Here is a 144179-nt window from a genome sequence, read left to right as displayed (position 1 = left end):
GATACCATCATCTTGGGATATGCATTTGAGCAGTACCTCAGAGCTTGCATTTTTTCGCATGAGTTTGCCGTTGACCAGGATGTAGTTCTTTGACCGTCGAATGAGACGCTCGTTCTCTGTTTTGTCCTGAAAGCCTATCCCGTCTGTTATATACTTGATGAACGGGGTACGCCAGTCATGACCACCGGTTGTCGGAGTGGCATCGTCTATGAGCATTGCCTCAGTGGGTTGCTTGTCGACCAGGGAAGAGCCTATGCTGGGCTCGTGGATGTCCTGGATGAAAATACCCCGCGGGATCTGGGCCCGAGATGATCCTAATTTTGACAACGCATCTGCTGCCTGGTTCTTATCCCGGACCACGTGGATGTACTCTATGCCGTAGAAGTTGGTTTCCCATTTGCGGATTTCTTTGCAGTAGAGATCCATCTTTTCATGGGTTGCGTCCCACTCCTTGTTGAGCTGATTGATAACCAAAGCATAGTCGCCGTAGACATAGAGGCGTTTGACTCCCAGCTCAACGGCTAGCCTTATGCCGTGCAGACACGTTTCGTATTCGGCGACATTGTTTGACGCCGGAAAGAGGATCCTAAAGACGTAACGCAGTTTGTCCTTGTTAGGCGACACGAACAATATCCCAGCGCCGGCACCGTTGATGTTCAAGGACCCGTCAAAGAACATTGACCAGTGGTCGGAGACATCGGGAACGGGAGGCTCGTTGAGATCCGTCCACTCAGCAATGAAATCGACCAAGGCCTAAGACTTAACTGTGGTGCGGCTCTGGAACTCCAGGGAAAATGGGCATAACTCCATTGCCCATTTTATAATTCTGCCGTTGGCATCTTTATTGCGCAGAATGTCTCCGAGAGGGAAACTGGTGGTCACCAAGACTCGATGGCCGTCGAAGTAATGTTTCAGCTTTCTTGACGTTATTAGGATAGCGTATATGAGCTTCTGTATCTGTGGGTACCTGGCCTTGGACTCGTTTAAGACCTCACTTATGAAGTAAACGGGTCTCTGGACTTTATAGGCATGACCTGGTTCATCTCGCTCGACCACTATTGCTGTGGAAACAACCCGGTCGGTTGCAGCAATGTAAAGTAGTAGGTCTTCATCGGGCTGGGGCGCTGTAAGGACAGGTGGCGAAGTGACAAAAGTCTTGAGCTGAGTGAATGCGGCGTCGGCTTCCTCTATCCAAGAAAATTTTTCCGACGCTTTCAAGAGTTTGAAGAAAGGGAGGCCTTTTTCTCCTAGTCTTGAGATGAAGCGACTGAGGGCGGCCATACATCCAGTAAGCTTCTGAATATCCTTGACATTCTTGGGTGGCCGCATGTCGAGTACTGCTTTTACTTTTGAAGGGTTTGGTCGTATGCCGTCACGACTGACAACGTTGCCGAGCAGTAGACCAGAAGGAACGCCAAAAATGCATTTTTTGGGGTTAAGCTTCCACTTGTACCTATTAAGCGCCTTAAAAGTTCGGTCTAAGTTGTCGATTAGGGTGCTCGCGTCCCTTGTTTTTACGACCACGTCGTCTACATAGGCCTCGACGAGGTCATCACGAATCTCGTCGTGGAGGCATTGCTGGATAGCCCGTTGATAAGTGGCTCTGGCATTTTTGAGTCCGAAGGACATGGTCGTGTAGCAGTATGCGCCAAAGGGAGTGATGAAGGATGTTTTTATCTGATCGTCTTCCTTTAGCGAGATCTGGTGATAACCAGAATAGCAATCTAGAAAAGAGAGGAGTTCGCATCCGGCCGTTGAGTCGACCACCTCGTCGATGCGAGGGGGACCAAAAGGGTCTTTAGGACAGTGTTTATTGAGATCAGTGTAATCAACGCACATTCTCCATTCATTATTCTTTTTGCGTACAAGAACTGGATTGGCGAGCCAATCGGGATGATACACTTCTTTTATGAATCCGGCTGCTAGAAGCCGTGTTATTTCTGTCCTAATAGCCTCCTTTTTGTCACGAGCGAACCGTCGCAGCTTTTGCTTGATTGGTCTTGCGGTTTTCGAGACATTTAAGGAGTGCTCGATCAGGTTTCGTGGGACACCGGGCATGTCTGCGGGTTTCCATGCGAAAACGCTCACGTTATCCCTTAGAAACCTGACGAACGCGTCTTCCTATTTTGGATCCAGATTGGCCCCGATGAGGGCCGTCTTCTCGGGGCTGCCGTCGACCAGCTGTACTTCCCTGTACTCCTTGGATTTTGAATTCTTCCTGGCTGTTTCCTGCTCGGGTAGTCGAAGCTGGTCGGGGGGCAGCTGCGTGGCTTGGGTTGCTGTTTCTGCCATGCGGATTGAGAGGTCTATTGCTTCGGTGATCTTGAAGCTCTCTTCTTCGCAGGTATACGCGGTGTAGACGTTGCCTCTGACGGTTAGGACACCCTTCTCCGTAGGCATCTTAAGGACCAGGTATGAGTAGTGCGGGACTGCCATGAATTTTGTCAGTGATGGTCGGCCCAGTATAGCGTGGTAGGTCCCGTCGAAGTCCGCGACCACGAAGTTGATGAACTCTGTCCAAAAGTGGTCGGGTGTGCCAAATTGGACAGGCAATGTTATCTGTCCGAGGGGCACTGAGCTCTGACCTGGCAAAACCCCCCAAAATTGGGCATCGTAGGGTTTTAGTTGTGCAGGTGATATCTTGAGAGCAGGCAGGCTGTTGCGGAAGAGAATGTCGATGGAGCTTCCCCCGTCCACGAGCACGCGCTCGAATCTGATGCTGTTGATGCAAGGGTCGAGGATCAGAGGGAAACGTCCTGGCTCTGGGATAGCGGCCCACTGGTCCTTCCTCCTGAATGAGATCTCCCTGTGCGACCACGGGGGAAATTTTGGGTCTGTGATCAGCCCGTCCGTGCTGTCTATGTTGAGGCAGGCTCTCTTTAGTAGCTTTCTTTCTCGCTTAGATTCGATGGAGACCTTGCCCCCGAAGATGGAGTGGACCACCTCAGTGGGGCTGACGTATTGGTGTCGGGGGTCCCTATCTTGGTCCTCATCCTCGTCTTCGTGGTCGTGCCCGTCTCGCTTGCCATTTTTCTTAGCGGGGTCGTCTTGGGCGGCCCGCCGTGTATAGATGCTTTTGAGGACGCGGCACTCTTCCATGGTATGATTAGACTTTGGATGTAGTTGGCATGGTCCCTTCAACGTTTTGTTGTAGTCTTCTTGGTAGTCCCGCCGGCCGTTAGGACGCTTGACCGTATTTACTTCGTGGTCGTAGTCACGGGGGCGCTTTCCTCTGAAATCGTCGCGGTTCTCGCGCCGCCGATCCCAACCTTCGGTTCTCGCGCCGCCGATCCCAACCTTCTCTGTGATCGCGATTGTCGGGGCGGCGGTTGTTCCTGTTGTCGTATCGACCGCGACCGTCATCTCGCCGGGGAGGCTGGTCGGGACCTCTCGCATCGTCTCGGATTAGTTTTTCTGCGTCGTCGGCGTCGGCATAATTTTTAGCTGTGGCGAGGAGCTCCGCCACCGTTGTTGGCCGTTTACGCAATAGCTTGTTCCTTAGCGCTTCATGGAAACGCAGGCCCTTGATGAAGGCAGAGATGGCCTCGTCGTGGGAAATCTTCGGGATCTTAAGGCGCATATCCGAGAATCGTCGGATGTAATCGTGCAGAGGTTCGTTCTTCCTGTCCCTTATCCTTTCGAGGTCATACTTATTTCCAGGCTGCTCGCATGTGGCGATGAAGTTGTCGATGAAGGCCTGGCGTAGCTCTTTCCAAGAGTCGAAGGAGTCCTCAGGCAAGCCAAGAAGCCACTGATGACCAGCCTGGTCGAGGACTACGGGGAAGTAGTTGGCCATGACGTGTTCATCTCCCGCTGCTGATCGGACGGCGATTTCATAGAGAGTGATCCAGTTCTCTGGATTTTCCTTGCCATCGTATTTTTTAAGTTTTTCGAGCTTGAAATTGCGGGGCCACACGACCTGGCAGAGGTGTGAGGAGAACTGTCTTAGGCCCGGGGGGCCATGGGTTGCATCGTACTCGATACGGCGCAAGTTTTCATTGACTGCTCTCTCTGTGGCGCGCCTGTTGATGCGGTCCCGGGCATCTTTGGGAGGGATGTTGTGCCAGAGATCCCTGTGCTGGTTTACTTCTCGACCGCGTCTGCGGTTCTGCTCGTGGTGACCGTCAGTGTCCCGACCACCGTCGTCACGCCGTGAATCTTTTCGACGGTTGTCGGGAGAGCGACTGTGGTGACGCCTGCTGGGAGGCGATGAGGTCCGGCTATGATTAGTCTGGTGGGAGGTGAGTTCCGTGTAAGAGACGTCCTGGACTCTCTTGAGCAGAGTGGCTGTCTGTCCCATTACGGCGATCAGGTGTGCTCGGATGATGGTCCGAACTCCCTGGCACTCAGGGGTATCAGGGAGCCGATCTAAATTAGCCATGGCGACAACCACGTTGGCGCTTGGTGTCTTGTAGACTGGCTGATCCCCGACCATATCAAAAGCGTCATTAAGATTATGCGGCGGAATTTGTTGTTGCTCGTCTGCGCGTCGTCAGGCGCGATCGGCGTTGCGCTGTTCGCGGAGTTGCCTCTGCTCATCAGTTTCTCCATCAACGACCGGCTCGTCGGCGCTGACGTTGAAAACAATATCCCCTCGCCGGGGGGGAAATACCGGGAAGCGAGGGAAACCCGGAGGGTGTGAAGGCAAATCCAGGTCGTAGTCCTCTTCTTCGGTGTTTATAACTTCGGTGGGGACGGAACCGGTGCTTGAGTTGGAACTGGAAGCCTGACCGTTCCGTAGTTCTTGGACTGTCACCATGTTGACGTAGTGACGACCGTTGCTTTTTGGCGACCAACCCGCTTTGCTGAAAATGGATTGGATGTGCCGCGAGTAGAGAGAGGCCGAGTTGTTCAAGCCGCAAGGATAGTCTCCCTTCTTGAGCTTGACGGATCGTCCGGAGGGAGTTGAGGTTATCGTCAGAGACGTTCCTGGCCGTTCGTGTGTAACGACACGAGTTGGCCGACGGGATTTGAAAAAATCCGTTGGGGCAGCTTGATCAGGCTGCTGCAGGACTCCGTCCACTAGCTGGGAGGCTTCAAGTAGCTTGGAGTCGGCGCGATCGAGCGCTTGGAGAAGGTCCGAGCAGTCGATCTTCTTTCCCTTGTAGAGCGGGAGCGGTGGTCGGGCGCTCGGTTCTGCCACACGGGTGGTCGGAGTCGACGTGTTCTCAGATTGGATCTGAGTTTCTTTCGGAACCGTGGTCGTGAGGCCGCCGCTGCGCGTCGTCCACGTGATCTGGCCGACAGTGAACGTGAGGCCTTCAGGCACGGCCGCGGAAGCTGGGATCGTGACCATCTTGTTCGCCGGAGAAGTTGCACGCACACCCCCTACCTGGCGCGCCACTGTCGACGAAAGCTGGTCGGCAGTCTACCTTGGGGTATACCCACGGTAGTAGTTTATCGGTAGACGGTGCGCAAACTACGAACTCGATGGTGACGCAAGACACGGACAAGCTTTTTATCTAGGTTCGGCCGCCGAGTTGGCGTAATACCTACGTCCTGCGTCTGGTTGTATTGGATTGTGTTGAGAGATAATGTGTCCTAGGGGGGTCCCTTGCCCCTCCTTATATAGTCTGGAGGGCAGGGTTACAGATCTGGAAACTGATCCTAGTCGGTTACAATTGCCATAGATAATTTGATATCAATTCCTATTCTAACCGACTAGAATCCTGCTTGATCTCCACATCTTGTTTCCTTGCGCAAAACTCCAAGCTGTCGGATCAAGCCTTGAACTCGTCTCGTAATGGGCCAAGCCTCCTGGCCCAAGTCTAGCCGTAAGGGTATAGGGGTTTATACCCCCACAGTGAAGAAGACATCTTGAGGACAACCATGGTAGCAATCTTCTCATCTTCATCACTTGAGGTCTCTTGAGTTGAATGCCACTCATGACCAATGTGTGCCTCTCCACTTCTCTTGTAGTTCTTCTTGCCTTCATATTTTCCTTCCTTCTTGATGTGTTTGTGAGTGCTCTCTTTATTTTCAAGTGGGCAAGCTGCAATGAGATGTTCGGTGCTGCCACATCCAAAGCACATTCTCTTTTTCTTGTTGGAGAACCTCCTTGGTACAACTTTATACCCTTGCTTTTTCAATCCCTTGTGGTAGTTCCTCATGAAGAAAGCAACATCACTGATCTTCTCATATTCATCACCATCACTTTCATCTTCACTTGAGGAGGAAGAGGTTGGATCATTTTCTTGCACTTGCTTTGCTTTCTTGGGCTTGATTGTTGGTGATTGCTTGCTGTTTTTGGATTTGCTGCAGGTGCCTTGTTGATTTGATTTCTTTGCCTTGAGAGCTAGATCCTTGACTTTCATGCCTTCCAACTTGGCTTGTAGCTCCCCTAGCCTTCTTCTTTCATTTGCTTCTTCTCTTTGCATGTCAAAGGTTAACAATCTACCAAGCACATCATTTGGTGTGAAGTGCTCAAACTTCTTCTTATCTCTAATTAATGTCACTACGGTCTCATTTCTTGGAGAATATGCCTCTAGCATGACCTTCACTACCTTGTGATCATCTAGCTCATCACCACCATAGCCTCTAATCTTTCCAACTAGTGCCATTAGCCTATCAAACATTTCTTGTGGTCCTTCATCATCAACTATCACAAACCTATTGAGCTTTGCCATCAACAAATCAATCTTTGCTCTTCTTACTTTGTCAACACCTTCATGTGCAAGATGCAAAGTATCCCAAATCTGTTTTGCCACATCAACATTCATCACTTGGTTGTACTCATTTCTATCCAAGGCACTAAGAAGAATGCTTGTGGCTTGACCATTGAGATGGACAACAGCTAACTCATCATTGGTTGGATGCTCCGAGTCTTCGGGTGGCTGTAATCCACTGCACACAATCTCCCAAAGTCCAGGGTGAAGAGCAATAAGATAGGCCCTCATCAAGTGCTTCCACTTGGCAAAGTTAGTCCCATGGAAATGAGGTAACTTTCCCACGGGCACATTGATTTAGGACTTCTTATCACGTTTAGTTAAATAAGAATAGTTAAAGGATACAACTGAAAACTTCTTTTTGCCATTGTCCAAGTTCTTCTTGCTGCCCTTCTTGTCCTTCTTGGAGATGTTATAAGAGTCATCATCATCGCCGTCATCCAAACTAGATGATAGTTCACTTGATGACACATCATATGCCTTTTTCTCCTCTTTCTTTGTTCTTGCTACTCTACTCTTGGCTCTTTCTTCATGTATGCACCTTCTTTCTTCCTTTCTCTTCATCTTTTCATCAAGCTTTTGATGTTCTTCTTTTGCTTTTCTTTTTGTTTCTCTTCTTGCTCTTCTCTCCTTCTTTCTTTCTTCATTAGTGGTCTTGTTATTCTTGAGGGTGGTGTTACTTGCTGTCGAAAGAGACATATCACTATTGCTGCTAGCATCTTCGACAAGCACACCACCACCTTTTGGCTCATGAGTAGCTCTAGAATCTCCTCCGACTTCTTCACGCGGTGAAGCGTAACTGAAGTAACCTGCTCCGATACCACTTGTAGGATCTCTAGTAGTCTAGGATGGCCTAGAGGGGGGGTGAATAGGCCTGTCAACTCAAAAACTTCACTTACTATCAGTTTCACAGGACAGGGCGGCACTACCGGCCTCTTAACAGAAAGCTAAAGATAGTAAACAAGAAAGACTTTGGGAAACTTAGATCAGGTAAATTTCTCAGCATTGTGCAAGTTAGTAATCACTAGATCCAACACACAAACCTATAGAAGATATGTCGCACAGTAGATCGAGCTCAAACCCTAGAACAACTCAACAACACAAGTAAGTAGAGAAATAAACAGCACACGAAGATTTACCCCGTGTTTCAGCGGTCGCCACACAAGGCTACACTTACTCCACGTTGTTGAGGTGCCCATACTAGGACCGACTCGCCACAAAGGCTTGTCCTTCCCTCGTTCTTCAACAAGAGTGTTACCTCTTAAGGAAGGGGTGATTTCTTAGCTTCAATTCGAGGTTACAGACTTCCCTTGGCTGCCACACAAGTTTGGCAAGCTCTAGGGCGACGCCAAGCCGGCTAGGAGCAAGCTCCAAGAGTAACAAACTCTAGGGATGCCGACCAAACGTGAACCAAATGCTCTTAGACTTTAGGAAACAGTGGATCTACTCTCTAATCGAAGTTTGCAACCTTTTCTCTGAAGAAATGATGGTGGGAATGATGGATTTGCTTCAGAGCTTGAGGAGCAACAATGGAAGAGAGAGAGAAGTGTGCACTTGTGTTCTGTAATGGTTAGAATGATGGAAGACAAAGTGAATGGCTTAGATAACCATTGTGGTCAAGTAGGAGAGGTATATATATCCCTATCTTCCAATGGCCAGAAGGAGGGCAGCACTGCCGCCCTAGTCAAATTAGCTCTAGAAAGAACAGAGAGAGCGCAACTGATTTGACAGAGGGTTGAGAATGTAACAGAAGATTTGAGCATTTGGTTCAACACTTGATCAACAAACCTAGAGTCCCTCTTGATAGGCTTTTCCTATACTCAAGGAATAAAGAAAAACAAAGATAAAACTTCCATGAAACCTCTTTGAAAAGCCTTTTCAATTTGGATTGGGGACCCATCAAACTGTTTAACATCCTCCTTTCTTAGTTTCCTGCTTGTCATCTCACTAAAGATCATTAGTTCCCTAATTCGGTGGTCATCAACACCAAAAACCACAATGGGCTTGATTGCACTTACAACTCTCCATATTCTTCCTAATTGAATAGAGATTTTAGTGAAGAACTAGTCCTTCAACAACCTCTCTAAACAGTTATCCAAATATAACCATCTACTATTTTGGATTTTTTGCTAGCAAAAATAGAAAACGAGAATGATTCTTTTGAGTGCGCATAAGAGCATATGGTATGGTGCTACGTCTAGTAATACAACCATCCTAAAAAACTAGCTTACGCTAGATAAAAATGAAGGGAGTAGTATATAAGAGGACGAATGGAATGATAAACAATAAAATCATGATAGGTTGAAGTGTAGGTTTTGTATTAGACGGTGTAATGAATTAGTATAAATGTGGACTATTTGCAGCAGTGCGGTTTGCATTAGTATAATAAACGCAGATCAAAAAGTCCATATATAATATAAATGGTCTACCTTTACTGATAATATACATGATACAAAAGCAAAATGAACATGTCCAACGAAGATAATTTAGTTCACGGGGTTGGCTTCGTAGGAGCACTCGAGGCGAGAAACCCTTCGTTTGATTGATGCTGATAAGGACAAATGTATGAAGCCAAAGACAAATTTCTCACTTCTAGATATGATGAAGATGAAGCCAAATCAAGGCAAAGTCAACAAGTATGTGATCTGTGAAGACCCCTTCAGAGAGAAGGCTCATCTCGTCCAACAAAGTTGAAGGAGCAACGTTAGGTAATACTAATGATGAAGATCGAAGTCCATCCAAGTCTAGAAGTAAGCCCAAGACAAGTGAACAAAGGTTGGTGTAAGCACAAGGGCGAGCTAAAGAAAGCTTTTGAAGAATTTAGTTCTGAGGTCAAAGATAGGCTATCTAGGACTAAAGCTTTGAAGTGGATTGGTATTGCTTTTCCTTTGGGCTCAGGCTGCTTGATGGCCATGTTGTCCATGATTGAAATAGAAGCTTGTGATGAGTGTAACAAGCAAAGTTGAGGGTAAAAAGGGAACTGTATAGAGAAAGTCAAAGACCCCTCTACCCCTACCCCACCACTATAAATACCCCCTTACATGTACTTTTTTGGACATAAAATTTTTATGCAGTTGGTTAAATCCACTCATCAATACTTGCATGATTATTCACCAATAGGTTTTTGCCTACTATGGTGGCACCATGGCTATTGCAGCCTGTAGGCCATAGTTGGCTACCTGACTACCTAGTGCTTTAGCCCAAGCCCCTAGGATTCAGCCTCCGAACTCACTCATGTTGCACCACTACACAAACACGAGGTCAAGACGTTGGGCTCAGTCATTTGGGCAAGTCTCTAGAGAGTCAAGGGAATGGTGACGTAATAAAGGCCAATTAGTAGCAAGGGCTTTCTTTTTTGGCCAAATTAATTTGATGAAGTGAGATTAGAATAGGAAGTTGAGCCTACCTCTAGAAGAAAGTTGAGCCACACATTTTGATGCCATCAATGGAGAAAAGTTAGGGGGAGAGGGGGCTCCAAGGGCTCGGTGGTAGTAGGGGTGGTAGTAGGGAGGACTCAAGCCCCTTCTCCCCCTACCCTACCTGGGTCACTAAATCTACCCTGGTAGTAGGTAGTTTACTTTTTGATAAGCTTGCATGGGTGATTGACAATGTCCAACATTTATGGTAAATACAATATATATCTTTAGTAATGTTAGACTTCTTTAGTCAAGCTAGACTCGAGAATCCAAACATGAGACTAAATACATGGACTATAGAATTTTCAACTCTATCCATTCATGCAAATAATATTTTGTAGTTCCCTTAAAATGAATTGTGACTTTAGAGAAAAATAGATATGATAACTAAAGAAAAATGGAGAGAGTACATGCAAACTACAAAATGTCAGCAAGGGGTTATGGTCTAGGTGCCCCTAGCCGCTTGGTGGCTTCTCCGCCTCATGAATCCATTTAAGGAGGAAGACTTGAAAATTGTGTAAATTTCTAACTTGGTTTTCAGAGTTTGTGTCCCTTGTCCAAGCATTGAGAATTGCAGAAGAATTAGCAAAATCTAACTTGACAGTGTTAGCTCTGCCTACATATGTGGTACAAAGATTAGAGTTGCATGAAAATTAACACTATTAAGTGATGCTAAGGTGTATGAGATAGAATTAAACCTTTGTAGCATGATCACCACTTGTAAGTCTTCATCCTTAGCACCATGGTTAGCTAGACAATCAAAGGTAGAAACCCCATGAGATCAATATTATAAGCAAGTTTCTAGTTACTTCTTGAAAAAACACTAATCTAAGCTCTAGATATCAAATAAAAACTAGGCTCGATTCATCAATTAAGTCTAACGTCTAGCAACCAACACCAAGCAATATACCACTTGTAAATTAGACTACACTGCAAATGCAAGCAAACATATACATTGCACAAAACTAGGGACAAATCTAGGAAAATATTTAGGGGAGCTTCTTCAACCTCGGGACGTCTTCAGCCTCTCCTTAAAGTTCATACATGACAAAAATTTCTAGGGGAATGGGGGAGGGGGGGCAAAGGGGGGCTCCATGGGTCCAGCGGTTGTGGGGGGAGGGGCTAGAGCCCCAATTGCCCCACCCCTGGCTCCATGCTTGCAGATCACAAATGCATCAAATAAGTGTTCATAGGCTTGCTTTCCCTTGTGTGCTTCTTCAAATTTCAGTCCCCTTCTATTCTACAAATTAAACCATCAGGAAAGGTCGACTTTCCCTCAGTCTAACTTTGAGTCTATCTTTGATGGGTCCCTAATGATAATAGTTGTCAGATATCATAACTCGGGTACCTAAAGCAAAAAGCTTAGGACCCCATTCTCTCTCTCTTAAACAAAATAATGATAAGTTAGAAAGCCTAAATGGTCACCCTTCGCTTCACCTCAGACCTAATTGCCGAGCCTCAGCAAGGCCAAGGCTTGGCCTACCAGTTCTGTCTCGCTCGGGACCCAACCAGGCCTCGGACGAGACAGGCCATTCAACTCGCCCGACTCGACCCCGGAGCCTGAGGAAGACAGCTGTCAAGCTTCCGTCTCGCCCGAGCTTTGGGCTCGGGCACCTTGTTCTCATTGGAGCGCTCGAGACTTTCACGTGACATCACCTAATTCAGGGTCACGGTACGACAGATGGGACGCATGTCACATCCCCATGCCTACGCCCACACCGTGCAGAGCAGGGCATGGCGGATACTATGCTATCTAGTCCAATCACTGTGACACCTGCTCCTATCACTGTGCGTACCCCCAGGCCCCTGGAGACAGTGAGCAATGTCAATCCCAGCTCCTGTAGCCACAAATCCATCAGAACTCCAGAGTACGGACCACGGAGAATAGGCCTCAGGGGTCAACATAGGACGATGAACAGGGGTCAGCATGGCTGCTACAGGTATGAACATCCTGTCCATAGCATTGGTATGGCTCGGCATGAACGCTGTAGGAGCAAGCGCGCCCATATGACGACCACGATCGGCTACAACATAAGGAATGGAGAGCCACACCGTCATCGTACGATGCCATGCTTTATCCTCGCCTTGGACCAAGACCATAACACTACAACACGTGCATACCTATCCACTACCTCCCCTTGTGAACTATAGAAGGAGAGGTAGGGTTCCATTTAAGGATTAGGAAACGTAGACATAAATTCACTAGTTCATTGTCAAAAAAATTCACTAGTTAGTGTCAGGATCTCGAGTCCAAACACCGACAACGGTCATGGACGGTCATCCCTCATGGTATCAAGTACTTTCCCTAATGGTTTAGACCATTATGGAAAAAAATCTACCTGGGCCGGGTGGTGTTTTAGGACTGCTTTTTGTCAAATTACTTTAGCTTTTAGTCATTAGCATTTAAAAATAGATATATTAATGCATAAAAATAATTTCATAGTGTTTAATTATAAAATCAATAAGATATGTCGAAACATATATTAATAAACATAAATTCACACTAGTCACAAATGAATGTTTTTCAAGGCAACGATAAGGTTGTCAAACACACAGCAAAGTATATTACTGTGAAAACATTTTCAATACTGGTCCTCATATTATTTCAAATATCCAAATTCAAAATATTAAATAATTGAAATTAACATTAAAGTTGGGAGCTGTAGACTTCATAGGGTGTAACAATTAGTTAGACTGGATTAGCCCGTATGCAACACAACTCACAACAGGTTAAACCTTTCTAAGGTTGTATTTGGGTACTTACATTGTGTTTAAATGTTGTCGCCATATTCTTTAAACATAATGTTTGTAGTAGAGATATGGGAGATAAAAATATTTTACTTTTATGTTCCTCATCTGTTTGTGCCAATTTGTATTGCAATAATACGACCAAAGTCTGGTATAAATTCGGTTTTCCTTGCTTTTGTATGTCAAGTAGGGCTGGACAAAAAGTTCGTTGAGCTGACCCACGCTGAGCCCCTGTGTGAACAACAAAACATAAAGACTAATGCATACGGCGAAACCTAATTTTTTTTAAAGAAAAACGACAAACGACATTTCTTATTTATTTGTGACCGGAGGAGATATACTCCCTCAATCCCACAAATAAATACATTTACCCCTACATTTCATGTTTGACCATTCGTCTTATTTAAATTTTTTATGTAAATAATAAAATAAATAAATCATATCTAACAATAAAATAAGTCATGAAAAAAATAAATAATATTTATTAAATTTTTTTGAATAAGACGAATGGTCAAACTTGAATTATAGAAGTCAAAAAAAATACAATTATTTGGGGGATAGAGAGAATATATTACTAGGGCCTTGTTTAGTTCACCCCGAAATCTAAAAAGTTTTCAAGATTCCCTGTCACATCGAATCTTGCGACATATGCATGAAGCATTAAATATAGACGAAAATAAAAACTAATCACACAGTTTGACGGTAAATCACGAGACGAATCTTTTAACCCTATTTAGTCTATGATTGGACAATATTTACCTCAAACAAACGAAAGTGCTACAGTTCTGAAAACTTTTCAGGAACTAAACAAGGCCTAGTATATTATTAGGTGTGGGTAGGACTTGTATATATATAGTGCGAGTACACAGAGTAAGGCGCGCGGCGACCCAGACTAGTCGATCTCGAAGGCCATGGAGACCAACGGCGGCAACGGGCGTGGCAACCACGAGGAGCCCCATCCGCAGCACCACTTCGTGCTGGTGCACGGCATGTGCCACGGCGCGTGGTGCTGGTACAAGGCGGCCACGGCGCTGCGTCGCGCGGGCCACCGCGTGACGGCGCCGGACATGGCCGGCTGCGGCGCGCACCCGGCGCGCGTCGACGAGGTGCGCAGCTTCGAGGAGTACTCCCGCCCGCTGCTGGACGCGGTGGCGGCGCTGCCGCCCGGCGAGCGCGCCGTGCTCGTCGGGCACAGCCACGGCGGATGCAGCGTCGCGCTCGCCGCCGAGAGGTTCCCGGACAAGGTCGCCGCGGTCGTGTTCGTGGCCGCGTCCATGCCGGCCGTCGGCCGCTCCATGGCCGCCGCGACCACCGACGAGGTACGTCTATACTCTATACTCGTATACATCAGCGCTACACTGGTTCACGAGCACGGCGCAGATCTGGTCGATAAGTAGCAAAACAAAATATGGTTGGTTTGTTTCTTTTTTTATTATTAATCAGGCAGAGGCAGCACACACACTTCACATCACATCTAATATGTTTCTTTTTTTGTTTGTTATCTACAGTATAAAATTAATATGGTTCTGTATGTGTGTGTTACGGTGTTGTTGCGCAGCAGCTGATGAAGTCATTAGCCATGCAGCAAAATAGTAACGGCGCCTCTACTTTGTTTAGGCCTTGTTTAGTTCTCCAAAAATTTTGTAAAATTTTTTAGATTCCTCGTCACATCGAATCTTTAGACGTATGCATGGAGTATTAAATATATATGAAAATAAAAACTAATTGCACAGTTTGGTCGGAATTGACGAGACGAAACTTTTGAGCCTAGTTAGTCCATAATTAGACAATATTTGTCAAATACAAACGAAAGTGCTACTATTCCTATTTTGGAAAAAAAAATTGGAAGTAAACAAGGCCTTAGTTGGCAAAATTTTGGGTTTTTGTCTACTGTAGCACTTTCGTTTTTATTTGACAAACATTATCCAATCATAGAGTAACTAGGCTCAAAAGATTCATCTCACAAATTACAGGTAAACTGTGCAATTAGTTTTTATTTTCGTCTATATTTAAAGTTTCATACATGCGACCAAAGATTTGATGTGACGGGAAATCTTGAAAATTTTTGTGAACTAAACAAGACCTTTGTTAAGCGTCTCGTTGACTTTAGCCCAGATCAGCCGGCCAGGCGGCCGACGACAATGATGAGTGGTAGCATCACCTACGCAAGCAGCAGCAGCAGCGTGTCGTTGGTCAATCGTATAGTAGTAGAACTCCTAGAAAGTATTGTGAGAATAAGAAAAAGGTCTTCTCTAATATTTCTAAAATTTTACTTATAAAAAGTTAAAAAATAGTTTTTGACTTTTTTTTAAAGTGAAATATTAAGAACTAGTAAAGAAGACCTTTTTTCTCTCAATATATTTTTAGGAGTTGGAAACATGGACTTTTTAGAAAAAATTTATAGAGAACTTTTAGAAATGATCTAAGTGACGTTTTCTACTCTTAGTTGTTTGATCGTTTGTTTTATCTAATTTTTTGTATAAATTATAAAATAAATGAGTTATAGATAATGTTTTGCTACAAAATGATAAGTACCTCTATTAACAAAATGAGTTATAATAAAATAGATAATGTTTGTACAAAATTTTTGAATTAGAGTGTTGGCTGCGGCTTTTCTAGGTGTGGCTGCAGCTTCTTCGGTTCGTGAAAAATTTTGGTTTTTACTACTGTAGCACTTTCGTTTGTATATAACAAATAGTATCCAATTATAGAGTAACTAGGTTCAAAAGATTTATCTCGTCAATTACAAACAAACTGTACAATTAGTTTTTATTTTCGTCTAGATTTAATGCTTCATATATGTGTACAAAAATTAGATGTGACGGTGAATCTTGAGATTTTTTGGAAACTAAGGCCTTGTTTAGATCCAAAATTTTTTTGGATTTTCACACTGTAGCACTTTCGTTTTTATTTGACAAATATTATCCAATTTTAGAGCAACTAGGCTTAAAAGATTCGTCTCATGATTTACAGGTAAACTGTGCAATTAGTTATCTTTTTTATCTATATTTAATGTTCCATGCATATGCCGCAAGATTTGATTTGATGTGATGGAGAATCTTGTAAAATTTTAGGTTTTTGGGTGTATCTAAACAAGGCCTATACCAGCCTAAACATAAAAAGCACGTGCATGCTGTGAGCGGAAAGCTGCTGCACGCCGCTGACCGCCGGCGGCTCCTTCGTTCCCATCGCGTCGGTGCTGACCTCCACAGCCACGACATGGATGGGGCTGGATGGGACGGCCACCAGCTAAGGGCATTGTTTAGATTGCTGATGAAAATTTTTTGAGTGTGTGTCGGAAGGTTGTCGGAAGGAGTTTTTAGGAACTAATAAAAAAACAAATTACATAGCTCGTCAGGAAACTGCAATACAAATCTATTAAGCATAATTAATCTGGCATTAGCACATGTGGGTTACTGTAGCACTTAAGGCTAATCATAAAGTAACTAGGCTTAAAAGATTCGTCTCGCGATTTTCAACCAAACTGTGTAATTAGTTTATTTTTTATGTACATTTAATGTTCCATGCATGTGTCCAAAGATTCGATGGGATGGATGAAAAAATTTTAGGTGGGAAACTGGCCCTGTTTAGTTCCCCAACCAAAAAATTTCCATCCATCACATCGAATCTTTGGACACATACATGGAACATTAAATGTAGATAAAAAAATAAACTAATTACACAGTTTAGTTGAAAATCGCGAGACGAATCTTTTAAGCCTAGTTAGTTCATGATTAGCCTTAAGTGCTACAGTAACTCACATGTGCTAATGATAGATTAATTATGCTTAATAGATTTGTCTTGCAGTTTCCTGACGAGCTATGTAATTTGTTTTTTTATTAGTTTCTAAAAACCTCTCCCGACATGCTTCCGACATATTCGATGTGACACCTAAAAATTTTTTATCTCCAATCTAAACAGACCCTTAACATGGCCTAATTCATTGATCACTAGAACATGGCCAGCACAAATTCATGAAATACTAATTACTCCCTCGGTTTCGTGATAATGTTGTTTTTTATTTTCAAATTTCTTATTCGATCGTTTTGTTTTATTAAAAAAATTATACAAATAGTAAAATAAATTAATTATTATTAAAATATTTTTATTAAAAAAAGTCATAATAAAATAAATAATATTTATATAAAATTTTTGAATAAGATAAACGGTTGAAAAAAAAGACATTTTCTATAGAACGAAGGGAGTACATGTAGTAGCATAGTCCATACAGAACAAGAGAACTCTTATTGCACGTGCATTAAGGCCTTGTTTACTTCCACTCAAAATCCAAAATTTTTTCAAGATTTCCCGTCACATCAAATCTTTAGACGCATGCATATAAATGAAAATAAAAACTAATTGCACAGTTGGGTCGAAATTTACGAGACGAATCTTTTGAGTCTAGTTAGTCCATAATTGGACAATAATTACCACAAACAAACGAAAGTGCTGCAGTGTCCCGAAAAATTTCGGGAAGAAACTAAACAAGGCCTAATTTGACAAATAAGAAAGAACTCTTATTGCGCGTATTAATTTGTGGGATGGCAGCAGTCTAAAACAATAGTACTCGATGCCCACTTAGGTCACTCACAATGCAGATTTTATTATAGAGTATAAAGTTATTTATTACCTTGAATAATGTGGACTTAGAGTTTACATAAGACTTGGAGTCTTATTCTACCTCTTTCTTCAATAAATATATTGCCACATCAGCAAAATACCAAACTCTATCACAAAGTCCAAGACAATTAATTACATATTATTTATGATATTTTGCTGATATGGCAGCATATTTATTAAAGAAAGAGATAGAAAAAATAAAACTCAAAGTCTTATTTAGACTTTAAGTAAATTGTTCGATGTAATAAATAACTTTAGACTCTATGATAGAGTCTGCATTGTGAGTGTCCTTAGGGCACTCACAATGTAAGACTCTATCACAGAGTCTAAGACAATTAATTATATATTATTTATGGTATTTTGCTGATATGGCAGCATATTTATTAAAAAAAGAGGTAGAAAAAAATAAGACTTCAAGTCTTATTCAGACTCTAAGTCCACATTATTCGAGGTAATAAATAATTTTAGACTCTATGATAGAGTTTGGATTGTGAGTGCTCGGCCATTCCTTTGACATTTTTTCTACATTTTCTACATTTCAATCGACTGAAAACTCTCAAGATTTCAAGCGACGACGCCCACGCCTGTGGCCACGCTATATCAGCACCCGCACTCCGCTACGCCTGCCCAGCACTTCACAACACTTCACCAACTCTAGCAAGCTTCTTCTTCTCTCACCCTCTCTTCTCCCCCAACTCTGGCGACCTTACAAGGAGGGTTTGGGCAGCCAGGTGGTAGGGACGGCAAGCAAGATAGTTTAGGCGCCCTGACGACGACAGTGGAGACTGGAGGCAGCGGGACGGGAGAGAGAAAGGAGACTATCGCGGGCATGGTAGGGTCTCGTCGTAGCTCCGTGGAGGGGAGAGAGTCTGCCATGGGCGCGGGAAGGTGTCGTTGGAGCTCCACAACCATGGAGCTGCAGCGAGACCCTACCGCACTATGGCAGTGTGATGGGTGGCATCGGCGCATTGCGCTTGAGGAAAAAGAAGCTGGGGCTGGATGCGGCGGTCGGGAAGCTATCAAGGACAGGACAGGCTGATGGGAGGCGGGGGCATCTGAAGGGTCGAGATGGCGGACTAGAGGGGGTGAATAGTCCTTTCTAAAAGTTATTACGCCGGCTAACCGAAAACAAATGCGGAATTAAAACTATCGGTCTAGCCAAGACTACACCCCTCTATCTAAGTTCTCTAGCACCTTGAAAAGATCCTAAACAAGCAAGCAAGGTGCTACCTTAGCAAGAGCTCACCTAACCAATTCTAGGAGCAAGGTCACACAAATCTATGCAACTAGTACTTTGCAAACTGGGGGAGCTCCTACTCAAACTAGTGAGGCAAAGCGCACAAAGCCTAAGCTCACTAGCAAGGTCAATAACAAGGCAACGAATGCCAAATTAGAGAGCGCAACTTACTTAGCTACTCAAACTAAGCAAAGTGACTAACAAGGTTACACAAACCAAATTAGTCACGCAAGGGAACTACTTCTAGCTACACAAGCAAGAAGGTAACTAGCAAGCTACACAAGCTAACTAATTACAAGAGCAACTACACAAGCACAAGTATATGAGCTTATGTTAGGGACTTGCAAACCAACGGGAAGAACAATGTTGACACGATGATTTTCTCCCGAGGTTCACTTGGTTGCCACCAAGCTACGTCCCCGTTGAGACAAGCTCCAAGGTTGCCGCCGGTCCTCTTGCTAGTGGTGACCCGTAAGTCACACTCTCCCACGTGGAGTGCTTACCACAAGCTCTAGCACTTGACCCGGCCGGACCACTTGTCGCTCTTCACGTCTCGCTCAACTAGAGTTGCTCTTCGCGATCCCCGCGGGGTGAGCACCGTACCCCACACAATCTCTTCTCCGGAGCACCGCACAATCTCCTTACGTGCTTCGACGGAGTCACAAGCCACCAAGCCGTCTAGGAGGTGGCAACCTCCAAGAGTAACAAGCACCACCGGCTTGCAACACGAACACCTAGTGCCACTCGATGTAATCTCTCAATGCAACGCACTAGAATCGCTCACTCACACAATCGGATGATCACTATCAAGCATATATGAGTTAGAGGCTTCACTAGCACTCCCCAAGCATGGACACTAAGTCCCAAGGGTGCTCAGCTCCAGCCAAGGCCGGCCACCACTTCTATTTATAGCCCCAAGGGCTAAACTAGCCGTTGCCCCTTCACTGGGCAAAACACGTGGGCACCGGACGCTCACAGGGAGCCACCGGACGCTCAACCCCCAGCGTCCGGTGCTCAGGCGTCAGCCACGTGTCACTAGCCGTTTGAACTCGACCGTTGCCGCCAATGGCTACTGCGCACGCGCGCCTGACACGGCACCACCGGACGCTCAACTAGTCCACACCGGACGCGTCCGGTGCACACCGGACCCGTGCGCAGAGAGCTCCGCAAACTCGCAGGGTCACCGGACGCAAGCCACCGGACGCACCCTGAGCGTCCGGTGCTCAACGGACTCATGCGCAGAGAGGGTCACCAAACCGCCCGCACACCGGACGCTGAGCACCGGACTCTCTCCGGTGCGTCCGGTGCACTCTGCTGCACCCGACAGCACACGGGACGCTAAAGGCCAGCGTCCGGTGCCTCCGCGCAGAGCGTCCGGTGAGTGTTTCCTACTAAGAAACACTCCCGCGACTTCTCCAAATTTCCCACCGGCGCAATAGAAACCCACACCTCTCTCAACCCTAGGAACTCCACCTCCTTTGCAAATGTGCCAACACCACCAAGTGTACACCACCATGTGCATGTGTGTTAGCATTTTCACAAACATTTTCCCAAAGGAGTTAGCCTCTCAAACTTGCCACGCCACTCGATCCTAACACGTATGCAAAGTTAGATCGCTCAAGTGGCACTAGATGACCGATATGCAAACAAGTTTGCCCCTCTTGATAGTACGGCCATCTATCCTAAATCCGGTCATAAACTTCTCTACACACCTATGACCGGTGAAATGGAAAAGCCCTAGGTTATACCTTTGCCTTGCGCTTTCCATTCCATCTCCTCCAATGTTGATGCAACACATGCACCAACCAATCACCAAATGATATGATCCACTTCATATCATCACGTGACCGTATTGGTTCATCGATCTTGACCTCACTTGCTCTTCACTGTTGCCTCGGTCCATCGGCGCCAAGTCTTGCTCAAGCTTCACCGTCACACGCGGTCCCTCGCTTCAAAGCCTCCGACTTGCCCTTCACTCTTGCAACCGGTCCATCAAGCCAAGCCTCATCTTGATCTTCTCCACCTTGGTCACATGACTCCATGTCATGTCTCATATGCAATGAGCTCCTCTATCATCACATCATCACCTGTGGACTAATCTCCTGTGTATCTCACATAAACACTATTAGTCTACCTAAGTTGTCACTCAATTACCAAAACCAAACAAAGACCTTTCAGCATCAGCCATGGCCTGTAGCTCAGAGAGACAGATGATCGAGAGAAGGAGGTTGAAGATGATGTCTCAGCCCTAGGATCTAGATCGGACGGCTACAAACGATCACATGAAAGAAAACGGTTTTCTGACCAAAGAAAAAAAAATAGCAGGTGGACAGGCTTGCCGCTAAGCTATTTATATTTTTTCCGCTATCACAATTTTCACCGCTATTACGAGCTATAGCGCCGCTAAGTTGTATTTGTTACAACAAATTTCACTGCTATTACGCGCTATAGCGTCGCTATGATAAATCTTCTCAGTTTGACTCTCAAAACTCCATCTTAGACTAGATTATCATTTATTCTTTACTAGTAATTTAGTATTTTGGACAATGAAGCTTTCAGGAAGCATGTTGTCATGTTGGTATTTTGTAATGTTACCTAGACTTATGAAAACATATTTTTATACATCAAATTCATATTTACCATGTCTTTTTCATCAATTACTCGTGTTTTTCATGTATTTTTTATAAAAAGTTATCTGTCATAGCGCTGCTATAGCACCGCTATAGATGCATAGCTCCTGGAAAAAGTTACCTCTATTTTCAATAGCCCGCTATTTTAAAATTTGTTTCTGACACCTAAAATTTTGCAATTCTCTTTTTTCTCTCTCTTTAATTAAGCTGCCTATTGGTACCATAGTACGTACGGATTAACAATAACCGTGTTATAATTATTCTTTCGCCTATATTATACTGTGTTGCCAGTTTATCAAGTTTATTGGAGCAAAGCCAGACTTCTTCCTAGACACCAAGGTGCTGCACCAAGAGAACCCTAACATTCCTGGACGCCCTGTTATCTTCGGGCCCAAGTTCACAGCCCAGAGGCTGTATCAATTAAGTCCACCAGAGGTGATAGCATCCTAATCTTGCTCTTCCAGCTATATGCATTTTTATCATATATCACCCTCTGTTCGAAATTATATATTGTTTTTGCTTTTCTAGTTATATGGTTTTTCTATACACCTAGACATCAGACATGCCAAGATATATCATGAAAATTGTGAAATTTTACGGTGCTTGGAAAAAATTAGAGCCATCAATTTGAATAGATCAGATGACTATAAAATAAGAAGAACTAATGCAGCAATTATATATCTAGAAAAGTTAAATTACCTGCAAATTAGAACGGAGCATGTCAAAGAAATTAAAACGGCATGCTTCATCTTGAAGAGAAAACAAAGAAAAATGAAAGCTTTTTCATAGAGAAGAAGGTTTTTGCAACTTCAAATAATGGAAACGTGTAGCTTTGTTAATATAAAGCCACAACACAATATGGCGATGAATTAAGCAGCTGCTATTTGTTGACTTGAGTTCAGGACTTGACGCTGGCCTTGTCGCTGATCCGGCCGGCGAACCGGTTCGACGAGGACGCGCTGATGAAGGACGAGAAGCTGCTGACGGAGGCGGGATACGGGTCGGCGAGGCGCGTGTTCGTCGTGGTGGAGGACGACCTCGGCATCCCGGCGGAGTTCCAGCGCCGCATGATCGCGCAGAGCCCCGGCGTCGAGGTGGAGACGACGACAGCTGGCGGCGGGGCCGACCACATGGCCATGCTGTCCAGGCCAGAGGAGCTGGTCGACCTCCTCCTCAGGATCGCCGCCATCCACGGAGAGCGTGATGACATGTGACCTTGCCGGCGATGTGTCGCTATATATGTAGCTTGGTTAGAACGAAAATAATCATTGTGACATGCTGGTGTGTCTATGCCGCACTCAAAAGACAGATGCAGTTTTCTAACAATGGCTATAATGATGCTACTTCTATTCCAACATCCTCCATGTTGATTGCAGGAATATGCTTGTTGATTGCAGTAGCCGTTTCTTAAAAAAAAAATGCAGGTTGCTATTCTGACCATTTTAGCTGGGACAGCATAATTACTATATATGCTTCACTACTAAAATAGTGGAGTTCTCCTAGTGTTTTTAGTTAGTAATAAAACACTACCACTAGTCAAACACTAGGGAATCCTCACCAGGAGACATTTACTAGGAAAAGTTTATACTAAATTTTAAATGCTAAAATACTAGGAGAACCCCACATTACTAGGAGAAATTGAAAAATCTAGTTGTGCTTGCTGATATCGGTTGTCTAAGTCAGATGTACTATTACAGCTTCCCAAACCAGAAAAATGAACTTAAAGCAGACATATATCACTACTGGACATCTAGGCTTTGCCGAATGTCTCTGGCACTCGACAAAGGCCCAAATTGCCAAGTTTTTTTTTGCCGAGTGTTTTTTTATTGTATTCGGAAAATAGCTTATTTGCTGAGTGGAAAAAAAAAACACTCGGTAAACCATTAGATACTCGACAAAGAGCCGAATTCTGATAGGGTATGAACATGACTTAGCTAGATGCTGCAAGACTAGAAAGTAAATGAAGTGTGAGCCAAAAACATGCATCAGAGATCATTGCACATCAACAGGAAGCTTGCTGAATACTCAATTGTTGGAAGCAAATGGCTGAGAAACTAAGACATGAAATAAATTGGAAAAAATGGACAGCATGCAGAACCAGGACACTATTTTCATGGTTACCAAGAGTACAGTAGAAATTAGTACATATGTAGCTCTGAAACGGCTCAACCATTCCTGGCTCTGTCAGTGTTCACTGTTCAGTAATCGACAAATCGGTAGCAACTAGCAACCGATGCTTTATTTCAAATATGATGAATACGCGCTGCAAGTGTTGAGGGAGTTCACAAGAACTGAACATACTGCTGCATGTTAAAGGTGGCAAACTTATGAGCATTACTATGGCGATCTAGGGTTGGATCAGTAAGCATTTAGTGTGTTCCTAAATTACCTTGTGGTGATGTGCCATGAGATGCTGGCAGGACCAACACAGGCAGGCAGGGCCTTGTTTAGTTCCCAAAAATTTTGCAAAATTTTTTGGATTCCCCATCACATCGAATCTTACGGTAAATATATGGAGCATTGAATATAGATAAAAATAATAATTACTTACACAGTTTATCTGTAATTTATGAGACGAATCTTTTGAGCATAATTAGTTTAAAATTAAACAATATTTGTTAAATACTACAAATAAAAATACTACAGTATCTATTTTGCCAAAAATTTTGAAAGTAAACAACGCCCTAGCCGTCAATGCAGGAGCAAGGCACCGCACCCCCTGTGGAAATCCGGCACAAATGGCAGCGTGGGCACTGGGATGGCTCGTCGGCAGAGTTAGGCGTTCTTTAATTGCAAATTTTTTTTGCAAAGTGGATACTTAGCATTTTCGTTTGTATTTGACAAATATTATCCAATTATAGACTAAGTAGGCTTAAAAGATTCGTCTCACAAATTACAGATAAACTGTACAATTAGTTATTTTTCTATATTTAATGCTTTATGCATGTGCTGCAAGATCCGATGTGACGAAAAATCTAAAAAATTTTACATATTTTTTTTGAAAACTAAGCAAAGCCTTATTAGGGCACTCCCAATGCTAGACCTATTAATTTTTATAGATATTATATATAGAAACTATGGTCTCAATAGATAGTTTCTATAGAATATTTTTTTATCGAATCACATCATTCTCTCTCTATTCTCAACCAATCATATCACTTCATGTCTTGGATTTTGTGTAGACATGGTTTCTAACTTAGACGTCAGTTTCTATGATTTTTGCTCTCTATCTTCAATAACTCTCACTAGTACAAAGAAGCACTACGCTGGCGGTGGAATATAATTTTTACAGGCGGTTTGAATTAAATAGCGCATGTGGAGAGAAATCGGCTTGCCTGACTAAAAAAACCGCCTATGAAAATCAATTTTCATAGGTGGTTTTCCTAAAGAAACCGCCTGTAGAAATCATATATTTCTATAAGCGGTTCTCCTAAGAAACCGCCAGTGAAAATCATATTTCTACAGGCGGTTTGTTAACAAAACCGCCTCTAGCAATAATTTGAAATTGAATTTTTTGAGCTTTTCAAATGACCTCTTTTGGAAAAACCGTCAAAATGAAAGTTGTAGTTCTCAAAAAGTTATGAAACTTTGTAGTTGATAAGTTTTCCATTTGAAATCATCTTGTTGTCAAAAACTACGTTTAAATTTCTCAAATTTGAAATTCAAATTTTGTAAATGACCTCGGATGGAGAAACTACCAATACAAAAGTTATAGATCTTGAAAAGTTGTGAAACTTTATAGTTGACAACTTTTCCATTGAAATCCGTTTAGGGCCTCAAATAATCAACATATGCTCGGTTTAGGATAATATGTGGGGAACTAAACTCTAATATAGACACAACTAAGTGATAGATGGAGTGGTAGAGGGGGCTACTGTTGGTATAAATTAACTGCACTCCTTTTCAATAAGATTTAAGTAAGATTATCCGCAAACACACAGATATCGTACCAATGTCACATTTTACCCGGCGGTTTTTAATATCGTATCCACGTGGAAGGTCTATATGTAGGACTTAAAACTATAACTTATACTGTTGGTGTGAACGGTAAAACATAACTAGAATCCTACTCATAACAGAGATAAGTCACTTGATAAAAGATATAAGATAAATAATGATCAGTCATCATAAATAGATAAATAAATATCAGAGCTCTTCTAGTCATAGTAATAGCTAGCTAATGGATAAACTCAGGAATAAATACTAAGGTAATTCTATAACTATATCAATGAATAACTCTAATTAGTGCAATTACATCTAGAAATTATTGTTAAGTTAACCCTATATCATAATCACATGTAAAGAGGCATCAACTAATGAGGGTATTAAGACACAAGGGTCACCTCCTTCGCGACCGCACCCATGCTAGTCCTACGTATGGAGGGTGGACTACAGAGAATCCAATGCAGCTGTCACCTATGCAGTGTACCACACGTGCCGACACATCAGGGTGCACTCGCAGATAAATAAGATATCTAGACACCACATCTACATATTGTCTACCATCTACCCAGAGATCTATTAGGTAAACGCTATACGAGCAATTACATGAATTCAATAAGATCAAACTAACTATCCTAGACATATAATCAAAGTAGACAATGACTATTGCAATTAAGAATATATAAGAGATTAAGAACAATGTTGCCTGAATCATAATATTGAATACAATACGAGAAAGGTACTAGAACTATACCGAACTCTGTGCTCCAGACAGACGCCAGGGGCTCCGGATCCTGCTGAAGAAGTAGAACTCTTCTACTTCTAATCTAACCAGGCTAAAGCTATGAACTAGAGAGGCTCTGATGAACTAGAGAAGGCTCTTGATGGATTGATCTCCAAATGACTTGATGCCTCTAGGGAGGTGGGTCTGCCCCTTTATTTATAGCCCGGTGGGATCGACGTGCGCCGTGGGATCAAACCGACTTAACCAAGGGCCAAGATGACTCCTCGTAGGTGGTGGAGGAAGCTTCCAGAAGGGGGCCCGAAACACTAGCAAGGGGCGCCGACCGGCGCTAGGGTGGGGCCGGCCGGCCCTACGTGGCAGCCTCTGCCCCCCGACTCTTCGGGTACCTTCCAGAGTCTTCCCATGTCCCATTTGCGATGTTGCCGTGGTGGATAAGTTTTGTGTTTATTTTGCACTAGAATTCCTCTTTTCGGCTTTCCTAAAATTCACTTTGGAAAATACAGAATATGCAAAACTCGTGGAAGTTGTCAGATAAAACCCTAGACTAGTGTGTTTTCATGTTTTCCTTCAGGTCTAAAGTTATAATAAAAGTTGACGTTATTAACCATCAACAAGTTCCCCCAAGCTTACCCTTTGCTAGTCCCTTAGCAAAGCCTAACTAGTAAACTTGGATTAGGAGTTGCTACAATGTTTTCATGCCTCACAAGTACACAAGTATTCAAACAAGGACTCGCCTCCGGATTAGAGTGAACTATTCTGACTCAAGACAGAACAGTCGAAAGATAGAACAGTCAAGTCGAGCACTATGCTACCCGCTTCTAGCTATCACTTAGGTCTTGGGCAGTCAAAAGACAGAACAGTCAAGTCGAGCACTATGCTACCCGCTTCTTGATCAACTATTATTCTAGAGTTTTGCAAGATTTTTAAATAAAAATCAGAGTTTCCTTGTATGACACTTTCCAGTCTCTCATATGTGGTATTTTTGGATCCTCTCTAAGGCAAGTGAGTATGCATTCTCTTTGCTCTCAGAATATATGGTATTTGTATCACTAAGACATAGTTGCCTTATCTCTCTCACCCTACTTCTAATTGGCTTATGTGGAGCTGATAGGTGGGAAAGATAATTCAAACCTACTAGCATGTATTGCATAGTTAAACCATGGATCCAGAGAAACTAATTATACAATTAAGTAATATGTGCATGTGAGTGAAGTGAAATGAAGTGATAAGAATGAAAGGGGTTATGAGGGGTGATAACTGATGGTGAATATCTAATTCTACATTTGCTCCTTGGGGATAACATACCTCCCTAATTTGAGAACAAGGATTTGGCTGTCTTTCTTTTCTTTTGCATTGGGACTTTTGTCCTCTTTCTTTCTTTTCTTCTTTTTTTCTCTCTTTTTTTTGAGATCAGCCATCCCTTTTAATTCAATGACAATAGTAGGGAGTATCAACTGGGATAACTGGGGCTTTATTAAGTAGAATAAGACATTGAATATTTTTGGGTGTCTTCTCCCAGTGTAGGAGTAGAACATTTTCTAATTAAGTGGACATGGAATGTGTGTGGGTGAATGAAGGAATGCGTACTCCTAGGGTAGGAGCAGCATAGATGTGTGTCTCCAGGATAGAAACTACACAGAGTGTAGTGCGTATATGTGGGTGGTACTTCTAGAAACAGAAGTAGCACATAGTGAATATGGTGGATGAAAGTGGTTGCATACTTCTGAGGATAGAAATAGCTAAGATTAATAGATGGAGAGCACATAATATTGACTTTAACTGCATGACTAGTTCCATAGGGTCTACACAGCTTAACTACTCTCAATGCTTATAGGTTGAAATATAAGTGGAGGTTTTCCTAATCTAGTAAGCATGAGTAATTGGCTGTGGTAGGAATTTTAAAACTCTCGTCATAAAGGAACTCATCATGTAGCAATTTAAGATTTTCAAAATAAAATTCTCTAGAATTCTAGCATCTCTAGGATCAAGATTGATAGTAGCTCAAAACCTTCCCATATTATATCCGTCAACTACCTAGACTTAGATTAAGCATTTGCTACCCCCAAGTTTTAGGCTCAGAGCAAATCTTAAGTCTAAACAGTTGTGCCAAAAACTCAAAAGAGTACAAGGTTGAAAACTAGTACTTGCAAGGAATTACGGCAGAGCAACTATTCATCATCTCCATATAAGAGTTAATTCTAGAGGTTCATCTTAACAGATTCATTAGAAGCTCTTCCTAGCAAGATTAATTATGAAAGATAAAATATTTATTGGATTTCTAAGATTATTCATCTTTTTATCATGTCATAACGCACTAGGAATAAATAGATAAGTTAGTAAGGGATACTTAGCTTGGTGTACGGGGGTTGCTCTCTCCCAAGCTGGATGTTGACGAGATTGTTGACGGGCAGTGAAAACGTACTGATCCTCCTGGAGTATCGTAGGTACTTGCTGTCAGCAACAACACTTGCCTCGTGTGAACAGTACTCCGATGGGGCACAAGACGTCCTTCTACCTGTTAGTTCTTTTTGATCCTTTGAAGCCTATGAAGCTCAAAATATACAACAAAGCTTGTGGAACTGATTAAGCGTTAGTAATAAATCTCTAAGCTTTGAGAGTCTAGAACTTTCTTATACCCATTTATCTTTTAGTAGGATCAATATTTTTTTATACTTTTCATATGTATAGTATGCCGGAAAATAAATATGCTAAAACTTATTTTTGTGCCACCATAGTAGATAAGTATGTAAGCTGATGCATCACATATTAAATACATGGGGCGTAGTAGTTTTCTAAATGCAATTCAATACATTTTTATTTTCTTTTCTAATGCATAAACAATAAAGATGCAACTACTAATGCTATTAAGAAAAATAAATATGCTTAAAGGAAAATGCAGATAAATAGCAAGTTACCTCTTGACGTGGCGTTTTGTGATTTTAAGTCCTCTCAATAGGACCTCTTACCATTTTAATTCTTAGGTGCTTTATCTGGTCCCAAAGGTGGAGACTTTGATAGTTGCACCTCTTGAGATGATGTCACCTATGTTTATTGCTTCTCCAACGGTTTGGAGTCAAGCACTAGTTCTAGGAGCTAGCAACATCTTCGCTCAGTGTGCATGTTCATAGGTCTAGGATCTTCACTTGTAGGATTCTTAGGGAGTTGACTAAAGTGTGTCCTCCTCATAGAGATATGGCAAAGATCAAGTGCATGGGCTCTATTGGTGGGAAAACACCAACAGAACCAAAATGTTTATTCATTAAAGTCTAGCCTTTGGCACATTGAACGAGATAAAGTTGATGTTTATGTGTTTTGCTCAATCTAAACATGGGTGATAGGAACAAATGATTAGCAAGCTTGTACCATTAAAACACTTGGCCGATCAGATTATTCAACATTATGGAAGGATGGTCTATCTATGCATTTAACTTCATAATTATGACTATCATCTTCCAAAGATAGGATGTGCAAGAAAATATAACTACTCATAAGGTTTAAAGCCCATGAGTAAGACTATCTCACCTTGATCACACTTACCATGATGCACAACTGGGATGAGTGGCGTAGCGTAAATATCCGTCACATGTGATGGGGGTTGTACTCTTGTGATGATGACCTTTTCTCCAATCTACACATAGTTAGAATAAATAATATATATGTGTATACACAAACCTGTGAGATGGCAGGGTTACAGAATGATGGATCTTGAATGTTCAAGCACCGTGGGTTCTTGAATCTTGTGGAATCTTGTCGCAAGGTCGAAGCGGCATCTGATGTCCTGTTTATTCCACACTCAACAGAACAAAGGGATAATCCTACTTAAGCTAGTGGTACACTAAATTAGCAGATATCAAGATCATTATCAGAATCTTCACGCCAATTGTTTCCCCGGTAACGGTGCCAAAAATGCTTGTTGGTATTTCTTACGCACAATTAAAATATGAAGGATTCCACAAGCGTACAGAAAACCATTGTAGCATTTTACCAGAAGTATTCTAGGTACCGTTATTTATATTTTACCACTAGGAAACAATGGATAGGAATTATGCATATATGACACACACCAGAGATATTGATAGTTCACCATCATGTATGTACTAACTAATACACCAACTAGACTAAAGTAGGGGTAAATAATAGATGATATGAATTATGCATATATGACACACACCGGAGAATTCTATGATAAAAGAGTAGATAGCTAAAGTGAGATGACAACGAGAGAGTTAAGGTTCCTAAATACTTCTCTATTACTAGGGTTCTATAATAACTAAATCATGGTAGGTGGAGCAATCACACAATAACACTTTGGGACATCAGAGCACTTAGCCACAGACAGATGAGAAGGGGGCTAGGACGGTCAGAGTATGGTCCTACAACACCAATCCAAACGTGATGGAATACGTCGGCCGTCAGGGCTGTCACCACCTAGGGCTACCACAACTATCCATAGAACTGGGTGCAATCTCAGGTAACCTATAGTCTAGACACCATGTCTCTACTACAAATTACTACTCTAGTCACAATTAATAACTAGAGCACCCGATGTGGGCGGATAACCTATGCTAAAGTATAACAACTATACTAACCAATCAAATGTAATGCATAAAAGTAAATAGAGAAGATGAAATATATTAAAGCATAAGTCTTACAAGAAAAGATACAAAGATATACCAGAACTCTGACAACTCCTCTGAAGACTCCTCCGGAACCTAGGCGTAGCGCCGCTCTCCCTAACTCTGAACTAGAACTAATCTACTACATTGGAAAATGTAGCCCTAATTCTCTAGAGGTGAGGGGTTATCCATTCGAGGGACGTCTCTACATCTCCATAATGTGGTGCCGTCAGGGAGGGGGTGAAAGGTCCAAATGGCTAGAGGGGGGGGTGAATAGCCTATTTAAATTTTCTACAAACTTCAACTAGACAAGTTGATTAGTAAAACAAAAGGCGAAGCTATTCTAGCACTAGCACAACTAAGCTATGCAATCCACCTACACAAGTCTAGCAAGAAAGCTAAACATTAGTTACAACAAGAGAGCACAACTAGAAGCTTGCTACACTCCTAAACAAGATAGCTAAGCTAAACAAGTTACACAACTAGCAATGTATGCACATAAGTAAAGGAGAGGGGAGTGATTGTTTTACCAACATTGTAGAGTAGAAATATAGCCAATCAATCAATCACAATTACAAGAGAATCCTTGGCAAGAAATGACATAAGATTTTTTTACCGAGGTTCACTTGCTTCCCGGCAAGCTAGTCCTCGTTGTGGCGATACACCCACTTGATGGATCACGAGCTAATTGGCAATCCAAAGCCAAACCCTCAGCAGGTGCCGCACATCCACTCACAAGATGGGGATCCTCCAAGCCACGAGCAATCCACTAGAGTAGCCAATTGCGATCTCCCGCAGAGAAGGCTCAAGAACCCCTCACTAATCACTTGGTGAGGATCGAAACGATCTCCAATCACGAGCTCAACACCACCGCTGCTCCAAGCCATCTAGGGCGTCGGGAAAGACCCAAGGGTAATAAGAAATCCGCAGCAAACTCAAGAATCAAGTGCCTCTAAATGCAACTCTCAAAGCAATGCACTTGAATCTCACTCAATCTCACTAGGATTAGCAATCAAGCAAGGAGATGAGTGGAGGGAGTGTTCTCTAGCTCAATGTATGCCTCAAGTATTCAAATGTGCAAGAGAGAACCTCCCAAATCCGGCCACCTCCTATTTATTAGCCCCCTCAGCAAAAGAGCCGTTGGGCACTTTCACTGGGCTAAAATCGGGGGCACCGGACGCTATTGATCGATGTTGCACCGGACGCTCTGCACCTAGTGTCCGGTGACACTCAATGGCTAACTATACTGCTTCTGACAGAGCACCGGATGCTAACTCGGAGTGTCCGGTGACACTGTCCGGTGTGAGGGTGAATCTTACACCCTCCATGAGTTTAGAACCGGACGCTACCCGGTGAGTCCGGTGCTAGCGTCCGGAGCCTAGGTCATCTTTAGGCCTTCCTGGGTTTAGGACTAGACGCTACACGGTGAGTCCGGTGCCTAACCCTAGGCACCCAGTCACTCTAACCGCAGTCAACCTCACCGGACGCACTCACATAGCGTCCGGTGAGTGTTTCTCAGTGAGAAACACTCCCGCGACTTCTCCAAATTTCCCACCGGTGCAATAGAAAGTATACACTTATTTTTCTCAAAAGCGCCAAAAATATACACTTATTTTTCTCAAAAGGAACCCAAACCCCTTTCAACCCTAGGAACTCCACCTCCTTTGAAAATGTGCTAACTGTTGGCGTTTCTTAGCGAAACCACTAAAGATAGAGTTTAAGTCCATCCCTAATGATAACACTAGAAACGTTCTTGGCATATCCTAACCACCATCACTTCAGAATGATAACCCAAGGCTCTTTACGGCGCGGGCCTAGGCAGTGCAGTCTGGTACTGATGATTAGTAATGCCAGATTGGCCTTCCTAACCATCCTTACTTACGATATGCAAAGTTGTGGCCCGGCGCCGGGTGAGTGCACAAGGATTACAATCTTTAAGTAAAGTTACTTAGGTACGCCAATCGATAGCTCAGTATGAAATAAAAATAACTCTGCAAGCGCACAGAACTATCATTGTAGCATTTCAACCCATAAATGGGTGTCGTATTTATAATTCCCGTAGTAAGGCATTTATATCTGTCATGGTTATAACATGATTACTTATTAAAATGCATGGTAGGCATAGAGTAAACAAGGGTAAGATATGATATTTGGAGATAGTGGACACACATCTAGGTCATCCTTAAGGATAAAAGATAAAATATAGAATAAAAGAATATAACTACTGAGCAGGCATGGTTCGTATATGACTGTGCTAAGAACTGTTAGTAAGTCATCTAACTAGCTTATCTAGAGATAGGATCAGGTTTGAGATGATAGGGAGATCCCCATAGCTGGTCTGCCAGCAAATAGAGACTTTACATGACTCCTATCGAATATCCGAACATGGGGGAATACGAAGGATGACAGGGCTGTCACCACCCTGCCACCTACCCCTCTGCCCATGGGATACCCGCATATCCACTGATCTCCGCATACCTGAACACCATGTTCACGTATTTGGAAACAACTCTTAACCCCCGCGGGCCCCAACCCTTCGGATTGACAGGCTAGGTTAAGAGCAACCGGAATGGCCCAGTGAACCATCATCTCATCCCTAATTCTACTTCTATTCATATAAGTTAGATGAACGATGAAGAACAGGGATGAACATATCAAGAACATAGCACAAGAACTAAGAACTAGTTCATATACTATGAACATGATATAGACACAACTATACTCTAGTTCATAAGCACAATTATATAAAGATAACAAGAACTTGCTCATGGAAGAAGACTGATTATGATTCATACCAAGAGGATCCTTTCTTCCTAGGAGACAAGCTCTCCTTGGTAGCTCTTGCTTTGCTCTACTACTAGTCTAATACTAAAGATACAAGTGAGAGGTGTGAGGAAATGTAGACACCAAATGATGTGTATTTTACAAATGAGGGGGAGCCATCTATTTATAGCCCAACTAGGACGGTTCGGGGGATCTAAATATGGTAGTAGGTGAAACCGTCCTATGCATGGCGGCATGCAACCGCCAGAGAAAGGTGGGGCCGGTTTGCCGCCACCAAGGTTGCGCCCGCAACCTGGTGGGCCCCACTTGGCCACTGCCTTCGCGTGGCTTGCTCCCTGCTAGACCTCCTTTGCTGCTTCGGTTACGATTGGGTCCAGTTCGATGTTGAAGATGAGCTTCTTGTTTATTTTTTATTGCGCACTTGTGAATTCGTCTTTTGTAAATTGCGCTTTCTTTATTTTATTGTTTTCTTCCACTTGTCACATTATAAATCCTGCAAAACAAAATACCATGGTACAAGTGGAACTATGTCAATAGCAAAAGCATATGTGATTTAAATATGTTTATTCCTCTTCTTTTTAGCCTAAGTTGGCAGTATAAAATCTTCCATAGTGACTACCAACAAGACCCCCAAGCTTAACCTTTGCTCGTCCCGAGCAAATAATTAAGTATGGTTGTTGATCAGGAGTTGCTACTATGCTGATATAATTCAGGAGTGTCATGCCTATAACAAAGCATTCATTCGCAATTTAAATAAGTTGGCATACTATCCACTCTTTACCTTAATTTCCCATGAGGCTTTTAGCTTCTCCAAATTCTTGGGTGGTTGCAAGATAGAACAGTTGTAACAGACTCACCAATCATTCATCTTTTGATAAACTATCAATCCGGAGGTTTTTTTTATAAGTTTTGCAAAATAAATGAGTTCCTCGAATGATTCACTCAATCGCTCAATGTGTATGAAATCCTTACCAAAGGCATTATGTGATTGCCTTTAAACCTTACCACTAAGGCTGAGAGCGGAGTTTTGGGCAGGTATAAAGGTGGGCGTACTTACGACACTTGTATTGCTAAGTCAAAGCCCGGACCATGAGGAGATAAAAATCATACACCTTGATTGAGATGTGCAAGTGTGTGGAGTATGAGGAATTGGTGGAAATCCTAATTCTAAATATTTTTTGTCACTCCTTTGCATCATGACTCTCTTTTATTTAGAGGATAAGAGAGGGAGGAAGAGGAAAACATATGGGCTCTATCTCTTAATTTTTTTCGTGACGGGGACTTTTGATTTTTTTTTCTTTCCCGTCTATGCCTTTTTGGCTTTTCCCTTTGGATATTTTTTTTCAACTATACTATAGCCCATATGTCTTGATGAATGGAATCAGAGAAATTTAAAGAGATGTCATGAGGACAAAAAGTAAGGAGTGAATTTGGGGATGCGCAAATCTTAGGATGAGAGTTTGGCATTTTTATTTGGTGGAAAGCTAAGGCACAACTCTCAGGATAAGAGTTGGCAAAAAAATTTTGATGGATGGAAGGGTGCATGTTGTGCGCGACTTCTCAGTGTAAGAGTCGGCTTTATTTGGTGGGTGTAAGTGAATCTCAATCATGGGTGCATGACCATAATCTCACTCTAGGATCTCAGAGATTTGACCCGACTCAAAGTTCCGCAAGCCGCATATGACTAAAGGTTTTAAGAACTGAGTAACAAGTCATCTGGCCTTGGTAGGTATTTCATAATCATTGAGGAACCCTTTGTTTTGAATTTTTGAAAAGAAAACTCCGGATGTCAAGTTTCTCTTAAGACAAAGTCATAGCAAAATCTATTTGTACCATATCATGTCTCGCAACAACTTAGAAAAGGATCATGCATTTGCAACCCACAAGATTTCAAGTTTTCAGAATAGGACATTTTTAGCCAACAAACTTAAATCTTGATGAAGACTAAGTTATAACTTAGACACTAAAGAATTATAGACAGAGCAACTATTCATCATTTCAGCAGAAGAGCAACTAGCATATTAAAACACATATGAGAGAGGAATTTTTTATATATATAAAGAAAAGAGTGCTGAAAATTAAATACTAAAATTGAAGTGCAAGAAAATAAGATACATGTTACCTCTGTGGGGGTTCTCCCCCAAGCTAGCTTATTGCTGCGGTCCCTGGAAAAATCCAATAGACCGTAGCAATGCCAACTGCTCCTCGTGCCGTCGACGGTTTGCATCCTCCAGGTCCACGAAGCTCTGTTGGGTCTGCTGATGCCACTGGGTGGAAGTCTGGATGTGGGCATTCAACGTACCCCGGATTTGTCTTTGCTGGAGCTCCAGTCCACCCATGCGAGTGTTGAGGGAGTCTAGGGTAACCTGAGGGCGAATAGGAGGTGGCATGTCTTCTTCATCTAGGGTGTGCTCCTGATGTGGTTGCCTAGATCCTCCTGCCTCATGTGAATGCTGTCCCTTGGAGCCTCCTGCTCCATACATCTCCTGCCAGCCCAAGCCTCCTGCCTTATATGGTGAAGGAACATACCCCATACCATAACCATACCCAGGGGTGAACCCAGGTGTGGTCATAGTTGGGGACCATCCCCTCTCTGGTGCAGCTGGTGCTGGCATAGGCTGGGTTGACTAAGCTTGCTGTGCTGCCTCCTCTTGCCTCATCCTGCGTGATTCCCTGCGAGAAGCAGAACTCCTACGAGCTTCTTCTTTCTCAACAAGCTTGAAGGTGAGAGATGGGCAAGTATATAAAGCGAGATTCGGGTTAGGTAACGGAATCTCGTTTATATATCCCGGAAAATAAAACACAAAGCCATTTCCGGATGCATTGCGCTTGATCACATGGGCTTGTGCCAGATAATGCTCATTAATCATGATGCGAGGAGAGGTAAGGTAAACTATAGCATTAGCAGCCTGTGGATTAACACTAGCAGCAAGACGAGTGATGAGTGAAGTGCACAAGATAGGTGTGGCAGTTTTAAAAGAATGCAGCTAATGCTTAACAATTTCATAAACAGGTGCAACTTTGATTTTCTTAAGCATGGCATAAAGCATCTTCAACTCAAGATCCAAAACCAGATGGGTATCATCCCTAGAGAAAAAAGAACAAGCAAGCCACTTATGCAAAAGCCTAAGTGTGGGATGATGGATGTTGTTGGCATTGGGTTGGAATTTTCCCACAACGTTCTGTCCCGAGATCAGGTGCCAGAAACTATGACGATTATAACCAGAGAGGGAAAAATCCAAATCGATAGAGCAACACGCATTAAAGCCTAAGTGTGCCGCCACATCTTTTCAGAAGAGAGAGTACTCAATGCCAAAGCAACAGAAAGAAATACCATTGTCAACGATTTGCAGAGTGCCCAAAAATTGGATCATCAGAAGACGTGATCCATGCTCATGAACGGGGGCAACTCGGCTCCAACCAACATGACCAAAAATGATATTAAATTCTACATCCATACCTATCTGTTTGAGGAAGACAGGGTCGAAAGTCGGCGAGTGTAGGAATACGCATTCCTTTAGGAGCTCGTACGCCTGCTTCTCCCGATCACTCTCCAAGTCAATGAAGGGGGCGTCGGCTTCGTTGATGGCGTGGCCGGTGAGCGTCTCCCCTTCATCTTGAGATGGTTGGCCCTCTTGTGCAGGAGCACTCGAGCTGGATCCCCTGCGCGAGCGACGACCTCTCCGGTGTAGCTCGGAAACTCGATCACCGATTCCACTCATGGTGGGTGGCTAGCACTTTGAGCTTGAGCAAGAGGTTGTGCAGATTTTTCTTGCACAAAAGCTTATGTGGACAAGAGTGAAGAATGGTGGAGCAAGTGGAAGATGGAGGGAGTGAAGAAAATATGAATGTGAGAGGGGTGAGGTGCTCCACCCGGGATCCTCTCTATTTATAGAGCTGATCGCAGGAGCGGGAGCCCCCTCCACAACGGTCACTAGCCGTTGCCAGAAGGCGGTGGCCAGTAGCCGTTGGGCAGGGTGCGGCCGCAACCAGGTGCGCCCGCAACTTGGTGGGCCCCACTCTGCCTCCCCTTTTGGCAATGCCCTCCAACGACTACTCCAAGGGAGTAGTCGGTTGCTGATGGGTCTAGTTCGAAAACTTGCTCCAGATTTTGATTTTCCACAAAATTATTCCAAACTTTTTATTTTTCAAAAATAAAATAAAAATAAGATTTGAAAATCTAAAAGCCTCTAAAAACAAGAAATGATTTTTATAAGATTTTTGGAGAAATTTTATTTTAGACTAAAACAAGGAATTTTATAAAATGAGAGAGAGGTAGAAAGTAAAATATATTTATATACTTTTATAAAGATAAAAACTCTTCTTCTCTTTTTTTCAAGGAGGATTAGAATATAATACCTGAGTGGGGGCACCTCCCCCAAGCTTGGATGATAGTGCGGGCCTATCAGATACAAATTCTTTCCTTATATATATATAAATATATAAATTTTTTATTTTTTTGATAAATACCGAAGACCTTTTGGTAAGGGCACAACGTTTATAGTCCGTTGGCGAGACTCTTCTTCCTTCATTGCCCTGTAGCTGCGTGAACAAACTCAGAGGAAGGTTTGGGTTGCCCCGGAATCTTCCTTGTGTCGTTGACAGGGATAGAAGCAGCTATGCGAGTCATGTGTGTTTCTATCATTTTATTAAAGCTAGCTTGATTTTTAACAGACAAAGAAAGAGCTTAAAGCTTAGCATTTATATTTTTAAAAACTTTGTCGTTAAAGGACAGCTTCTTGGTAAGATTCTCATTGATCTTAGCTTGTCCCAAAATGAGATATTTCAAGGAAGGTTGATTTGAAAAAGAGTTTGAGAAGTTATTACCTTATGGGCCGTGCTGATTGTACCACCCACTGTTACCTTGCTGAGGTGGCTTATACCCGTTGTTGACGAATGAAGCTTCTTCTTGGGTCTCAGGGCAATTGTTCCCTGAGTGGCCATTGTCACCACAGACTTCACACGATGTGTGTGAGTCTATGGCTTGGACGGTGTTGGTATTCATTATAGTGTCGTCCACCTTCTGTAACAGCAAGTCGATTTTTGCGGCCAACAGCTTCGTCTCCTTGGTGGACTATGAGCCTTTTTGTGGTTTCCTTCCTTCTCCCCAACTTTGGTTCGCCACCATCTTCTCGATGAGGGCGGTAGCTTGGGCAATGGTGAGAGAAAGGAAGGCACCTCCAGCTGCGGCATCAACGTGCCCCTTTGACATGGCCGTAAGGCCTTCGTAGAAGTTCTGGAGCACTAGCCAGTCTTCCATTCCATGATGAGGACAGGCCCGGATGTACTCCTGGAGCCTTTCCCATGCTTCGGGGATGGACTCTAGTGAAGACTGCTGGAAGTTGGAGATCTTCCCCTTAGAGCACTGGTTTTGCTCATGGGGAAGAACTTAGCGAGGAATGCCGCGGAACACTTGTTCCAGGTGTCTACAACTTCCTTGTTCTAGTAGAACCACTGTTTCGCCTTTCCCATGAGGGAGAAAGGAAACAGACGGAGCGTGATGCTGTCTTGTGCGACGTCTTTGATGACGATAGTGTCGCACAACTCAAGGAAGTGCTGAAGGTGAGCGTTGCATCTTCGCTTGGCAAGCCACAGAACTGACTTGCCTGCACCATCGAGATGAGGCCAGTACGGATCTCGAAGTTGCCATTCCCAACATTGACAGCGGGCCCAACGGGCACGTTGGCAAAAGTGGGAGTGGAGTAGTCACGGAGAGTCTTGGCCATCGCGAAAAGTACGGTTGGTGCAGGGGTGATTGGTTTGTCTGCCGGTGACGTAGCAGAGGATGAAGTGATGAATGCCTTTTTCTTCCCTACTAGTTTCTCTAGATTGCTGAGGAAGTTGTCCGGCAGGTCAAAACCAGTCATACACTATCCTGTTTTCATTCCAATAAAAAGATGGAAGAAAACAACAAAGTTAGCCTGTTTAAACTATGACTACCCATGCTTATTATGCAATCAATGTTATTTCCAGTAAGATGTTAAATGCCTTCCCCGGCAACGGCGCCAGAAATGCTTGTTGGCGTTTCTTAGCGAAACCACTAAAGATAGAGTTTAAGTCCATCCCTAATGATAACACTAGAAACGTTCTTGGCATATCCTAACCACCATCACTTCAGAATGATAACCCAAGGCTCTTTACGGCGCGGTCCTAGGCAGTGCAGTCTGGTACTGATGATTAGTAATGCCAGATTGGCCTTCCTAACCATCCTTACTTACGATATGCAAAGCTGTGGCCCGGCGCCGGGTGAGTGCACAAGGATTACAATCTTTAAGTAAAGGTACTTAGGTACGCCAATCGATAGCTCAGTATGAAATAAAAATAACTCTGCAAGCGCACAGAACTATCATTGTAGCATTTCAACCCATAAATGGGTGTCGTATTTATAATTCCCGTAGTAAGGCATTTATATCTGTCATGGTTATAACATGATTACTTATTAAAATGCATGGTAGGCATAGAGTAAACAGGGGTAAGATATGATATTTGGAGATAGTGGACACACATCTAGGTCATCCTTAAGGATAAAAGATAAAATAAAGAATAAAAGAATATAACTACTGAGCAGGCATGGTTCGTATATGACTGTGCTAAGAACTGTTAGTAAGTCATCTAACTAGCTTATCTAGAGATAGGATCAGGTTTGAGATGATAGGGAGATCCCCATAGCTGGTCTGCCAGCAAATAGAGACTTTACATGACTCCTATTGAATATCCGAACATGGGGGAATACGAAGGATGACAGGGCTGTCACCACCCTGCCACCTACCCCTCTGCCCGTGGGATACCCGCATATCCACTGATCTCCGCATACCTGAACACCATGTTCACGTATTTGGAAACAACTCTTAACCCCCGCGGGCCCCAACCCTTCAGATTGACAGGCTAGGTTAAGAGCAACCGGAATGGCCCAGTGAACCATCATCTCATCCCTAATTCTACTTCTATTCATATAAGTTAGATGAACGATGAAGAACAGGGATGAACATATCAAGAACATAGCACAAGAACTAAGAACTAGTTCATATACTATGAACATGATATAGACACAACTATACTCTAGTTCATAAGCACAATTATATAAAGATAACAAGAACTTGCTCATGGAAGAAGACTGATTATGATTCATACCAAGAGGATCCTTTCTTCCTAGGAGACAAGCTCTCCTTGGTAGCTCTTGCTTTGCTCTACTACTAGTCTAATACTAAAGATACAAGTGAGAGGTGTGAGGAAATGTAGACACCAAATGATGTGTGTTTTACAAATGAGGGGGAGCCATCTATTTATAGCCCAACTAGGACGGTTCGGGGGATCTAAATATGGTAGTAGGTGAAACCGTCCTATGCATGGTGGCATGCAACCGCCAGAGAAAGGTGGGGCCGGTTTGACGCCACCAAGGTTCCGCCCGCAACCTGGTGGGCCCCACTTGGCCACTGCCTTCGCGTGGCTTGCTCTCTGCTTACATCCTCACCTCCTTAAGAGATCGACGTCCTCATCGATCAACCCCAAGCCAGGAACATCCTCTCTTGGCCACGTCCGTGCATCCAGTGCCAGCGCATGTGCCATGCTGTGTGACCACTCTGGGTCCACACCAGCCATGCACACCATGCCTGCGCAACTGCAACACACGCGCCCGTGAAACCACGAGAGTCGGCTCTGATACCATTCTGTAACGTCCCGCCTCCACGAGGCCGGGCCCGCTTACATTTGACTGCTTTTCTAGGACATAGTCAGCCCCCACAAACCAACACTAGTCTTTTCTGCACACTTTGTCCTCACTTGTGCGCACTCGGGAAGCACTTCCCGGTCGGTCACCCATCCCTAAATTTCTCCATGCCAAGCACGCTTAACTTTAGAGTTCTTTGGAGATGGGCTTCCAGAAAAGAAGTTGCAACTTGTTGGTATGAGTCTCCTATTAATCCTATTAAGCCCTGGGCCGGGTGTTACATCAATCTGTCGCACCCGATTTTCCAAAGAATACCAAGCGCTAACTATATGTGTGCCCAGGATGTCCACACGACACATATAGTGACAAATATGGAGAATATCAAGAACAATGTTTTATTACATATCAAAACATAGTTACAACAAGGCTTACATCTATTACAAAGCATAGCGAAAACTATTCTTAATCTTTACTTTGGGTGTCCATACTCCACAGGGACGGTTGACTGGGGGTACACTCGCCTAGTTCTCTTAGAATATCTCAGGGAACTCCACCTTTGACTGACCATCTGGTACCCATCCGGGATTTTTTATTGTTGAATGTAAAGCAAGTGTGAGCGCACCATACTCAACAAGTATAACATGAGGGGATGCAAGGCTCAAAAGGCCTGACTTGGTTTGACTGCGATAAGCATTTTTAGTTGGTCATATTTTATTATTAGACCTATGTTTCTAGGTTATGCTTAAGCTCCCAAGGTGAGAAGTATAATTAACATCAACATTACTCATCACCCAAACCATCCATAGAACCATCTATCTCAAAAAGGATCCAGGCCACTCGTGTCCGTGAGCACGGCTGATATATCAGTTTTTATAACTCTGCAGAGTATGTACATCTTTACCCATGAGTCGTGATTGCCCTTTGCCCGAGGGAGCCAACCTCTTGACTGACTTCCAAGGTAAGTCGGCAGGGATCACTACGTAACCTTTCACTAGACACCCTAACTAGTTAGTGGTCGCGAGGTTTCAGCGGCAAGTGTGCATAGAGACCCCCTCCAAGAGGCACATGTGGTCGCGACACTGTACACACCAAGGTAGGAGCAAAACTATACACCACGAGGCACCCCCCTCCCCCTCTTGCGCCTTTCGGTAACCACTAACAAGCTAGAGACGTACTAGATACTTGATTAAGATCAGAGCCTTGTGATTCTCATTGTTGTACTGTCAGTCCTGGGTTGCCGCTTTAAGATTCAGTCCTTACGGAGGGCAGACTAGAGCACCCAAAAGGCCAAATGCTCTAGCCCCCTGATATCCATGTTGCCAGAAAGCATCATTGTAATATTGATTCCATAATCATTAATCAGTATTAATATTATACAGTTTGGTGATTGCAAACTAAGCAAACTAACCATATGCATAACCCCAGGGTAAACAAGGATACAAGATACAATAGTTCTAGGCAAAGTCCTTAGGGGTTTATCATATTAGACTCATGCACATGAAGAGGTGATTAAATAGTTTATTAGGTAACAAGGGAACTCATGTTACACTTGTCTTCCAAAACACTTGCCGATGGTTCCACTTCTCAAAGATATACTCCTCATGTAGCTCCACTTCTAATGTCAGCAAACAATCGATACAAGCATCACAAGAGAACCTAAAAACAATACACCAAGCATTACGAAATAAGACTTAAAGGTTTTAAACATGTAAGGATTGTAACGACGAACATATGAGCGCATAAACAACAAAACAGAGCTATAGTTTAATGAGGCATAGAAGCTCAAAGGTAGAAGATGGAAGGTACGATAAATGATAGGAATAGAATAGACATGATGTATGTGGTCTAACATGAAAGATTTAGAGAGTATAAGGATTTATAGATGAATGGCAAATGATGAGAGGACTGTATACAATGTGGATAGGACATTATGAAGTAAGCATACAAAGAATTAAGAGATAGATCAGATGACTATGTGTTGGGTATTTTAAACGCAAACAGAAAAATCTGCAAGTGCACGGATACCGATGTAGCTTTCACCCGGGAGTATTCGAGAGTATCGATTTTCCACAGGGAACGTGAGTGTACTAATTAAGATTCAAGATCACCCAAGGATAACTATATAATTATTTTTGGTGGGAAGAGAGAAAGTTTCCTGAGAGTTCTCTAGCTGATCTAAGAATCAAGAATTACTGCAAAGATTATTTATTTCGAGACATCAGAGCACTAACCACAGAAAGAGATGAGAAGGGGGCTAGGAAGGTCTGACTACGGTCCTACAAACACCGATCCAAACGAGGTGGAATACGTCGACCGTTAGGGCTGTCACTACCCTAGGGCTACCACAACAATCCGCAGGATTGAGTGCAATTCCAGGTAATTGCAAGACTAAACACCACATCTAATCTATTAATTACTACTCTAGCGTTATAAAGACTAGAGCACTTGATGCAAGCGGGAATCCAATAAATAACTTGAATGTAAATAAAAGTAACTAAAGAACTCAGGAATTTTGAATTGAAGAACCTGGAGAACGATGAAGAACGAACCAGTTGCTGCAAAAGTACAATGTTGAGGAAGATTCGACAGATCCGGCTCCTCCTCCTCTCTCCTCTTCTCTCTCCCTATTTTCTAGATTACAACTAGAACTAACTAGAACTAGAACTAGAAGAACTAGAACTAGAACTAGATGAACTAGAGGTAGAACTAGAAGAACTAGAGGGATCCTCTCTACTTGGATGAAGAATTGAAACCCTAACTTTGATTCTGTAGAAGAGGTATGCCTCCAGGGGGCCTTGCTTATATAGTCTTTTCAGATGAATCTGGGCCGTCGGATCAAACCGACATTAATCGCACGGTTTTCCTTGATCCCTTAGGTCGGTGGAACATGATCTCCGAAAAGGACTCTGTTTGGGCACTGTAGGTGGGCGGGCGCCCTGCCTCCGAGCCCGATCACCTTCCCATTCGTTCCCGTGGCTTCTGGAGTCTTCTAGATGGTAGAAAATTGCGCGGCACGTTAATATCTCTATGTAAACCCGACGTGTGGGCCTTTCCTCCGTATTTCCTGATAACCCCCTGCAGAAATAGACAAACACCAAAACTCATGGAATTCTGTCAGATAAAACCCTAAGTCTGGGTGTTGGTTGCATATAGGTCCTTTTCCATGATTAATTGACGGTTAAATGTGAGCATTAAGGACCGTCAACAAGCTCCCCCAAGCTTAACCTTTGCTCGTCCCTGAGCAAAAGATGAACCCAAGAGTTTCTGCAGTGGTTTCATGCCTTAAAGGTACACATGCGTTCAAACAAGATCTCATCTCTGGGTTAGGGTAAACTGTTAAGATTTAAACTTACTCATTTTACCTTCCACCATGGGGCTTGCAACCGTCACTTGTGTCTTGAGTAGTTAAAAGATAGAATGGTCTAGTCAAGCGCCATGTCTCTTGTTCTTTGATTAACTATAGCTCTGGAGTTATTGCAGATTTTCAAATAAAACTCAGAGATTCCTTGTATGACTCTCTCTAGTCTCTCTTTTGTGGTATTTCTAGATCCTTACCAAGGCAGTAATGGTGTATGCCTTCTCTCAAAGTATGTGGTATTTTTGGTATGAGGCACAGTGGCATTGCCTTCTCTATCACCCTACTCTAAATAGGTTTTGATATCTGGACCTCATAGGTGGGAGACAACTTGTTGATACAAAAGCTGATCTGCAAACACAAAGGGCTAATACCCGATTTAAACGTTAAGGCGTGCCAGCCGATTTGACCTTACTATCGGCAAAGGTGATAACTCGAATACTTTGGTCCTGACAACAGCGATGCGCCCGGATGTCACGGCCAAGAGGTATTCACGCGGAACTCGAGAACGCGCCGAGCTTAAGTCGACGAATTCCTAAGAACTCGTAATGAAAAGGAAAAAGTATGACGAAGTCGTCGAAAAGTAGATTGCTGGAATATGAGTAAAAACTAGTGTTTGATTGAATGATTGATTTTTACAAGGTTCTAGGGTCTATATTTATACCCTGCTCAAAGAGCTACAACCAGACACGACTAGAATTCGAATTCCAAATTAAACAGAATCCGTACACAAAACGATTTAAATAACTAAGGAAAACATAAAACCATCCTCCCGTAACGAACTGAAACACCGCCGCGGACCAACCAGCCATCTTCGAATCTTCCTTCACACCATCGGCAGATTCCCCATCGGCAACCACCTCCATCGGCAACTTTCCTGTAGATCAATGACTATTACCCTGTCTTGCCGATTCACATCCTACCGATCCCGGATACGCGTCGAAAAATGGCGTCAACACATGCCCCCCAATTTCAGAGTATGAAATCATTAATGCTCCGAAATTCTTTGCAGTAAGGATGCCTTTCCGCAATTAATACTCTCAATTCGGTAACCGACAGCCTCAATCTGAACAACTCTGATCCTATTCCTCTGCAGATACCTTGAAACCCTCAACTTCCTAAACGGATACCTCCACTTCAAACGCCCATCGGCAAGGTTACCGTTACAGAGACCTGCCGATGGACTGACCAGGACGTTCTGCTTAGTAAAGTATCTTATCCTCCCCAACGAATATTCCCACTTTATCCGTCCATCGGCGATATGACCGTTACAAGGCACTACCGATGGACCGACCAGGAAATCTCGCACAGTAAAAATATCTCCAGATCACGACCGCTTCCTATTAAATCACGTGCACAATCCCTCGATTATCGTGCGAACAGTTACTATATCTTCCTGAGTATCCTCGGATTTCACAGATACGGCGAAGTGATAAGTCAGATTTACCCTTGCCCATTTTGTCCTATAAATAGTTCCTTCTCGGGTACTCCTTCCCCATCACATCATTCTACAGCTCCAACTCCACTTTCCCGGCGGCGGCGTCGTTCGAGAACTCCAAAATCTCCAGCGAAGTCCCTTCTTCACCAACCCCGAAGCCTTCGATCATCCTCATCGTGAAGAGATGGCCATCAACTTCACCATCCCTGAGGTTAGTTCTTCATTCCACCTCTTGTGCTTTTCCCGCATTCCTGTTCGTCCGTAATTTATTTCACTGAACATCTTTTTCTTTTTCTTTCTTTTTGTTCTTATCCTTCTTTTCATCCCTAAAACCAACAGGATCTGTCCAACAAACTAATCATCCCTACCGATCAGCCGCACCTCCAATGCCTTGGTCCATTAGGGAATCCAGATCCCACAGATTTGATTAACGCAGAAACAAACAGGATCCCTTTTAGAGCCGAAAACTTTTCCTTAGATCTGTGGAAGGATACTTTTCGCTCCTGGCCTAGCCCCACCGTAGGATGGAAGGATTGGTTCTTGAGAGTCAGCCACTCAAACGAAGTCCAGTGGGGTGAGAGAAAACTGGACCAATGTATCAGGTTGTCCATTGCCGATATGCATAGGAACGAGTCGTTGTTGATAGCTGCATCATACTTCTGGTCAGACACACTCAATGCCTTCGTCTTTGGCCACGGTCCTGCTTCCCCTACTCTTGCCGATGTAGTTATGCTCACCGGCCTGGACGTATCTTCTGCCGATAGCACCCACTTTTTTGACACCGCGCCTAGCGCCAAAGTGGAAACCCGCGCCATCGGCGGCTGGTCCGGGTATATTCAGAAGTATCGTAAGACGGGGCCCGTCAACATAAAGGAGCAAACTACCTTTCTGAACATGTGGCTGGACAAATTCATATTCTGCGGCCGATCGGCAGGACCGACCTCTATTTACCTATCGACGGCAGAGAGGCTGGCTAATGGTGGCCGATTTCCCCTTGGCCGATACCTCCTTGGTGCTGCCTACCATCTCCTCCACCAGGTAGCTAAGAAACTCCTGCTCGGTCAGCCCATCGGCAACTTGGGGGGTCCCTGGTGGTTTATTGACATGTGGCTCAACCTTCACATGCACAAGCGCCTTGAGTTCGACCTCTTTGCACAGCGTTTCCCCAGGGATATAGCCGAGAACCATGAACTGGATGAAGAAGAATCGGCAACTTACCCTCCTCTGAACTTTGGTGAGGCTGCCATAGTCCTGCCTGGCACAGGAGGTAACGCAGATTAGGTCAGCCGATTCTTCCAAACCTTGTACGAAGGTCTAACCAGAGAACAGCGAGCATGGATGCCCTATGAAGATCCAGACACCATGTTCCCTTTGGTCTTCCATCAATGGCGAATCTAGGAAAAATCATCGTCGGGGTCGGTCTAGAATTTGAGCCATAAACCCATAACTAATGTTGATAATAATCTAACACCATACATAAATATATATATATATAAATATATATATATATAAATATATTGCAAATAGTAACTAGTAAGCATTCATACATGGAAAAATGTGACGATAACATAATTTGAGCAGAAAAAACTATTTACAATAGTGGTTACCTATTATAGTTTCACCCTACGAGTACGATCAGCCATATTCTGGAAACGAACTATGATATCCTCATTTGGAATTGCATGAAGAAACTCTTGCTCAACGAAAGAAATGACACAATCATTCATAAATCCATCGCCGATTCGGTTTCGCAAGTCCGTCTTCACTATCTTCACTGCTGAGAAAATCCTTTCCACCGACACCGTCGCAATAGGAAGAACTAGCACAAGTTTGAGGAGCCGATATACCAAAGGAAAAGAAAGATGTTTGTTTGTACCCACCATCATTTTACCAAGCTCAGAAATGTGGCCACTTGGTTAAATCTAGCATCAGCTCGCACATTGTCAATGTAAAGATTAAGGTCAATAATAAGATCATCTAGGTCGCATGGACCAAAATCATCAGGATAGGCCTTAGACAATTCCATCAAACTCTCAACTTTGAATGCATGAAAAGAATTTTTTGGGCTAAAAGCAGCAATATTAGTAAGCAGTTGAGAATTTATCTCACTAAAACGGTCATTAAATTTTGCAAGCTGTAAATCAATAACTGGGTTCAAGCAATCAAATCTGTAGTGCTCATAGTTGGTGCAGTTGGTCTTCTTCCTTGGTTTGTGTCTATCAATGTACTCTTGTTCTAGGTCTAACTTTGGAATTCCATATTTCTCACAAAAAGATAGCACAGAACTCAGTAAGGAATCCCAACCATCATCCCTAATTTCCTGAAACTTTTGTTTTGTTAAGTGCACCTCTGACATAGCCTCTAAGATGTCATTATCCTTCCTTTGTAATGCCAATGCCAAAGAATTTGCATGTCCCAATACAAGCAACATTTACTGCAAGTGGAACACAAGGTCAAAATCCTTGAGATAGTCCATGAGGCCACGAGCTTGACGTTTCTTGGCATCCGTGGGACCTTCTTTTTCAACATATTGGAGCACTTCACTAACATCTGTGAATAAACTGCTTATCCTTTTCAGAGTTTTATAATGAGATGACCAACGAGTATCACCAGCTCTAGCAAGTGATTGTTCTTGATTTAATTCTGTTCCAGTACTAAGTTGTCCACCGCCTATTTCTTTTGCAACTCTCTCTTGTTGACTTTCTCGAATCATATCCTTCCTTTTGCAAGAGGCTCTAGCAACATTAATCAATAGAGATACCATGTCAAAGAAATCACCAATATCATCATTCTTTTTAGCTACTGCAACAATGACTAACTGCAACTGATGAGCAAAGCAATGAATATAATATGCAGAACTATTTTCTCTCAAGATTAAAGCTCTCAATCCATTAAACTCTCCTCTCATGTTACTTGCTCCATCATAACCTTGGCCTCTGATTTGTTTTATGCTCAATCCATACTTACCAAATAGACTATCAATATTAGATTTGAGACATGAAGCTGAGGTTTCGCTCACATGAACTAGACCAATAAGTCTTTCTTTTATTGACCCACTCTTGTCCACATACCTCAAAACCACTGCCATTTGCTCCTTGCCAGAAACATCGGCTGATTCATCTACCAATAAACAAAATACATCGCCACCAATTTCTTCAACAATAGATTTCACTATGGTCTGAAAAATATAGACACCATTAATTCATCCACATAAACAACATATGAGAGATAAAACAGAACGTCTAAAATAAGGAATTTTTTCCTTACCTCGGCAAAACAATTTGCAATATCTCTTTGGATGTGTGGAGCCACCATTTGTGCATTCCTTAAAAGCCTTTTGTTTCTGTCATTTTGCTTTTCCAAAAGGTCCACTAGCTCTAGGAAATTTCCCTTATTTTTGGACTCTTCTAATTCATCATGACCTCGAAAAGCTAATCCTTGATGCAACAAGAATCGAGTAGCATCAATAGAAGTATTCAATCTCTTACGATATTCCTCTATAGTGATGTCTTTCTGCTTGTTCAAAGCATTGACAATGGATTGATCAGGCTTCATCAAATTGTTACATCTTTTGACTGTCGTGTTTTGGAAACTATTAGGTCGGATGCCTACATGATCCTGCAATCTATCCGATTTGTTAAATCCATCCCAACCATCTTTTGCAAATGCATCATTCCCACCTTGGCCCTCATTGCTATCTCTGAATAAATAGCAATACAAATAGAAATATTTATCCACCTTCTCACTATACTCAAGTCAATCATATTTTGTGAACCATTCAGCCTGAAATCGACGTGGTACACCTGCTATGATTTTCTGAGGATATTTAAAACCAAGCGGTGGTCTAAAAGGACCTCTAATCAAATACTTCCGCCTTATCTCATTTTGTAGCTTTTCACCAATGTAATCTGAAATTTTTCTTCTATCTGCTGGATCATATGGAAGCTCGTCAAAATTTACCTCACGACGTCAGATTCGCGAAGAACGTTGAGCTGTATTGTTGGCGTTTGTTGTATCTGCATCTCTTCTTGAAGTTCCTCCATCAATATGCTCCCTTACATCTCCTGAGGTGCCTCCGTCATTATCATTTGTTGGGGTTAATTTCCTTTTCAAAAATCGATCCATCGTGCTTTGATTGCCTATCAAATTATTTAGATCAATCAGGGAAGGGGAACGCAACATGCAAGTAAATTCAATCATTCAATCACTAATTTAGTAATGTACTTACTTTCCATGTTTGTTGGAGGGCGGAGACGATCTGCCGCTGTCTGCGAGGAAGCCAGCAAGTTGGATCGGAAGGATTTCAAGAGGCAGATGAATCGTTGCAGCAGCCGGCGGCTGAATGTCGTATACTCGTATAGGTATAATCGATGTGGGCATGTGTCCTCTGGGCTGCTCGCTGCTGGGCTGTTGGGAGAATCTAATTGGACTGCTATTGACCTGTTGTGCTGGGCTGCTGGCATGTGGACTGTTGTGGGCTGAAGACTAACGAGTATTACCGGGGTCAGCACTTTTTTTTAACGGGGTCAAGCATGGTGAAAATTTATACATGTATACATGCTCGTACAAAGTCGTCGGGGTCAGCTGACCCCGATACGACCACGTAGGTTCGCCCCTGTCTTCCATCCATTCAACAATGATCTTAATAAGGATGACGAGGTAATGATGGCACTGATCACCCCCAGAGTTATACCAGTGAACTTCTTCGGCAGTGGGAAAACCTCTAGCCAAACCTATGAGTTTTACAACCCATCAGCATTAGCTCGTCAATTAGCCTTCGGCCAGCTGCCGATTGCACTCTGTTATGCCGATGTGATAAAACCCAGAGAGGTCATCAATAATCTCCTCGAGTGGATCCGAGTGGCCCAGCTAGCACCGAATGCCGATACAGATGTCGATTTGTCAGAGTGGGTTCCAGTTCTCTTTGTCACTCAGGCATACAAGCAATGGTGGGAGGAGTGGCATGATCCCCAGTACAAAGTCCTCGACAATACTGTAAGTACCTTTGAACCGATATTTTTATCCCCTTACTCCCATTTTCATCGGTAACTTACTCTTTGTGTGACGTTGCAGGTTGATAACATTCCCCCATCTATCAGCAGGAGCGGTAAGCCGATTGATCTGTTTCCATCAGGTCCGATCTCTTCAATCGGCAACAACGCTCCTACTCTGGCTGCCATCATGCACCGAGGTGTACGCCTCAAGAAAGTAACCACCAAGAGAGCCAAGGTATCCCCATTGGTAGCTGCCTCCGCCTTAGCACAGGCCTTCAAGGTAATTGTTTAAGTCTCCTCATCCATACCGATTCCACTCTTTCATATGTTACATTTGTGCTTATGAATCCTTACTCCTAACGCAGCATACCGGCGCATCGGCAAAGACCAGAAGTAGAAGTGCCGATGCCCCCCAATCCAGCCAGCCGAAGAGAAAAGCTGACAAGAGTACCAGAGGACGGGCGAAACGCCAAAGAGTAGCAACGCCTTCTCCTCCCCCGGTATCACCAATTCTAGTGGAATCGTCTCCTTCCTCCCTAGAAGCACAGATGCAGCAGGTACCATCTCCCCCTCATCTGCCAGTAGCACCTCAAGTGGAAGAACCCCAACCAGAGGAACCTCGTCCAGAAGAGCCTCAGCCTGAAGATACATCGGCTGATGTAGGCGAGCAGACTACCGATCCAGCAGGCTCAATCATAGCATCGGTAGTTTCCTCCATCCAAACAAGTATTGTCCCTCCTCAAGGTAACATACTTCTATGAAATTACTGCCGATGAACTTACCCTTTCTGTCTTATAACTGTTTCTGTCACTTTTCAGCTGACATAGTTCAATCGGCAGCCTCAGCCGATCAACCTGTGATTCCGTCGGCATCTTTTAGTCAGAGGCGAGAGATTGCCCTGAAGCAAGTAAGTTCTCCAATCTCCGTCTGCATTATTCATCAATACCTGACCATAGAATAACTTGTTTTAACTCTTCTCCAGGAGCAGGACTCTCCCGACAGCCTATTCTCCTTCGCCATCGACATCTCTGACGATGAAGGTGAAGAAGCAAGCTCTTCTCGGGCAGTTGGGATTACATCGGTAGAGGTCAGGGCAAAGCTGGAAGAACTATCAGCTCTCCTCCACCAAGACACAGCCCAACTAGTCGATGACTCTGATCTGGCCAAGGCTTTATTCAAGACCCTGAGGGGTCAAATCCCCGCCGATTTCGAAGAAATCCTCTTCCAAGCAGCACATCTGGAGAGCCGTCAACTACAGTACCAGAGGGCTGTCCAGCGCCTTGCCGATAGAGCCGCTCAGACTCAGCTTTCTAAGGAGATGATGAAAGAAAAGCTTCTTACCGATGAAAAGCACAAGAACATCGGCACCTTGAAGTCCTCAGGAGATGCACTGAAGCAAAAGATTTCTGACTTATCGGCAAGAAGAGAAACTCTGCTGGCAGAACTCAAGCAAGTAGAGGATGCCCTGTCCCAAGCCCGGCAAGAAGAAAGCCGACTGTCGGAGACAATCAAGCTTCTTGAGCAAGAGCAAAACGTCCATGGTCGCAAAGAACTGCAGCTGAAGAAGAAATTGAAGCCGGTGGAAGGCTCTACCGATGAAGACACCAAAGAGATAGAAGCAGCTAACCAAATTCGCCTACGCGCCATATCGGCCATCCAAGCGCTGCTAGACTTGTGAGCTCTTCATCGGCAACACGTTCGCCTTCCTGATACTTGGTCTAGCCGATAGGACTATTATCGGCACCCTTTTAAAACACTAAGTCCGACCCCAGACACACTTTGACCCAGCCGATAGGGATGTTATTGGCACTTAACTTTTATGCATCGACCCATATGCTGGGGTAGTACTTCTTCAGATATTTGCCATTTAATGCTCTGGGAAATTCGACTCCTTCGAGAGTTTCTAGAATGTAGGCATTACCAGGAGCCGATCGACTTATCCGATAGGGACCCTCCCAATTGGGAGACCACTTCCCAAATTTTGAACTTTTAGTCCCGATCGGTAAGATCAACTTCCATACCAAATCTCCATTGGCAAACTCCTTAGCCTTTACTTTCTTGTCATACCATCTGGCAACTCTCTTCTTATTCTCTTCTATACTCACTAAGGCTCTTAGCCGATGTCCTGCCAGATCATCTAACTCGTCTGTCATCAAGGTAGCATATTCATCGGCAGCCAATTGATCCTGAAAAGATAATCGCCTAGATCCAGTCTTGGTTTCCCAAGGCAATACTGCATCGTGCCCATACACCAACTGGTAAGGTGAAACCTTGGTTGATCCGTGACAAGCCATCCGGTATGACCACAAAGCTTCATTTAATAATGTATGCCACCTCCTAGGATTTTCTTCAATCTTTCGCTTAATAAGCTTGATAATTCCTTTGTTAGATGCCTCGGCCTGCCCATTAGCTTGAGCATAATAAGGAGAAGAATTCAATACTTTAATTCCCATACCGATTGCGAATTCATCAAACTCTCTTGATGTAAACATGGTACCCTGATCGGTAGTAATTGTTTGAGGAATCCCAAATCGGTAGATAATATGCTCTTTCACGAAGTCAATCATATTGGCCGATGTAACTTTCTTCAAAGGAATAGCTTCAACCCATTTGGTGAAATAATCGGTGGCAACCAAAATAAATTTATGTCCCTTACTGGATGGTGGATAAATCTGGCCGATCAAATCAATAGCCCATCCTCGGAACGGCCAAGGTTTGATGATAGGATTCATAGCCGACGCAGGTGCCCTTTAAACATTGCCAAACTTCTGACATCCTTGACACCCTTTGAAGTACTTAAAGCAATCCTCAAGTATAGTCGGCTAATAATACCCATTTCTTCTAATCATCCACTTAAACTTAAAGGCCGACTGATGTGCCCCACATACTCCTTCATGGATTTCTCCCATCAAATTCTTAGCCTCATCATCACCTAAGCATCTGAGAAGAATACCATTGATAGTTCGGTAATATAATTCATCTTCAAGGAGCACATACTTGGTAGCTTGGAACCGAACACGCCTCTCAACTTTCTTAGAGGGATCCTTCAAATAATCAATAATTTCTTTTCTCCAATCATCGGCACCGATTGCCGATACTGCATTAATCATGAGCTGATATCCCGAGGCATGCTGAGCCAACCGATTGGCCTCTTCATTATGCAATCGAGGAATATGCTCTAACCAGAAATCCTTGAACTCCTTCAATAGTTGCATGCTCCTTTCATGATAAGTTATCAGAACTTCACTTCGGCATTCATAGCTCCCAGCCAATTGATTTATAACCAGCATAGAATCCCCGAAGACTTCAACAGCATCAGCATGAACTTCCCTCAGCAATTCCAAACCTTTTATCAAAGCTTGATACTCAGCCTGATTATTTGTGGATGTGGCAACAATCGGCAAGGAAAACTCATACTTCCTTCCCTGAGGGGAAGTTAACACTATGCCGATTCCTGCCCCCCGGTCACATGTGGATCCATCAAAGAAGAGCGTTCAAGGCACAATTTCCAAAGCTTCCACTGTACCACAATGTTGTGTTACGAAATCGGCCATAATCTGTCCCTTAATCGCCTTAGCCGACTCGTAACATAGATCAAACTCCGATAGCGCCAAAATCCACTTACCGATCCTGCCACTCATGATCGGCATAGATAGCATGTATCGAACCACATCATCTTTGCAAATAACAGTGCATTCGGCCGATAGCAAATAGTGCCTTAACTGGATACAAGAGAAATACAGGCACAAGCATAGTTTCTCAACAGCCGAATACCTGGTCTCAGCATCAATCAACCTCCTGCTTAAGTAATAAATTACACGTTCCTTCCCTTCAAATTCTTGAATTAAAGCCGAACCGATGACCAACCCATCGGTAGATAAATACAATCTGAAGGGCTTCCCTTGCTGAGGTGGAATCAGAACTGGAGGATTCACCAGATAACTCTTGATTTCATCTAAAGCCAACTGTTGTTCCTTTCCCCAAACAAACTCTTGATCGGCCTTCAACTTGAGCAAAGGACTAAAAGTACGAATTTTACCAGACAAGTTAGATATAAATCTCCTGATAAAATTCACCTTGCCGATCAAGGACTGGAGCTCAGTCTTGTTGGTAGGGGCGACTATTTTGTTGATAGCATCAATAGATCTTCGACTAATTTCAATCCCCCTTTGATGCACCATGAAACCAAAAAACTGTCCTGCCGATACGCCAAATGCACACTTATTGGGATTCATTTTCAAACCATGCTTCCTTGTGCATTCCAACACCTTTCGTAGATCGGCAAGATGCTTTGTGAAGTCTCCAGACTTAACCACCACATCATCAATATAAATCTCGACCAACTTGCCGATGAATTCATGAAATATAAAATTCATGGCCCTCTGATAAGTAGCACCAGCATTCTTCAAGCCAAAGGTCATGACTATCCATTCAAACAACCCAACATGACCAGGACATCTAAATGCAGTCTTTGGAATATCTTCTTCAGCCATGAATATTTGATTGTATCTGCATTGCCATCCATAAAGCTAATAATCCGATGCCCAGCCACAGCGTCAACTAGCAGATCGGCAACTGGCATTGGGTAGCCATCCATCGGTGTAGCTTTGTTAAGATTCCTGAAATCAATGCAGACCCGAAGCTTCCCGTTCTTCTTGTAAACCAGAACAACATTGGAAATCCACTCGGCATACCGACACTGCCGAATAAATTTGGCTTCAATAAGTTTAGTTATTTCGGCCTTGATGTCTGGAAGAATATTAGGATTACATCGGCGAGCTGGCTGCTGATGTGGTCGAAATCCAGACTTGATAGGCAACCGATGTTCAACAATCGATCGGTCTAAACCAGGCATCTCAGTATAATCCCAAGCGAAGCAATCTTTATATTCCTTTAACAAATCAGTTAACTGTTGCTTACACTCAGAATTCAACTTAGCACTAATAAAAGTAGGCCTAGGCTTATCACCACTACCTATATCTACTTCTACCAAATCATCGGCCGATGTGAACCCCTAGCCTAACTTTCCATCATCGGCGAACCTATCCATTAAAAACCTTCATCAGAACCGACTGCTTAGATCGGTGGAATTTCATAATCGGCAACTTTGAGAAAATCCTTTTCCTAAGCTTCTCCTGAAATACACCTAGTCCTTTCATAGGTGTCTGCTTCTGCCGATGCAATAACATATGAAGAGTCTCCTGGGACAATTTTAATCTTGTCACCTACCCACTGGACCAAGCACTGGTGCATTGTAGACGGGATGCAACAATTGGCATGAATCCAATCTCTTCCTAACAGTAAGTTATATGCACCTTTTCCACTGATTACGAAGAAGGTTATCGGCAAGGTTTTGCTGCCGATGGTCAATTCAACACATATTGCCCCCTTGACCGGAGACACGTTCTCCTCAAAGTCCTTTAACATCATATCAGTCTTGGTCAAATCCCGATCTCCTTTCCCAAGCTTTCGATATACTGTATAAGGCATGATGTTAATAGCAGCTCCACTATCAATCAGAATCTTAGTCATCGGCTGACCATCCACTCTTCCCTTGACAAACAAAGCCTTAAGATGTTGCCTTTCATCATCGGCAGGCTTCTCGAAGATAGCTGTCATTGGATCCGGAGCCAACTGAGCTATTTGGTCGGAGAACTCTAACTCATCATTACTGGACGGCGCAAGGAACTCCATCGGCAACATAAATACCATGTTGACATCCGCCGATGGACCTCTCCCCTTGGAATCTGATTGTTGCTGATCCCCAGACTGCCCAGAATTCTCGCCCTTGCTTAGCTCTTCTCGCCTTTCGTGCTGCAGCCTTCTCTTTTGTGTCCTGGTCAACCCTTCTGGACACCATGGAGGGAGTTGATGCTGCCTTACCGATGGGCGATGATATTCTCTTGACTCCATCCGATAAGTATTGGCATCCCGACAGAAAATGAATTCATCGGGAACCCGCGCAATAGCCATCTCTTCGAGTTCCTCCTGGTTCCTGGGAAAATACTGAACACGATCGCCAAGCCTGTCGTGCACACTGAGCCTACCCCGCAGCCGATCATGAACGGACGCTCTCCCCCTAATCGGCCCATCAAATCGCCGATCACCATCGTGATAGCGCCGATCGGATTTGTCATACCGATCATAACCGTTGCACTCAGGACAATCTCTGAAAGTTGGAAGTTTAATATTCTCTTCCCAGCAATGGATGAAGAATGGACAATTCCAGTGATCCCTATGTTGATTTCATTCCTGCCGGCGTCTTTCCTCCTCCTAACGATAATCCTCTTGCTGGCGCCGGTACCGATCCTCACGTTGCTGTCAAGTCTCCCGAGGCCTTCTGTGAGTTATCACAATACCAGACCGGGGAGGCTTCCCTGAGTTAGATCCCTCCTGGATCAGCCCTTTTCCTTTCGCATCGGCAGTAGTGATCTGATGTTGAGGATCCACCGATGCACTTCTTTCAGCTGCTTTCGATGTTAAGACCTTGGCCTTTCCCTTAGCATCCAGCATGTTTGTTGGGAAAGGATGTTGATCAATCTTCATCAGCTTCTGGGCTTTGGAGCTGTCAAATTTAATCCTCCCAGATTCTATAGCCGATTGCAGTTGTTGCCTAAAAACTTTGCACTCATTGGTGTCGTGAGAAGTTGCATTGTGCCACTTACAATATTTCATCCTTTTCAATTCCTCAACCGACGGGATCACATGATTGGGTGACAATTTGATTTGACTCTCTTGAAGTAGAAAGTCAAATATCCTATCAGCCTTAGTGATATCAAACGTGAACTTCTCTGGCTCTTTATGTCCAAAAGGACAAGACATCGGCTTTTTATTTTTTACCCATTCTGCCAAGTCGATGACTGGTTCTTCATTAGAGTCCGAGCTTGCAGCTTCATCCACAAATGATACCTTTTTATTCTATGCTCTCTTGGGCTCGAAAGGCTTGATATCTTGATCAGAAATTCTCTACACCAAATGACTTAAGCTTTCAAACTCCTGAGACGCATACTTGTCCCTTATGTGCGGCAATAAACCTTGGAAAGCCAAATCGGCTAATTGCCGATCATCCAGAACCAGGCTATAGCATTTGTTCTTGACCTCCCGTATCCTTTGCACAAAACTTTCAACCGATTCATCACTGCATTACCTCAATTTGACCAAATCGGTGATCTTCCTCTCATGGACACCAGAAAAGAAATATTTGTGGAATTGCTTCTCTAGATCGGCCCAAGTAACCACTGAGTTGGGAGGTAATGATATAAACCAGGTAAAAGCCGATCCAGATAATGATGACGAGAATAAGTGAACCCTTAACTCGTCCCTAAAAGCAGCTTCTCCGCACTGGATGATGAACCTGTTGATGTGCTCCATGGTTGACGTAACATCCTGCCCAGAAAACTTAGTAAAATCCGGTACCTTATACCGATTTGGAAGCGGGATTAAATCATATGCAGGAGGATACGGTGTCCGATAAGAGTAAGTGTTGACTTTGGGTTTTATCCCAAATTGGTCCCTCATTACTTCAGCAATCTTATCGACCCAATAAGCATCGGCATCCTACCGATGAGGTGGTTGCGGATCTGGCACCTGCTGGTAAGCTTCCACGTGTCTGTGCGGTGCACGATCTGCATGGAACATGGGATTAATCATCTGGCCACCCATCTGCTGACCAACGAGCTGTTGACCACCCAGATGTTGACCACCAAATTGCGGACCAGCGATCTGTTGGCCGTGATTCATCAGCTGATTGGCTGCCCCTTGGTTCTGGAATCCAGGGTAGATTTGGCCTTGCCGAAATCCTGTAGCTTGATGATTCTGTTGAGACATTTGTGGAAAGATTGACTGCTCAGGCCATCCACTGTTAGCGTTCATCGGCATAGGACCTGCCGATGACTGGTAATTGGGCATGATCATTGAATTGACATACCCTGGCTGAGTCACAAATCTCTGTTGCATCAGCATTGAATCTGCCGATGCATTAGGCATCTGGAACGTTGGAGCCTGAGAATTCCCAGTGTAAGGTCTTGCAGTAGTTGTTGTAGTATACTGGGGACTCTGATTCATCGGCATACTCGGAGGTGCCGATGTCATGGGAGCCTTGCCTCTCATATCAGCTGCCTGAGATGTGCCAGGTGTCTTCAACGTGAATTCTGGGGGCATACCAAAACCCCACCAGTTAGGAGGAGGAACCTGTCCTGACATTGCCGATGCCAACAGATCTGTAGCAAGCTTGATCTGCCCATCTGAGGTTGGTGGATTAGTCGTCATCGGCGTAGATTGTGTATTAGTGACTCCCAACGTGCTTGGAGGAACGGCAGTCTGTGTTTCCACAGTGGCTGTAGCAGTCGATGGAGCTGTGACCACCGGTGATCCTGGCTGATGATGAGAGGGGCCCACATAATCTGGTGGCAGTTCTCCTTCCTTGAAAGTTCTAGCCACGGCATTGAAAACCGTATTGGACAGCACACCAGCTTGGTTAATCAGGGCACGGTTGATAGCACTATCGACCATCTCTTGAAGTTTACCAGGATTGGCTTCAAAAGTAACCTGCCGAGGCGTCGGCAGCGCATCCTTCTGGATCACTTCGCCGCTCCTGTTCATGCTGAAGGACCTCAGGCATTGCTGCTTGTAGTCTTCCATGGCTTTAGCAAAAGCTTGCTTCTGCTCATCCTTGAGATTGGCTTCCGTCACGGGGATGACGTTCTCCTGATCAAATTCAGAAGTCGACATGTTGATCTTGATCTTGAATCTGGTCCCACCGGGCGTGCCAAAAGATGTGTTGATGCAAAATCTGATCTGCAAACACAAAGGGCTAATACCCGATTTAAACGTTAAGGCGTGCCAGTCGATTTGACCTTACTATCGGCAAAGGTGATAACTCGAATACTTTGGTCCTGACAACAGCGATGCGCCCGGATGCCACGCACAAGAGGTATTCACGCGGAACTCGAGAACGCACCGAGCTTAAGTCGACGAATTCCTAAGAACTCGTAATGAAAAGGAAAAAGTATGACGAAGTCGTCGAAAAGTAGATTGCTGGAATATGAGTAAAAACTAGTATTTGATTGATTGATTGATTTTTACAAGGTTCTAGGGTCTATATTTATACCCTGCTCAAAGAGCTACAACCAGACACGACTAGAATTCGAATTCCAAATTAAACAGAATCCGTACACAAAACGATTTAAATAACTAAGGAAAACATAAAACCATCCTCCCGTAACGAACTGAAACACCGCCGCGGACCAACCAGCCATCTTCGAATCTTCCTTCACGCCATCGGCAGATTCCCCATCGGCAACCACCTCCATCGGCAACTTTCCTGTAGATAATGACTATTACCCTGTCTTGCCGATTCACATCCTACCGATCTCGGATACGCGTCGAAAAACGGCGTCCACACAGCTAATACATACTTACAATACATTTATTGCATAGTCAAACCATGGATCCATAAGAACAAGTCAATAAGTCAAATCAAGATGTGCATGTGTGGCGAATGAATGGTGTATGGTGATTAACAATGGTGAAAGTCTAATTCTACTGGTGCTCTTTTGAGGGAATACATACCTTTCTTGCTCTTTTGAAACTTTTTGAGGAGAATGAGATGCTCTATATTTTCTTTTTCTTTTCTCTCAAGTGGGTATCTTGTACCCCTAATTCTACTATCGGACACTTGTCCATTTTTACCTCTCGTCTCACTTTTTATTTTCTTTTGAGGTTCCGGGCACTTGCCCCTTTTTATTTCCTCGTATCTTCTTTTTTCTAGAGCACTCACCTCTTTAAATAATGTAGCAAGTGGTAGTAACCAAAATAACTTGAGCATTTATTTCACAGGGGAAAACTGAAATAGGAGAATGTTTTTGGCTATTCTCTTCCGGATTAGGAGTAGAATATTTTTGGGTGGTTCTGGATATGGAAATGAGTGGATATATGTGGATGCGTACTTCCAGAGTAGAAGCAGCATGTGTGAGTGAACGTGCAAGTGAATCTTGATTTAACCACATGACAAGATCCTAAGGGTCTACACAGCTTGACCACACTCAATGCTCATAAGCAGTAAAAAGTAAATGAATGGTTCATAGTCTAATAAGCATGTATATATGGCTGTGGTAGGATTTTAAACTCTCATCATACAGGAACTCATCATGTGATATTTTAAAGATTTTCAAAGATAAAATTCTCCAGAATTCTAGCATCTCTAGGAACAGATAAACAGCAGCTCAACCTTCCCATATCATATCCGTTAACGACTTAGACTTTAGATCAAGTACTCTCCCCACAAGTTCAGGTTTAGAGCAAATCTTAATTCATAACAATCAAGCCTAAACTTGAGAGAGAATTCAATTTTGAGAACTAGTCATGGCAGAGCAACTATTCATCATTTCCATGCGAGAGTTTATCATGAGGGTTCATAGCAAACTTTATTTATTTATTTATTCAGCAAACTAAGCAAACAACATAAAATCTTTATTTGAGTTTTTATGATTGTGCATCATTTTATTATTAGAGTAAAGTATAAACGTAAGTAGAAACACTTAGCTGGATGAATGGGGGTGCTCTCCCCCAAGCTGGATCTTAACGTAATTTCTTCTGATGTAGCTAGCAGGTGGCGGAGGTGTATTTGAATGTCGGCAGCACCCTGACAGCGATTAGGATGTCCTCCGTCTGCTAGTCTTCTTTGATCCTTGAATTCTGTGGAGCTCAAATAGACAACAAAGCTTTGCGGAACTAGTTAAGTGTTAGCATAAATATCTAACCTTTATCATGTTGAGCTTCCTCAATAAATGTTACTCTCTTTAGTAGGATCATAAATTTATTTTTATAATGTTATTTTTATAGGACAGGAATATATTTATTTCATTTTTATGCCACCACAGTGAATGTACTTATGGGTTTTAGGCCATGAGCATACTCACATGGGGCTTAACATTTTTAACATTTTTATTTTCTTTTCAAGATGATATGAACCTTATTAACTAAGCAAACTATTTTAAAATAATTGAAAGGAAAAGGATAACTACCAAGTTTACCTCTTGGCAAGGCGTTCGGTGTTTTTAAGTCCTCCGAACGGGACTCTCCATTTTCTCAGTCGTCCTGGGATTCGCTGGATGGCGTAGTCGGTGGTTCCGGCGGCGCCTGCTCTTCACGTATAACTATTTTCTCTCTACACACCTGACTCGGTGCTACGGTCTCCTCAAGACAGTTCTGTTCAAGTTGTATGTCTTCAGACCTTACCACATCTCCTTCGTAGTCTGCCCATCCGTCCTTGATGATTTGCCTCCTCTGGTTGCGGTTGCATCGTCTTCTTCTTGTCCTGACCTGCAACTGTATAGTTAAGGTCAGTAAAATAGGGGTGTACCTTCTCAGAGGGGAAGTGCATGTGGACTTCTCCGGTTCCAATGTAGATGATTGCTTTAACGATGCTGAGAAACGGTCTCCCAAGGATGATGGGTGGATCGTACTTGTCTTCTCCCATGTCAATAACCTTCAACCTTTCGGAATGTATGATCTGCCATCTGGAGCTGAATGTATGTTGATTTTAGGGTCATGGTTCCAAACAGGAGCTGATAGGTGACTACGGCCATTATGTTGACGCTTGACCCGGTGTCGCAAAGAGTCTTCTGGAAGTTGTATCCATTCATGGAGCACTGGATGCTTGGGATACCTGAGTCGTCCTTTTTGGTCAGGAACGGTGATTTAAGTCGACGATCTTGTCCTCCTTGAACTACAGTGACCATCTTTGCTGACTCAGTCCACATAGCTTGTTCCTGTTCCTCCTGTTGGTCCTCTTCTTTGGTTCATGTCAGGATTGCTCTAAGACTTGTGTAGTCTTGTTCTTGAAGGAAAACGTCTCCTTCCTCCCCTTGATGTAAAAACTAATCTTGGCAGCACTAGCGTTGATGAAAGCTCCCGAGGTGTTGAGGAATGGCCTCCCTAGGATGACGGGTGCCCTCTCATCAGAACCGGTCTCTACACCACGAAGTCTACTGGAGCGTATAAGGTACCAACTCGGACGTAGAGGTTCTTCAATATTCCCTTTGGGAAACTTAGCGTCTGATCTGCAAGCTGCAAACACATGGTTGTTTCTAATAAAGGATATGTAAAGAATTTTTCATAGCGTACCCTGGGCATAATGTTGACGCTGGAGCCAAAGTCGGAGAGTGCTTCTAGGAAGTCCACCATGCCGATGGAGATCGGGATGACGGGGCGTCCTGGATCGCCTCTCTTGACCGACAGAAGGTCAGTAATTACTTCCACAACAGGGTTACTCTCGTAGTTACGTCCTCAAGCATCTTAGGGCAGTGATTGCCTGAGTGTCCAGTATCTCCAATGTGTTTATGCTCGTAGATCTAGGTTCTTCACTTGGTGGAGTCTAGGAGTTGTAAAACTCCTTAATATTTTCCTCGAAGTGTACCTGCTCATAGAGACAAGGCAGAGATCAAGTGCATGGGCCCTGTTGGTGGGAAACACCAACAGAACCAAAAGTGTATTTGTTCTTCTCTAACCTTAAGCATAGTGAGCAAGACAAAGTTGATGGATAATAAGATCATGAGTGTAACATTTAAAACATTTGTCAGATCAAATCGCTCAACCTAATGGAAAGATAATCTATCTATACTTATGTTTTTTATATATATCTTCCAAAGATTGCGTGTGCAACATTTTAGCTCATATGATTAGGAGTGTGGGATCATAAAGGTGGAAGGACTAAACATATTGAATCGATTGGGTTGGTTAATCTAGTGTTGTAAATCATACATGTTTGTCTCTTTTATCCATGTGAATGCCAGAACTAAGGAGAAGCTTATAAAAAGTGATAGTCAAGTACCTTAAGATGTTACCTTACTTGAAGAATGATGGTACAGTATCACCTTGTGTAAGATTTCCTTTCTTAGGGGTTATGCAACGTGTTTGTGGTACCCTCCATGGATCATCTCTTGTGAGCTATGTCTTCCTTGTGTAAATTGTTAAACTTCATGTGTCTCACTCTTTTGTCTCCAATGTGAGTTTATCTCAGGACTTCCCAGGTCGATATTGAAAGTTTTCCTGCAGGGGTTAGTCCAACAAAATATCCAAAATCTACTATAGCATACTATCGGCTCAAAAATCAACCTAGACACCATGTCTAATTTGATTTAGGAGGGCATTTTAGCCTAAGCACTATGCTTAATTTAAAATCCTTTGGAAGTAAGATCATCAGCCCTAAACTAAGCACCATGCTTAATTAAGAGATAAAGGAAACTACTCCAAACCTAGACATATACTAAAGCAAATAAAGGTAGCATGAGAGCATTTATAGAGATCTACTCAAGTGGAGATGAAGTAGTGTGATTAGTATTTAACAAATTGAGCATGTCTCAAAGGTAGGGACAACCAACATAGCAACATGGCAAAGGATGTTTTTAATGTAAAGTACTCCCCCAAGCTTGAATTTTGCAAAAATCAAGTTGGATGAATTTAATTCAATGTTGTATGATGATTGGTTGGACATACCTTGTGCTTGTCATTCATCTGATCTTCTTGCTCCAATCCTGGAAAGGTTAGTGACAAGAATACCCGAAGGAATTTTTTTACAATTATCCTTATATGCTCAATACACAAGGTAATGTTGCAAATAATTAAAAGCTCATGTTATGATCTGATCAGTGCTTATTTTAGGACACTAAGCTTGTCCTTGGGAAACCATCAATTTATGTTAGTGAAGTGGTTTCCCCTCCAACGCTGACCTATATCAAGATCAACTCAACGAGATCTGCAATATTTAATATAGACATATGCATCAACAACCGCCCTTTTAAAGTTTTTATAAATAGAAAGGATGAGGGGGTTGGAGATCTCGAATGTGGTGATGTTGGAGAGACCAAAAGATTGGGAAGATGTTGCATATGAGCATGGAGTAAAAGAAGTGGCTATGAAATAAATTTCATGCTCATTAATGTTTAGAGTGAAATCCTTGTGGTGTGGTGAAAATGGTAAGGTGAATGTGGTAAAAAAAGGAAAAGGATATACGGGCGACTTGGTTCGAAACTAGCACAGCTACCGTTCCCCGACAACGGCGCCAGAAAGCTTGTTGGCTATTTTAAACGCAAATAGAAAAATCCGCAAGCGCACTGATACCGATGTAGCTTTCACCCGGGAGTATTCCAGAGTATCGATTTTCCACAGGGAACGTGAGTGTACTAATTAAGATTCAAGATCGCCCAAGGATAACTATATAATTATTTTTGGTGGAAAGAGAGGAAGTTTCCTGTTCTCTAGCTGATCTAAGAATCAAGAATTACTTCAAAGATTATTTATTTCGGGACATCAGAGCACTAACCACAGAAAGAGATGAGAAGGTGGCTACGAAGGTCTGACTACGGTCCTACAAACACCGATCCGAACGAGGTGGAATACGTCGACCGTTAGGGCTATCACTACCCCAGGGCTACCACAACAATCCGCAGGATTGGGTGCAATTCCAGGTAATTGCAAGACTAAACACCACGTCTAATCTATTAATTACTACTCTAGCGTTATAAAGACTAGAGCACTTGATGCAAGCGGGAATCCAATAAATAACTTGAATGTAAATAAAAGTAATTAAAGAACTCAGGAATTATGAATTGAAGAACGTGGAGAACGATGAAGAATGAACCAGTTGCTGCAAAAGTACAATGTTGAAGAAGATCCAACAGATCCGGCTCCTCCTCCTCTCTCCTCTTCTCTCTCCCTATTTTCTAGATTACAACCTCTAGAACTAACTAGAACTAGAACTAGAAGAACTAGAACTAGAACTAGATGAACTAGAACTAGAACTAGATGAACTAGAGGTAGAACTAGAAGAACTAGAGGGATCCTCTCTACTTGGATGAAGAATTGAAACCCTAACTTTGATTCTGTAGAAGAGGTATGCCTCCAGGGGCCAGGGGGCCTTGCTTATATAGTCTTTTCAGATGAATCTGGGCCGTCGGATCAAACCGACATTAATCGCACGGTTTTCCTTGATCCCTTAGGTCGGTGGAACATGATCTCCGAAAAGGACTCTGTTTGGGCACTGTAGGTGGGCGGGCGCCCAGGAGAGTAGGGCGGGCGCCCTGCCTCCGAGCCCGATCGCCTTCCCGTTCGTTCCTGTGGCTTCTGGAGTCTTCTCGATGGTAGAAAATTGCGCGGCACGTTAATATCTCTATGTAAACCCGACGTGTGGGCCTTTCCTCCGTATTTCCTGATAACCCCCTGCAGAAATAGACAAACACCAAAACTCGTGGAATTCTGTGAGATAAAACTCTAAGTCTGGATGTTGGTTGCAAATAGGTTCTTTTCCATGATTAATTGACGGTTAAATGTGAGCATTAAGGACCGTCAACACTATGCAAGCTTAATGAAAGGAAACTTATACATGGCAATAGCTATGCAAGAGAGAGATGGTATAGTGAGATACTATCAAGAATATATATTTCTTGGCATAGAACATGAAGACCCAAAAACAATGGTGGTGGTTGGCAAAGATTGAATTTTCCAACAATGATGCGATGATGGTTACATAGTGAAAAGTGAGGATGAACCTATAGCTTAGGTCAGTGGCGAATCTAGGAAAAATCATCGCCGGGGTCGGTCTAGAATTTGAGCCATAAACCCATAACTAATGTTGATAATAATCTAACACCATACATAAATATATATATATATATATATATATATTCTCTATATATATATATATATATATATATATTGCAAATAGTAACTAGTAAGCATTCATACATGGAAAAATGTGACGATAACATAATTTGAGCAGAAAAAACTATTTACAATAGTGGTTACCTATTATAGTTTCACCCTGCGAGTACGATCAGCCATATTCTGGAAACGAACTATGATATCCTCATTTGGAATTGCATGAAGAAACTCTTGCTCAACGAAAGAAATGACACAATCATTCATAAATCCATCGCCGATTCGGTTTCGCAAGTCCGTCTTCACTATCTTCACTGCTGAGAAAATCCTTTCCACCGACGCCGTCGCAATAGGAAGAACTAGCACAAGTTTGAGGAGCCGATATACCAAAGGAAAAGAAAGATGTTTGTTTGTACCCACCATCATTTTACCAAGCTCAGAAATGTGGCCACTTGGTTAAATCTAGCATCAGCTCGCACATTGTCAATGTAAAGATTAAGGTCAATAATAAGATCATCTAGGTCGCATGGACCAAAATCATCAGGATAGGCCTTAGACAATTCCATCAAACTCTCAACTTTGAATGCATGAAAAGAATTTTTTGGGCTAAAAGCAGCAATATTAGTAAGCAGTTGAGAATTTATCTCACTAAAACGGTCATTAAATTTTGCAAGCTGTAAATCAATAACTGGGTTCAAGCAATCAAATCTGTAGTGCTCATAGTTGGTGCAGTTGGTCTTCTTCCTTGGTTTGTGTCTATCAATGTACTCTTGTTCTAGGTCTAACTTTGGAATTCCATATTTCTCACAAAAAGATAGCACAGAACTCAGTAAGGAATCCCAACCATCATCCCTAATTTCCTGAAACTTTTGTTTTGTTAAGTGCACCTCTGACATAGCCTCTAAGATGTCATTATCCTTCCTTTGTAATGCCAATGCCAAAGAATTTGCATGTCCCAATACAAGCAACATTTACTGCAAGTGGAACACAAGGTCAAAATCCTTGAGATAGTCCATGAGGCCACGAGCTTGACGTTTCTTGGCATCCGTGGGACCTTCTTTTTCAACATATTGGAGCACTTCACTAACATCTGTGAATAAACTGCTTATCCTTTTCAGAGTTTTATAATGAGATGACCAATGAGTATCACCAGCTCTAGCAAGTGATTGTTCTTGATTTAATTCTGTTCCAGTACTAAGTTGTCCACCGCCTATTTCTTTTGCAACTCTCTCTTGTTGACTTTCTCGAATCATATCCTTCCTTTTGCAAGAGGCTCTAGCAACATTAATCAATAGAGATACCATGTCAAAGAAATCACCAATATCATCATTCTTTTTAGCTACTGCAACAATGACTAACTGCAACTGATGAGCAAAGCAATGAATATAATATGCAGAACTATTTTCTCTCAAGATTAAAGCTCTCAATCCATTAAACTCTCCTCTCATGTTACTTGCTCCATCATAACCTTGGCCTCTGATTTGTTTTATGCTCAATCCATACTTACCAAATAGACTATCAATATTAGATTTGAGACATGAAGCTGAGGTTTCGCTCACATGAACTAGACCAATAAGTCTTTCTTTTATTGACCCACTCTTGTCCACATACCTCAAAACCACTGCCATTTGCTCCTTGCCAGAAACATCGGCTGATTCATCTACCAATAAACAAAATACATCGCCACCAATTTCTTCAACAATAGATTTCACTATGGTCTGAAAAATATAGACACCATTAATTCATCCACATAAACAACATATGAGAGATAAAACAGAACGTCTAAAATAAGGAATTTTTTCCTTACCTCGGCAAAACAATTTGCAATATCTCTTTGGATGTGTGGAGCCACCATTTGTGCATTCCTTAAAAGCCTTTTGTTTCTGTCATTTTGCTTTTCCAAAAGGTCCACTAGCTCTAGGAAATTTCCCTTATTTTTGGACTCTTCTAATTCATCATGACCTCGAAAAGCTAATCCTTGATGCAACAAGAATCGAGTAGCATCAATAGAAGTATTCAATCTCTTACGATATTCCTCTATAGTGATATCTTTCTGCTTGTTCAAAGCATTGACAATGGATTGATCAGGCTTCATCAAATTGTTACATCTTTTGACTGTCGTGTTATGGAAACTATTAGGTCGGATGCCTACATGATCCTGCAATCTATCCGATTTGTTAAATCCATCCCAACCATCTTTTGCAAATGCATCATTCCCACCTTGGCCCTCATTGCTATCTCTGAATAAATAGCAATACAAATAGAAACATTTATACACCTTCTCACTATACTCAAGCCAATCATATTTTGTGAACCATTCAGCCTGAAATCGACGTGGTACACCTGCTATGATTTTCTGAGGATATTTAAAACCAAGCGGTGGTCTAAAAGGACCTGTAATCAAATACTTCCGCCTTATCTCATTTTGTAGCTTTTCACCAATGTAATCTGAAATTTTTCTTCTATCTGCTGGATCATATGGAAGCTCGTCAAAATTTACCTCACGACGTCAGATTCGCGAAGAACGTTGAGCTGTATTGTTGGCGTTTGTTGTATCTGCATCTCTTCTTGAAGTTCCTCCATCAATATGCTCCCTTACATCTCCTGAGGTGCCTCCGTCATTATCATTTGTTGGGGTTAATTTCCTTTTCAAAAATCAATCCATCGTGCTTTGATTGCCTATCAAATTATTTAGATCAATCAGGGAAGGGGAACGCAACATGCAAGTAAATTCAATCATTCAATCACTAATTTAGTAATGTACTTACGTGCCATGTTTGTTGGAGGGCGGAGACGATCTGCCACTGTCTGCGAGGAAGCCAGCAAGTTGGATCGGAAGGATTTCAAGAGGCAGATGAATCGTTGCAGCAGCCAGCGGCTGAATGTCGTATACTCGTATAGGTATAATCGATGTGGGCATGTGTCCTCTGGGCTGCTCGCTGCTGGGCTGTTGGGAGAATCTAATTGGACTGCTATTGACCTGTTGTGCTGGGCTGCTGGCATGTGGACTGTTGTGGGCTGAAGACTAACGAGTATTACCGGGGTCAGCACTTTTTTTTAACGGGGTCAAGCATGGTGAAAATTTATACATGTATACATGCTCGTACAAAGTCGTCGGGGTCAGCTGACCCCGATACGACCACGTAGGTTCGCCCCTGGCTTAGGTTCGGCAATTTAGGATACAACGATGATCATTTGGATTTGTGAAGAGGACAGTTTGAAACATATTTTTACAAGTGGCTGCAGTAAGGTAAATGTCACATTAAATAGAAACATGATTATGGTGACTTGCGCATCGGTTGTGGATACCTAGTGGCGTGTGGACAGCGGTGGTTAGTGGTGGATGTGACCATAAAAAGGTAAGGCCTCACTGAACCTCTAAGCTTGAAACATGGTAGGATGATGTGCAACTAAGAAACACACATCCTTGCGAGAGAGCTCAGCGATTCATATAATGGTTTAGTGGGGAACACAACAAAACACCGATGCATCTAGGACATGCACGTCGGTGGACAGCGGTGGTTATGATGAACAGTTGCATGGTTATAACAAAACCCGAATGGTGAAAAATTTGTGGGGTTGTTGGGGGATTATATAGAGTATGTTACTGCAAAAGAATATGATGTTTTGACCATTGGTTAGCTGAGAAACAAAAATACAAAGGGAGTGATATAGCTGTTTTCTGGATAGCAGGGACAGCGAGCACAAGAAAAATGATACTCTTTTATTTTGAATCCTATTGCCATGGAATTTCTTAGGTGTGTGTGCAAGGATATAAAACACACTGTGGTCGAACAACATGGTCAGTGGAGCGAGGGAATAATGGGAACATGCATGCCAACCGGCAGGGATGCTGCTGCAGGGCAGCAGGAACAGTGAGCACAAGAAGAAGTGAATATCTCATTCATCTTAGATTCTATGGCCATGAAAATTTACAGAGACGTGGAAAAATATATGATACATTTGTGGATCCAAGGGATTGTCAAATGGAGTTGTGGATTGCCCAAAATATGCATGCCAATCGGCAAAGGTGCTGCTGCATAGATGCAGGAGCAGCAAGCACAACGATATCAATAACTCCGGCACCATGGCTCCTATGACCAAACTGATTTGTGAAAGTGTGTACAACATCAGGAACTATATCATGATCAAAGAGTTCGATGACTGGAGGCCTGGATCACTGGGAATGTGAACGGTAACCGGCAGCAGCATTGCTGTCCACGAAGGACAGAGACATGATTGTTAGAAAACATTGCTGGAATTCGACCACACACAGATTATGGCATGTGTTCTATAAGGAATAACATATTAACAAGATGGAGAACATGATGGTGGTCCTCACATCAGGGTTAGTTGTAGCAGGAGACGAAGTTGAAGGTGGCCGACATCGACTATGGGTGATGACAGGGTCTGCGATCAACGGAGCAGCGCCAATTCCACTTTGAAGATAATCATGCAACATGAGAGATCAAAAGAGGTTGATGAGAAGGGGCACGAGCAGCAGGATCAAAGAGGGAAGGGGGAAGGGATGGCCTCACCACTCACTGTACAGCAGCGGAGACGACAACAATCAGTGGGGTGTTGATATAGGTTCGAGCCCACCGGAGTTTCTTCCATGTAGCGTTCAAGAGCTGGGTATCATGACCACAAAGAGGATGAACTGAAGATCATTTTCGTATTGAAGAACACAGAAGGATGATCTCCTTACCATGGCATGGTGTCAAGTTTTCTGGCGATGAGGTAAATCACGCAGCGGCAAAATGGAACCGCTGCTGCGTGGGGGCTCCATTTTTGGTGGATGAACAACAGAGGAAGTTGGAGATGCTACCATGGGGAAGGGAGAGGAAGATGGAGGGGTCTGTTACTCTGGTGGTGGTGTGAGGGAGAGAGGAGAATAGGAGGAGGCGCCCTGCTGATGGTGTGCGTGATTGAGAGAAAGAGGGGAATATATGGCTGCCTTTTGCTGCATTGAGGCATGCAAATGAAGTGTGATTAAATGGATTTATTAGGAGGGGAATGAAGAGAGGTGTGCTGCATGGTTTATGCGTGAGAATAAGAGGAGGGAGGGGCTGTTTTATCTGCTTCCATTCTTGCATTTAGGGAGTGGTAAAGGAGAATGAAAAGGGAGCTTGTAAAGGGAATTAAGGGTGAGGGCTGCTGTTATTTTATTTGAGGGAGAGAGGGCAGGCGCCATCTGATAGTGTGTGAGTGAAAGGAGAGCAAGCATTGCTGCTGCATGCTAGTATAATGAAGATAAAGAAATAAATTGATGGAATGAAGAAGCATTCTTAAGAGAATTGTGCATGCCTAGTAAATTATGGGGCAAAGTAATTTTGTGCATCTATTTTGCATGGGAGTTGAGAGGGCGTGGGAGCAGTAGAAGAATGATGACATAATCCATGACTGGTCATGCCTTTCATCATTTGAGTAATTGCACAAAAAGTAGGAGGGAGATTAAGGAGGAGTACTAAGGCCAGACTCAATGGGAGTTTCATGTGAGTTTCATTTGCATTAAATAGGTTGCCACATAAGCTATTTTGATGACATGGCAGTGTATTTAAGAAGAGAGAGAAGAAATGTGTTTCATCTAGATAAAATTCTCTTGGCACGATTACCAACTTTCTATGAGTCTTGGAATTAAATGCTTATGAAACTATGAAATGAAACTCTCCATTGAGAGTGGGTGTTTCATTCAAGTTTCATTTTATTTCATATGACATGGCAGTCTTGGAAACAACGCCATGAAACTCTCCACTGAGACTGGCCTAAGTGTTGATGTTATTTTGCATGAGGGGGAGACAAATGGGTGTTAGCAGGAATAAGGGAGGTGTCGACCAGGGAGAGGTGAGTGCAACCACTCCTAATTTTGTGAACTAATGGAGAGGAAACCGGAGGTGTTAAGAAGGGGTGTGGTTAAGAGAGGCGTGACCAAGAGAATTAAGAGAAAGGATTTATATGACGCTGTTGTTTTATGCATGAGAAAGAAAGGACATATGGCTGCATCCATAAGCTTGAAGAGATGGAGTAAAGAGTGGTTTAGAAAATAAAGAGAGGAAGGAATTGATTTGGTTTGTCATTTTCTTGCATGAGAGGTAGGGAGCTGCGCAAGGGAAAAGAAAGAGACCCATTGCATACACTGTTTTAGAGGTGAATTTGATGGACTCCTAGAAATTAAGAGAGGAATTATGTTGCATGGGGAAGGGAGAAAAGAGGCGCCACCAGGAAAAGAGGGGCAGCAGCATCACATAATATTGTTGTTGCATGCATGCAATTGAAGCAAAACCAGTGGTCTAAATGGCGTTGTGTTAAGAGAATTATAGAGAGGTGTTACTAGGAAAATTAAGGGGAAAGAATTATATGCGACTAATGCTTTTGCATGAGAAGAGGGTGGGAGAAGAAAGCATGCATATGGTTGTGCCTGAGAGGGGGAAGGAGCCTACGGTTTGTAGATGCAAATGAAGAGGATTCATGAGGGGCCTAGGTGATTAAAGAGGAGCATGGGAGCATGCAGCAGGTTGATGTAGCCGGTCAAGGGAATGCTCCATTCTTTTATTAGTAAAACAAGAGAGAGTTAGAGAAGGGGAATTAGTGGAGGAAGAATTATATCATGTTGATACTTCCACATGAGAATAGATGGAGGAGACACCAAAGAGAGCAGAGGGAAATCTTCGCCGTATGAAACAAGGGGAGAAATTGTTGTTGCGTGCATGGAATTGAAGAGAGGAAGATAAATTGATGGTGTAAATGAGCATTGTTATTAAGAGAGGTGTGTCTACAAAATTAAGAGAGGAATGTAGAGGTGAATATATATATTTTTTTGAATAAAGTGAAGGGATTGGCATGGAGTAGCAATAGGAGGAGGAGATGGTTGTCTGTCCTTTACTCATGTATTTGAGAAGAGGTGGAAACCGATGGAGAGGGAGAGATGAAACGTCATTAAGGGGAGAACTAATGTTTTTGCTTGTCCATGTGAGGAAAGGACGGCAACTATGGAGAGGAGAGCAGTGGCCAAAGAGGTTTGTCGCAGCAAGGACTACTTGTTATGATGGACTAGATGAATGGATGAGAGACAATAAAAGATTGGTACAAAGAATTTGTGGACTCCAAAATAACCATGATCTTGAGAAACAAAAATAGGAGAGAAAATGAGAACATGTCATGCTAGAATTTTGTAGGATGTTGGCAATATACTTTTGGTATTTTGGGGAGATGAAATTGGGATCAATCCTAGGCATATTTGAAAACATTTAAATTTATTTTCCACACATAAACACTATGCAACGGCATGAATGCAACAAACCACTAAGTTGAATTGCAAAAAATTTTAGAAACCCATATTTTTCACTATCTGAAATATCGGCAACATAACTAAAGTTGGAACATTTTATAAAATAATAAAATCTTTGGTTTTGTTTTTAGTGTTTTCTAATTCACATTCCAAAGTAGGAATTTTGGAATGTGACAGATACCCGCATATCCACTGATCTCCGCATACCTGAACACCATGTTCACGTATTGGGAAACAACTCTTAACCCCCGTGGGCCCCAACCCTTCGGATTGAAAGGATAGCTTAAGAGCAACCGGAACGGCCCAATGAACCATCATCTCATCCCTAATTCTACTTCTATTCATATAAGTTAGATGAACGATGAAGAACAGGGATGAACATATCAAGAACATAGCACAAGAACTAAGAACTAGTTCATATACTATGAACATGATATAGACATAACTATACTCTAGTTCATAAGCACAATTATATAAAGATAACAAGAACTTGCTCATGGAAGAAGACTGATTATGATTCATACTAAGAGGATCCTTTCTTCCTAGGAGACAAGCTCTCCTTGGTAGCTCTTGCTTTGCTCTACTACTAGTCTAATACTAAAGATACAAGTGAGAGGTGTGAGGAAATGTAGACTCCAAATGATGTGTGTTTTACAAATGAGGGGGAGCCATCTATTTATAGCCCAACTAGGACGATTCGGGGGATCTAAATATGGTAGTAGGTGAAACCGTCCTATGCATGGCGGCATGCAACCGCCACAGAAAGGTGGAGCCGGTTTGCCGCCACCAAGGTTGCGCCCGCAACCTGGTGGGCCCCACCTGGCACTGCCTTCGCGTGGCTTGCTCCCTGCTGGACCTCCTTTGCTGCTTCGGTTACGATTGGGTCCAGTTCGATGTTGAAGGTGGGCTTCTTGTTTATTTTTGATTGCGCACTTGTGAATTCATCTTTTGTAAATTGCGCTTTCTTTATTTTATTGTTTTCTTCCACTTGTCACATTATAAATCCTGCAAAACAAAATACCATGGTACAAGTGGAACTATGTCAATAGCAAAAGCATATGTGATTTAAATATGTTTATTTCTCTTCTTTTTAGTCTAAGTTGGCAGTATAAAATCCTCCATAGTGACTGCCAACACTAACACCACAAAGTGTCCACTACCAAAGTGCATGTGTGTTAGCTTTACACAAACATTTTCATCAAAGGAGTTAAGTTAGCACTTTACTAGATCCTAATGCATATGCTCAAGATATGGACCTAGTAGCACTTGATTTGAGAGATGACTGTGATTTCCCCTCTTGATAGTCAGCTATCTATCCTAAATCTGGTCAATCACTTCTCTACTCAACTTAGACCGGCAAAAGTAAAACCCTATGTTTATACCTTTGCCTTAATAACTTTGCTCCTCGTCTATCACCATGATCTTCACTTCATGCTTCATCCCTTTGTGGTCATGTGGCCACCTTTCCATGCCACCATGCACCTTCATCACATGTGTTGCTATGCCTAACTCAAATCACTTAAACACAAGGCATTAGCAACTTGGTGTTATTAATTACCAAAACCAAACTTGGGCTTTCAGGGGTCTGCCCCTTTATTTATAGCCCGATGGGATCGACGTGCGCCGCAAGATCAAACCGACTTAACCAAAGGCCAAGATGACTCCTCGTTGGCGGTGGAGGAAGCTTCCAGAAGGGGGCCAAAACACTAGCAGGGGGGCGTCGGCCGACGCTAGGGTGGGGCCGACCGGCCCCACCTGGCGGCCTCTGGCCCCCGGCTCTTCAGGTGCCTTATAGAGTCTTCCCACGTCCCGTTTGAGATGTTGTCGTGGCGGATAAGTTTTGTGTTTATTTTGCACTAGAATCTCTCTTTTTGGTTTTCCTGAAATTTACCCTGGAAAATACAGAATATGCAAAACTCGTGAAAATTATCAGATAAAACCCTAGACTAGTGTGTTTTTATGTTTTCCTTCGGGTCTAAAGTTATAATAAAAGTTGATGTTATTGACCGTCAACAATGGGCTAATGCTACGTGGGCTAATAGAGGCTCTTCTAGGCAGTAGTCTTTTTCTAGTGAACCAGTATGATGTTGTGTGCTATTTATTAACTGTGATGTGCACTATTTTTTATGAGACTTCTAGGCATTGTGCAATGATGTTTCAAATATTTGGGATCTGTAATAATTGAACCAACTATGCTTGCTTTTTTTTCATCCTGCTGCATATTTATATTGTTTATATTGTTCATGATCATGTGGCTAGGTGTATGAATATGACCAGCGGGGATGGGTGATCAGATTAACATCATTGATGAGGCTAACCTGCTTGATGGTAGCAATAGCCACTTGGTAGTGCTAGATGATGACCAACATGCACCTCCTATTGGCCCTATGTAGTGGACTCTAGTTCAATCTGGGTTCATGCTAAGGAGGTTCCATGATCTGGTTGTGTAAGGAGTGAAAACTGATAAAGGGTTCAAGGAGGTGCATGTTAGGCAGGTTGCTACTATGCTTTCTGAGTTTGCTCAGCAGATAGTGTCCACCCAGCAAATCTACAATCACCTGTGCAAATGGAGGCAGAGGTGGGTCAAAACTATTAGGCTCAAGGACCTGAGTGGTGCCCTTTGGGATAGTGATCATCACATGATTGTACTGGATGATGAGCACCTCCTAGGACACACTAAGGTTATAACATGCACCTAGCAAATCTTCTGTGCATTCCACAAGTATCTGTTAGCTCTCTATCTAATACCTTGATGTCCTCAATAAATAGGATCACCCAACTGATGCTAAGTTCCTAAATAGCCCTATTAAGAACTATGATTAGATGGAAGCCATCTTTGGTGGTAGCCAGGCAACTAGGAGTTATGCTATGGGATCAAATGAACCTTTGGGTATCCCTACTTATGTTGGTCAGGATCAGAGTAACCTCACTGATGATGTGAAGACTGAGGCGCAGTCTGGCAAGGCTGATGATGCTCCTGCTGAAGCCTCTAAGGGCACTCATGATGGCCCTAGGGAGGGAAAGAGAGGAAAAAAGAGGAAGCTAGGGCAAGATGAGCTTGACATCATGAATGGCATGGTGAGAGCTGTGGAAAATGTTGGGGCAGCTCTCAAAGCTCTACAACACAATAAAGTACATGAGGATCTATATGGTTGTATCATGAACTGTCTTGGTTACACTTAGAAGGCTCTTATGGTAGCTCTGGTTTATCTTCTGAGGAACAAGGCTGAGGGGCTTTGCTTTTTTCAAATAACAGAGGCACATAGGATCCTTTGGCTTAGGGGCCACCTAAGCAACTCCATGGGACCTTAGATGAATATCTTCTTGCCTCTCCACTTTTGCAAATCGCCATGCTAACTGTTTAATGATATAGGATGTATTTGGTAGTACAACACTATAACACTGATGGTGCTAGGAAGGAAGACCTGCTGCTTCGAACCTTTGGTGCAGCTATTTTTTGTATAGCATAGGAAACATGGTGTTGGATGTAAGGCTGTGTGGACAATGACTGGTGCATAGACCTTAGATGCCTTCAAACATTTGATATGGTGTTCCGTGCACTATAATTTGGGTTTCAAAATGGCCTATGATGATACTAATAATAGTCTGAGGTGGCTGCCTTTTACTGCTCACTAAATGTTCTATTATGTCATGTCATTCATCAGATCTGTAAGAACCATCCACTATTTAGCAACATTTGGGTCATGCTCAAGTTGATGGCAAACCGTGCATGTTCCGACAGATTCCATGGTTGAAATATGTTTTTTTTTTCTGAGATTGCTGAACTTGCCTTGCTTCCTCTATTCATTTGGATGGCAGCTACCAATGATGACTAGTATTCACTTCATGTTTGATTAAAGTTAGCTGAGGCCATTTTTGGATGTCAGTTTCTTTGGCTGGTAGTGGTCAATGATGGTTACATACAAATGAGGTGGATGCTTTCTATTTGCTGTGGTGATACATTGTTTTTGTCATGTTATTCATCCAATGTTCTAGCATCATCCACGGGACTGCAACAATTAGGTTCCCATCCAGTTCCTAAGCTGATGGCATCCTGTGGATGTGCTTGGACATTGCATGGGTCACATGAGTTTGCTTATGCTGCCTCATTTGGATAGATGAAGGGATCCACCAATGATAAATCTGTATTAACTGAGGCCATTACCTAACCAATTGTGATATTGTTTGGTGATGCCAATTACTTACAAAAGGTTGCACTGGTTGTTTTCAAGGGAACAATGATGACTTGGTATGTTGTTTAGCAAGGGAAGAAGCCTGGGGTTTATGATTCTTGGCCTCTTTGTTGTGCTGCTGTTGCTGGGTATAGTAACAACTGCTACAAGGGCTTCAAACGCAAAGAAGTTGTTGCTTCCTTCTTAGAGTACACGGGGTCTGAAGATTTCTCTATGGAAGAAAATGCAGTGAACACCCCATGCATTACTGTTGGGGGCAACCAGACACGCCCAAAGTCGAATCCTCTATTTGCAATTGCTCTCTTTCTAGCCGTTCTAGTGATCAGCCTAGGTGTTTTTATTAGCACTCGTTGTTGCAAGTGCATCTAGATATTTCTTACTGCCAATGATGGTTCTCAAATGACTAACCAATTGAACTGAGGAGCCTATCTTTTCTAATCTGAGTATGTGTATTAGTATGTGTGCTATGTTGAACTCATGTTGGATCAATGAACTTGTTACTCTATCAAATTTAATCTTTTGTTCATGCTATTTTATGTTTGCTTGGCAATGGTAGTAACCTCACCAAAACTATTTATGGGTGCTACCACTTTTTTATTTAGCAACAACCAAACAAGAGACAATGCATCTGTGCATTCTGTGAAATCATCCCAACAGGCAACCAAACATAGAACCCGTCATCCTATACGTACGACTACTAAAAACGACCAAACACAACACCCTGTATGGTCTCGGCGGTGGGATGACCCCTTCATCCTAGACAAAAACTGCTGGAGCAACCAATCACGCCCATATAGTACAAATCTATACACCATAAGACAAATCCATCATCCGTTTAATTTGCTATGGCTTCACTACTCCCAGGCACCACCAATACTCGCAACTCCTTGCCGGTCTCAGCGAGCTGGTGCAGGCCGACCGGTGGCCAGCAGGTCCTCGTGTCCTTGCCAGTCCGGTACCAAGAAGTCCTTGTTCAAGACTTCTTTCTCTCCAAGAGATGGTTGCTTTTTAGCGGAGCTCTTCCAAATTAGCTTTCAAAAATGGTGCCAAATGTCATGGCAGCCAAGAAAAATAAGATCCAGAAATTATCAGATCCCAACTCCACTAGACTTCAGCAAATAAAACAAATCACAAATCAAAGAATCGTCAAAGCTACTAAATTTGGAGGCAAATCTAAGTCGCTACAGTCTAAAATTGATAGTTTATTCGGTTGAGTTTATTTGTCGAATCTGCTAGTCATTCAACAGTGTTTTTCTCTCACAATAAATAACAAACAATATTTTTAACCATGATTTATGAGCAAAACGAACTCCACAATATGTGGAGTTGCGTGACTCTTCCGTCAGGAATGGAACCCGGTCCTCAGGACCACAACACACTGCGCTAGCTGTTTGAGTTATTGGACTTTCTCATATGGAATACACCTATGACCTTATTTAATAGGGGCATGTAGAGAATTTCTAATTAATCATTTTTTAAGTATAACTATATCCTAAATGTCAATAATTTTGCATATAGAGGGAGAAATAAATAAGGATAGAAACTATGGTAAAGTCTGTTTTAACAGTGTCATAACTATTAAAGCACTCCTAATGTAGAAATTATCATAGTTTCTATATATATTAATTGTACTGTTACCTAAGCATTTTGCTGATTGACAATGTACTTATTCCATTGAAGAGAGAGAGAGTAAAAATTATAAAAATCAGGTCTAAGTTAGAAACCATATCTACACGAGAACCAAGATATAAAGTGATATGATTGGTTGAGAATGGAGAGAAAATGAATATAATTACTTTTATCTATCCCGAAACCCTAACACGCCGCCACTTCCCCTCCTTGTCCCCTCCGCTTCGCCGCCGCCGGAGCCGGCAGCCGGCAAGGCCATCGCTGCCGACCATGATGGTGGCGGCGGGGCCCTGTCTGGTGGAGTGGCGGCGCTGGTTAGTCGCGATTCGAGGGGCGCCACATCGGTGAAGCACACGGCACGGTGAGGGTGCCGCTCGCGTTTGCGGCGGCGCCGGCCAGGAGCCCGGGAAGGCGCAGCTATGTGGCGCCTGGCCATGGCTTGGAGGCGGAGCGGACGACGCGGCGATGGGTGGAGCGCAGGAGGTTGGGAGGATCTGTGTGCGGCGACGGCGGTGAGTGACTTGGTCGTCGATCCACCGTCATCGTGGACAGATGTTGGTGCGACGACAGCGATGGGCAGAATTGGATGCGGCGGCGGTGAGCGACTTGGTCGCTGATCCACCATCGTTGTGGACGGATGTGGGTGCAGCGGCGGCGATGGGCGGATCTGGGTGCGGCTGCGGCAGTGAGCGACGTGGTCGCTAATCCACCGTCATCGTGCCTAGGCTGCAGGAGTTGGTGGCAGCCAATGCCGATGGCTGCTGACGGCGGTTGCAACAATGGCGGTGGTGGTCCGTGCAGGCGAGAGGGGGGGGTGTTACCTTTCCCTCCCACACGACTTTACCACCGCGTCGGCAACAAGCGCCCTAGGCAGCTACGGCGGCGGTCAAGGGCATGAGAAGGCGTCCACATTGGAGATGGCTTCGTCGTCCGCAATGGGCATCTAGTTGGTGGAACTCGGCTCTCTGGATTTGATGGATTGAACCAGTGATCCATATGTCGCTGGTGTTTGGCGTAACAGAATGGCTCGTGGAGGCAGTGGCGGTGCTACCATGTTTAGACGGCGGTGACGCCTGTGGGCGCCACTTTCCTCGTTGGAGACGTCGTTGGGTCTTACATGAGGATCTCCCGGGTGAAAACCCAACACCGGTGTTTCTGGTGGGTGATGATGGCGTCTTTGGATGTCATATGCTCGATGGAGACGTCGCTTTTGGATGATCCCATGGAGTGTCGGCTTTGGTGCCGAATTAGTGTTAGTATGTCCCTGGCAGGTGCACCAGAGTATCTGGAATCTCCAATGGCGGTCGCCGTCCTACTCCCTCCGTATCCTAATTAGATGACATTTAGGACATAGATGACGTTTAGAACATGAGTACGATTACCAAAATATAATTAATTAGAGGTTAGTTTTCCTATCTTACCCTTATTAAATACATTACGCGGTGCTACTTGTACAACAATCAATTGTAGCTCAGCTGGCTCAGTTGGCCAAGAGTACGCGTGCGCGAGCAATCTCTTCACAGCGCGATTAGCGATTAATGACGAGCATGCGAAATTAATAACTGACGAGAGCATGTAAGGGGTATCAGCGTCCAAATAAATGTTAAAACAGGTGAACGTCTTTCTTTCATGCAGTTGTCTTCACAGCGCGATTAGCGATTAATGACGAGCATGCGAAATTAATAACTGACGAGAGCATGTAAGGGGTATCAGCGTCCAAATAAATGTTAAAAGAACGTCTTTCTTTCATGCAGTTGGCTTCAAATGTAGAACGTCCTTTAATTAGGATACGGAGGGAGTATCATGCTTCACAAAATCGGAGGATACGGAGGGAGTATCATGCTTCACAAAATCGGAGGTCGAAAATCGTGATAACCATTGGAGGTCGATTGTTAAGACACGGTCTTAAAAGGCTATAATCGGAATGTGATAGCCATTAGAGATATTAAGACATGATCTCAGAAGACTATAATCGATCCGTGAATGTCGTCTCCATTTACTAAAGAATTATTCTATGCCTCTCGTTCAAGGTTTATTTTTAGATTATATTTTCATAATAAATCTGTGTCTAAATATTTAATACTGCTATGTAAATTTAGTCGTATTTAAAGAGACTTACACTCTAAAACCTGTGTTCTTTTTGGAATTTAGAGAAGAGGTGGTAGTATATCTTGCCATTTTGCATTCCCAGTAACACTGAGATTAACTACACACACACAAATAAAGCCACTCACATGCTGTACTGTATATACTTTCAGGAAGACAAACGATGCAGCGTAAACAGTACACAGACCCAAGTTTCGTACGTACAAACTCTCACTCGCAAGTCACACCACACAACAAAAGTATAAACTGTCCCCGTGCATGTCACGACATAAGGGACACTTATTCATGGACTCATCATCCTATTATGACGACAGTGATTAAGTACGGCTTTCACACGCCAGAGAGAGCCAACGCAGCCACGGACGATTAGTGCTGTCCGGGCAGCTTCTCCTTGATCTTGTCCATGATGCCTTTCTTCTCGCCGGTGCCCTCGGTACCGTAGGTTCCGGCGCCGGTGTGTTCTTGCTGCCCGTAGGCGGCGCCGCCGCCGGTCGCCGTGGCGTGCTGGTTGTCCTTGTGGCCTCCGGGCAGCTTCTCCTTGATCTTCTCCTTGATTCCCTTCTTCCTCCTTCCGCCCATGCCGTCGTCCTCAGACTTGGTTGAACAAAACCACAGATTATTAGGTAATTATTAATTAAGGCTAATAACCTAGCTATGTCCATATCGAAGATAAATTAAATTAAATTAAGCAGCATGAAGCAGCAGGTAGCGTAATTAATTAATTACCGAGCTGGAGCTGGAGCTGCCGGAGCGATGCAGGATGCCGCCGGTCTTATGCTCCTCCCTCGCTGGCTGGAACTGCCCGCCACCCATGCCAGCGCCGCCGTGCTCACCCAGCTGCCCCATGCCGCCGGTCCCGGTCCCCATGCCACCGGTTCCGGCGCCGACAGGGTTGCCGTACTGGTCGACACGGCCGGTGGTGCCGTGGCCGTGCTGTCCCTGCTGACCGTACTCCATGCTGCACGGCTTTAATTTGGTGGTTAGTTAATAATTTCTCTCAAGACCAAGATTCTCCCTAAGCTAAGCTAGAGCTGTGCTTGTGTGCTCGTCCGTCGTGTTTCTCGGTGTGGTTCGCCGGTGGTGAAGCGGGTGAAGACCGACGCCGCGATTTTATAGGCGGGCGGAAGGGGGGTGGCGAACGGATTAGGATCTGGGCGCCACGGTAGGGGGGGTACGTGGGCGTGCATTTGTGGATTGGGAAGGGAACAGGACGTACACGTACGCGGGCGGGACGTGTGTGCAGGGACACTGGTGGTCGGCTGGTGCGTCGGTGGCGCCATGCCGCCACGTCTCGGTTCTTCCGGAAAGATGGGCTACGCGCGCGAATGCAATTGGACTCTCACTTACCGGTGCCCAACCATCATTCATTGCAGGCCGTCGGTCACGATGAATCTACGGCCTTGTACAAACCAATGCTAAAAACTATATAATATATATATATATATATATATATATATATATATATATATATATATATATATATATATATATATATATATATATATATATATATATATATATCTATTAAATTCTATAGATACTGTGTATAGAAATTATAATTTAAATGTATAGTTTCCACAAAATAAAATTTTTTAATAAACGAAATTGATATTTCCGGCTTCAGTCATCCTCTCACGAGGATTACATTAGGCCAAATTATTGCATCAGACATCCAATAAAGTAGGTAAGACCTATGTTACCTGACTACACTGGATCAACTGAAACAAAACTGATAAAAGAAATTACATCTCCAATAAAGAACTATGACTTACATTGGTAGAGGATACTAAAAGAACGTACTCCCTCCGTATCGTAATTAAAGGACGTTCTGCATTTGAAGCCAACTGCATGAAAGGAAGATGTTCACCCGTTTTAACATTTGTTTGGACGCTGATATCCCTTGCATGCTCTCGTCAGTTATTAATCGCAAGCGGCAACGAGCCTATTCGCATGCTCGTCATTAATCGCGCTGTGAAGAGATCGCTCGCGCACGTGTACTCTTGGCCAGCTGAGCCATGCAAAAATTGTGGCCACTACGTAATAAAAAAGCGGCTGCCAGACATCGAACCATCGACCTTTAGCTTCAACCGATTGTTGTACAAGTAGCATCGCGTAATGTATTTAATAAGAGCAAGATAGGAAAACTAACTTTTAATTAATTATCTCTTGATAAGCGTACTCATATCCTAAACGTTATCTAATTAGGATTCAGAGGGAGTATTTTGCTGGATCTCTCGATGGGACCTAACAATTAATACATTATCTTTAATAGTTATCACGATTTTGTGGAGCATGATATTTTGCTTGATCTCTTGATGGGAGAGACGTAGAATAATTCGATTAGTGAATGAAAATAACGTTCATGGTCCTTCTGAGATCGTGCCTTAACGATTGATACACTATTCACAATGACTCACGATTTTGTGGAGCACCATATCGGCTATTAGGACATTGGTCTCGTAAGTAATCAAAGAAAAAAAAACACAACTAAAACAAGTACTAAATTACTAGATATAACAAATAGTTTCAAACTTAATCTCTAATAAAATGAGATTCTAAAGATAAAAAGATAGATAACAGATCTAGCACGCGCGTTTATAAACAAATAGCAAAATATAGAAAAGATGACCACAAGGGTGTTTAGGTCATGCTCCAACCCTAGCAACGTTCCTAATGGACCCTAAGACGAACTTGTTGGACTAAATTAATGTGACGCAACATCCTAGATAGAAAAACTTCTCAGCTATATTTGGACCATTGTCATCGCTTTCGAGAAAACATGGACATACATCAAGTCCTAAAACTCCTAAATATGACTTCGTTTAACAGTCACAAATTGGAGCTACTACCGTCTAAATCCAACATGTGTGAGTTCTTTTTCATTTCGATCTTTCTCCTTGGTTTCTAACTAAAACAAGAATGCATGTGTCTCTAAGGTCTAAACAAAATGAACATGAGCTTAACTGCTTAAGGGAACTCATTTGATGATTAAATTTACAAGCACAAGCATGAGTAAAAGGATCAGCAATAGGTACTGGTATCTGCGCAGATGTATCGTTGGTGTTGATGTCCTCATCACATGAGGTAATCAAAATAAATATGATAAAAATATGAGTAGGGATAAAAAAAAAGCCAGATTTTGTCCGTTCTGGAAGGGTTAAAATGTTATATTATAAACCTAAACATTTAATATCTATAGCGTCATATGAGTATTCGACGGGATCTCTATAAATTGTGAGTCTGAAAAATATGAGAAAAAATATATAATATACGATAAAATATAGAGTGTAGGACCACTGATCTAACATATACTCTTAAAACTATATACCTGCCTCACAGAACTCTTGTGAATAGTAACGGATCCTGTGAATGGTATCCAGCTGATATAAACAATATCAGATCCTATAAATAGCGAATAGTACATACTTGTTCGCAACAATACAACCCGTTATGCAACAGTGTATACTATATACTTTCTCCCTTCTGAAACAGAGTGCATTATAATTTCTAAAATTTGTATTGAAATACAATACATTTTACGTAATGACTATATTTCGATTTGGCAATGTTTGTTAAAAAGGAAGCCACAATTTAAAAAAAACTTTATAATTGGAATAATCTATGGGTACATGCATTGTTTGAGTGTTTTCTTAAGTTAGTCTTAAAACTTATAAAACACACTATATTGAGTACCTGTTAATCATTAGTGCTCTCTGTTTGCAGCAGTACAAATCCCTTTCTAAAAAGCACTTAGCCACTTACCCATTAACAATTATACATAGCAAGTTAGTACCTCAGCCCCTTAATAAGCAGTACTCACCTACTATACTAAGTTACTAACCCATGGCCATTGGCGGATCTAGGATAAGGACAAAGAAGAGCTAAATAATGAAGATTTAGTGCTAAAGTTAGAGATTAGTGATGATTTTGAGGCTAAGTAATAGTGATTAAGGTAAAAAAAACATGCTCATAGGGGGTGCAGCCCACCTAGCCCCCCTTGGATCCGCTCGGGCCAGGGGTCCCTCGTTCTTTCAATACAGTACCCCCAATTACTCTAGCGAATCATTTCCTCTTTTGCTCCCCTCGCTTTCTTACTGCTCTCTTCCTTCCATGTTGCATACTACTTATTTTTTTTACCTTATTACTTTGTTTTTTTCTTTATTTTTTCTCCTCCTTTTCAATGCTGGGCACTCCAAGCTAATGTTTTTTATACTAGGTTAGACCATTTGTTTCCTAAAAAACGTTATTACTTTATATATCAAAGCAGGCCAATTTATTTTGTGCAAAACATTGAACACTATATTCTGTACACATATTTTTCACTGTTATCGCCCGCAGCAGCGCGTGGGCCCTAGCTAGTATAGCTATGAGTCTGTGACTGATTATATGAAAAAAAAATAGCACTTCTTGCAAGAAGTAAACCAAAAGGGTGAGACCTATGCAAACATATAGGGAGACCTATAGCAGAAAAACAGAAGAAATGAAAGACAATATATTAGAGTAAATAAATACTACCTTTAGTAAATAAATGTTAACTTTAGTAAATATAAATGTTACCTTCATGAAAATTTTGATTCTAAATTCAAAATTTATTCCACAATACTTTGCATTGTGCGCATTGGACACGCTTCAAAATACTTAATTATGTATAGCTGCACAAGTCAATTACATGTGCGGCGAACAATCGTTTTATAAGAAATGGTCTAATAAATACGAGTATCATGTCATTTGAATTCCACTTTAATTTGTCCAATATTCTTTATCATTTGAATGATAAGGTTTTATAAGACAGATTTTTGGGACAGAGACGGCAGTCACTACGGCAACAGCGTCAAACCAGTGCTAATCCAACACAAGTTACGATCAATACTGATTCAAGAAATGAAATAATTGGCATGGATCAGTTTGAACCTAAAAGCTTGACGAACGTGCAAGTTTACTCAGATCTCAAACGTAAAACTAGGAGTTAGACTGCAATTACTATATTTATTTAATCACACTTATTTATTAGAGTTTGGATACATAGATTAGTTCAACAAAATAACTTATAAACAAATCCTTCAAAAAACTTATAAACAAATAAACAAATAAATCATTCACTTATACATATACAACATGCACACGACATTTTGGAACAAGCAGTAGTGGGAAACTGTTGTTCTCTAAAAGATCGTTCTTTCTTTTTTTTGCGAGGATCCCAAAAGATCGTTCTATGATATCATTAGGGTCTCTATGATTTAATTAACTATACACCCATCATTCCAAACCCTAGCCTTAGGACCTTGATACGGCATGCACATGCGGCAAAAACAAAAAAAAAGCCCCACATAGTTTGTGAATTGCATGTTTTGGCTGCCTGAAAAGTAGATTAATTGTGGTCAAAGTGAGGCTTAGTCACAAATTCTACCTCCAGTGCTTGACAAGAATGGATTGACATGTGAGGAGCTTGATGGTGATCTAATGGAATTGATGATATGCACTTTATAGGGACGAAGCCAGAATTTAGACATATGTCGAGGAAACAACTGTCCAAGGCACCAGGTGCCAAGAAAATTTATGGGATGGCAAATGACAAAACAAATGTGAAGTAATCAAGTGAAATATATATAATTATACATATACCTATATATTGATTCAATCTTGTATGCCAAAATGATGTAGAATGTCTTTAAATACAAAAGAAAGGTACTTCTGCTAGCTATTAGATCTCCATTAACTTGTATTTTGCTCGATGAGTACCAACTAGATCATAAAATTTAATTATATCATTGAAATCAGCGGCGCCCCTCCATCTTTGCACCCAGTTCTCTCTCTCTCCCTTTGAAACCAGCGGCACCCCTCCATCTCTGCACCCACTTCTCTCTCTCTCTCTTGGATAGAGATGAAAACGGTTTAAAAATCCTCATCTGTTTTTCTACATCTATATTTGGATGTGAAAATGAAGCGAAAGTGGTAAAGTCGGACGTGAAGTCAAACGCAAACTTATGGAATATCGAGAGTTTTGACAATGAACGAAATCGAGTGGTGGAATTATGTCGAACAAGATTGATATACGAAAAACCAATACGGAATTATGATAAAGTGCGTAACAAATATACGTTACTCGATATAAAGTATGTAGGCACATTTAAAAAGGGGAGAAGAGGAAAGGTTGGAAAAAATAAATAAATCTTGCTAATACAAGCTATTTAGAACCATACTTATACTTTTTTTGTGGGGTATACTTGTACTTATAAATATAAATAGGACAGTGAACTAAAGAAATAGACTAACGTGTCCGACAGCTCTAATCATGTCAAAACTTATAAAAATATAATGATGCATGAGTTGAATACAAAGATCACAAACGTGCAATCGGATCAAGCGTGTTTAGACAACTCTGTCCGACATCATCAATGCTATAACGGCCCACTGAAGCCCAACAGCAGCGGCAGCAGCAAGCGCGCGCCAGCGCCAGGCTCACTTCTTAATTTTAGTCCCACCTCATTTAGGCTTTGGTTTAGTTCCCAAAATTTTTTAAAATTTTACATTACATTGAATCTTATGGCACATGTATGAAACATTAAATATAGATAAAAAATAACTAATTTATAGTGTGCCAACACCACCGTCCGATGCTGAGCGTCCGGTGCTCCCTTCACCTCTGCCAGAAACGAGAGCGCACCGGACACTCAGGTGCAGCGCCCGGTGCCTCCGAGACCAGCGTTTGGTGAGTGTTTTTTAAGTAAAAAATACTCCTGCAACTTCTCCAAACTTTCCATCGGCGTAATAGAAAATATGCATTTTATTTTCTCAAAAAGCGCCCAATCCCGCCTCGCAAGCTCGGTGGGAGGGAGAAAGGAACACAAATCCCTCTCTACCCTTCAAACTCCACCTCCTTCTTAAAGTGTGCCAACACCACCAAGTGTGTACCAACAAGTGCAAGTGTGTTGGAATTTTCACAATTATTTTCTTCGAAGGAGTTATGTTAGCTCACTAGGTTCTAAATGCATGCACATGAACAATGACACCTAGTGGCACTCGATAACCGCTTAGCCAAAGAATTCTCCTCTTTATAGTACGGCTATCTATCCTAAATGTGATCCCGCCCTCTATGGTGTCTTGATCACCAAAACTAAAACCCTAAGCAATACCTTTGCCTTGATCTCCAAAAGGTTTTGTTTTTCTCTTTCTTCTTTTTCAAATTGAGCACTTGATCATCTTGTAGTCATCACCATGATCATCACTTGCTCCATCACTTGGCATGTACTAACATCATTAAGTCTACACACTTAGTATAGAGGTTAGTACTAGGGTTTCATCAATTATCCAAATCCAAACTAGAGCTTTCAACAGTGAGGATGGCAACAACAATTGTGCAGATCTAACTGTGGCGTGCGACTCTTAATGAGGCTCACGCCTACTTGGACGTTGGGACTAGGTTTTTTTGTTTGGGAGGCTGACATATCACTACTACAGAATGAGGCATTGGTCGATACCCAGAATCGTCAAAAACCTCGGTCTTTTTGCGGCCCGGGGTTAAAAACCCCTTTAACACTGGTTCGTAACACGAACTGGTGCTAAAGGGTCCTGCCCAACGGCTACTGATAGGTGCTGTCGGGCCGGTTATTACGAACCGGTGTTAAAGGGTGGGGCTTTAGCCTCGGTTCCCAGAACCGGGACTAAAGGGTGGGCCTTTAGTTCCGGAAGAGCAGCACCGGCTTGGGAACCGGGGCAACAGGCCGTTCCCGACCGGTGTTAATGTCTGATCCTGCAGCAGTGTATACAACCGCCTCTAGAAAATAACAATGAAGTTAGAGCAAAGTTCATAGCCTATTTTGTGTGTCTTTGAAAAATAGTATTGTGGTAATGTCTAACGATGAACTATTGGCCATCAATGCCAGATCACACTATGAGGTAGGGACATCAATATCGGATCGAACCTCGATCCGACAACAGTTATGGGGCCATGCCGCCATATCAAGTCTTAAAATGACAGTGATTTAGTTGTCATCACCACCCGATGAAATGTTTAGCTAGCTGACGATAAAAATAGCTTAGCACCATCAGTGTTAACCATGCTTATCGCCAATGAGGACCAAAAACCGGGAGGTGGGGGGAGGGGTCGTTCCCGGCCGATGGTTATCCTATACACTTGAGCTTATCGGACAAATACAACACTTTCTGTCATGGCTTAACAAATGTGGTGTTTCTCAAGTACTGAGTATGAATGAAGAATTGGATGATTGTATCGGTGAGGTAAATAGGCAATCAAGTAATCAACAGAATATCATATATCATAGAACTTCATTGTTCATCTGATTCTCTTCACGAAGATAGCTTTTTATATTACTGGATACAATGAAATCCATACTCCATAATGCAGAACACATTCTGTGACGTTTTATTTTAAAAAAATCTATCGTGTACCGTACTAGAGGTTTCCATAGTGACGTGGGCAAATCAACGAGAAAGAAAATCGATCAGCAAACTAATACAGATGTGGATTCTGCTGTGCCCTGTCGGAGGCAAAAGCACTGGCTGCGCTGCAACGAGCTCGCGCACTACCAAAACGGTCAAATGATGCTGTATAGGAGTAGGCACCTTTAGGCCTTGTTTAGTTCTCAAAATATTTTGCAAAATTTTTCAAATTTCCGTCACATCAAATTTTTAGACGTATGCATGAAGTATTAAATATAGACGAAAATAAAAACTAATTGCACAGTTTGATCGAAATTGACGAGACGAATCTTTTGAGTCTAGTTAATACATGATTGGACAATATTTGTCAAATACAAATGAAAGTGGTACTATTCATATTTTGCAAAATTTTTAGAAACTAAACAAGGCCTTAATTTATAAATGCGGGCAAACCGAGGCACCAAGGCAGCACGGCAAGCAGCACATCGCTTGTAGCCTAGTTATTTGAACCGAACCGGACCGGCAGTTGGACCGCTAAAAGACCGAACCAGAGCTTAAACCGGTCCGGTTTACTTAAAAGACCGTTTAAAGAATTGAACCGGTAAAAACCGGTCAAACCTGCCGGTTTTTTGTGGAACCGGTGAACCGGCCGGTTCCATTCGAACCGCCTCGGTCTGTGCAGTGGCACGTGATCATCTGTATTTCTGAAGTCCTGCTGTGCAGCGTGGTGCTAGTTGGTAGAGCGCATGCATCCAGCATTGATGGGCCCCACATGGCAGCTCATCATTGACGATGTTGGAGTGGGTTGCATGCACGAGCAAGATGCACTGCCATGGATTGGCCCAGCTAGCGGTTGTTGATTTTTTTTTGAGTGTTGACTTTTGGTAGCGCCACGTCAATATTACCTTTTAAATTTTAAAATTTTATAACATTTTTAAATGAGCTCTAAATTAGATAAATAATATATCTATTTTGATTACCACAACGAGCTCTTTACAATGATGCATTCCATTTTAGCATTTATGATTGTTTTGCAATGATGAATATTTCTATTACTATTCTAGTCATGTGTTTTAAATTATTACAATGAGAATGTTCACGTATGATGTTTTGAATTTAAGAACATGTCATTCCGAATCTTATGGGTATACAATTAAATTTTATTGTCAACCATCTATTAATTATTAATTACATTATATATATATATATATATATATATACCGGTTCAATGTATTTGTAACCGGTTCGATTTAGCCGGTCCAATCTAATTGAACCGGCGGTTCAATCGGTTTTAAACGGTTGGACCAGTGAGCCAGTGAACCGATGACCTCACCGTTCGATCTCCGGTCCGGTCTTAATAACTATGGCTTGTAGTAGCCGTGTAGGCGCTCGACTCTGGGTCTCCGGCCAAGTGGCCATGGCGTGTAGGACGCTGGAGCTGACGCTGGTCTCCGCGAGGGACCTCCGTAACGTCAACCTCGTGTCCAAGATGGAGGTCTACGCGGTGGCCTACCTAGCCGGCGACCCGCGGTCGCGGCAGCGGATCCCCACCGACCGCGCCGGCGGCCGCGACCCGACCTGGAACGCCACGGTCCTCCTGACCGTCCCGGCGTCGGGCACCGGGAGCGGCGCCGTCCGCGTCCTGCTGCGCACGGAGCGCGCGCTCGGCGGCGACCGCGACGTCGGCGAGGTGCTCCTCCCGCTCCCCGACGTCCTTGCTGGGGCCGGGGACACGCCCACCGACGCCACGGTCGCCTGCTTCCCCGTCCGCAGGATCGGCTCGAGCAAGCCTCAGGGCGTGCTTAACCTCTCTTACAAGCTCGGCGGCGTCGTCCACCCACACCACCTTGCCGCCGCCGCCCGGACCGAGGGGGGACCCTCGCCGGTGCAGTTGCAGCTGGTAGGCGACCCGAGTCCGACGATGGCGTACTTGGCTGCCGCGGCGACGGCATACTCGGCTGCGCGGCCAACAACACAGGGCTTGCCGCCTACACCATACGCAGTGGCGCTGGCTTCTGTGGGTTCGACTTCGACGTCGACGACAAGCATGCGGAGCAGCCGGTGGAAGCTGCTTAGTTAGCCGCGGTTGTGCCGTGGGGCCGTGCTACCTGTGTCTAGGTGGAGGTATAAAGGCCGGCTGTAACGTCTGAAACGCTGTCGATGAACTGAAACTCTGAAAGCCAACCTGATCTAGCTCTGCTATCCCAATGCAAATACTGTCTTCTTCCTATATATCTCGTGCTCTTGAAGTTGCTCTTAATATGGTAATTTATGCATTTAAGAAAAAAAAATCATGGTAATTATTGATAGGTTTTGAGAGAAACTACATAGTGTTCCTTTGTCGGCTAAATACTTGGATAATTGACGTCGATATCATATCCATCCACCGTGTAGCATACCAAGTTTGCGCTGCAATTTAATTCTGCATTACATTTATTTATTGTGATTTTTCTTGATTGTTATTTCATCTTTTAGAAAAAATAGACTAGTGTAAGCAACGCTAACTTTGCTCATGAAGAAAATTAGAAGAACAAAACTTTAGACCATCTCCAACAGTGTTTATAGAGCTCACTCTCTAAACCATTATTTGTAGAGCCATTTGCAAAAAGTGTCAAAGAAAGTCGCTTTCTATATTTTTTTCTCTCTAATAAATTTTCTATATCTTGTGTGCACTCTTGAGAATCATTCTCTTTTTCTATCTTGGATAACCAAATGAACAAACTAGAGCTTGTTTTTAGAGGCTTATATGTCTTATGTTTGCCATTCTGGTCAATGTTGATTGATGAATATTTAGCAGGATAAGAAATGAGATTCTAAGTAAATAATTAGTTGTCCACTTGACACCCTGATAAATCCAAGGGATTATGTTTCTAGAGAATAGAGAAATTAGTGGGAGCAAAGTCCAACGGATTTTGTTTCTACTGTTATAATTATTTCACTAAGTTGTTAAGATAAGATATAATTATTTCACTAAGTTGTTAAGATAAGATAGAAACAGTGGAAGCTAGTGGGAGTTTGCAAAGGTGGCTTGAGATAAAAATCTTTTGCGAGACATTTTAGAATTGTTTTCGGAGGCGGGCAACATTAAAAACTGCCACAGTCGATTAACCAAAGAGGTCAATTTTTATTAACCGAGGCGGTTACAAAAAAATCGTCTCGCAAAATCTATTAAGGCCCTGTTTAGATTGGAGATAAAAAAATTTTTGGGTGTCACATCGGATGTGTCGGAAGGATGTTGGGAGGAGGTTTTTAGAAACTAATAAAAAACAAATTATATAGCTCGTCTGGAAACTGCAAGATAAATCTATTAAGCATAATTAATCTGTCATTAGCACATGTGGATTACTGTAGCACTTAAGGCTAATCATAGACTAACTAGGCTTAAAAGATTTGTCTCACGATTTTAAACCAAAATGTGTAATTAGTTTATTTTTTATCTACATTTAATATTCCTTGTATGTGTCCAAAGATTTGATGGGATGGATGAAAAAAATTTTGTAGGGAACTAAACAGGGCCTAACAGAGGTGGTTATTATAAAAAAACCGCCTCTAGAAATAGCTCTATTAACCGAGACGGTTCTCCTAAATAGCCCGCCTAAAAAAACATCGCGGCCCAAGTGGCCCAGACGAGGCCCGATACGTGCGACCCATATATAAATGGAAATTAGGTTTCAGACTCATTTCACTCACTCTCTCTCAAGTGCACTAGGCCTGATGTCCGACGCGCCCTCTCCCTTCTATCTCCCCCACGCGATGGCACCCCTTCCTCGCCCTCCCCTCCACCTCTGGCCCCTTCCCCTTCCTCCCCTCCACCTCCAGCGCGTTGCTCTCCCTCCTCCATGTGAAGGGCCGAGCGCCACAGCGACAGGAGGTCATGCGCTCGGGCAGACAGGTGGCTGGTGCCCCAGTGGTAGGAGGTCGCGTGCCCCGGCTGCTCCAGGCATTGGTAGCGTGGATCGACTTGCTTCAGGCGGTGGTGTTGATCCGTCGGCCACAGGCACGGACACTGTGGATCCATTGCTCTAGGCGGTTGCGGCGTTGATCCGGCAGGTCTAGGCCATGGCGGTGAGAATCCGACGGCTCTAGGACGTGGCGACGAGGATCCAATGGCTCCAACTGTGGGCGGCGTGGATCTGCCTACTCCAGGCGGTGGCGACTTGATCTGGTGGCTCTAGGCCATCGCGGCGTGGATCCAGTGACTCCAAGCCGAGGCGGCATGCATCCAGTGGTTTTGAGCAGCGCCAGCGCGGATCCGTGGTAGCAGCAGCGGGTAGGGGGTGGCTATGTCCAGATCCAAGCCCGCTTAGGGCTAGATTGGGCTTTTTCTTTTTTTAGTTGTTTTTTCTGATTAATCGAGGCGGGCAGTCAACCGCCTCAACCGTCTCGGTTAAGGCCACGATTAACTGTGACCTTTGATTCGAGTTGGTTGAAAAAATCGCCTTGGTTAATCAATTTCGCCCGCCTAAGTTAAAAAATGTGTAGCAGTGTCACTTATCTCATTGTGTGGGACAACTGTGATGTAGTGAGGATTTCTGATCTCCCCATGCTGCAAAAACTTCGCATCTTTAATTGCCCAAAGATGAAGGTGTTAGAGGGTGTGCCAGCACTCATTAGCCTCATTCTGATGGATTACGACATAGCTACACTACCGGAGTACCTCAAAGAAGTAAACCCAAGGTGTCTAGAGCTGGGCTGTAGCTTAAGTCTGCTCACTTCACTAACCTTGACGAACGCCGGGCCAGAATGGCCGAATGGGTCAAGATCAGCCATATCCAACAAGTAAAGGCCTATTCAAAGGATGGAGACAGGAAAAGGTGATGGTACCTCCTGTACAAAGGAGATCCAAACAACATAGAGACAAATGTCGGCCATTCTTACAATTATGAAGGTAAACTAACACGGCTAACTGTTTCATCTTAATTTTCTCGCTTTGTTTGGTTTCCTCCATGGGCTATTTGCATCTCCTGACAGAGTTTAGTTTCCCATTTCCTTTTGCATGGTTGCATCTGAAGATGAAGCAGAGTAGCAGACATGATCTAGGAGCTGACAGAGTAACCAACAAATGGTTTTCTGCAACAAGAAGTACATCAGTTCTAGGAAAACAAATCCGGAAATTGCACTACATATCTAGTTCTGTCGATCGATGGGCCGATTTTGGTGAACGCACCGCACTACGCCAGCAGAAACACGATGTTTGATTCATTCTTCACTCTTCCGATTGGTCGGCAATGCTGACGAGGAGCTGAACCAGCTCCACTGGCCGCGAGAGCATAGCCATGTGGTCAGCTCCGGTGATCTCCGTCCTCACCTCGACGCCGGGGCTCTGCGCCACCATGCGGCGCTGGAACTCCGCCGGGATGGCGCGGTCTTCCTCCACCACGACGAACACGCGCCGCGCCGACCCGTACCCTTCCTCCGTGAGCAGCTTCTCGTCCCTCGTCACCGCTTCGTCGTCTGGGTTGCCAGTGCTGAATGCGTTCGCCGGCTTGATAAGCATCAGACCCAGAGTCAAGTCCTACAAGCAAAGAGAGGTTTTTTTATTTCCCTTTTATTTAATGTTCCAAGAAAAGGTAAAACAGCAGCGGCAAGGTTAGGCCAGTCTCAATGCATGTTTCATGAGAGTGTCATGCACATTAAATAGGGTGCCACATAAGCAAAATTGCTGACTTGACAGAGTCATTAAATGAAAGAGTTTCATCATATGAGGGAGGAGTTTCATCCCCATAAAACTCATGTGGCTCGATTACCTAGTTTATAGTTTTGGTAACTGTGTCATAAAACTATACATTGAGACGGAGATTACACCCATTATCATTATGTCTTTTAGTTAATAATAAAAGGTAAACCGAGGCAGCAACGTTAATTAAGGTGTTACCTCCGGTGGGCTCAATTGGTAAAGCTTTTCGGCCATACAGTTGGGCCCAAAGATAAATGGCCTGCCCTTGATTTCGGGATTCTCTTGTTCGAGCTCCTTTGAGTCCAGGAAGAAGTCCGGTCCAACAAATGCTTTTAGCTGTTATTCTCCACAAATAAAAAAAAAAACTGAGAACAGTGTGAAAGAATAATCAACGTTGTTATACCTATACTACACTATACAGAAAGTGAAGTATTAAGGGTCACATCACCTCGTCACTGGTGGCAGCCATAGGACGTCCGACGGCCGGCATCATTGCGGCCACGAACACGGCAGCGGCGACCTTTTCCGGGAACCTCTCGACGGCGAGCGCGACGCTGGACCCACCGTGGCTGTGCGCGACGAGCACGACCTGCTCCCCGGCGGGCAACGCGGCCATCGCGTCGAGCAGCGGGCGTGAGTACTCCTCGAACGTGTGCACGTCGGCGAGACGCGCCGTGTGCGCGCCGCAGCCGGCCATGTCGAGCGCCGTGGCGCGGTGGCCGGCACGCCGCAGCGCTGTGGCCACCTTGTACCAGCACCACGCGCCGTGGCATATCCCGTGCACCAGCATGAAGTGGTGGCGTCGCGGCTGCTGCTTATTATTGGCCTCCGAGGCGGCCATTGCCGTGCTGCGGACGGAGATCACCGAGCACGCGGCTTGCAGTTGCAGAGCGCAGATGTAATGAACTATTGCTTCGTCCGATCGAGGAATAGATACGCCGACACTGTATGCTAGTCGTTTTCACGTGATTCGTGTGCTAAGCTAGGCATTGGTTGAGTGGTGCGGTTGCATCTCTAATAAAGAGAGTCACCTGCATGTTATATTATTATGTAAAACATTTGTATCATATTTCACGAATAGCCATGTCATACCACTAACTTCTAATTTTTTAATATAACTTATCTACGTCATCTTAAATTCTACACTAACATACAAAAGACATCCGCGTCATCTTCCACTAATAGCCATGTCATACCACTAACTTCCAACCTTACACAAGACATCCACATCATCTTCCACTGATAGCTATGTCATACCACTAACTTCCACCCTCTTAATACAAGTTATCCACGTCATGTTAAGTTCTATTTCAATATGCAAGACATCCACATCATCTTCCACTAACAACCATATCATGTCACTAACTTCCAACCTCTTGATACAAGTTATCCACGTCATCTGAAGTTCTATCTCAACATGCAAGACATCTACATCATCTTCCACTAGTAGCCATGTCATGCCACTAACTTTCCAACGTTGCCGTACCACTAACTTTCAACCTCTCAATGAAAACTATTCACGTCGTCTCAAGTTCTATCTCGACATGTAATACATCCACGTCATCTTTCACTAATAGCCATGTCATGCCACTAACTTTCATCCTTTTAATGCAAGCTATCAGCATCATCTCAAGTTCTATCTCAACATGCAAGACATTCGCATCATGTTACACTAACTATCCATATTATCTTTCACTAATAGACATGTCATGACACTAACTTTTAATCTCCTAGTACAAGTTATCAATGTCATATCTAAATTTTATTTTAATTTTTTTACAATCTCCACAGCAACATACGGAGCATCTTCTAGGATAGTTGAGTGCGACCTTCTACTGTTGCACCCAGTTTGGCATCGATATATGCTATTTTTAGACACACTTCCTGTTCAGTTAATCTCGCACCAAAAACGGACCTCTAGCCCTTGTCGCTGCTTCTTTACAGGTGCGTGTCAAAAGTTACTTGTAATTTAGTGACTGATACATTTATTTTTGGATCCCTTTCTTTTTTTTCTTTTCTATTTATTTTAGTGAATATTATAAATTTATACTCCCTCCATCCCAAATTGTAAGTCACTCCAAGAATCTTGGAGAGTCAAAGTATTTTCACGTTTGACCAAAATTATAGAGTGAAATACTAAGATTTGTAAAGTAAAGTGAGTATACTATGAAAATATAATTAAGAAAGAATCTAATGATATTTAGTTGGTATTATAATAATAATTATTTTATCATATAAATTTGGTCAAACTTTGAAAAGTTTGACTCTCAAAGATTCTTGGAATGACTTACAATTTGGGATGGAGGGAGTAATATATATTTAAGATATTAAACAAATAAAATAAAAACAAAAATAATTGGAAAGATTTAGATCCACTACAAATTTGGTTTGAATTTTTTTCATATGATGTCATTTGAATAATTCGAAAAATATGAATTTCACAGCCATTAATCTTAAAATAACATTTTTGGGCCCTAAATGATTTAAATAAAAAAGTTGAACTACAAAAAGTTGCATATCCCTTGGAATACTATGACTTTGGTACGGTTTAGGTCATTATCCATCTGAGCTACATCCAAACACTGAAAAAAATGAATTTCAAAATCTAAAAACTTAAAACAGAATTTTTAGGTACTAAATGGTTTCAAATGAAAAAATAGTCAAATATAAAGTTGCATATCCCTTCAAGTACAAAAAATATTGAATTCAAAAGTATGAAAAACTTAAATAACTTTTTGGGACATAAATCATTTCAAATGAAAAAGTAGTCAACTATAAAGTTGTAGATCTCTTTGAATACTAGAACTCTGATAAGGTTTATCTTCATACAACTAGAGATTTGGAAAAGCTATAAAATTTAATGTACCGCATCTATTTTTTTAGATTGGCCAAATAGCCAACGACCTCTTGAAATGCCTCTAGTTTAGAGGCAGTTGGAAAGCTTAACGGCCACTAAGAATTCTCAGCTTGCTAATTACCTCTAAAAATGCTTAGCTTGCTAACTACCTCTAAAAATCTATTCTAAAGGCGGGAATACTAAAAACTCTTTGTTTGAGGCATATCTTGCTAGAGATGTGTGTAAAAAATGGATTGTTGTAGTGAGAAGACAACACAAAAGGTAACATGGTCTTAGAGCTTGTTTCCACCAGTGTCCTCAAGGCTAGGAGAAGCACTTCCCACGACTACCGCCTTCGCTCACAATAAGTTCCATGACACCCTCCCACACACTATCAAACCTTCGTGTCATTGTTGATGGTTCACCATGATGAACTTCTTTTTATTAACTATCCATGTGTTTAGTTTTAGGACAATGTGGCTTCGGTTGGGTTGAAGCTAGTTTTTTAGGTTGGGTTTGAACCGATCTCGCGGTTAGACAGTGTGTTGCCCTGCTCTAGCGGACAACGCCCCGCGCCGTTTTGCCCTGCTCTAGTGGAAAGTGCCCAACCCATGCATCCGACTGTCGCGCCTCAGGCAGCCTCGTGCACGACCGACCGCCGCCTCCTCGAGCTCCTGCGCCTACTGCCACCTCCCCAAGTGCCCACGCCGGCTAGTCGGCCTTGCACCATGTGGGTCAAGGTCGTCCCCTTGAATTGAGGGGATCATTCCAACTTGCATATGAGGGTATATTTCCTTCTAGGTCCGACCCAAATCCGCACGGCTCGTCAACCAAACACATCTCCATCTGGGTTGAACCCGGGATATCCCAATCTAACCCTCAAACCAAACATACAGTATAGGAGTCGATGCACATCTTTATATAGACTCTCCTCCACTCCATGCATCGACATCCTCTAGCAAAAAGAATAGAATCATGAGATGCCATCTCTTCTGACTCATTTTCCTACACTTATTGGAGATGGTTTCAGAAGAGGGAACTAGGGCTAGGCAATTTGATCAAACTCACAGGTTGATTGGTTTTATTACTTTATTTTGTGCACTTCTACAAGAGAATTGATTTTTTTATAAAACCAAAAACCTCACAATTCGTTGCATTGTCACCTTCCTAGACTCGTTTTTCGGTTGCACTAAAGTTGCTCGCACCTCCACTAGTGGTCCCCTTGCTCGCCACGTACAACATTATTGCCGAGTGGTCACTAAGTCTTGAGGTTGGGTGTGACATGCTGCCGTTGTGTCTCTATTCTAGCAATGTTGCTCCCCATGCTCTCAAAAAGCGTCATCGTTGAGTCACTGCCAAGGCTTGAGGCTTGACCGAATGGATCGCCTGCTAGTCGATGAACTCGTTAATGCACTTGCTGACATGCCGCCGCTGATGCGTCTCTACCAAGCATTGAGCCACTGGTATAGGGTTAGGTTTTGGAGGAAGAAATTAAAGGAGGCAGCTAGTGGCTTAGTAGATGGGGAATTAGAGTAAGGTAGTCTTGTGCCCAAAAGAGAATTGAAGTAAGGTAGTCTTGTGCCCAAAAACTGAGTTGGGCTATGCGATGGCTACCTTACTACAGTACCTTTGGCCCTCCAACTATTGGTATATAATTGTTCCGTTTAATATAATGTCACCAAGAATCTGACTTAAAAAACGAATATTGATATCAACATAAAGCTGAACAACTGACACTCAATTTAGTGGTTGATATTCGAGGAAAAAATACCAACGATAGATGGGATCTAGCTTAAAGAGAACATGCATTCATCATCATCGCCCTCTTATTTTGCATCTGTCAAGATGCAACCTCTATCAAGATGGTCCTTTAGCCAAGAAAAATTGTTGCATCCAAGATCAAAATTGTTGTACCAATAAAATTGATCCATCATTATATTAAAGAAATTTTAAACTATTATAGAAATAAGGGTTCTTCTCCTTGTTAACGGTTATCGCCTCCATTCCCTTTTATCTGGCGTGAGTGGAGAGATTTCAGATACAAAGACAGTCGTGGAAATGTGTTAAACCCTCCGTATTATTCCCTACTTAGGGAGGGCTTTCTCCATGATGTTTATGTGAGCAGCGCGTTGGTGGACATGTACTAAAATACAACAGTGAGTGCATTAAACAGCCATGCATGCATATACATGCAACCATTGTGCTCCGTTTTTTCACTAGGCCTAGTAATGACTAGTCCCCTTTTACTTTAGCTAGCGCCTGTTATTGTGGCCAAACCAAAAATTGCTTGCACGCCATATAAAAGGGAATGGAGGGAGTAGCATTTAAGATTGGTTTACAATGGTGCATATTTGAATTACTATTCAAGTCCTCGTAAATGCTCCATGTATTATATTTTCATGTGTTTTATATATCTTATGAAACAACTCCAGAGTACTAAAACTTGTGGAGCTAGTATGTTTTGAATTTAAGAACATGTTATTCTGTATATGTATTTGCATATGTATGAACATTATAGTTATACAATTAAATTGTGTTGTTTACCAATTATCAATTATTAATTATAGCATACATATACATACCGGTTCAATATATTTTTGACCAATTTGACTTAACCGGTCTAAAACAAATATAGATGGATAGTTCAATCGGTTCTAAACGATTAGACCAGTGAACCGACGACCTCGCCAGTCCGATCCTAATAACTTGGGTGGCCAGGATCATTTAACCGTTGTTCTAGCTCTGTATTTGCTACTCTTAAGCCTACCACAAAACAATTTTTTTCTAGAGCATGGAAGAGCGGGAACAGGACTGGTCAACCAAAACAAAGGGACATGTCCCAACTCCCAACTCCCAAGTCCCATATTTCAACCTCCCGCGTTCACGAATGAGCGGAGTATAGGCGACGAGTGGGCATGTCCCATTCCAGCTCCCTCCACCACTTCCTCCGCCACGTTTCCATCCCCCCAGACCCGCACCTCCTCCCCACCGCGTTCAAGTCATGCCCGACGCTGCCTCTCGCCCGCGCTCTCCACGCCGCCGCCGAGGTCACCGGCCTCGTGCGGGACCCCTTCGTCGCCTCCTCGCTCCTGCACGCCTACCTCCGCCTCGGCGCCACGGTCGACGCCCGCGCCGTGTTCGACGGAATGCCGCCCCCGCAGAGGACCGTCGTCGGTTGGAGCGCGCTGGTCGCGGCGCACGCGGCGCGCGGGGACGCCGGAGGCGCCTGGCGCCTGCTCGAGGAGATGCGGCGGGACGGCGGCGTGGAGCCGAACGTCATCACCTGGAACGGGCTCGTGTCTGGGCTCAACCGCAGCGGGCGTGCCCGGGACGCGGTCGTGGCGCTGGTGAGGATGCACGGGGAAGGGCTCCTCCGTCCTGACGCCACGGGCGTCTCGTGCGCTCTCTCCGCCGTTGGGGACGTCGGTTTGGTTTCGGTAGGCGAACAGCTGCACGGGTACGCAGTGAAGGCAGGCTGCAGGCTGGATGCCTGTGTGGTCACCGCCCTCATCGATATGTATGGGAAGTGCGGGCGGGCTGCGGAGATTGTTCAGGTGTTTGATGAGTCAAGCCACATGGATGTTGCTTCTTGCAATGCCCTCATCGCGGGGCTATCTCGGAACACGCAAGTCTCTGAGGCACTAAGGTTGTTCAGGGAGTTTGTTGGCCGGGGACTCGAGCTGAATGTCGTGTCCTGGACCTCGATTGTTGCTTGTTGTGTCCAGAATGGTAAGGATTTGGAAGCTGTGGAACTTTTCAGGGAGATGCAGGCACAAGGGATCGAACCAAACTCTGTCACGATCCCTTGTGTGCTGCCAGCGTTTGCCAATGTTGCAGCTCTGACGCATGGGAGGTCAGCGCACAGTTTTGCTCTCAGGAAAGGTTTTCTCCATGATGTTTATGTGAGCAGTGCGTTGGTGGACATGTATGCAAAGTGCGGCAGGGTTAAGGATGCGAGAACAATATTTGACGCAATGCCATCTCGGAATGTGGTGTCATGGAATGCGATGATCGGTGGCTATGCTATGCATGGAGAGGCCGTGAATGCAGTTCGGTTGTTTCACTCAATGCTGCTGTGCAAACAGAAGCCTGACATGGTCACCTTCACCTGCGTGCTTGCTGCTTGCACCCAAGCTGGACTGACAGAGGAAGGGCGTCACTATTTCAAAAAAATGCATGCTGAATATGGTGTTTCTCCGAGGATGGAACATTATGCATGTATGGTTACTCTTGTAGGACGTGCTGGCAAGCTTGATGAGGCATATGATCTCATAAGTGATATGCCATTTGAGCCAGATGGCTGTATTTGGGGTTCGTTATTAGGCTCTTGCCGGGTTCATGGCAATGTGGATCTGGCTGAGGTTGCAGCAGAAAAGCTCTTTCATCTAGAGCCAGAAAATGCTGGTAATTATGTCCTGCTTTCTAACATTTATGCTTCTAAGAAAATGTGGGATGGAGTTAATAGGGTCAGAGAGATGATGAAGGATGTAGGCTTGAAGAAGGAAAAGGGCTGTAGCTGGATCGAGATCAAGAACAAGGTCCATATGTTGTTGGCTGGTGATGATTCACACCCTATGATGACTGCGATAATTGAGAAACTAAAGCAGCTTAATATTCAGATGAGGAAGCTGGGCTTTGTACCAAGCACAGATTTTGTGCTACATGATGTGGAGGAACAAGAGAAAGATGATATCCTTGCTGTTCACAGTGAGAAGCTAGCTGTCGCTTTGGGACTCATAAGCACTAGCCCAGGAACAACCCTTCGGGTGATAAAGAACCTCCGAATTTGTGGAGACTGCCATGAGGCAATGAAATTTATATCATCCTTTGAGGGGAGGGAGATATCTGTTAGAGATACCAACAGGTTCCATCACTTTAGGGGTGGAAAATGTTCCTGTGGGGATTATTGGTGACTCTGCTTTCCTGCAATACTATTTGCACAACAACTTGATGATGATGGCGATGGAACATAGCATTCATTTCTGGATTTTTTTCCATAAGGTAATTGTTTAACTATGCAATCAGGCCTGACTTCACATGTCAAAAGGAAGAAGAAAATCTGATATCAGGACTTATACATTATGCATTGGAGAGGGGAAAAAGTACTAATGCATTATGCAACAACAGCTGCTGTGTAGTGTCTTCAGCTGGCTATTTCAAATTTATCTATCAGATATTTTCATCCCAATATATATTTGTTTCCTAGGCAGTTCTGTATTTTTGCAACTACACATGTATGATGGCCAGTTCTTTAGTTAGTAGTTCTTTAGCCAGTTCTGTATTTTTGCAACTACCTTATGATTTTATGATTTGCTATGATAGCATGGTATAATTTCTTACATACAAAGTGATTAGTTATCATATGATATTATACTAGGTCCAACTCTCCAAAAACATTTGATATGATAGCATGGTATAATTCCTTACATATGAAGTGATTAGTTATCATATGATATTTTACTAGGTCCAACTCTCCAAAAACATTTAATATGGAATTCAGCACATTTATTATCTTAATGTCATAAATATGTTCTAATTTGAGATTCACCACAATAATTGCTGCTAGTGATCAAGTCATTTCCTAACAAAACCACTTGTCACATCAGTCTACACAAAGTAGCCGGCAATCGTATCAAGTCATTTCCAAACACATTTAGTTGATTTTGCTAGTGTTAAGGTGTGAATGCGAGGTTTTTAATTCTACCAGTATCCAGCTTTCGACGTGGGGCCCACTTATATACCTAGCCGCATTTATCTAAATAAAGTAGCAGGCAATCATACTGAATCACCTCCAACAAACTTTAGTCAAATTCACTAAATTTTTAAGGTATGAACACGAGGTGGTAATTCTAGATCCATCTTTCGACGTGAGGCCCATGTATATATCTAATCACACTAGTCAGCACAAAAATCATACTAACTCATTTCTAACAAACTTAAATCAATTTTAAATTTTAAGGTGTAGACGCGAGCTTTTAAATTCTAAAGTCCAGCCTTTGACATAGAATCAACATGTAGTTATAATGTTTTTGTTATTATTGGATCATACTAGATGGATTTGGACTTAAGAGCAATTTGATTGGATTGGACTTGACATTAATCATTTCGTATTAGGGTAGGTTTGGATATGGATTTGTAATCCATGCTACCTCTAGTTGGAGGCCAGCAGGAAAAAAAAAGATTCTTGTGTGAGTTGGCGTGAGTTGGTGCGAGTGTGTGGGCTTGCCTTTTGGCTGACCTGGGGTGTGTTGTATGGGTTCTTTCCCTTTGTTCACTTCTTAATATAATGATGTGCAGCTCTCCTGCATTTTTCGAGAAAAAAAAGGATTCTTCTACTTCCTCAGCTTGTGGACTGAGGAATTTTGCTCAAGTATGTTTGAAGGGGATTGTATAATTGGAGGCATTGGTTCTATAAGGGCTGAGGGAATAGATTTTTGGCCGGTTCAAATTTTGAGATTCAGTGAAAGGTAAATATTTATCATTCAAAGAGAAAAGTATTATATAATGGAGGAGAATTTTATATTTTAGGGGAGTTTTCTATTTGATACTCAAGAATTATACCCCTTGGTAACTTTATTTTGTGATATCGCAGGAGCAAACAGGAGGTCCATCACCGTGAATATCCTTAGCCTGTGTGATGTAAATATATCCAAAGAAAACTAAAATACTTCAGGAATCAAGAGCATTTGACATAACAAGAACACTAACATGCTTTTTTTAAAATCTATTTCTTATTTTAAATAGAACATTGGAATTAGAAATGAATTTACTATTTATGCCGTTGGCTTTAACAGTGACCATGATTTAGGTGCTGAGTAAGGCACACTATTGCTAGAAGATACAGAACCATTTATCAATATCCAGATTGAGGTGTTGATAAGAATGTCTGAATATTTTTAGCTATTGTTGTTTTTATTTCTATAGAAATGAAGTGTATGTTTACGTGTCTCTAAAAACAGACTGAATAATGTATGTCTGGAGTGAGTTTGCTGTCAATAGTAATGCATTTTTTATTTTTTTAAATGATCTTTTGACAAACTGTGGACTGAGTGCATTAGCTAAGAATAAGATTACTGATGCAGTAATGCATCTGGATATGATTGTGGTGATCTCTTAGTGGTGGATTTTGATTGCTGCCATACTGCTTTCTGGTCCATTTTATTCAGTCACTCTTCTGATTTTGATATGTGTGCAGGTCTTAATGATGGTAGCTTGGAACACTTGAACTTACTGACAGATGCAACATTACTTGTGTAATAGGATTGAATTAGAAGACTTTCTCTGTGGTCTATCTGCAGAATAGAAATTCATGTTCTGTCTTCTCTGCCAATATACATTTTTACTGCTGCAAGACAATTTGGAGGGAGACTGAAAGTGAACTTAGAGTATGTAGGCCAAGTCAATAGTAGCTGGGTACTTCCCGAGGCTTAAATTGGTTCCAACAATGCCGTGCTTCTGAAGATTTTTGAGAAAACTGGATTGGAATGGACTAACCTGAGTTATGTGGCAGATTTAAAAAGTTTCAACTACATATGAATGTTGCGATCTGTTTGCTTCCAATTTTAATTGTTGTTATATGCTGCTTTCTACTTGTCTTATTCATCTTATTCATTGTCTGCATTTTGTATGTGTGCGTCGTTTATCTGTAACTGTTTATGTGTGCATTTTGTATTCTAGATGTATAGGAAGTGTTTAAATCCAGGAGCTAAAGTTTAGGGGTGTCATATCGGGTGTTACATAGGATGTCACATTGAGTGTTTAAATAATAAAAAAATTATATATGTCCTCGGTAATTCACGGGATAAATTTATTAAGCCTAATTAATCTGTCATTTTTTTCCTGGAATACGCAGGAGAGCTGTGTATCATTGCATTAAAATAGGAGAAAAAAAGGAGGCATAAATTCCGAAGTATAAAACAAGTTCAACACTACCCCATACTCACACCAACACACGCAAAAGGAGCACTAAATACAAAAACCACCCTACAAAAGCAACCACTCCAAAAAAACCCTAGACAAAGAAAGACGACTAAAAAACACTACAAAATGCCTCTAACCACCATTGCAAACATCAACCAAACTTCTAAGGGTGCCTTTGGTTGAGCTGTGGCTTTTGGAAAAGCTGATGTGGGCTGTGGCTCTTGGAAAAGCTGCTTTTTAACGAAGTTTGAAAGTCTGTTTGGTTAGACACATGCGGCTTTTGGAAACGCTTCACTCTCTTACAAGCGGACCCCACGTGTCATAGATAGAAACTCCCTCTTCTTCAACCTCTCGGCAGGAGGGCACACCGCCCGCCTGGCCGCCTGGGGCCGCGCAGGGGAGGGGAGGGAGGTTGGGGGTTCCAGTTGCTCGTGCCGGAGGGAGGGAGGTCGGGGCGCGTCGGAGGAGAGGATTGGGGAGGGCGGCCGCCGGATGCCTGAGCCCGCGAGGCCATGTGGCGGAGTAGCCCCCCCCCCCCGCACCCGGGCCGGAGGGAGGGAGGTCGGGGCATGCCTGGAGATGCAGAAGGAGCCGCCCGCGAGGCTGCGGGGCGGAGCAGCTCCGGCCTGCGTCCGTCGTGTGGCTCGCGTCCCGGGAGGCCATAGCACGCTGGAGGGAGGGAGGTCGTGGAGCAGCGCACGCCGGAGGGAGGAGAGGAGAGGACCGGGGCGGAGCAGAGCACGCCGGAGGGAGGGATGGAGGCCAGGGAAGGAGGGGACCGGGGCAGAGCAGTGCACACTGGAGGGAGGGAGGCCACTCGCGGGCAGCGCCGACGGGAGGACTCGCAGAGGAAGACGAGAGAAAGAAAGAAAGATCGAAACGGTACGTGTGTAACCAGTGGCAGGTGGGTAATTTTTGTGACCAAAAGCAGATGAAAGTAGGGTGGAGATGCTGTGAAATTTGTACTACGTAAAATCTGCTTTTGGCTTTGGCTTTAGATGAAAGCTAACCTCTTTGGTTGGCTTTTGGCTTTTGAGGGGCAAAAGCCACAGTCAAGAGCCAAACCAAAGGGACCCTAAGTCTTCTGAGGCCTTTGGCACCGGCCAAAATCCAGAGATCAACCTCCTCACTTGCAAGGAGAAGGGTGAAAGGATCAAGATGCCCAAGAGGGGGGGGTGAATTGGGCTTCTCTAAAAATTTAAGCAACCTATAAGCTCCAATTTCACCCCTTGTGCCTAAAGTGTCCTAGAGAGCTACCGGACAAAAGTTTTGCAACCTAGTTCCAATCCTATTCTAGCAAGGCAATTCTAAGTAAGTAAAGGCACAATGTAAATGCTAGAATGTAAAGGAGTGGTGGAAGAAAATGCTCGGCGATGTTTTGCCGAGGTATCGGAGAGTCGCCACTCTCCACTAGTCCTCGTTGGAGCACCCGCGCAAGGGTCTTGCTCCCCCTTGGTCCGCGCAAGGACCAAGTGCTCTTTATGGGCTGATTCTTCGACACTCCGTCGCGGTGAATCGCCCAAAACCGCTCACAAGCTTGACACGAGCCACCCACAAGAACTCCGGGTGATCTTCGTGCCTCCAATCACCACCGAACCGTCTAGGTGATGGCGATCACCAAGAGTAACAAGCAAAGAACTCTCACTTGACCCAAACAAGGCACTAGAGAGTGGTGGATGCACACTTGACTCTTGGAACTCACTAGAGTAGGATTCTCTCAAGAAATCACTCAAAACTCAATCCCCTCTAAGCTCTTGCAACTCTCTTGCTCCACAACAAGGTTCTCTGATGTTCAAATGGGCAAGAGAACTCTCATGGCCGAGGTGGAGAAGTATAAATACCATCCACAAAGTCCAAAGGTCGGCCAACCGTTTTCCACTGAAAACGGGGTCACCGGACGCACATTATGTTGCACCGGACGCACTGCACCGAGCGTCCGGTGTGACATAACGGCTACCTGCACTTTCTCTGACAAGTCACCGGACGCTAAACTCTCAGCGTCCGGTGCAGCGTCCGGTGCTCAGGGAAACTTTACATGCTCCCTGCGCATGGGACCGGACGCTACCCGGTGCGTCCGGTGCTAGCGTCCGGTGCTCAGGGGAACGTTGCAAGCTCCCTGGGTAAGGGACCGGACGCTACCCGGTGCGTCCGGTGCTAGCGTCCGGTGCCTAACCCTAAGCACGACACTGTTCTAACGGCTAAGGACCTCACCGGACGCACTCACAGAGCGTCCGGTGCAGCGTCCGGTGCCCCTTTGGGCACCCAAACTTCGTCGAAACGCGATCGCTTCAACACGAAGTTTGCTCCTCTCGATCTAAGGACTATCTCTGAGCTGCCTAGTGCTAGGTTTACCAAGTGTGCACCACACCTAAACCTAAAGCCTTGCCTAAGTCAAGCTACTAGATCAAAGCCCCTCTTAATAGTACGGTCAAAGGAAAACAAAGTCCTAAACTACTCTTAAGTGCCCTTCTTCACCATATGGCACTTAGACCTAGTCTAGTCTCGACGATGTCCATCTATCCTTCAAAAACCGAAACGATTTCCACTATTAAGTAGGCATGTACGTCCCTGTCCATCGAGTACCTATAAACCATGTCCTTACCTATGACTTTGCCTCTGCAAAACACACGTTAGTCATAGTAATCAACAATGTCATTAATCACCGAAATCACTTAGGGGCCTAGATGCTCTTTCAATCTCCCCCTTTTTGGTGATTGATGACAACCTCGAATATGAAAAGAGTTGAGGTTTTCAAGGTGACTTGGTTTCAATAAGCATACTACAATAAGACCAACGAGATTAGTGATGCTTATATCGACCAAGTCCAATACCCTGCATCCAAATATGTGAGAGGTATACGACAGGATAAAAACACATAAGGCTCATAAAAAAAAATCGGAGTCGAAACGCGGAAGCAAAGATAATATGAGCCAAAACACATGACATTAAGATTTCACATTAAGCACAAATCATGTCTCATAACCAGAGTATCTCACACAAGTGCAATGCATAAAGATAAACATGATGCATGATGAAGTAGCACACATTAAGAGTATCTCAAAAGAATAAACTCCCTCTCTAGCTCCCCCTAACTCTATCTCTCCCTAACTCTCTCATACGCACTCTCTCCCCCTTTGGCATCAAACGCCAAAAACCTAAGAAGTCGGCGGAGGAGGCGGAGCAGAAGAGTCCCTCGGCGCGGCAACGAAGCGAGCTGCATCATCTGAAGTATCGGCCGTCGAGGCAGAGGAGGTGGAATGACCCTCTGAAGCTGCAGGTGCTGGAGAAGCGGTCCGGGTCTGCTCTGGCGCTGTCACAGGCTGTGCTGGCTGCTCAAGTCCGGCTGACGAGGCTGGCACGGACTCGGTCGCTGTAGCTGTCGTCTCTGGAACGGTAGTAGACGGTGCAAGCTGCTCGGACGACGCTACTGACGACGACAGAAGCTCTGTAGTGGTAACTGGCGCCGTAAAGACTGCAGGAGCCTGCAGAGGAGGAGGCGTAGGGTCACCAGTCAGAGCACTATAGGTGAAGCTGAGGTGCGGATCTGTCTGCGAGTCCCACACAAGCTGTGACGCTGAAGCTGACTGAGGTGTGAAGCCTGAGCGGAGAGGGGTAAACTGCGGTACCTGCTCAAAGCCTGAAGAGATAGCACCCTGAGAGACCTGGTGCTGAGGCGTCGAAAACGGCTGACTCTGAGCTGGTAGCTGGAGCGGCTGCTGAGACGGGCTCTGAGTCTGGGGCGCAAGAGTAGGTGGCCTGACAGTCGACGTGCCTGGGAGCTGGATCTGCGGTAGCTGAATCCCGGAGGCGGCCATGAGAGCGGCCATCATCGTTGTCTGCTGGGCCTGGAAAGCAAGCTGCTGCTCCTGAAAAGTGAGTAGCTGACGCTGGAGCTCATCCTGCCTGGCCTGCATGGCTGCATTGATGGCAGCCTGATCCCTGTCACGTCTCGCCTGCTCCTCAGCTGCACGGCGCTGATCTGCCCTCATCCCCTCTAGAATAGCAAGCAGGGCGGGGTCTGAAGCACTCGAAGAACCGCCTACCTCGTGGTCGTGAGCTCTGGGAGGAAGGTCAGTCACTGGCGGCTGATAGTCGTCGTCTGAACTGTCTGAGGCGAAGTCAAACTCGCCCTCTGCCTCTGCATCGGCGAATGCCCCAATAGCAATATCCTGCTGCTCCTCTGTCTCATCAACTGCTGCTGTACTGCGGGTGCCCCTAGGAGAAGGTGGGGGCACCGGCCCACGTGGAGCACGAGGAGGCGGTGCACCGCGAAGGTCGTGGTGCGCTCTCAACATCTGCCGGGGGTCGTAGTGGGGGAAGACGGTGTCTGACTCTGTCAACTCCCTCTGCAAGTGAGCTGGCAGGGGCAGTGGCCTAGCACGAAGAATAAGCAGGGTGATCCAATGTGCGTAGGGCAACTGACGCCGGCCCCTGAAGCTCTCTGAGATGGTGTCCTCTATCTCTGAGACGATAAGATCCCACAAGTCAAACTGCGTCTGGGAGATAAGGTGAGCGACGAGCCACTGCTGCATACGAGTGAATCCATCTCTGTAGCCTGTCCTGGGGAGAAGAGTCTTCCTCAACACAAAGTCGAGGATCCTGGCTGGGCGTGTCAAGTCTGCCACTGTCCTGCTGGAGCCCTCCCCAAAAGGTGCACGGAAACAGGGAGCCACGAAGTCAACTGGTGGTATCTCACCACCGTGAGGACGACGAGGGGGATCCACGTTCCCGTAGCACAGCTGGTGAATCCTGGTGGGAGAGGCTCGCAGTCCAAGCACCTCTCTAGCCCTCTGAGCTGTCACTCGGTAGTCTGTCCCCGCCAGTGCGTAGTGGATATAGGTGTGATCTGGAGAAACCCACACTGACGCGTAGAACTCTCTGACCCACTGCTCACAGTAAGTCCCGGGGAGTGCTAGTAACTCTGGAAGTCCGTGGAGGTAAGTAAAGTACTGGCGAATATCAGCTCCAACCACGTTCCCCAGTATCTCTAGGTCGATCACTCTGTGCTCCCTGAACTGAGCCTGAGAGCGAACCAGTGCCTCGTAGATGTCCTCCTGGATGACTGTGTAGAACCTGGCACCGGCTCTAGGATCCCTGGCAGCTGGAAACCAGGTGGGAAACGGAACGAACCTCAGCTGCTGGATCTCTCTGGCTGACACAAGAGAAAGATCCCTGTGGATCCTGACTGGCCTCGGGCGTGAAGCTGGTGTACCTCTCGCTGGTGTGGCACGAGCGGTGGAAGTGGACTGACCCTGTGTACCAGTCCGGGGAGTGGCCTGAGTACGAGTACGAGTCGACCTCCTCAGTGGCTGCTCCTGCTCCTGTCCCTCTGCTGGACCCTCTGCCTGGGTCTCTGTCTCAGTGTCTGGGTCCTCCTGAGCAGGATCCCTAACCACGAGCCTGACTCTCTGTCCTCCAATCGTCACGGTGCTTGGAGAGGATCCATGGAAAGCCTCTGCCTCAAGTACTGCACGCCTCTGACGTGGCGTAAGATCATCCCCGATCCTCAAAGAACCAGAACGACCACCCCTCTCGGCTGCCTCAGCTGCTGCTGCAACTGCCTCTGCGACCTCTGCATCTCTGTCACTGGCCTTGCGCTTCTTGGTGGCCAGCTTCTTTCCCTTGCCTTTCTCTGCCGCTGAGAAACGACGAGGAGGATCACCTCCACCATCGCCTCCTGGGGAACCTCCTCAGCCGGCTGTCGGTCCACTGACGTTCTTGGTACGAGCCATAGCAAATCAAGCGTCCGACAAGCAACTGACTGGCAAATGAGAACAATGAACTGCAGAGAATTGACAAGATAAGGTCTATATAAGCAATCGTATCAACTAGAGATGAGATAAGCCTATGGATCGCAAGAATAGATAAGATATGGACGCGAACGGCTTACGATCGACAGACGAGACGCAATCCGGAGGAGATATTACGATCAGAAACTGCCGGAGAACGCGAACCTCCTCTTTAAGGTGTTGCAGTGGGTTAACGAAGAAGATCGGAGTCAAAAACCCTTTTTCTAATCCGTTGAGACATTAAGACAATCACCTTAAGGGCAAAGATCAAGGATCTTACCCAAATCTTCAAATCCACTCGAGATGAAACTGCGCGGAGGAGGAGAAGGATGGGGCAAAGTTCTCTGAGCAGATCTGGCCGCGGGGGGCAGGAAGAGATCGCCGGAGGAGGGAGGAACTGCGGCGGCGGCGGCGGTTTCACGGAGTTAGGGCACGGGCGACTCAGGCGATGTCGGCGGAATAGAGAGAGGAACGCCCGCTCGAAGCCCCTGGGCGCGGGTTTTATCCGCCCGCCGCGGGGTCACCGGACGCTCTTAAAGTGGCACCGGACGCGTCCGGTGACCACCGGACTCATGCGCAGAGAGGTTTGCATTTTGGTTTTGCACCGGACGATGGGCACCGGACGCTGGCTTTAGCGTCCGGTGCTTCAGGTCACATCAGGTGAGCACCGGACGCACCACACCGGACGCTCCAAGAACACTGTTCCTGCGTCGGGTGCGTGCAATCTGGCACTCACACCGCACCGGACGCTCAGAGGCAGCGTCCGGTGCATCGTCCGGTGCTCCTCTGAGCACTTTTTGAACTAAGCACCACGTCTGACTTTGACCCAACCAAGTTCCATCTTCAAAAGCACACAACTAAATACAAAATGGAACTGGTATGAGTGACTTCTCTCAAACCCTCAAATTTTACCAAATATTTAGCCATAGGCTTAGTAGATTTTTAAGAAAATAGTTCGAGAAAATCACCAAGGAGCATCGTATGGCCATAAAGCTAGGGGTTTAAATCACAATGAGCTTGGAATGCTCCCCCTAACTATGGACGAACACAGCGGATGCTCAACGAATAACCGAAAAGAAACGGTCAATAATCAAGCATGCATATGATATGAGTTGTAATGCAATACTTGAAGGTAAACTAATGCTTGTCAAGTTTGATCCAAGGTTAAGCTTTTTCACACACTCAAGGGGGTTATCTTAACCATGTTAGACAAGCCCTACATGCAAGTTGAATTTTTAGTTTTAGTATGCATGATATGCAAAGCAAAAGTTATTTACAAGATTCAACACACAACTTTTATCTTTTAGTGAAGTTGGAAAGGTCAAGCACATTAAGTTCATTTCTCAACTTACAAAACCTAGCTTCATCTAGGGGTTTTGTGAAGATATCCGCCAATTGATTTTCCGTTCCCACATTCTCTAGGGATATGTCACCTTTAGCAACGTGATCCCTAAGGAAGTGGTGGCGGATGTCAATATGTTTTGTGCGGGTGTGTTGAACCGGGTTGTTTGCAAGTTTTACGGCACTTTCATTGTCACACAACAAGGGTACTTTGTCTAGTACTATTCCATAGTCTAGCAAAGTTTGTTTCATGTAGAGTATTTGTGCACAACAAGCACCGGCGGCTATGTATTCCGCCTCGGCCGTTGACAAAGCAACACTATTTTGTTTCTTTGACATCCAAGAGACAAGTGATCTACCTAGGAAGTGGCACCCTCCGGATGTGCTTTTTCTATCAATCCGGCACCCGGCATAATCCGAATCGGAATAGCCTACAAGTTGGAATCTTGCACCTTTGGGATACCACAAGCCTAGGCAAGGTGTGTATTTTAGATACCTAAGAATTCTCTTGACCGCAATCAAGTGAGATTCCATAGGCATTGCTTGATATCTAGCACACATACACACACTAAACATTATATCAGGCCTAGATGCGGTGAGGTAGAGTAGACTTCCTATCATGGAGCGATAGAGAGTCTTGTCAATAGGGTTACCTCCCTCATCCAAGTCGAGATGCCCATTTGATGCCATGGGAGTCTTGATTGGCTTGCAATCCATCATCTTGAATCTCTTGAGAAGATCTTGAGTGTACTTCTCTTGAGAGATAAAGACCCCTTCCTTCATTTGCTTGACTTGAAATCCTAGGAAGAAGGATAGCTCGCCAATCATGGACATCTCAAACTCCTTGGACATCAAATCACCAAATTCCTTGCAAAAATCTTCATTAGTAGAGCCAAAAATAATATCATCAACATAAACTTGGCAAATGAAGATTTCCCCATTCATTTTCTTGGTGAAGAGTGTTGTGTCAACTTTCCCAATCTTGAAGCCCTTCTCAATGAGGAAGTCCCTAAGCCTCTCATACCAAGCTCTAGGAGCTTGCTTGAGGCCATAGAGTGCCTTGGACAACCGGTAGACATGCTTGGGGTACCTAGGGTCTTCAAAACCGGGGGGTTGCTCAACATAGACAAGCTCATTAATATAACCATTTAAAAAGGCACTTTTCACATCCATTTGAAATAGTTTGATATTATGACTAGATGAATATGCAAGTAGGATACAGATTGCTTCAAGTCTTGCCACCGGTGCAAAGGTTTCACCGAAGTCAAGACCCTCCACTTGTGAAAAGCCTTTTGCCACAAGTCTTGCCTTGTTGCGCACCACTTTGCCTTGATCATCCTTCTTGTTCCGGAAGACCCACTTTGTTCCAATCACTCTTGCATCTTTGGGTCGCTCTTCAAGTGTCCAAACTTGATTGCGAGAGAAGTTGTTCAACTCCTCTTGCATGGCCATGATCCAGTCCGCATCACGAAGAGCTTCCTCTATAGTCTTTGGTTCATCTTCAAGAGACACAAAAGCGTGATGTTCAATAAACATAGCATGTCTTGAACGAGTAGTTACACCACGTGATGGACTCCCGATGATGAGATCTTGAGAGTGATCTTGGAGGAGATGTGATGTTCTTCTTGGTGCCACTTGAGGGGTTGGTTGGGGAGCATCAACATCTTGTGCTTGTGCCACCGCTTGCTCATGAGTGACTTGAGTGTCTTCATGGGCATCTCTCACATCCTTGTCTTCATCTTGTGGACCTTGTGAGGTGGATGGTGGCTCAATGACTTGCACATCATCATCATCTTCTTTAGGCTTGATGTCTCCCACCGGCATGTTCTTCATGGCATCCCTCAATGGTTCACCACCTACATCATCAAGATTATCACTTGCTCCTTGGGAGCCATTAGTTTCATCAAATTCAACATCAAATGTTTCTTCAACCATGTTTGTGGCATGGTTAAAGACCCTATATGCCTTGGACTTTGATGAATAGCCAACCAAGTAGCCAATGTCACATCTTCTTTGGAACTTTCCCAAGTGTTGGCGCTTCTTGTAGATGTAGCACTTGCACCCAAACACTCTAAAGAATGAGACATCGGGCTTCTTCCCATTGAGCAACTCATATGGTGTCTTTTCTAGGAACTTGTGTGGAAAGAGCCGGTTTGAAGCATAGCATGCCGTGTTGATTGCCTCGGCCCACATCTTCTCCGAAGTGTTGTACTCATCTAGCATTGTTCTTGCCAAGGTGATCAATGTCCGGTTCTTTCTTTCTACAACCCCATTTTGTTGTGGTGTGTATGTTGAGGAGAACTCATGCTTGATTCCCACTTCATCACAATACTCTTCAATGTTGGTGTTGTCAAACTCTTTGCCATTGTCACTTCTGATTTTCTTGATCTTCACATCAAATTGATTTTGGGCATTCTTTGCAAACTTCTTGAATATTGATGCAACTTCGGCCTTGTCTTGCAAGAAGAATGTCCAAGTGTACCGGGAGAAATCATCAACTATGACCAAGCAATATTTGTTGCCTCCAAGACTAGCATATGTGGTTGGTCCAAACAAATCCATGTGAAGTAGCTCAAGCACTCTTGAAGTAGAGAGATAGGCCTTGGTTGGATGAGTGTTTGCAACTTGTTTGCCCGCTTGACATGCACTACAAAGCTTGTCCTTCTCAAATGTCACATCCTTCAAGCCTCTAATCAATTCTTTCTTCATTAACTTCTTGAGTGTGCCCATTCCAACATGTGCTAACCTTCTATGCCACAACCACCCAAGTGAAGTTTTGGTGAATAAGCAAGTCTTGACATCAACTTCATTTGATGAGAAATCAACTACATATAAGTTGTTGTGTCGGAAGCCTTTGAATATCACTTCATTGTCATCTTCCTTGGTCACAATTACTTCCTTCTTCTTGAATAGGCATTCAAATCCAAGATCACAAAGTTGTCCAACCGAGAGCAAGTTGAAACTCAAAGATTGCACATAGAGCACATTGGTGATGGAGTTGTCATTTGAAATAGCAACTTTTCCTAGTCCCTTGACTTTCCCTTTTGAGTTGTCACCAAATGTGATCTTCTCTTGGTTGTCAACATCTTCATCAAGAGAGGTGAACATCCGAGGATCTCTGGTCATATGTTGAGTGCAACCACTATCAATTACCCAATGTGATCCACCGGTCTTGTAGTTCACCTACACACAAGAGATCAAGCTTGAGATTTAGGGACCCATATTTGCTTAGAGCAACTCCAATGGACCTCCTAAGCAGGCCCTCATCCTAAATTATAGGAGTTTAAGAACTCCAGTGGACTTCCTAGTTGGACTCTTATTTTAGGAGAGCTCCCAAATTGTAGTTGGAGGCCCCCAAGAATAGGACCCGCCTCCCTCTCCCCGACGCCACCGCCGGCCGCGGCCACCGCGCCCCGACGCGGTCTCCCTCTCCCCTGACGCCACCGTCGGCCGCGGCCACCGCTGGCAGCGTCACGCCAGTGCGTCACTCCGCCCCCCGAGACTCCAGCACTCGTCGGGCGGGCAGGCCGGCCGGAGCCTCTAGATCGCCGGCACCGGCGCGATGCTCGCTGCCTCCGCCTCGTCCGGTCAGATGGCCGGGCTCTGCGTCCCGAGCCGCTCGCCGATTCCTCCGCTCCTCGCCCGCCGTGGCCGCGGCCGCCTGCTCCCTCGGCGCCCGGCCGCGCTGCTTCCCCGCGCCCGCGACCCGGCCCTCCGCCCCGCCGCCCATGGGACGCCCCGGCTTCGGGAGGCCGAGATGGCGCGGTCCCAGTACAGGCTCGCGTTGGGGATCGGGAGGTTGTTCGCCGTCACCAGGTCGCCGAGGTACACCACGAAGTCTGAGTCAAGTAGAGACAAGCAGAGTTGAGTGGAGTGGGAAGAAATAAAAACGGCAGCAGCTTTACAGATGCATAGGAAGCATCGGTGAGGTGATCGGCATCGGCAGGGACCTGGGTTCTTGGCGTCGAGGACGGCGGCCATGATGCGGTCGGACGCTGCGTCCTGCGTGGGGCCCCAGTCCGTCCACGCGTTCTCGCCGTAATGCAGGTCCGCGAACATGGCCACCTTGAACACTCCCCCCGCCCGAACCGCAGCGGCGGCCGCCCGTGCGCGTGCGCCGTCGCCGGCCGCAGCCCAGCCACCGCGAGCGCTGCGAGCAGTACGGCGGCGGCGGGCGCGAGGCCGCGCCAGCACTTGCGCATCGCGGATTTTCTCGACGGCACGGGGCGGCGTGGTCCTGGGAGCGGCGGGGCGCGAGCGGCGGCGCAACGCGCGGGCGGGGCACGGGCGGCGGCGCAACGCGTGGGCGGGGCACGGGCGGGGCCACCATGGATTTTGGGCTAGAGTTGGACTCCATTTCAGGCCCTTATTGTATGCAGCCCAGCATGCAAATGAAAAAAATAGAGACCCAATTTGCATGCTGGACTGGAGTTGCTCTTAGGGCCCTTGACCTTCTCTACTAGTTGCTTTGGCACCCAAATCTTCTTTGGCCTTTGCTTGTTTGGCGGCCCCATGAAGCTAACCTTGACCTTGCCACACTTGTCTTTCCTTACAATGTAGTGAGCATTGAAGGCAAATGGTCTTGCATGCTTGGGCAAGGGTGGTGGTAGTGGTGCCTTACACTCATGAGCAAAGTGTCCTTCTTGACCACACTCAAAACATCTCTTTGGCTTTGGCTTGCTTGCTTGATCATGAGTGGCTAGAGACTTGATGAGCTTTGTTTGATGAGCCTTGTAGCCAATTCCACTCTTGTCCATCTTCATGACGGTGTTCATAAAAAGCTCACTTTGAAGGTCCTTCCCCTTTGTGAATTTTGCTAACCCCATGGTTAGGTGTTCCTTCTCTTTCTTGAGTTTGTTGTTCTCTTGAGTTAGCTTCTTGATGATTGGGTCATTGTTGCTAGCTAACTCATCCAAGATGAATGTCTCATCTTCTTCTTGTTTATCATACATCAAACCAAGTTTGAGATATTGATTTTCTTCCTTGAGCAACTTGTTCTCATAAGCAAGCTTCTTGTATTGATCAAGTGACTCAATCACATTGGACTTGTGCTTGACTTGTTCTTGTAGCTCTTTCTTGAGCATGACAATTTCATCCTTGAGCTTGATAGTGTCCTCATAACTCTCGGCCACTACCACTTTCTTGCCCTTGCAATCAACACATTTGCTTGTGCTCTCCACAAGTAAGTCATCACAAGATGTGGCTACATCAAGCTTAGCAACATTGTTAGTAGCAACATGTGTTTCATCAATTGCAAGTTCATAAGCAATCTCAAGGTTGTCATAGTTTGCTTTTAGATTTGTTAGCTCTTCTTTCATTGCTCTATATCTAGTGATAAGCTCATCATGAACACTCTCAAGTTTATCATGTTTTTCTTTGAGCTCTTTTAGAGAGAGTTTGAGCTCCTTGAGCTTAGTGGTCATGATCTCATTTTGATCTCTAAGCTCATCACTAGACTTAAGCTTTGCTAGAAGTGTGTCATTTTCAAGTTCAAGCTTTTCATTTTCACTTCTAGTCTTTCTTATGACTTTTGTGTATTTGTTAAGCAATTTTACAAGTTCATCATAAGAAGGTGATTCATACTCACTATCACTCTCACTACTCTCATCCTCACTTTGTACCTTCCGGTCACCCTTAGCCATAAGGCATAGGTGTGTAGAGGATGTAGATGGTGGTGAAGATGATGGTGATGGAGCATCAATGGCAATGGCGGCAACCTTCTCATCATCACTCTCATTGCCGGAGGAGTCACCACTTGAGCTCTCAATGTCGGTGAGCCAATCACCAACAATGTAGGCCTTGCCATTCTTCTTCTTGTAGTGCTCCTTCTTCTTGCCACCTTTCTTCTTGTATTGCTTCTTGTCATTCTTCTCATCATCACTTGAGTCATCTTGTTCTTTGTTCTTCTTCTTGTACTTGTCCTTCTTGGGCTTTGGACATTGATGAGCAAGATGACCAAGCTCACCACAATTGTAGCAATCCATCTCGGAGATGGGCTTCCTCTTGCTACTTGTGAAGAACTTCTTCTTTTTAGAGTCAAAGTTGACTCCATTCTTGTTGAGCTTCTTCAACATCTTTGTGGTTCTTCTCACCAAGAGGGCAATAGATGCATCATCATCACTTGAAGTTGATGACTCAACTTCAATCTTCTTGGCTTTGCCCTTGTGAGAAGCTTTGAGAGCCAAGTCCTTCTTTTCTTTCTTGGCCGACGAGGAGCCATCTTGAGGGTTCATATGCATGTACATCTCATGAGCATTGATCTTCCCCAATATGGTGGTTGGTGTAGCGGTGGAAAGATCGCCTTGATGAAGCACGGTTACTATGTGCCCATATTTCTCAATGGGAAGCACACATAGTATCTTCCTTGCTACATCCGCCGTACTCATTTGTGTAAGCCCAAGTCCATTTAGCTCCTCTACAATGACATTCAAGCGAGAATACATTTCATTAGCATTTTCTTTAGGAAGCATTTCAAATGTATTAAGCTTGTTCATCACTAGGTGATAGCGTTCCTCGCGTTCACTCTTTGTTCCCTCATGGAGTGCACAAAGTTCCTTCCAAAGTTCATTGGCGGTTTTGTGGCTCCGAACGCGGTTGAACACCTCTTTGCAAAGACCTCTAAAGATGTGGTTTTTGGCCTTTGCATTCCACTTCTCGTTTTCTTGCTCTTGTGGAGTAAGAGCGGTGGCTCTTTCCGGAGGGGCAAACCCTTCGGTCGCGGCTTTTAGGCACTTTACATCGCATGCCTCAAGGTATGACTCCATCCGTATTTTCCAATACGGGAAGTCATTCCCATCGAACATGGGTGGCGGTCCATCCCCGTTAGACATCTTTCTCTAGGCGGTGAAGCCTAAGTAATGAGCACTCTGCTCTGATACCAATTGAAAGGATCAAGATGCCCAAGAGGGGGGGTGAATTGGGCTTCTCTAAAAATTTAAGCAACCTATAAGCTCCAATTTCACCCCTTGTGCCTAAAGTGTCCTAGAGAGCTACCGGACAAAAGTTTTGCAACCTAGTTCCAATCCTATTCTAGCAAGGCAATTCTAAGTAAGTAAAGGCACAATGTAAATGCTAGAATGTAAAGGAGTAGTGGAAGAAAATGCTCGGTGATGTTTTGCCGAGGTATCGGAGAGTCGCCACTCTCCACTAGTCCTCGTTGGAGCACCCGCGCAAGGGTCTTGCTCCCCCTTGGTCCGCGCAAGGACCAAGTGCTCTTTATGGGCTGATTCTTCGACACTCCGTCGCGGTGAATCGCCCAAAACCGCTCACAAGCTTGACACGAGCCACCCACAAGAACTCCGGGTGATCTTCGTGCCTCCAATCACCACCAAACCGTCTAGGTGATGGCGATCACCAAGAGTAACATGCAAATAACTCTCACTTGTCCCAAACAAGGCACTAGAGAGTGGTGGATGCACACTTGACTTTTGGAACTCACTAGAGTAGGATTCTCTCAAGAAATCACTCAAAACTCAATCCCCTCTAAGCTCTTGCAACTCTCTTGCTCCACAACAAGGTTCTCTGATGTTCAAATGGGCAAGAGAACTCTCATGGACGTGGTGGAGAAGTATAAATACCATCCACAAAGTCCAAAGGTCGGCCAACCGTTTTCCACTGAAAACGGGGTCACCGGACGCACATTATGTTGCACCGGACGCACTGCACCGAGCGTCCGGTGTGACATAACGGCTACCTGCACTTTCTCTGACAAGTCACCGGACGCTAAACTCTTAGCGTCCAGTGCAGCGTCCGGTGCTCAGGGAAACTTTACATGCTCCCTGCGCATGGGACCGGACGCTACCCGGTGCGTCCGGTGCTAGCGTCCGGTGCTCAGGGGAACGTTGCAAGCTCCCTGGGTAAGGGACCGGACGCTACCCGGTGCGTCCGGTGCTAGCGTCCGGTGCCTAACCCTAAGCACGGCACTGTTCTAACGGCTAAGGACCTGACCGGACGCACTCACAGAGCGTCCGGTGCAGCGTCCGGTGCCCCTTTGGGCACCCAAACTTCGTCGAAACGCGATCGCTTCAACACGAAGTTTGCTCCTCTCGATCTAAGGACTATCTCTGAGCTGCCTAGTGCTAGGTTTACCAAGTGTGCACCACACCTAAACCTAAAGCCTTGCCTAAGTCAAGCTACTAGATCAAAGCCCCTCTTAATAGTACGGTCAAAGGAAAACAAAGTCCTAAACTACTCTAAGTGCCCTTCTTCACCATATGGCACTTAGACCTAGTCTAGTCTCGACGATGTCCATCTATCCTTCAAAAACCGAAACGATTTCCACTATTAAGTAGGCATGTACGTCCCTGTCCATCGAGTACCTATAAACCATGTCCTTACCTATGACTTTGCCTCTGCAAAACACACGTTAGTCATAGTAATCAACAATGTCATTAATCACCGAAATCACTTAGGGGCCTAGATGCTCTTTCAAAGGGCACGACTCAGATTGGGCGAGATGCCATTGAAAACCCTGTCGTTCCTACCTTTCCAAAGAATCCAAGCACCCAAAGAAACCAGCGAGTTGAAGCCCCGTTTAACTTCCTTGTTGAAAGAGCTGCCGACCTGAAGCCACCAATCAAAGAAATCTGTCGAGTTTGGTTGAGGACCTATGTCAGGAAGTCCAAAACGACAGAGCAGTAGGTGCCAGAACTGTCGCGAAGAATTTACACTTCCTGGGGGCCCAGCTGCCCCAAATCAACCTGCAGGGTTCGAACAAGATAACACCATTGAAGAAGGCCCTATACGCTGATTTAGTAGAAAAATCTCCAGAGGCTTCAAATTTTCACTTGTGCTTATCAGTCACTTTAGGTTGCAGAACCACTTCCTGAACCATCTCCCAAATTTTCAAATATTCAGCCAGAACTGCAACAGTGTGGTGCTCTTGGATATCAGAACTGCAACAGTGTTGTTCCGAAGCGCATAGCAACATGTTTACTGTAGCACCACATTATTAAACCATGGACTAATTATGTTTTAAAAAAATATCTCGAAATTAATACTTGCTTTACATGGGATGGGATAGCAGAGCTTTACATGGGCCTTCCCAATACTCTAAATTAGCATACTGCCTCAATGTCGTATCAACACCGGATGTCTGATCAGCGATTGATGGTATCACAGTTGTTAAAAGGACCTGCACAAGAACCGTAGGCCTCATCTAACAGAAGTTGAAGCAGTAGTGGAAGTTTGTGTTGTGGAGAAAAGAGACATCAATACTTGCTTGAGACCACATCAAAGTAGAAAATAAAGAAACCTACAATGTGAAAAGACCGGAAAAGATACTACACTCACCTGCATGCTCGTGTTGTGGGACCAGTGTCTCAGACTCACTCTCATCTACGTGTACCATGATTTTTGGTTGAGACTAACAATGCACTGGTGCTCTAAGAGATAGTAGCAAAATAGATAATTTATCAATATCTTGTTATGGTCAAGTACGAAACTCTTGTAAAGTTCGGGGAGGCCTTTTTTTGGCCTCAATGAAGCTCCACCAGTGTTGTACCTGTAGCTTCTCTCGATTTTGGTGTGATTCTTGACCATCTCTCCGATGTTCGTTGACTGCCTTGGCCATGGACCATGGTGGAGTTTGGTGATGTGACTATGTTATGAAAGTGCAGAGTAACTCAAAGAAACTGATTGAACAGGTATCCTCTATTTCCTTTTTAAAGGAATGGCAGGAGATCTGCAGACTTAGCAACAAAGCAAAGAAGGAAAAAAAATGTCGTGATGTGAAGTAGAGCACCTAGCACAAACACAAAGATACAAAGACACAGTTACATAATTGGGACAATCTCTCTTAGGTCTTGAGCTCCTGCAAGGTACCAAAGCCTCGCCTCATCCTTCATCTCTGAAATGATGCCTTCTGCGTAAGAGCGTGACAATAGTTGAAAATTCTTGAGTTTCTTTCCTTCCACAACTCCCAAGCAACAAGTAGCGACAGTGATTGGACTGCTCTAGTCAGTAGTCTAGAGGACTTGCTCGTTGTCAACCGACAATGTGAGATGGAACCGAGTCCCCATCGATGCTCTGTGTATGGGAAGTTTCCACCCACCCACCCACAAACTAATGGCATTCCAAATCCACTCATCGGTTCTCCTACATACATGTTGGTTTGGCCATCCACAAGTTTGTAGGCGGTTAGCAGTCCAAAGGCAATTTTTGTAGGTTAGCCATGCAAAAAAATTGCATTTAGGAGGAGCTCATGTTTGCCAAATGAGTTCACCAAGCTCAGTTGTGGTGGAACCTTGGAACTATGCTAGATATCGAGGTGTCAGCATTGATAAAATGAGCAGCAACAGTAATATAATCTTCCTTAGCATTATCAGACCATGTATCAGAAGTCCAAACAATAGAACACGCACCAGGAAAAACAACATTTTAAAAGTGATTGTGTTTTTCATTCTATAGCTTAAGCAAGTCTCTAGATATGGTAAATCTAGAGACTCTAACATATTTAGGGTTGTGAGCACGCCAAATATAATCATCCTAGGCCTCTGTGTCAGCTAATGCTAAGGAAGATCAAGTTTGGCAATCAAGCAACATAACTCAGCCTAGCAACATCAGGATTATATTCCTAGTTTCTAAGAGATCCATCAGGGTTAAAATCAAGCCTAGTTTGAACCATAGCAGCATGATCTGCCTTCTTCCTACATGATTTCTGATCCCTAAGCAAATGGCCAGTGCCAACATTAGAATTAGCAAACAACTTAAACTTAGACAATTTGCAAATTCCAGCAACATGGATAGGTTTACTATTCATAGTTTCAAAGACTTTAGTGAAGTTGACAGTAGATAGGGATAGCTTACTAGTGGACAGTGGTAGAAGTGAGTGAGTCATGATTGTTAGGGCCCACAACATCACTACCTGGCGTTGCCTCGAAGTTAATTAGAGCAGCACTACTTCTGAACAAGGCAGCAACATCGTCGCCCACACCGTCGACGTTGTCGAGGGTCAGCCCGCACGCAATGAGGATTTCCATGGTCACCTGAACCTCATCATTTTCTCCCTCTCGGCCTTGTTCTTCAATGATACATGGGGCACCGACATGACCTACAACAAACAAATAAGACAAGAACCAAGATTGGGTTAGGGATCTATGGTTTGGGGGAAATCTAAAGAAGAGATCTAGGGTTTAGGGTTTTGAATTACCTACATAGCTGGATCCAGAGAGGCGGAGGTGAAGACACGTTGCAATAGGAGCACCACTGACAGTGAGTGACAAGATCAATGAGATATCTAGGTTTGGGGAGGGGGAGACGAGAGTAGAGTACAAAAGGACAAGAGTGAGGAGGATGAGGGAAGATCTGCAAGATCCAGCGATGGAGAGATCATCGGAGACGAAGAAGACAATGAGAGGGGTGCAACAGTGGCGTGCTGCGGCTAGAGAGGTTGGGACGAAGATGGATACAAGAGGAGATGTGCAAGAGCCGATGGAGACATCACTGTATATAGGTAGGATATGAGAGAAGCAATGGTAGTGGGAAGGACAACATGAGAGGTGACTTTGGAGAGACACAAGGCGAGAGAGCCAGAAAGGAAGATGAGCATGGAGGATCGAGGCTAGGCCGAGCCAAGCTTGGACCGAGCAAAAATTATGAGTGCATGCTAGTCATATATATAGCCGTGACGGATTATTCTAGCACATGCACATGTGGACATGAGGCTTCACCTGTACTCTCTTTGTCTAAAAGAAATATCATCCTGAGTTTAGTCTAAATCGAACTTTCTTAAAATTTAACTATTATAGAAATAGTAGCAATTTCCAAATATATTTATTGTAAAAGTATATTTCATTGCCCATCTAATGATAGAATCATCAATATTAGTATTTTTATATATTTATTTGAAGTTGACATTATGTTTGAATAATGCTCAAAAGTAAGAGTTACATTTTTTACGGAGGGTACATGCGCGCGCGCGCGCACGCAATGGACAACGCAGTCGTGGCAATCAACTCAGGGTAAGGCTGGAGTCGGCCACGATTGGGCTCCTCACGACGTGATGATGGTCTTGGGACAACCAGCTCAGGGCCCCTTCGGCGAGCTTCTGCTCGCTGCTGGCTCCGGCGGCTGCGCTCACCGTGACCGTGAACGTCTTCCTCTCATTTTCCTTGGTGAACTCCAGCTCCGCCGGCTCCACCTTGACCGTCAGTCCTTTCGGCGCTTCGATCTTGGCGGTGTAGCTCGACTTCGCCGGCCCAACGTTCGTCACCGTCCGGTTCACGGCGAACGCCTCAGCTCGCAGCGGCACCAGTATCGCCGGGTAGTTCAGCTGCGCCCCGGTGATAGGCTCGACCTCAGTGCAGGTCAAGCTGGTGTTTCCGGCTATGGTTTTCAGGGCCGCCTCGCCGAGGAGCCTGCAGATGTAGCCGGCGTAGTCGCGGACGCCGAGGTCGTACACCAGGCCGGGGTCTACGGCCTTCGTCGGGACAACGTGGCCGGCGCCGAGGGCGTAGAAGCTCGCCTTCCGGTGCTCCTCGTCCATGATCTGGTTGCCGTCGTTGTCGACGGCGCTGGACGTGGTCATGATGGCGGACTTGATCGCGGCGGGCGACCAGTCCGGGTGCGCCTTCTTGACGAGCGCCACGATGCCGGTGATGTGCGGCGTCGCCATGGACGTGCCGGAGATGACGTTGAAGCTGTTCGACTCGGGGCCCCCGACGGGCACCTCCGACGGCCACGCCGCGAGGACGTTGAGCCCCGGCGCCATGACGTCGGGCTTCAGCACGCCTGGGCTGGCAACGCTGGGGCCGCGCGACGAGAAGGCTGCCACGATCGGCGCCGGCTTCACGCCGACGACTGTGCTGTTGAACACGATCGTTGCCGTATGGTTGGCCGTGGACGCACCCTTCATGGCGTAGCCCATTATCTTGGTGCCGTCCACCGCGGTCACCTGCGACATGGGGAGGTTGTAGTATTTCTCCAAGACGATGGTGTATCCGAAGTCTGGTTCGTTGACGAACACGACGCCGGCGCCGCCAGCCTCGCGGACCGCCTCGATGGAGCTCATCGGTGGCACCGGTGTCTCGGTGTCGCACAGGACCACCATGCCGGTGATGTTGACGTTGAAGTAGTCGCAGAAGTTGATGCCGTTTGAGTAGTAGAGCGGATACACCTTGGAGCTGAAGTGCTTGTCCTGAGTCAGTGACTCGCCTTGGAACATCTCGCCGTCGCCGAGCCGCACGCTGGCACGGAAGCTCCGGTCCACAGACCCGGCCGCCACGGTCAGTATCCACGGCGCTTCGTTGGACAGCGTGGAGGGCAGAGGGCCACTGTTGCCGCCGGCGCACACGACGAGGACGCCCTTGGACACCGCCGCGAACGCGCCGATGGCGATGGGGTCCTTGTCCAACGGCGTGGAGACGCCGCCGAGGGACACCGAGAGGACGTCGACGCCGTCCTTCACGGCGGCGTCCATCCCGGCCAGCAAGTCGGACTCGAAGCACCCTTGGGCGTCGCAGACCTTGTACACGGCCAGGTGCGCGCCGGGTGCCGTCCCGGCAGCGGTGCCACCGCCGCCAAGGCCGAAGGCCGAGACTCCTTCCACGAACCGGCCGGCCGCAGTGCCGGTGGTGTGCGTGCCGTGGCCGACGTCGTCGGTGGTGGTGTTGTCCACGACGAACGACGCCGCGCCGATGAGCTTGTTGTTGCACCGAACAGGAGGCTGGCAGGCGCCCTTCCACCTGGGCGGCGGCGGCGGCATGCCGTCGTCGCGGAACGAAGGGTGCTTCTCGTCGATCCCGGTGTCCAGAAACCCAATGATGGTGCCCTCGCCGTAGCCGGTGGCGTCCCAGACGCCGCCGTCGGGAGTGAGCCCGAGGAACCCCGGTGTGCGCGTCGTCATGAGCGGCACCCTGCGTTCCGGGAACGCGCGCACGAACCCTGGCTTCCTGGACACGGCCGCGAGCTCGTCGTCGGTCAGCCTAGCGGCGAAGCCGGAGAGCACGCTGGTGTACGAGTGGCGAACGCCGCGGCGGCGGACACCGCCGCCGGAGCTCTGGAGGAACGACTCGTGCCACCGGCGGTGCGCGGCCTCGTCTTCTTCCTGGGTGCTCGCAGGCGGAGGCTCGACCAGGACGATGTAAGTTCGGGCGTTGGCGTGATGCTCGCGGGCGGCGCCGGTGCTCCGCCGCGGTGCCGCGGCGCCGTGAGGGACATAGGCCAGCACGGGGCACGCCGCGGCGACCAATACAAGGGCGTATGCAAGGGGCGAAATCGTGAAGCGACCCATGGTTTGCGAGCACGAATTTGACATAGATAGCGTTTGGCGTTGCTGAAGCTTATTATATATATACTCCGTGGACTGGACGTACAAAATGGTTCATCTTGTCTTCGCCGCATGACTACTATACCATGCATGCACGCATGCGTGATCCCAAGATACAGGGCCAGACCACCCGAGAAACCATGAACATGTCAAATGCATGGTGAGTGCAATGCTTTCTGGACTCATAAAATGCAACAGCATCCGTTCCGCTGCCTTCTGGACTCCTAGTGTGAGATGCGCCACGCCCGAACCTTGGGTTTGTGTTTTTCTTTTTTTGAAACATTTGGGGTTGTGACCATTAATTAGTAATGGGACTTAAGTCTCACAGAAAGCGCGGCGAGGAAGAGTGAGAACATCTTAGATCGTCACCCACCAATTGCACATGAATTCTCTATGATCATTAAGCTGTCAAACTCTTATGGCCAGTCTCAGTAGGACTTCTATATGAGTTTTATCTGCATTTAGTAGGTTGCTATATACTAAGCATTTCCGATGATATGTCAATGTTTTTATAAAAGAGAAGAATTGAGTTTCATGTACATGATGAAATCCTTTTGTCTCGGTTTTCAACTCTAGATGAGCCATGCAATTAAATGTCTATAAAACAATAGAATAAACTCATATAGATGAACTCTTCAAAACTATTAATCAAACTTTTCTAGTTTTGATCAAATATATAAACAAACGCAGTAGTGTCTACAACAATCAATTAGTATTTTGTTAAATTCTTTATGAAATATCCTTAGTGTATTTTATTGAACTTGTTTACTGTAATATATTCTTGTCTAAATCTTTTTAGAATTAATAGGGGAAATCCAGTAGTGTTGAGGCTGCTGTTAACGCTTAATGGTCCATTTTGGAAACTTAATAAAGGACATTTGTTAAGTAGAAAGAATACTAGCAAGGCAAGTCTTAATCAAAGTAATTCCACCCCACATATGATAAAAGTTTGCCTTGGCACCCAACAATTCTCTTGATGATTTTTATCTTCTATTAGAGACTGAATGTCCTCTCACCTAAGTTTATCATAGTGAAGAGATTAAGACAACACCTAGGTATTTAATTTGGAGTGAAATGTATCATAGATTTCTAAATTTTCTAAGTGGTTCATGAGAAGTATAAATTCGGATTCGTGATTAGACATAGAGTGAACTTAAAATGAATCACATCAAAAATTGAAAGACCCAAATGATCACTTTTGGGAGTTCATGAGCCCAAACGAGAATTAAAGAGAAGTTTTAAGGAGCCACGATACATTTCCCTCTTTAATTGGAAAGGATCCAATAGGGCAGTCAAACAATGTTCATATTTGGTCAAAGTTATAGACGTTTTGATTTAGGATTAGGACAAAGCTAAAGTAATCTATACAATTCAGTACTGAGGTAACAACAAATAACCAATAAGAACATCGATCGATGGAAGTACGAAATCGAGATCAGAAGTCTAGCACAATATCTAAAACGGATTAGTACGCAACAATATAGTGCATGCTGGCTGCAGATAAACAGTCCAAGCTTTAAGCAGCAACCACATAAGTTCAAAACAATATCAACTAGCCCAACAAAGCTATATAGCATGACAGAAGTCCAGAAGAGTTCAAATGCACTAGTAATTCGACTTGGGCATATCTAGTATCGCTTATACAGAACAGAAAGCATTGGGTCCACATTGTAATCATGCCCTTTCTTGTCGGAGCAGCACTCAGGGCATTCATAGTGCTCTATTCTCTCCGCTTGAGCTGCTGTTATCCTCACACATTTACCATGAAACCAACGGTCACACACATCACAACAAATCCAGAACCCATTTGCATGGTAGCCGCTGCCACAGCTTGCACAGATGGTTGGCTCAGTACCACAGCCTTCATCCTCATCCTCATTCTGTTCAACAACCAACCAATAACTCATTGCATAAGAAAATTGGACATTACCATATTCCTTTGAAACAAAAAAGCAACATAACATCATACCGCTTTTTCCACACGGCATATGCGTTGATACGTGTCACTAGCAATGAGTGTTTCAAGAACAGTTTGCAGACTGTTCATCCTATCAGATAAACGCTGCCTGCTAAACAAAAATGATCAAATCATTGCTTCTGAAAAAGGTTTCAGGTAGAGCTTTCATAAAAAAATGACAGCAATGCAGGGCAAAATACTAGTAACTGAAATCTGACAGAACAGTTTCAAGAACATAGTTCAACGGTTTTGTAATCGAAAGTGAGACAATAATCCATGTGAATGATGTGGCATAAAAGAATCACTAGGTAAAGAGCTTTCTAAAAACAAGGTGTTTTGAACATAATCATACCAAATAAGCCAACATTTCCATTTTGCTATAAAGGTTTTTTTACTAGGTAAATGTATGATGACCTGGGAAGAAAAGAAGAATTTTGACACGAGGTATGAAAAGTCCATGCAATACTAGCAACACCATTACTATTGATATTAAATTGGTTCCCATATAGAGGAGTACTTGCCAACTTTGGACATTTAATTGTGAAACTGGCTGGAAGACAGCAAGAGTATGTTAAAGGTCTTATGTCCTCACAAAAAAAGCCTAATCCAAATGAAAGAATTGGTGGAAACTGTTTCACCCAAGCAAATCTATTACACATGCGAATAAGGCATCTAGTTAGTTTTTCTTTTATATTAAGGATAGCTAAAAGCCAACATGAAAAAGGTAGAAATTCAATTTGCGTATGCTTACTGCCATAATGTGTAATAATGGAACACGAATAGTAAGATCATCCTGAGAAGAAAATCCAGTTTGTGCTATTGCTAAACTATTATTTGGGTTGTTTTTTTTTAACAATTAGAGACAATTTGCAAAGGCGTGGCAATAACACTGAGCATGTAAGTACTACTTGATCGACAAAATGGTTGTAGTATTTTACAAGAACCGTAGGCATCAAGGATTATACTCCTTTTCGCATGTGCATTTAAACTCAAATGCAAATTATGAGAAAGCAGAAGGCAGGTGCATTCTGTATGCTAAACCTCAATGTCTTCACTTCTCTGATAGTGATCCCACGTATTGAATTTAAACTAAAATCTCTTGACAATATCTAAGCACAGTTAATCCTTCAAAGTATAGGATAATCTTTCAGACTAAAGAAAACAAATGCACACAGAGAGCATGGTAATTAAACTTTCATACTCAAGAAACACATACAGAGCGTGGCAATAACGCTTGACGATATGTTGTGAGGTACTAGCTAAAGAGATGACACATATCTTGGTGAGTTTTCAGAAACTTTTAGTCGACACTAAAATTCTTCTCACCTGCTCATTGGTCCCATACGTGATCTATAAAACAAAATTATTAGAACTGGGGTACACAGAAATAGGATAATACCTTGATCTAGTCTCCAAATTGGCACCAAGGAATGAGGAGATACGAATGAGCCATGCGTCACAGTGCATGGCGATGTGTCTGAGCCATTTTATGCGTTTCATGTTGCCCCTCACTAGTTTGATGCCGAGCATCATTGGCTCAGGCTGCCCCAGCGGCATGAACTTCTGTGGCCGCACCTCCCAACTCACATCACTATTGCCATACAGATACAGGGTCTCTGATGTACCTAGAAGCCAAACAACAAAGTAGAATCCATTCACTTGGTCACACGATCTCAAGCATTTGAGAAATAAGAAATGTTCGAGCGAGGTCCCACAAACAGTCACCCACCTTGGTTGCACTTGCGAGAGAACGCCTTCTCATCTGCACAGTACACAATGTTTAGTTTGAATGTTTGATAGTGACACAGCTAAGATTTGGGACATAGGTTGACTGTTGACATGAGATTATCTACAAATGACAGCACCAAGTATGCAGCAGCGCAGTAAAAATGGAATAGCACAATCACATAATGTTCTAGTAGTAGTTGAGGTAGAAAGGTAGTCAACACAACGAAGTAATTGCAGAGAATTACAGGAATTTCGCATTTTCATTCCGAACTTGTAAGAAAGCGTCAAGTTTGAGAAATGCAGTCAAACAAACAATGATCAGCTGTGTTTCTTTTTTATAATCCAACTGTGCTCTTCAGCTTGTTGAGAAATTCCTTTCTTTTCCCCGTTCATGTGGAAATAAACCTCAACGCACCAGGTTGCAGTCTGTTAGAAGCAGATTGCAGATGACCAAGTTTGTAATGCCGTAAATAAAGCGTAAAAACAACTTTATAATACTGATACTTGTTCGATCAGCACGCATGACGCATGAAAGAAACAAAAGGCCATAAAGTTCATCACTTTACCGTGAGTGAACAAACCAAAGCGAAGTTTAAATGCAGAAAAAGAGAGAAAAAAAATCAGCACTCGTTTGTGGGGATCGACCGATCGAGGAACTGCTTCGGTGTATAGATCCACGAGGGGCAAGATCGCAAGAATAGGAAGAACGGCGAGGGCAGGGTGCTTGTAGACCTGAGGTGAGGGCGCGGACCAAGGCGGCGCGGCGGCAAGCGAAGTCCCTGAAGATCCACTCCGCGGTGTACGACGGCGGGCAGAACGCCGCCGCCGCGGGCGCTCCCGTGGCCTTGCCGTGCAGGAGCGGCTCGGCTGGTAGCGGCGAGCATGGAGCGCTGGTGAGCAGGGGCGGCGGAGGAGAACCCGTAGCCTGGCCGTGCAGAGGATGGTCCGGTAGCGCCGAGCGTGGAGAGCTCGCGAGCAGGGGCGGGGGAGAGTCCATGCTAGCCGGTAGACGCCAGCAGCGTCGAGCAGCAGGCCTGCGCAGGCAGCGGATACGAGACCGACGCGTCCACTCCTGTAGACAGGAAATGGCAGGGGAAGTGGGTTGGGGTGTGACGGCCTCACGGGAAAAATGCTGCCACGTTGGGTCAAGTCATCTCCGGTTTCGTTGTGTGAACGCTGCTGCTGCTGCTTCTTCTTCTTCTTCTTTTTTGCTTTTACTCCATTCGTAATACGAAGAAATCAAACATTTTTAATTTTAATCAAGTATTATAGAAAATAATATCAATATTTATATATTTTTAAATAAATTTATTATGAATATTCTATTATCAATCCAATAGTACTTATTATACATCATAAGTATGAGTTTTTTATATATATATTTGGTCAAAATTAGAAAAAGTTTGACACCTCAAGAAACGAGGTATGCATTTATTTTGATATAGAGGAGTACTTCTCTTTTACTGTACTCCCTCCATCCATTTATCGGGGGCGTCTTTGGGTGCGATGCGATGACCAAGGAAAGGAGGCGCATGCAGGATTTCCCTTAATTAGCCGTTTCCATTTACTCCGCCGATGTATTACCGAGCAACTATAGTTCACTAAGAGCATCTCCAACAGTTATGCAATTAGACTTTGCATTCTTGAAATTTGCCAAAAATCTTTAAAATCGCTCTCTAATAGTTTTACATTTGACTTATGCATTTTTGCAAACTTGGCATTTTTGCATAGGCACAATGGCTTGGCAATTTTGATATCTCGAGAATCTTGGACTCCTTGTCGTGCCCGTAGTCCCCATATCGCGGTAGTTTCCCGCGAGATGACTCACTACCAAAATGGTGGAGTTCTCCTAGTATTTTTAGTTAGTAATAAAACACTACCACTAGTCAAACACTAGGGAATCCTCACTAGGAGGCATTTACTAGGGAAAGTTTATAATGCTAAAACACTAGGAGAACCCCACGTTAGTAGGAGAAATTGAAAAATCTGGTTGTGACTCCTCTCCGCGCGCGACTCTTTTCTTTTCCCCGCGCGCCGCCTCCTTTTTTCGCGCGCCGCCTCCATTCTTCGTGCGGGGACGAAGGAGATCCATCGCTACCTCCTGTTCTTGCAGCGACGCGAGGCTAGGAGATCCATCGCCGCCTCCTCTCCTTCCTTCACGCGACACTACGCCAGCTAGGAGATCCATCGCCGACTCGTTTTGTTGCAGCAACGCGAGGCTAGGAAACCTTGGGACTTGGATGCCGCGGTGCACCCTGGGACTGTTGCCTCGATCAGATCTCGACGACCTAGACCAAGCGGTGACGTGGACTTGCGGGATGAACACGGCCGCGCGACGCGTGAGAGAATTGGTGGCGACGGATGAAGGAATTGCGCGCGACGGGCGAAAGAATTGCGCACGAAAAAGAAAGCGCCCGCGCGACGCGCGAGAGAATTTCTCGCGAAGATGAAAGATTCCCGGACAAAAATAGTTGGGTCCACTATTTTGGAAAATGCCAAGTAAAAAATGCCAAACACTTGGAGATGAACTTATTTTTCCTTTGGCAAAACGTTTAGGGACTTGGCAAACTCCAATAAATGGTAAATTCCAATTTCATAACTATTGGAGATGCTCTAACCCCGTCCCATACTCTGTTAGCGCGCATGCCTAGCTTTCCTTTCCACCGCGCGAAATCTTCTCCCTTTCCTTTTCACCATGCCTGGCATCGCGCGCAATTCTCTTCCTTCCTTATTCACCGCGCGAAGTTTTCATCCTTTCCTTTTCAACATGCACAGAACGCGCTCAAATTTCTCTTCTTTTCTTTTTCTTCTTCGCGGCAACCAAATTTCAAACGCAAATTTCGCGACAGACATCTCACTTAGCCTTGCACGGTCTATATATAGGATCACTGAATGCTTCCATCACTCTCTACCTCTCATTCATGCTGTACTACAACCATGCGTGGGGTACAGATCGATTTGAACCAAAATCCACTAGAATCAGCTTTAGAAAATCCTATAGATTGGGACGAGGTAGGAGAGTGGGATGGCCCTGCCAATGAACTCGATTATGCCATGGTCTGGAATGATGAGAATCAAGGTGAGTACCTAGTCATGATCCTCGATCTGCTGTGTCTTCCCTCTGTGCATGATTTGAACTTTTTTCAATCTGTTTTCCATATCTCAGGTGATGGCCAAGGAGCAGATGGAGAACAAGATGATGCTCCAGAAGATGTCCAAGTAGAGGCTCCAGATGATGCTCCTCCTACTGTGAATGATGGAGGCATAGAAGGAGTGCAAGTACATGCCGCCAATGGAGGACAGCAAGGTACGCATGGCATGTCTGTTTAGGTTCAGTTGAAACAGTTCTGTTCATTGCCGGACGATGAATAGTATGCATATGTCTTTCGGATAGGTGTCAGGTTTAGTTTCCAACAGTAACGACCAGTCCTTGCTTATGGTTTATAGGTTCCAATAATAATAAACGGAGGTACTATCCAGATGATTTGAAGATCAGCATATACTTAGAGCTATTGTCAAGGACTGATCCTCCTAGGCTAAAACATGGGGTGTCAAGCCAAGTTGCTGCTAAGTTTGGTGTGCCGCTAAGAGTTGTGCAGAAAATTTGGAAAAAAGGAAAAGATGGTGGAATAAATAACGTAGGAAACAAGTGGTCTAAGAATTGTGGTAGGAAGAGAGTACAAATAGACATGGAAGCCATAAAAGATGTTCCTCTTAGTCAGCGCAGCACTTTTCAGGATCTTGCTAATGCATTGGGTGTTAAGAAGAGCACACTTCATAACTGATTCAAAGAAGGTTATTTTCGCCGGCACACTAATGACCTCAAGTTTAGCTTGACTGATGACAATAAGAAGGCCCGCGTCAAGTACTGTTTGTCCATGTTGAGTGATCAGTCTTTGTCTTTTAAGCCACTGTACAATGTTGTGTACATTGATGAAAAGTGGTTCTATAGGACTCGTAGGAACCAAAAATATTACCTTGCAAATGATGAAGAAAGACCTCAACGAGCAGTGAAAAGCAAAAATTTTATTGAGAAAGTGATGTTCTTAGCTGTGGTTACGAGGCCTAGATTTGATGAGAATGGACACTGTACTTTTGATGGTAAACTAGGCATTTTTCCTTTTGTCACATTAGAGCTAGCAAAGAGATGGAGCCCAAACAGGGACACGCAGGTACTAAAAATAGCTGCTTTTTTGTTTCCTTGCATGTCTTGCATGAATCATGAGTGTATCTAAAAATAGCTGTTGCTTTCATCTGTAGGTACCCTTGTAACAAAAGCCATGACGTCGGTATGAAAGGAAGTGAGCCGAGATTTCCTTGTGAACAAGGTTCTACCGGCAATCAAAGCAAAGTGGCCTGCAGAAGAGAAAGGATTGCCCATATACATACAACAAGACAATGCTAGAACCCACATTGCAGTGAATGACCCTGCATTTGTTCAGGCTGCCCAAGCAGATGGTTGGGACATTAGGCTCACATGCCAACCTCCCAATTCTCCTTACCTTAATGTATTGGATCTTGGTTTTTTTGCAGCAATTCAGGCACTATTTGAAAAGGGAACACCAAACAACATTAACGACATTGTAACAAAGGTAGATAAGGCATATCAGGACTATCCTGTGCAAAGGTCCAACCGTATTTTTCTAACTCAGCAGGCTTGCATGATGGAGATCATAAAGCACAATGGAGGCCAGCACTACAACATTCCTCACATGAAGAAAAAGACTTTGGAGATGCAGGGTCGTCTTCCTACTACTTTGAGTTGTTCTCAGCAACTCTATTTCCAAGCACTTCAATTTGTTGGGTAGAAGTAGTGTTAGCGAAAATGTAATGTGCTGGTGCTGTAAAAAATTCAGTACTGCATCCCTAGTTTACTGCATCCCTAGTTTATGCAAATGTAATGCATCTCAGCATGAAAATCATCATCTCTTGTTTTTGCAATTGTAATGCATCTTCGACATGAAAATTACAATCCCTTGGCCAAACAAAACTAACAGTACTGCTAAAATTAACAGTTATTCAAACTTCCTAGTAGTACTAGTTCTCATACATTGGTGTATCCACGACTCATCCAAAGCAGGGATACTGCAGCATCATGAACGTCCTTGTCGTGATCTCCATACAAGCGAGGAAGTAACACAGGAAGCATCAAACTGCGGCCTTCATATCTGACCTTGTCAGATAGATACTTGGAAGCAAATGAATCAAGGGCATGCTCGACGTCAGGTTCGTCGACGTCGGCAATGTCTATCTGGGTGTCCGGCACCTCAGTCTCACCTGCATAAGTATCCTGAACGAACTGTACCTCACTCTCGGCCATGGAGTCTTCATCTTCTTGCTGCACTTCGCTGTCGCCCATGGAGTATTCATCTTCATCGGTAGAATTTGGTGCCCAGTTGACAACACGAACGTACTGGACCTCGCCGTCGTCGTCATGGCGATCCATCGTCTTGCAGGAGCGCGGCAACGTGGAGTCTTCATCTTCGTCGGTTGAATCTGGTGCCCAGTTGACACCACGCACACACGAGACCTTGCCGTCGTCGCCATGGCGATCCATCGTCTTCTAGCAGTGCAGCGGCCTTGAGCGACTCGAAGCGCGGCGGCGTGGAGCGACTCGCGCGGCGACGTGGCCTAGCGTGTAGGTGCTGTCACTCTTAAACTCCTGCACGACCAGGGCTAACGGGAGGGAAATGGACCTGGGGCAATTGAAGCGACGGGAGACGGTGCCCGGTGAGTCCCGGCGTCTCGTAGGATGAGTCCGACACTTGGGGAAGAGGCCCGTACACAGTACGCCCCCAACTTTTGGATTTTTTTTTGCTAAAACGCCCCTGATAAATGGACGGAGGGAGTATATGACCTTCATGGGTAATAGCTGTACAATTCTCTAATGTCTCATTTGGTACATCTAATCCATCACCTTTATGAGCTATTTTTGTGTTATAAAGAGTAATATAAAATAACTCCTAAAATTCGCTCTCATGTATGTAGGATACATGGCGACCTCTTGTATCTCTCCCCCTCTCTCCCTCTCTCTATTATATATGTAATGGTCGGAACTAGTTCAAAGCCTTCAAGTTGAACACGGCAGCGGAGCCCCTAGATCCAACTTATTAGGGGCGGCATCCTGCACTAGTTCAATAACCGGCAATGGAAAGAGCTTAGGGGTGGATCTAGCTAAGGGCCTGACATATCATAATGCAATGAGGCAGATTCATCAAGGCTCATGACACTGATGGGCTATGGTAGCATAGACATTTGGGCGGCGGCAGGCACTATGGATGGCTTCATTGGGCCTCATCGATGAGCTTCCTAGATTTTATTTGTTTTTGGATTAACAGAGGCATCCATACAATATTGTTTTTGAAAATCTATAATTAACAAAAATATTGAACCTTGTCTACCTTTGTTATCTCATTTTGACTTACTCTAATAAGGGTGTCATGTATCACATACTAAACTTGTGCATACTGAATTTATCATCAATGATCATGCTACATCAAATTCCACTGAAGAGGTACAAGAACATATACACAATTAGAATGAAAACAAAAATCCAACCATGAGATAATGCAGTTCATAAAAACTAGTATCTCTTGCACAAATTTGATACCATAGGGTCTAGTAGTCATGACCAACCGACCCTCTCATAGTAGCAATCAGGACACTCATAGTGTTCATTATGCTCTGCTTCTCTAGGTGTTATATTTACACATTTTCCGTGGTACCATTTTTCACACTCGTCGCAACTAATCCAAAATGTGTTTGCCTTGTAGCGACTATGGCAACTAGCACAAAAGTTGTTATCATCATCTTCCTCCTCCTCCTCTAGCACTTCATCAGCTTCTGTAGGACCACTAGATCTCTTTTCATAAGAAAAATTAAAATCAATATGTGTTTAGTTCGAATGTAAAGAACTTATTTTGTATAGCTCCAAACATAAGCCATACCTGCTCATCTATAAGGTATATCTCCTGTTCCTCCACCACTTCGTTGGCTTCATCTGAGCCACTAGATCTCTTTTTACAAGGAAAAAAATTAAGTCAGCCCTTGTTAGATTTGAACTTAAACAAGTTAATTTGCACAGCTCCAAAAAGCCAGGTAGCTTTTCTTCTGCATAGTGTACCTCCTCAATCACTAGATTGGCTTCTGGAACACTAGATCCCTTTTCATATAAAAAAAAACTTAATCAGTTAGATTAGACAATACAACTTAATTTGCACAACTATGAATACAAGACATGTACCTTTCCTTCTACATGGGACAATAATATTTCTTGGACCGTTGGCAGATCGATGATCATAGTGAACAACTGACCCCTACAATACAAAAAAATTTATTATTAATAATTTGGCAATGGACAAAGTTTCACATACGCAAACTTGAAATAAAAGCATGGTCAACCATTTAGTATTACAATGAATGATCAAAGTTCTTGATGAACATATGGCAGAATAGTTCCTTATATCCATGTAAATATCAAATTCCAAAAGAACCACTTAGTTTTCTAACTAAATGTGTAGTGATGCTGAGAATAGCCAAATAAGCTATAAAAAGTTAAGCTTAACAATAATCCAAATAAAATAACCAAACAACACTACTACAGAATAGACAATCTCTGTTAGCTCCCACTGTTAGACAATTTTGGACCGATAGTGATAGGGTATTACTGTCATTTCATAAGCAATAGGTCAATCACTACTAGATTTATAAATTAATCGGAGGTAATAGGTAATTATCACAGTCTTTCGGTAATACAACTTGTAGTATAGAGCTGGCACTATGTACTAGGTTATATTACGAACTGACAGTGATCATTTGATCCACCTGAAATATCTTTTCAATCCCATTAACTCCCACTTACGTCCGCATAGCACACTCCATAGTCTGCACTATCTGATTCTCTCTCCCTTTGTCTCCCCCACCCCTTTGCTAGAATCATCTCTCTCTCTCTCCATCTCCCTCCCCAAATCTCCTCCTCCCCTCTGTTCTCCTTATTGCGGTGGGCAGGCCCGATAGCCCCCTCATTTGCCTCGTCCTTGTCCTCCTCCTCCTCTGTATCATCCTCCTCCTCGCAAGTGGTAATCCTAGCACACGGATACTAGCTTGACAACATCCTCCTCGGAGGTCACCTCCTCCTCGCTAGGAGGTGGCCCTGACATGGGTGCACGGGCCATCGACTCGGGCGCAATGACATCCTCACCAACTCTGTCCTCCCCTCAGTTCACTTCCTCCTCGCGAGTAGGTGGCACCAGCATAGGAGCACTACGCACGGCGCCCTCCCCCCTCTCTACTCCTCTTCTCAGGCGCACAGGCCGCCTATGCAAAGTAGTGTTAGGGGTGAGAAGATCAGGTGTAGGTGCGAGCACAAACTTTGCACAAAGCAGCGGACATATCTAGATATTTTTGGGACCTTTTCCTTTTTTATTTTTTTGAAAGCTCGACACTGCCAGTTTTACCACTGCCAATGATAGCCCCTCAACATCATTGCCGATTACACACTACCAGATGCAAAGCCATTGCAGTAATAGTAGGCATTATAGAACCTGATAGTTTTTCTAATATAGTTTTTCTTAACTATGATGAGCATAAGAATTTAAGCTGAATGAAAATTTTCTTGCAAACATATATAGTTTATACTGTCGCAAAATACATGTACACACATGTACTAACCCCTATGAGTGCAAACGTGTACAACCAAGTGATCAAATGAACAATACAATAATTGGTTACAGTTTTTATCCGATATATAAACGTTCTAGACAAATATGCTAATAATTAGTGTCAGCAAGTTGTTAAGAAGTGTTATAAAATAACAATTATCCCTTTCAAATGTGAAGAAATATAGATCTAATAATGTTAAGACACAATCTATATTCCATGTTATACTTATCCACACGTTCTACATTTCACTTAAATAACTGTATATAATTAGCCATGGTACCACACATGTAGGAAAATGTTTTCTATCCTGCTGAACTATACATGACTCTATGATTGCAAACATTATATATATAGAAATTGTAAGGAAGCTAGTAAGTGTTTAGTTTTCCATACATGATTCTATTTATCATTTATTTTTGAACACACTAGAGAGTTGTGTACCATTTTATTAAAGAAGAATGTAAATAAACTACAAGAGGTGTCCTAAGGACATGACCACACTACAACAAAGACGCCATCGACAATAAACACCCCTTCTATCACTTGACAGAAGGAGCTCCAGCATAGATGTTGAAAGAGATAAAATGATAGCTTCTACTAAGAGTAGTTAAATTCTAAGATGAAAAGTAAAATCTAGTATCAACACATGTTCTTGGTTATACTTATTCATAAATTCTATATTTCACTAAAAGAACTGCATACAATGGGTCATTGTGATACCATATATATAGATAGTGAGAAAGCAAGTATTCTATTTCCTATATATGATTCTGTTTAACATTGTTTTCTTCAACATACAAGAGAGATGCATAACATTTCATATAAAATAAAACCCCGCCCCCGAGGGATGACAATACAATGGGTGCGCCATGGAAAACATATAACAAACTATCATCAGATAAACCCCCTCCTTTAGGACACTGAGAGATGCACACTACCGCTCTCCATCCCATGTTGCTTTGTTTGACAGGATATACGAAACCCACCTCATTAAGAGCAAACTATATATGAGCAAGGGACAGATGCATGTGCTGGGAACCATTTCTACCTGGAATAATATGCATTGTGCCTATGCTCCACAAAATATTTTTAACATAGTAAAAAGTACTTTTGTGACACTATATTTAAAATTTAGTAAAATGCACCCTAGGTCCTTAAACTTTTGGGGCATTCCCATTTTGGTCCTTGAACTAAAAAAGCTCCCATCTGGGTCTCTAATCTAATGTCATTGTGCACCAACATCCAACATATGGCTGTGCCAATGTGGCAGCTAGACACTGTAGCCATGCCCACTTCTTTTTTAAAAAAACTCTCGTGGCGGTCTCGTGTCTATGCCGGTCATGGTGGCCACCGTGGAGGTGCTGCCAAACTTTCCTAGGAAAGCAACGGCAACAACGAACGTGACCATGCCCCACACCACTGCGCCATGTGAAGCCCACTGGTGGCGAAGTAGAGCGGCAGCGTGTGTGCGAGCTGTCGCCATGACATGTGAGCTATCAAGCGCGGGCGTGCCGATGCTGCCGCTGCGGGTGGGTGCACGAGCAGTTCCAGTCCGACACGCCATAAAATATTTTTAACATAGTAAAAGATACTTTTGTGGCAATACATTTAAAATTTATTAATCTACTCATATCATTTTTCAAATACCTGAACCTAACATATAGAGAAAAATGTAAAGGCTGCTTGAAAATGGTTGGCTTAAAGACAGACCAAAACGCTATGATTGGATGCAGTACTACAATGAGATAGAAATCAATAGATGTTTTTAAAAATTATAACGCTGTCTGGAGATTTCATCTAATGAATGGATTATCACCTCCTCATAATGCATCAGATAACAATGTCACAAGCTAAGCCATATAGATATATGTTTAATTAATTAGCGAAGTAATAAAATACCGTTCTGTAGCTGTCATATATGAAGCAGCGAAACCAGCAATCTTCATAAGCCATACATCGCAGTGCACAGCAACTTCTTGCAGCCACTTGTGTCGTTCCATTGAGTCTCTCCTTATGTTAATGCCGGGTGTTGGCTGAACCTCCAATGCTGGCAGCATGAACTCAGGTGGTTTCACCTCCCAGCTCCCGTCTGTGTCGCCATATAAGTGTAGGGGCTGCATACCTATAATGATATAATAAAAAGTTAACGTCATGTTCATTTGATCACCTGATTTCATGTGCTAGAGAATTGATATTGATCCTACAATAATCAGTCACCTGGATCACATTTTTGAAAGAACGCCTCCTCATCTGCATATACCACACACAAGGCTCCCATTAGATAGTGAGTATTAAAATATTTTTTGAAACGACTATATTTACTTGACAAAGCAGGAAAACAGCTACACACGAGTATTAAAACATCCGTACTTCGTCTGTATAAGTGCGGAAAATAAAGGCCATGAGGTTATTCACATAATTGTTGAGACGAAGTCAAAAGTTAAAACCTGGGCATGCAAATTTCTGGTAGACATGCATGTAAAAGAAAAAAAAGAACAATCTAGTAATCGGAACAACATCACTCAATGATCAAGAGCAATGCCTGTAACACCACCGTATCCTAGAAGCTCCTGCAGGAAAGCAATTGCACTTGCACTGCCTCCACTAGAATATGCCTAAAAATATGCAGGAAACCTAGATGAGATTTATAGTGGCATTGATGTTCCTGCAAGAACAGCATCGCCGAAGGTATCCTCATGGATAGCAAGCCTTGTGTGTGTGCTCAAAATAAGGGGGTGAAAGAAATGGACGGTGATCTCTGCCATTTGGATTCAACAAGCAAGACAATGAACGAAGGCTTTAGTGTTATTGCTGGCTGGCATACCGCACCAGAAATAGGGCATGATGGTAGCATCTTTTCAGAGTTAAGCAACATGAAGAATACAAGGTCAAGATAACTTGTCTCGGAGATGCAAGCTCTTCAAAGTTGGAAATTGTCAGCTTGAAAGAACTGGTGGATCAGAAGAAAGGTTCAATCAGGAAAAAAAATGCACTTGTTGCACTGTCGGTACCTTGATGCAACAGTACACACCTGCACCACCAAAGCAGTGGTAGAACTAAGAAAATAAAATGGATGCATAGTCCATTGACAAAGGAAATATCGATCAGGCCATATTCATGATCTACTATGAAATAACCGCGTTTTTCTCACAAAACAAATTACGCGTCAATTTGCTTGAATTATTATCCATACCATTTTAGCGAAATAACAATGTTTTCCTCTCAAAACAAATTGGCATAAGCAATACTCATGATCGGGGGCCTTCACCCATTACCTTATATAGGAGGTAAGATTTCAAATAAATCTCAACCCTTGATTTTTTTTAAATGCATGCAATAATTAAGTAATTATTAATTAATTAAAATATATAGAAAGATAAAAAGAAAAGGCAACAATTAAATCAACGCCAATAGCTTGCTTGTTGCCATATATGGGTGCACCTGCACAACATACAACAGCGGTACGGTATATACTCATGTACGGGTGCACTACACACCAACACCACGTACGTGAATACATCTGGTGGTATGGATGAATCTAATAAATCAACATGGAAAATTATGTTCGATGACTGATAATAGAACTTGTTACAAGAAAAACATAATTTGTAAAATTCCAAAAATACTAATGTTAGGATTATGAATACAAATAAAAAATTTAAATACCAACACGTTCAAGGCAGCTGGTACAGTATTCTCATTACCAATAATTTAAATATCAACGTGTTCAAGACTGCTCTTGTTAACACATTGATAATCCAACTTTTAGGTAAATAATTAAAGCACACATCTAATTTTGTCACGATTAGACAAAAATACAACTGATGTATAGTATAGGTAAAGCTAACCTTGACATAAAATACATTACATGTCAT

At 43.9% G+C, this 144179-nt stretch overlaps 9 protein-coding genes and 1 long non-coding RNA gene across 14 annotated transcripts; 3 read left to right on the top strand and 7 right to left on the bottom strand.

Annotated features, from left to right (window-relative positions):
* On the top strand, positions 13693-22695 carry LOC8077663 (probable esterase PIR7A). The gene is made up of 3 exons (XM_002440941.2): positions 13693-14148; positions 21608-21751; positions 22219-22695. The coding sequence occupies exons 1-3, from the start codon at positions 13741-13743 to the stop codon at positions 22528-22530; spliced, it is 864 nt and encodes a 287-aa protein (XP_002440986.2). The 5' UTR covers positions 13693-13740; the 3' UTR covers positions 22531-22695.
* On the bottom strand, positions 48294-49905 carry LOC8077914 (zinc finger MYM-type protein 1). The gene is made up of 3 exons (XM_021448151.1): positions 49823-49905; positions 49207-49562; positions 48294-48961 (listed from the first exon to the last, which is right to left on the bottom strand). Exons 1-3 carry the CDS (start codon positions 49903-49905, stop codon positions 48294-48296), a joined length of 1107 nt encoding a protein of 368 aa, XP_021303826.1.
* LOC110430462 (zinc finger MYM-type protein 1-like) lies at positions 67485-69516 on the bottom strand. The gene is made up of 3 exons (XM_021448150.1): positions 69286-69516; positions 68398-69013; positions 67485-68152 (listed from the first exon to the last, which is right to left on the bottom strand). The coding sequence occupies exons 1-3, from the start codon at positions 69514-69516 to the stop codon at positions 67485-67487; spliced, it is 1515 nt and encodes a 504-aa protein (XP_021303825.1).
* LOC110430018 lies at positions 70241-71237 on the bottom strand. The gene is made up of 3 exons (XR_002447191.1): positions 71052-71237; positions 70856-70952; positions 70241-70727 (listed from the first exon to the last, which is right to left on the bottom strand). It is a non-coding gene; the product is annotated as an uncharacterized LOC110430018 (long non-coding RNA).
* LOC8077913 (dehydrin DHN1) lies at positions 81783-82832 on the bottom strand. Its single transcript, XM_002439642.2, has 2 exons — positions 82456-82832; positions 81783-82323 (listed from the first exon to the last, which is right to left on the bottom strand). Exons 1-2 carry the CDS (start codon positions 82684-82686, stop codon positions 82096-82098), a joined length of 459 nt encoding a protein of 152 aa, XP_002439687.1. The 5' UTR covers positions 82687-82832; the 3' UTR covers positions 81783-82095.
* Positions 91541-92373, top strand: LOC8077912 (protein SRC2). Its single transcript, XM_002440939.2, has one exon. It carries the CDS (start codon positions 91547-91549, stop codon positions 92207-92209), a length of 663 nt encoding a protein of 220 aa, XP_002440984.1. The 5' UTR covers positions 91541-91546; the 3' UTR covers positions 92210-92373.
* Positions 94899-96825, bottom strand: LOC110430518 (probable esterase PIR7A). Of its 2 annotated transcripts, XM_021448260.1 has the most exons (4): positions 96255-96825; positions 96005-96142; positions 95297-95644; positions 94899-95199 (listed from the first exon to the last, which is right to left on the bottom strand). In XM_021448260.1, exons 1-3 carry the CDS (start codon positions 96645-96647, stop codon positions 95336-95338), a joined length of 840 nt encoding a protein of 279 aa, XP_021303935.1. In that variant the 5' UTR covers positions 96648-96825; the 3' UTR covers positions 94899-95199; positions 95297-95335. The 2 variants fall into 2 exon arrangements, with proteins under 2 accessions (XP_021303935.1, XP_021303934.1); XM_021448259.1 differs by having other exon boundaries at positions 94899-95644.
* LOC8077661 (pentatricopeptide repeat-containing protein At1g20230) lies at positions 101493-106217 on the top strand. 3 transcript variants are annotated; one of them, XM_021446993.1, is made up of 4 exons: positions 101493-103643; positions 104940-105109; positions 105235-105281; positions 105838-106217. In XM_021446993.1, exon 1 carries the CDS (start codon positions 101558-101560, stop codon positions 103553-103555), a length of 1998 nt encoding a protein of 665 aa, XP_021302668.1. In that variant the 5' UTR covers positions 101493-101557; the 3' UTR covers positions 103556-103643; positions 104940-105109; positions 105235-105281; positions 105838-106217. The 3 variants fall into 3 exon arrangements, with proteins under 3 accessions (XP_021302668.1, XP_021302669.1, XP_021302667.1); XM_021446994.1 differs by lacking the exon at positions 105235-105281; XM_021446992.1 differs by having other exon boundaries at positions 105235-106217.
* Positions 125478-127922, bottom strand: LOC8062722 (subtilisin-like protease SBT1.7). Its single transcript, XM_002439639.2, has one exon. It carries the CDS (start codon positions 127920-127922, stop codon positions 125643-125645), a length of 2280 nt encoding a protein of 759 aa, XP_002439684.1. The 3' UTR covers positions 125478-125642.
* On the bottom strand, positions 129394-132896 carry LOC8077911 (PHD finger protein ALFIN-LIKE 2). Of its 2 annotated transcripts, none has more exons than XM_021447250.1 (5): positions 132376-132896; positions 131645-131677; positions 131315-131540; positions 129928-130027; positions 129394-129838 (listed from the first exon to the last, which is right to left on the bottom strand). In XM_021447250.1, the coding sequence occupies exons 1-5, from the start codon at positions 132638-132640 to the stop codon at positions 129587-129589; spliced, it is 876 nt and encodes a 291-aa protein (XP_021302925.1). In that variant the 5' UTR covers positions 132641-132896; the 3' UTR covers positions 129394-129586. The 2 variants fall into 2 exon arrangements, with proteins under 2 accessions (XP_021302925.1, XP_021302926.1); XM_021447251.1 differs by having other exon boundaries at positions 129928-130024; positions 132376-132894.

Source organism: Sorghum bicolor, chromosome 9 (genome assembly GCF_000003195.3).
Source record: "Sorghum bicolor cultivar BTx623 chromosome 9, Sorghum_bicolor_NCBIv3, whole genome shotgun sequence".
NCBI lineage: Eukaryota > Viridiplantae > Streptophyta > Magnoliopsida > Poales > Poaceae > Sorghum > Sorghum bicolor.
The sequence above is the reverse complement of the archived record's forward strand: the minus strand, read 5'-3'. Positions and strand labels throughout refer to the sequence as shown.

Coding starts and splice junctions, on each gene's coding strand:
- LOC8077913 (XM_002439642.2), bottom strand. CDS start 82,686: ATGGAGTACGGTCAGCAGGGACAGCACGGCCACGGCACCACCGGCCGT. Junction 82,324..82,455: donor GCAGCTCCAGCTCCAGCTCG/GTAATTAATTAA, acceptor TGTTCAACCAAG/TCTGAGGACGACGGCATGGG.
- LOC8062722 (XM_002439639.2), bottom strand. CDS start 127,922: ATGGGTCGCTTCACGATTTCGCCCCTTGCATACGCCCTTGTATTGGTC.
- LOC8077661 (XM_021446994.1), top strand. CDS start 101,558: ATGTCCCATTCCAGCTCCCTCCACCACTTCCTCCGCCACGTTTCCATC.
- LOC8077914 (XM_021448151.1), bottom strand. CDS start 49,905: ATGGAGGAACTTCAAGAAGAGATGCAGATACAACAAACGCCAACAATA. Junction 49,563..49,822: donor CGCGAATCTGACGTCGTGAG/GTAAATTTTGAC, acceptor CTATTTATTCAG/AGATAGCAATGAGGGCCAAG. Junction 48,962..49,206: donor TTTGGAAAAGCAAAATGACA/GAAACAAAAGGC, acceptor CCGATGTTTCTG/GCAAGGAGCAAATGGCAGTG.
- LOC8077912 (XM_002440939.2), top strand. CDS start 91,547: ATGGCGTGTAGGACGCTGGAGCTGACGCTGGTCTCCGCGAGGGACCTC.
- LOC110430462 (XM_021448150.1), bottom strand. CDS start 69,516: ATGCCAGCAGCCCAGCACAACAGGTCAATAGCAGTCCAATTAGATTCT. Junction 69,014..69,285: donor TCCGCCCTCCAACAAACATG/GCACGTAAGTAC, acceptor TGACGTCGTGAG/GTAAATTTTGACGAGCTTCC. Junction 68,153..68,397: donor TTTGGAAAAGCAAAATGACA/GAAACAAAAGGC, acceptor CCGATGTTTCTG/GCAAGGAGCAAATGGCAGTG.
- LOC8077911 (XM_021447250.1), bottom strand. CDS start 132,640: ATGGACTCTCCCCCGCCCCTGCTCGCGAGCTCTCCACGCTCGGCGCTA. Junction 131,541..131,644: donor CTCTCGCAAGTGCAACCAAG/GTGGGTGACTGT, acceptor TTTGGCTTCTAG/GTACATCAGAGACCCTGTAT. Junction 129,839..129,927: donor TATGCCGTGTGGAAAAAGCG/GTATGATGTTAT, acceptor GTTGTTGAACAG/AATGAGGATGAGGATGAAGG.
- LOC110430518 (XM_021448259.1), bottom strand. CDS start 96,647: ATGGCCGCCTCGGAGGCCAATAATAAGCAGCAGCCGCGACGCCACCAC. Junction 96,143..96,254: donor TGGCTGCCACCAGTGACGAG/GTGATGTGACCC, acceptor GGAGAATAACAG/CTAAAAGCATTTGTTGGACC. Junction 95,645..96,004: donor ACCAATTGAGCCCACCGGAG/GTAACACCTTAA, acceptor CTTTGCTTGTAG/GACTTGACTCTGGGTCTGAT.
- LOC8077663 (XM_002440941.2), top strand. CDS start 13,741: ATGGAGACCAACGGCGGCAACGGGCGTGGCAACCACGAGGAGCCCCAT. Junction 14,149..21,607: donor CCGCCGCGACCACCGACGAG/GTACGTCTATAC, acceptor CTGTGTTGCCAG/TTTATCAAGTTTATTGGAGC. Junction 21,752..22,218: donor ATCAATTAAGTCCACCAGAG/GTGATAGCATCC, acceptor ACTTGAGTTCAG/GACTTGACGCTGGCCTTGTC.